Source organism: Melanerpes formicivorus, unplaced genomic scaffold (genome assembly GCF_026170545.1).
Source record: "Melanerpes formicivorus ecotype bairdi unplaced genomic scaffold, bMelFor1.0.p_v2 SCAF_85, whole genome shotgun sequence".
In the NCBI taxonomy this organism is placed as follows: domain Eukaryota; kingdom Metazoa; phylum Chordata; class Aves; order Piciformes; family Picidae; genus Melanerpes; species Melanerpes formicivorus.
The window spans coordinates 49,024-188,723 of record NW_027142437.1 but is presented as its reverse complement, the minus strand read 5'-3'; the positions used below and the strand labels follow the sequence as shown (position 1 = coordinate 188,723).

Sequence of the window (139,700 nt, the reverse complement as noted above, 5' to 3'; positions counted from 1 at the left end):
GGCTGTTCAGTCTGGAGAAGAGAAGGCTTTGAGAAGACCAAGTTGTGGCCTTCCACTATCTGAAGGGGGCTACAGGAAAGCTGGGGAGGGACTCTGGAGGGTGTCAGGGAGTGATAGGACAAGGGAGAATGGATCAAAACTAGAAATGGGTAGATTCAGCTTGGATGTTAGGAAGAAGTTCTTCCCGATGTGGGTGGTGAGAGACTGGCACAGGTTGCCCAGGGAGGTGGTGGAAGCCTCATCCGTGGAGGTTTTTGCAGCCAGGCTGCATGTGGCTGTGAGCAATCTGATCCTAGAGTGAGCTTGGAACTGGCTGATCCTTGAGGTCCCTTCCAACCCTTCCAATTCTATGATTCCTTTGCTCAGAAATGATTAAGTTGGGTGTTCAAAAGCATCAATACTAAGCTACTGAGTGTAGGAGGACTTTTTTTCCCTACACAACAGTTAGTGAATTGATCAGGTTCTGTCTTGAGTGAAAGTCTATGAATTTTAAATGTGCTTGCATCATTTAAAAGATGTTAAAATAACACTCAATAGCTTTAAATTTGGAAAGAAAAACCTCACTCCTTCAGTTCTATGACAGCTGCCATCCTTGGGTACTTTCTCAAACATGGAGCTTGCCAGCTCTATCTTGATCAAGCATTTTGATTTGCTCTGCTGTGCATTTCTTCCATAACAGCCCTGCATATAGAATAGAATTAACCAGGTTGGAAAAGACCTTTGAGATCATTGTGCCCCTGTACTCAGCACTGGTTGGGCCACACCTCGAGTCCTGTGTCCAGTTCTGGGCCCCTCAGTTTAGGAAAGATGTTGACTTGCTGGAAGGTGTCCAGAGAAGGGCAACAAAGCTGGGAGGGGTTTGGAGCACAGCCCTGTGAGGAGCTGCTGAGGGAGCTGGGGTTGCTTAGCCTGGAGATGAGGAGGCTCAAGGGAGACCTTCTTGCTGTCTGCAACTCCCTGAAGGGAGGTTGTAGCCAGGTGGGGGTTGGACTCTTCTCCCAGGCAAGCAGCACCAGAACAAGAGGACACAGTCTCAAGCTGTGCCAGGGGAGGATTAGGCTGGAGGTGAGGAGAAAGTTGTTCCCAGCAAGAGAGATTGGCCATTGGAATGTGCTGCCCAGGGAGGTGGTGGAGTCCCCATCCCTGGAAGTGTTTAGGAAGAGACTGGATGGGGTGCTTGGAGCCATGGTGTAGTTGATTAGATGGTGTTGGGTGATTGGTTGGACTCAGTGATCTCAAAGGTCTCTTCTAAGCTGGTCAGTGGAGGTGGAGTCACCATCTGCCATGGAATCCTAGAATTGTTTTGGTTTGGAACAGCCTCTGAGGATCATCCAGTCCAACCACTGACCTAACACCACCATGGCCATGAAGCCATCTTCCTAAGTGCCATCTGCACAGGTTTCTTGAACATCTCCTGGAATGATGACTCCTCCACCTCCCTGGGAAACCCATTCCAATGCCTAACCACAGAAGTCTGACTGTGCAACCAAGCACTTGGGCACAAGTCAGCCTGGAAGATATTCCTCCCTCTGTGGTGGAGGTGCATGGTGCATGCCCTTCTGTTATCTGAATGCCATCTGATAGGCTGATTAGGTCACTTATCTGAGGGGGTGAAACAAGTCATTCTACCTGCTGGACACTTACTAAAGCCAGCACATCCTGCTGCCTTGGGAAGATGCAGCTGGAGTCCAAAGAAGCATGCCCCTACTGCAGCAGTTGGTGAGGACAGTGTGAGTCCTGATGTGTGACATTCCAACAGGCCTTGCAGATAGTTTGGACTGTCTCTACTGAAGAGAGATCTCAGCAACCTCTTCTTGCAGGTAATCAGTGACAGAACAAGAGGGAATGGCCTCAAGCTCTGACTGGGTAGGTTTAGGCTCAACATTAGGAAACATTTGTTGATGGCAAGAGTGGTCAGGCCTTGGAATGTGCTGCCCAGGGAGGTGGCTGAGTCCCCAAGCCTGGCTGTGTTTGAAGGTGGTTTGGCTGTGTTGCTTGGGGCTATGGTTTAGGGGGGACCCTTGTAGAGTAGGGCTCTGGGTTGGACTTGGTGCTCTTGAGGGTCTTTTCCAGCCTGAATGTTTCTGTGATTTCTGGGAAGCCTCAGAAATGACTTTGAGCATCACAGAATGTGAGGTAGTTGTAATTGTTCTGACGAGGTATTCCTGAGGACTTGCAGTCTGACCCTGTAAGAGGGGAATTCCCACTGCCTTTGCCAAGTGTGTTAGTAGAGCTGAGATGCCTAGACAGGGGAGATAAAGGTAAGCTTATCTCACAGGGATAGGCATCCTGTACTGCATGCTCTGCTCTCCTTTCCCTTGGTGTTTGTGGGGATCACTTAACTGCCACCTCCAGTTAAAGAAAGTGTGCTACCTTTTGGCCCTGGCAGACAGCAGGGATCCAGATGCAGAGTGGCAGCTGCACCTTGCATGACTTCTTTTAAGCTCTCAACACAGCTTTTATCCAGTGTGCTATCGCTCCTGGCACTGTCACAAGGTGTTGCTTTGCAGTCAAGAACAAATAGGAGTAGTCAACAGCTATCCAAGGGCATGAGATTGAACACATCCAAGTGCCAGGTTCTGCACATTGGCCACAACAACCCCATGCAGTGCTACAGGCTGGGGTCAGAGTGGCTGAGAGCAGCCAGGCAGAGAGGGACCTGGGGGTGCTGGTCGATGGTAGGCTGAACATGAGCCTGCAGTGTGCCCAGGCAGCCAAGAGGGCCAATGGCATCCTGGCCTGCATCAGGAACAGTGTGGCCAGCAGGAGCAGGGAGGTCATTCTGCCCCTGTACACTGCACTGGTTAGGCCACACCTCAAGTCCTGTGTCCAGTTCTGGGCCCCTCAGTTTAGGAAGGAGGTTGACTTGCTGGAGCGAGTCCAGAGAAGGGCAACGAAGTTGGTGAGGGGCTTGGAACACAGCCCTGTGAGGAGAGGCTGAGGGAGCTGGGGCTGCTTAGCCTGGAGAGGAGGGGACTCAGGGGTGACCTTATTGCTCTCTACAACTACCTGAAGGGAGGTTGTAGACAGGCAGAGGTTGATCTCTTCTCCCAGGCAGCCAGCACCAGAACAAGAGGACACAGTCTCAGGCTGCACCAGGGGAGGTTTAGGCTGGAGGTCAGGAGGAAGTTCTACACAGAGAGAGTGATTGCCCATTGGAATGGGCTGCCTGGGGAGGTGGTGGAGTCACCATCACTGGAGGTGTTCAGCAGGAGACTTGCTGGGGTGCTTGGTGCCATGGGTTAGCTGTTTGGGTGGGTTGGATTGGTTGATGGGTTGGACACGATGATCTTGAAGGTCTCTTCCAACCTGGTCTGGTCTATTCCTTTCCCATTCCATTCCATTCCACCAACAGTAATGCAGGAAAGACTTCATTTCCAGGTGTTCTTGCTGTCTTTTCTGCCCTTCATTTATCAGTTTCCTGATGACTTTCTAGGCCTATAAGAGCTAAAGCCTAAGAAGAAGAGCTGCATCTGCATCTGCTTTGATCTCTATTGCTCCATGAAACTCCTAAGTACTGTCGTGGTGTTTTTGGAGTAGCTTTGATTTTTGAACAAGGTTTTCAGAGCTTTCTAAGCCCTGAGGAGAGAGACTTGGGGGTGCTGGGGGAGGAGAAGCTCAACAGGAGCTCTCAGTGTGCACTTGCAGCCCAGAAAGCCAATCAGATCCTGGGCTGCATCAGGAGAAGCGTAGCCAGCAGGTCGAGGGAGGTGATTCTCCCTCACTACTCCACTCTGGTGAGACCCCACCTGGAGTACTATGTCCAGTTCTGGAGCTCCTATTACAGGAAGGATCTGGAGGTGCTGGAAGGTGTCCAGAGAAGGGCCACGAGGATGAGCAGAGGGCTGGAGCTGCTCTCCTGTGAGGACAGACTGAAGGAGTTGGGGCTGTTCAGTCTGCAGAAGAGAAGGCTCCCAGGTGACCTCATTGTGGCCTTCCAGTATCTGAAGGGGGCTACAGGAAGGCTGGGGAGGGACTGCTCAGGATCTCAGGCAGTGATAGGACTATGGGGAATGGAATGAAGCTGGAGGTGGGGAGATTCAGGCTGGAGGTGAGGAGGAAGTTCTTCCCCATGAGAGTGGTGAAGCCCTGGAATGGGTTGTCCAGGGAGGTGGTTGGGGCCCTGTCCCTGGAGGGGTTTAAGCCCAGGCTGGCTGAGGCTCTGGCCAGGCTGATGTAGTGTGGGGTGTCCCTGCCCATGGCAGGGGGGTTGGAACTGGATGATCCTTGTGGTCCCTTCCAACCCTGACTGATATTATGATAATAGAAGCACCCCCTTTGGAGCTGGCAGGTTCTGTTCCTGATTCTCTCATTCAGAGCAGCAAAACCATTGTTGGAATGTAATAGATTATTATTATTATTATTATTATTATTATTATTATTATTATTACTATTTAATTTAAAGGTCTTTAATGCAGGATAGTATTTGTGGAACTTTTATCAGGAGGCCTCTGCATGATGTCAGTGTTTCAAAACCCTAAGCCCTCACCACCTTCCGTTGGATGCCAGCTAGGGACTCTCCTGCTGTGCCAGAGCAAGTGCTTGTAGAAGAGCATTAATTATTCCAGGGCGTGGTGCTCCTCTGCCTGTTCAACAGCCTTTGTGTCGGGCTAGCAGCGATTCTCTGGATTACCCAGGGAGAGTTACTCCTGCTGCCAAGACCTTCTCTTAGGTGTTCAGGAGGAGACTTGATGGGGTGCTTGGTGCCATGGGTTAGTTGTTTAGGTGGGTTGGATTGGTTAATGGGTTGGACACGATGATCTTGAAGGTCTTTTCCAATCTGCTCTGCTCTGCTCTGTTCTCTTCTGCTCCTGTTCTCTTCTGCTCCTGTTCTGCTCTGCTCCTGTTCTGCTCTGCTCTGCTCCTGCTCTGCTCTGCTCCTGCTCCTGCTCTGCTCTGCCTCTGCTCCTGCTCTGCTCCTGTTCTGCTCCTATTCTATTCTATTCTATTCTATTCTATTCTATTCTATTCTATTCTATTCTATTCTATTCTATTCTATTCTATTCTATTCTATTCTATTCTATTCTATTCTATTCTATTCTCCCTTCAGCCTGGTATGGAAGGAGGGCTGAAGCAGTGCCCAGAGAACTGGTGCTTACCCCAGTGGCAGAGCACATGCAGTGGCAGCACATCTCCCTTGGCAAGGCAAACTTGGGATGAAGTATGTGACAATTCAACTTTTTAGGGAGGGACTTTTGAGGCTGTAAGGGAGGGATAGGACTGGGGGAATGGGGAAAAAAGACAACCTAGAAATGGGTAGATTGAGATTGGATGTTAGGAAGAAGTTCTTCCTCATGAGGGTGGTGAGAGACTGGCACAGGTTGCCCAGGGAGGTGGTGGAAGCCTCATCCCTGGAGGTGTTTGCAGCCAGGCTGGATGTGGCTGTGAGCAACCTGCTGCAGTGTGAGGTGTCCCTGCCTGTGGCAGGGGGTTTGGAACTGGCTGAGCCTTGAGGTCCCTTCAAACCCTGACAATTCTATGATTCTAATTGGATCAGCAGCAGAGTTACTAGATGAAACCTTGTGGAGTCCCAGTTCCTCAGCTGTGGGCATGAGGGGAGTCCTCCCATATTGTTATGGACAAAAGGTTGGAATTACTCTGTGTAATCATAGTGTTAGGGGTTGGAAAGGACCTCCAGAGATGGTGTCCAGCTCCTTTGCAAAGCAAACCTCTTAGGGCAGGTCACACAGGAATGCATCTGGATGGGTTTTGAAGATCCCTAACCCAACCCCCCCTGCCAGAGCAGCAGCACCCAGGGCAGTCTGCACAGGAATGCATCCAGGTGGGGTTGGAAAGTCTCCAGAGAAGGAGACTCCACAACCTCTCTGGGCATCCTGCTCCAGGGCTCCAGCACACTCAGTAATCTCTTTTTTCCCTCCTGTTGAGCTGGTATTTCCTGTAATGGCCTTGTTCTTTCTGGTTTTTAACTTGGGTTTGTTGTTGTCCCAGAGCCTAACCCTCCTGCAGAAGGGAATTCCAGCTTTGTGAGTACAGAAGGGGGCTACAGGAAGGCTGGGGAGGGACTGCTCAAGGTCTCAGGTTGTGATAGGATTAGGGGGAATGGAATGAAGCTGGAGGTGGGGAGATTCAGGCTGGAGGGGAGGAGGAAGTTCTTCCCCATGAGAGTGGTGAAGCCCTGGAATGGGTTGTCCAGGAAGGTGGTCGAGGCCCTGTCCCTGGAGGTGTTTAAGCCCAGGCTGGCTGAGGCTCTGGCCAGGCTGATGTAGTGTGGGGTGTCCCTGGCCATGTCAGGGGGGTTGGAACTAGCTGATCCTTGTGGTCCCTTCCAACCCTGACTGATATTGTGATAAGATGCTGATTGTGCTCTGCCTGCCCACTAGACAAATGTGAAGCTTAGGAAGTTTGCTGGAGAAACACTGCTAATGCTCTGCACCTTTTCACCTTCTAGCCAGTCTGGGAGCCTCCTTTGTGGCATGGGAACTGAAACACTCTCTCTGGCTTTGTCTGGAGGGGAAGAGAAGAATTCAGCCTCTTGAGGAAAAGTGAAGCAAATCTTTGCAGAGCCATCTTTGCCTGAAGAGCTACTGTTGAGATGTCTCCCAGCTCCCTGCCTAGATGACAGCTACTGAAACATTTCTGTGTGATGAATGTTATCCTTCACTTTCACTCTTTTGCTTCTCTGGGCAGCATTGAATATGCAAAGCAGCAGTGCCACATGCCTTCATTTTATCTTGTTTTGCTGGTGTAGTGCAGGGTTTATCAATCCCTTCTCTCATTCCAGTGACTGCTGAAGAACCCACAGGAAGCACAGCTGGCATGAGGGAGTGGTTATGAAAGAGGGGCTGGGGCTGAGGAGAGGCAGTGGGTTGTTATCAGTCATCTCTTTCAAATCAAAATGTTCCATTGCAAAGGAGGGTTTGCACTTCTCTGCCTCAAAGATGTCTGCCTGCCTTGGCAGCTGCCCCTTCCTGACTGATTTACAGACCATGACCTCCCTTTTCAGATCCTGCTGTCTGAAGTACAGGATAGCTATGCAGAAGTAGCTTTGAAGGACAGAAGATGTTTGTCTGAAGTGTCAGGTGCAAGAGAGGCTGCTGCTGCCTGAAGCTTTCTCAGGGTCACAAAATGCCCATCGTGTTACTCCCACCCTCAGGGCCACAATTCAGGACATGGTGTATGTGTGAAATAGGGAGAGAAGGTGGTTGGCTAAACCAGAGTGTGTCTGTTTGTAACCACTCTTACTGGGTAGAATAAACCATTAGAATAAACCAAACCAGGTTGGAAGAGACCTTCAAGATCATCGTGTCCAACCCATCAACCAATCCAACCCACCCAAACAGCTAACCCATGGCACCAAGCACCCCATCAAGTCTCCTCCTGAACACCTCCAGTGACAGCAACTCCACCACCTCCCCAGGCAGCCCATTCCAATGGGCAATCACTCTCTCTGTATAGAACTTCTTCCTAACATCCAACCTAAACCTCCCCTGGTGGAGCCTGAGACTGTGTCCTCTTGTTCTGGTGCTGGCTGCCTGGGAGAAGAGACCAACCCCCACCTGTCTACAACCTCCCTTCAGGTAGTTGTAGAGAGTGATAAGGTCACCCCTGAGTTTCCTCCTCTCCAGGCTAAGCAGCCCCAGCTCCCTCAGCCTCTCCTCACAGGGCTGTGTTCCAAACCCCTCACCAACTTTGTTGCCCTTCTCTGGACTCGTTCCAGCAAGTCAACCTCCTTCCTAAACTGAGGGGCCCAGAACTGGACACAGGACTCCAGGTGTGGCCTAACCAGTGCAGTGTACAGGGTCAGAATGACCTCCCTGCTCCTGCTGGCCACACTGTTCCTCATGCAGGCCAGGATGCCATTGGCCCTCTTGGCTGCCTGGGCACACTGCAGGCTCATGTTCAGCCTACCATTGACCAGTACCCCCAGGTCCCTCTCTGCCTGGCTGCTCTCAGCCACTCTGACCCCAGCCTGTAGCACTGCCTGGGGTTGCTGTGGCCAATGTGCAGCCCCAGGCACTTGGATGTGTTCAATCTCCTGCCCTTGGACTCTGCCCATCTGTCCAGCCTGTCCAGGTCCCTCTGCAGAGCCTCTCTACCCTCCAGCAGATCAACTCCTGCCCCCAGCTAGGTGTTGTCAGCAAATTTACTGATGATGGACTCAATGCCCTCATCCAGATCATCAATGAAGATGTTAAAGAGCACAGGGCCCAGCACTGATCCTTGGGGCACACCACTGGTGCCTGGCTGCCAGCTGGCTGTGGCACCATTCACCACCACTCTCTGGGCTCAGCCTCCAGCCAGTTCCTAACCCATCGCAGTGTGCTCCCGTCCAAGCCATGGATAATGCTAGAGCAGCTACAGTGAGCTGAAGAGTAGAAAGGCAATTGAGAACACTTCAGTAAGTCCCCTTTAATTCTTATTTGGAGAGAAAAAAAATGGGTCTGGAAGCTTACAGCCTTGAATTCTGTGGATCAATGAGCCTTTAAGACAAGGCTGAGCTGCAGAAGAGTGGTGTCCTCTTTTATTTGGGGCTGGGCAAAGCATCCATTCAGCTGCACCAGGTCTGTCTCTAGTTAAGAGTGTACATTCTGAATGGAGCTTTCAGCTTTGGAGGCTCTGTTCTTTCAGCCTGCCTCAAGTGTGCCAACACCCAGAATTGGAGTCCTTGACACATGTAAGGGAAGGAGGCTGTTCTCTTGCATAACTCCTTGCTCTTAGGGCGCTTGTGCAAGGAGCAAGACAAGTCTATCCCCATGGCCCTGGAGGATCAAGACTCCTGCTTCTCATCTGGCTGTGTTGATGGCATTCTGAGCTGATGAATGCAGGTGGGTGGAAAGGGAATGGTTAAATCCCTGCCAGTGGGGGGCAGAGCAGGGCAGGAGTTAATCTGAAGGTAAGTGGTCAAGTTGTCACTCTGTTCTGGTCCCTCCTACAGGTTTCTGTTGTTTCTTTAAGCACCTGATAGTGGTTTCATGCTAAACAGCTACACTAATTCTGGGAGCAGTGATAGGTATCAACATGAAGTAAGCTTGAGTTCCAGTCTGTCCCTGAGGTCTGGCTTGCTCCTGAGTCCCTCAGCAAGAATTGGAGGCTAATCCTTGCAGGTGCCACTTACAGGAAGAAGTATAAACCCCTGCTACTACAGAAGGATTCCCTGGCTGCTCAATGCATTGCACTTGCCTTCCAGCTCAGTTATCTGTGCCCACCTGCCCCAAGCAGTAGTTGGGAGAAACCTTGTGAGATAAAGGCTGTGAAGGATGGAGCAGGCACTGTAGTGTGATTGCTGTGCACCTTTAGGGAAGTAGGAGTCTTTGTACAGCCAGCCCCTACACTTTCATGGGAGTTGCTGAAATGAAACCTGAGATAAAAATCTGACTCTTCACCTCAATTCCTCCCCTTGGCAGGCAGAATATCCACAGCTAAACAGTGATGCAAGCTCTAATCAGTTGAATTGCTAAAATCCAGGCAGCTTTTGCAATGAAAGAGATGACTCATTTAATGAGGAAGAGGGGTGCCACTATTTTGAACCCTCAATAAACACAAGGAAGAGGTCAAGGATTGAACAGCCTTAGCTCTTTGGTCTTGACTTACACAGTGCTGTAAAGATCTCTGTTGTCTCTGTACCCACTTAATGGTGTGACAAGTGCAAGTAAACTGAATACCTGCTTGGTATGTCTGTGTCTCTGTTTCAAGTTTGTTTCCCCCCCCCCCACACACACACTTCTACTTAGCTGTTGAAAACCAATTAAGTACAATTAAATATGCTTGAGGGAACAGGAATTAGATTCTTGGAATTGATAGCTGCTTCCTGTGTGGCCTTGGATGGAATCATTTAGGTTGGAAAGGACCTTTGAGATGGAGTCCAGCAATTAACCTAATGCTGCCAAGTCAAAGGTAGAACATTTCTCAGCCTTCTCCCTTCATGTTCCTTGACTTGGCTTTGCTTACAGGGTGGCAGGAAGCTGGCTGTGGGGTGCTGGTTGATGGGTTGGACACGATGACCTTGAAGGTCTCTTCCAACCTGGTTTGTTCTGTTCTGTTCTATTCTATTCTGCTTGGTGACTCCATGCAGGAGAGAGCACAGAGTGGCCTCAGACTTTGAAGTACTCTGAATGAGAGTAAAATTGGTCACCTGTGTGATGTTCATTCAAGGGGGGTCTGGTTTGTGGCTGCGTGGTTCCGTGCAGCAGAAAGCATCAATGCCCCTTCCAGAGTGGATGAGGAGCATTTGACAGGCTGGGCAGATGGGCAGAGGCCAAGGGCAGGAGATTGAACACATCCAAGTGCCAGGTTCTGCACATTGGCCACAGCAACCCCATGCAGTGCTACAGGCTGGGGTCAGAGTGGCTGAGAGCAGCCAGGCAGAGAGGGACCTGGGGGTACTGGTCGATGGCAGGCTGAACATGAGCCTGCAGTGTGCCCAGGCAGCCAAGAGGGCCAATGGCATCCTGGCCTGCATCAGGAAGAGTGTGGCCAGCAGGAGCAGGGAGGTCATTCTGCCCCTGTACACTGCACTGGTTAGGCCACACCTTGAGTCCTGTGTCCAGTTCTGGGCCCCTCAGTTTAGGAAGGACATTGAGACACTTGAAGGTGTCCAGAGAAGGGCAACAAGGCTGGGGAGAGGCCTTGAGCACAGCCCTGTGAGGCGAGGCTGAGGGAGCTGGGGTTGCTTAGCCTGGAGAAGAGGAGGCTCAGGGGTGACCTCATTGCCCTCTACAACTACCTGAAGGGAGGTTGTAGACAGGCAGAGGTTGGTCTCTTCTCCCAGGCAGCCAGCACCAGAACAAGAGGGCACAGTCTCAAGCTGCTCCAGGGGAGGTTTAGACTCGAGGTGAGGAGAAAGTTCTTCACAGAGAGAGTGATTTGTCATTGGGATGTGCTGCCCAGGGAGGTGGTGGAGTCACCATCCCTGGAGGTGTTCAAGAGGAGATTGGATGTGGCACTTGGTGCCATGGTCTAGTCATGAGGTCTGTGTTGATAGGTTGGACTCGATGATCCTCGAGGTCTCTTCCAACCTTAGTGACACTGTGATACTGTGGTGTTCATTCAAGGGCAGTCTGGTTTATGGCTGTGTGGTTGCGTGCAGCAGAAAGCATCAATGCCCCTCCCAGAGTGGATGAGGAGCACTGAGCTCTGTGTCAGCTGCTGGGCAGCAGAGGAACTCCTGAGCTGTCCAGCAGGAAGCACTGACTGCTCCTTAAGCAGAGGAAGGCCTGCAGCCTGTGTGTGTCACTGCTGGTGGATGTGCCAGCTGTTGTGCCCTAGTGCAAAGCCCACAGTGACTCTCCCAGGTTGGCGAAGATAGTCTGACCTCACTCCTCAGTTTATCTCCCATCTATGCTTTGTGTGGTTTAGGCTGGACATTAGGGGAAAAAAAATTCCCAGCAAGAGTGGTCAGGCCTTGGAATGTGCTGCCCAGGCAGGGGGATGAGTCCCCAAGCCTGGCTGTGTTCAAAAGTGGTTTGGATGTGGTGCTTGGGGCTATGGTTTAGGGGTGACCCTTGTAGAGTAGGGCTCTGGGTTGGACTTGGTGCTCCTGAGGGTCTTTTCCCACCTGAATGTTTCTGTGATTCTCTGCATGGGATTGGGACCTACCTAATAGCCTGGGACCTTCAGGTGGAATCACAGACTTGTTCCCTTGGGATCAAGTCCAAACTTCAAGCTAAGACCACCCTGGCCATTAAACCATGTCCTGAAGTGCTAAGTCTACACAGTTCTTGAATACCTCCAGGGATGGTGACTCCACCACTCCCTGGGCTGTCTGTTCTGTTCCCTCACCACATTTTCTGTAGAGAAATGTTTCCTGCTATCCAAACCTCCCCTTGGCACTGAAGGGGCTGGAATGCCTTTGCTCTGAGGATAGGCTGAGGGAGCTGGGGTTGTTCAGCCTAGAGAAGACTCCAGGGGGACCTTATAGATGCCTTCTACTACTTGAAGCCTACAAGAAGGCTGGAGAAGGACTTTTCATAAGGGTGTGTAGCACTAGGACAGGGGGAAATGGTTTGAAGCTGAGGGAGAGTTGGTTTCAAGTGGATCTTGGAAAGAAGCTCTTCAGTAGGAGGGTGATGAGAATCTGGAGTAGGTCTCCCAAGGAGGTTGTGGGGTGTTGAAGGCCAGGTTGGATGAGGGCTTGAGCAGCTGAGTCTAGTTGAGAGGCATCCCTACCCTTGTGGGTTGGAGTAGATGATCTCTGAGGTCCCTTTCAACCTCAGCCATTCTAGTATGTGACTCTGCTGGTCTTCAAAACTGTTGGAGGTTGCATGTTAGACCACCATGTATGGCCTCCATGGTTAAATCAAGGGGAGGAAATAAATTGAGGAGCAGAATGAAGGGGGATGCATGCATGAAAATAAACTGTGGAGAGAGAAGCTTTTGCAGGGAAATAATGCACACAGGTCTTGGCTCTTTCCCCTGAGTCCATGAGCATGCTCCTCAGCTACAGTACATGGAATTTGCTAAAAGCTGCTCATGCAAGGGCACAGAATCACAGAACACCAGAGGTTGGAAGGCACCTCCAGAGGTCATTCACTCCAACCTCCCTGCCAGAGCAGCATCACCCAGGGGAGTCCACACAGGAATGCAGCCAGGTGGGGTTGGAAAGGCTCCAGAGAAGAAGGCTCCACAACCTCTCTGGGCAGCCTGCTCCAGGGCTCTGTGAACCTTACAGTGAAGAAGTTCCTCCTCATGTTGAGGTGGAACTTCTTGTGCTGTAGTTTACATGCATTGTCTCTTATCCTGTCACAAGGTGCAACTGAGCAGAGGCTGTTACCCTCACTGCAAAGAAGTTTCTCCTTGTGTTGAGGTGAAATCTTCTCTGTTCAGGTTTGTATCTGTTGCTCCTTGTCTTATTCCTGTGCACCACCCAAAAGAGCTTGGCCCCCTCCACTTGACCCCCACCCCTCAGCTATTGAGAGACATTGATCAGATCCCCTCTCAGCCTTCTCTTCTCCAGACTAAACAGCCCCAGGGCTCTCAGTCTCTCTTCCCAGGGGAGATGCTCAAGTCCCCTAAGCATCCTCCTGGCTCTCCCTTGGACTCTCTCCAGCAGGTCTCTGTCTCTCTTCAACTGGGGAGCCCCAAACTGGACACAGGATTGCAGCTGTGGTCTCAGCAGGGCAGAGTAGAGGGGGAGCAGAATCTCCCTAGCCCTGAGCCCTGCTGGCCACACTTTTCTTGCTGCACCCCAGGATCCTATTGGCTCTTGGCCACCAGGGCACATTGCTGTCCCATGCAGAACTTGCTGCCCACCAGCACTCCAAGGTCTTTCTCCATGGAGCTGCTCTCCAGCAGGGCAGCTCCTAACCTGTCCTGGTGCCTGCTGTTTTTCCTCTCCAGATGCAGGACCCTGCACTTGTCCTTATTGAGTCCATGAGGTTTGCTCTTCACACAAGCTAACAGGCCAAGAGAAAGAAGAAAAATCTCGAGGATTAAATGGGTAGGAGAAAGCTGTGGGTTGGGCATTCAATGCTTCCCACCTAAAGAAGACTGGCAGTAAGGTGGGTTAAGGAGCTGTGGTACTGCACCCTGTCAGATGGTCCCAAGGAGCAGATTGATTGTTGATACCAGCAGCATTCAGAACACAACTTGGAGCTGCCTGTGGGATACGAGCTTGAAGGATATCCTATTATTGCTGAAATGACAAAGGCAAGCCTGCAGGGACAGGATGCAAAGGAACTTGCATGGCAGGAAAGTATCCTAAGATGCTTTTGGAGTGGTGTTTGGGGAAGGCTCTCTGAAAACATCTGCCCAAGCCTTACCTGGAAAGAGCCCAGTTAGAACATTAATCCTTGGGAAAGGAAGGGAACCAAACAAAGCACTGATGTGCTGCTGGATAAATGTTTGGGTTGAATGTTGTCTGCAGGGTCCAGGGAAAGCAGGAAGGATGGAGAGAGCCTGTGAAGATGTCTAAGGAGATGGAGCAACTCCCATACAAGCCTGTGAGCTGTGTGTGACTCACTGAGGACACTCTCATTGTGGCAGGGGGCTGGAGGGGAGAAATCAGCCTGGCTGATGAAATGATCAGCCAGAGCTTGCCAACAGGTATGGAGACACTGAGGCTGAGTGTGCAAATTGCAGTTAGGTTTGAAATGAGGCTGGTGGGGGGTATGGTGGAAGCCAAAGGTATGGATGTGTCCAAAATGAGATTAGATCTGTTCAAGGAGGTTACAGTGATCCCTGGCACTGAACATCAATGGTGTGGATGTAATCTCTGGCTTGGGAGTTCCCTCTAAACCTCCCATCCCAAGCACCTGGGCTGTAGTGCCAGAGATGGGAATCACTTACCTTGGTGGAAAACCATATCAGACCACACTGCCTCTTGCTCTGACCTACTGTGGCAACACTCAGTTAGACTCATAATTGGAGCCCTATGGTTGGGTTTCTTTGGGTACTGGGTACCAGATGCTTGATTTCCATCTCCACCCCTGTCAACAGGACACCTTTTGCAAGCAGCCTGCAAAGGCATTTGAATAGATCCATTACTGTCACCTGGGAAGCAATCATGTTTTAGCAGGCATTCTGTGGGTGACTTGACCATAGCTCTACCACCTTATCTGGCATCCCACCTTCTGCCTGGGCCTCTACTCATAAAGGTTTGGTAACTTTGCTGTACCTTCCGTGCTGAGATCATCTGCTGTGCCTCAGAAGGGCACCTGGAAGCTCGGATCAGAGAGTCATGGAATTGTTGGGGTTGGAAGGGACCTCAAGGATCATCTAATTCCAACCCCCCTGCCATGGGCAGGGACACCCCACACTACAGCAGGTTGCTCACAGCCACATCCAGCCTGGCTGCAAACACCTCCAGGCATGAGGCTTCCACCACCTCCCTGGGCAACCTGTGCCAGGCTCTCACCACCCTCCTGGGGAACAACTTCTTCCTAACATCCAAGCTAAATCTCCCCATTTCTAGTTTTGCTCCACTCCCCCCCAGTCCTATCTCTCCCTGACACCCTCAGAAGTCCCTCCCCAGCTTTCTTGTAGCCTCCTTCAGATACTGGAAGGCCACAATTAGGTTTCCTTGGAGCCTTCATCTACCTGACACCCTAAAAAGCTCCTCATGGCAAAGGCTTGGTCAGCCTTTTAGAGCAAGTAGACAAGTAGTCATCTACAGCACTTTGTGGTAGGAGCAGGGGTTCAGGTGTATTGTCAGAGGCTTGGTCTTCAGGTTTAGTTGTATAGGTGGGTTGGATTGGTTGGTGGGTTGGATTGGTTGATGGGTTGGACACGATGATCTTGAAGGTCTCTTCCAACCTGGTCTATTCTGTTCTGTTCTGTTCTGTTCTATTCTATTCTGTTCTGTTCTGTTCTGTTCTGTTCTATTCTATTCTGTTCTATTCCATGTTTGGTCTTCTAGGTTCACCTTTAGGTCCTGCATTTGCAGTATATGAAGTTGTCTGGAGAAGGCTAGGGGAGGTCTTGCCTGCTCCCTACAGCTGCCATGGGTTAGTTGTTTAGGTGGTGTTGGATGATAGATTGGACACGATGATCTTGAAGGTCTCTTCCAACCTGGTGTATTCTGTTCTAAAGGAGGTTGTAGTGAGGCTGTTGTGGGTCTCTTCTCCCAAGAAACCTCTGGTGGCACAATAGGAAATGGACTTATGTTATGCCAGGGAAAGCTCAGGTTATTTATGAGGTAAAAAATCCTTACAGAGCAGTGAAGCATTGGGAGAGGCTGCCCAGGGAGGTGGTGGAAGCCTCATCCCTGGAGGTGTTTGCAGCCAGGCTGGATGTGGCTGTGAGCAACCTGCTGTAGTGTGAGGTGTCCCTGCCCATGGCAGGGGGGTTGGAACTGGCTGATCCTCGAGGTCCCTTCCAAACCAAACCATCCTTGGAGGTGTTTCATAGTTTCATTCAGGGTTGGAAGGGACCACAAGGATCATCTAGTTCCAACCCCCCTGCCATGGGCAGGGACACCTCACACTAGATCAGCCTGGCCAGAAGCTGCAGTCGTGGTGCTCCAGGGCATGGTTTAGTGCTCATGGTTTAGCTGGGTGATGGCTGGACTCCACAATCTGAAGGGTCTTTTCCAACCTTAATGATCCTGTGATCACTTCCTCAGCTCAGCTTGCATCCCCACACTGACACAGTTGGCACGAGGTGCCGTGGTGCACCCCACTGCTGCTCACACCTGCAGCAGTCCCTGCTGGCAGCTGAGGCTGGTGCAGGTGGCCACGTTCCAGCCACCGCTCTGGCACACTGGTGAGTCTTCCCTTTTTTCCCCCCTACATGGGCAGGTCTACAACCACTCCTGCAAAACTTGTTTGACCAGCACTTCCTTCCCACAGCACCTTGCCTCACACTTTGCACACATGCATGTCCTTATTCCCCGTTTTAGGGCAGGAGCTGGAAGCTTTCCAGTGGTGGTTTCGTGGGGAAATGCTGGTTCAAGGAGTTCACAGTGTTCCTTTCCCTTTCCCACCCTGGGTGTCACTTTGGACAGCTGGCTGCTGTCAGTTGGAGTCAGAGCATCCTAAAATTGTGAGGGTTGGAAGGGACCTCAAGGATCAGCCAGTTCCAAGCCCCCTGCCATGGGCAGGGACACCTCACACTACAGCAGGTTGCTCACAGCCACATCCAGCCTGGCTGCAAACACCTCCAGGCAGGAGGCTTCCACCACCTCCCTGGGCAACCTGTGCCAGGCTCTCACCACCCTTATGGGGAAGAACTTCTTCCTAACATCCAATCTCAATCTACCCATTGCTACTTTTGCTCCATTCCCCCCAGTCCTATTACTACCTACACCCTCAAAAGTCCCTCCCCAGCTTTCTTGTACTGCCCCTTCAGATACTGGGGGCCTATCATAGCATCATTAAAGTAGGAAAAGACTTTGAAGATTATCAGGTGCAGCTGCCAACCCCACACCACCATGCTCTTTAAACTGTGTCCTGAAGTGCCATGTCTACACGTTTGAAAGCCTCCAGAGATGGTGACTCCACCACCTCCCTGGGAATCACAGAACCACAGAACATTAGAGGTTGGAAGGGGCCTCCAGAGATCATCCACTCCAACCCCTCTGCCAGAGCAGCATCACCCAGGGCAGTCTGCACAGGAATGCATCCAGGTGGGGTTGGAAAGGCTCCAGAGAAGGAGACTCCACAACCTCTCTGGGCAGCCTGCTCCAGGGCTCCCTCATCCTCACTGCAAAGAAGTTTCTTCTCACATTGAGCTGAAATTTTCTCTGTTCAGGTTTGTACCTGTTGCTCCATGTCTCATTACTGTGCACCACCCAAAAGAGCTTGGCCCCCTCCACTTGCCCCCCACCCCTCAGATATTGATAGACATTGATCAGATCCCCTCTCAGCCTTCTCTTCTCCAGACTAAACAGCCCCAGGGCTCTCAGTCTCTCTTCTCAGGGGAGATGCTCAAGTCCCCTAAGCATCCTCCTGGCTCTGCCTTGGACTCTCTCCAGCAGGTCTCTGTCTCTCTTGAACTGGGGAGCCCCAAACTGGGCACAGGATTGCAGCTGTGGTCTCAGCAGGGCAGAGCAGAGGGGGAGCAGAACCTCCCCAGCCCTGCTGGCCACACTTTTCTTGCTGCACCCCAGGATCCCCTTGGCTCTCTTGGCCACCAGGGCACATTGCTGTCCCATGCAGAGGTTGCTGCCCACCAGCACTCCAAGGTCTTTCTCCATGGAGCTCAGTCTCTCTTCACAGGGGAGGGAAGTTGATTCCAACACCTGACCACCCTTTCCATAAAGATCTTTTTCCTGGCACATATTTGTGTTGCATATGGTTACATATTTGCTAGACTCCTGCCCCAGTTCCTAGCATAAGAACTTCCTGGCCTGGAGTGTAGGTGTTTTAAGGATCTGCAGTAAGACTGCTGGCAAATAAGGAACCCCACAGCATTTGCTGTTCACTTTATGGTCATTATATCAGAGCATTACATCTTGGCCCTTCAGCTTCTGGTGTGACCTCACCTGGAATACTGTATACAGGTCTGGAGCCCTCAATAAAGAAAGGACATGGACCTGATGGAGAGGGTCTAAGGAGGCCAAGTGGTCAGGGGGTTGGAGCAGCACTGCCACAAGGACAGGCTGAGGGAGCTGAGGGTGTTCAGCCTGGAGAAGAGGAGGCTCCAGGAAGACCTTGGAGCATCCTTCCAGTACCTGACCTGAAGTGTTTAGAAGGATGGAGAGAGACTGTTTACAAAGGCTTGTAGTGATAGGAGAAGGGGAATGGCTTCAAACCAGGGAAGAGCAGGTTTAGACTGGATGTTAGGAACAAGTTCTTCACCATGAGGATGGTGGAACCCTGGAACAGGTTGCTCAGGGAGGTGGTTGAGGCCCCAGCCCTGGAGATATTCAAGGTAAGGCTTGACGAGGCCCTGGGCAGCCTGATCTAGTTGGTGATGTCCCTGCTGACTGCAGGGAGGTCAGACTGGATGACCTTTGGAGGTGCCTTCCAGCCTGTACCATCCCAGGATTCTATGGTTCTATGGTTTTGAGTGAGGGAGATTCTGGTTCAGAGAGCACCAGGGAAAAACCAACTTCCCTACACATTGGCTCTCCTGCTTTTCGCCTCTGTCTGGAAACCTCTGTGTTCCCAGAAGGGATGAGCACCAGGGCTGGTGGTGTAATGAGCTCATCCATAAACATTGCTCATGCATGAGCTGTGCACCCAAAGCTGCTGCATCCAAGCACATGTTCCCTAGCAGCTTATTCATCCTCCCTGCTTACAGTAAACAGGAACCCATACAAGTGGAGACTTGCTCATTCTCTCTTAAGTTTGCAATTATCATGGCAACTTTTAGGTCTCTGTTGAGATAAGGCATCACAGAGGTTAATTGATTTTTCATCTCTTAGCACATCAGAGCCTAATAATGAAGGATTTCCTAAGATAGGGCAGGCCTGCACGAAGCAGCTGCTTCCCTCTGCAGCAGGGTCAGGCTGGAGTTTGTGCTGTGGATGGATCCAGTTTGAAGGCACAATAGACAGCCCAAAAAAGTCAAACTGGGAACAGGGAGGAGCTGCTGGTTTGTGCTGTGAGCTTTGGGAGGCTGAAAAACTGTCTGGTGCCCTCCTGCTGCCTCCCAACCTTCCTTCTGCTTGGCGAGGTGAGTCAGGCTTTTCTGGGGAGCGTTGGCCTGACCCACCTGGTAACCTCCCTTTGCCCTGTTGCACATCCTGGTTGGCCACATTCAGAGAAGATGAGCTGAAAATCAAACTGTTTCAGAAGTCTGAGCAGGTGCTTTGTAGAGGGAAATAGCAACTGTCCAGCTCTGGGGCCCTCAGTTTAAGAAAGATGCTGAGATGCTGGAAGGTGTCCAGAGAAGGGCAACAAAGCTGGGGAGGGGTCTGGAGCACAGCCCTGTGAGGAGAGGCTGAGGGAGCTGGGGTTGCTTAGCCTGGAGAAGAGGAGGCTCAGGGGAGACCTTCTTGCTCTCTACAACTATCTGAAGGGAGGTTGTAGCCAGGAAGGGCTTGGTCTCTTCTCCCAGGCACCCAGCACCAGAACAAGAGGACACAGTCTCAAGCTGCACCAGGGGAAGTTTAGGCTGGAGGTGAGGAGAAAGTTCTTCACTGAGAGAGTTGTTTGCCATTGGAATGTGCTGCCCAGGGAGGTGGTGGAGTCCCCATCCCTGGAGGTGTTCAAGAGGGGATTGGATGTGGCACTTGGTGCCATGGTCTAGTCATGAGGTCTGTGGTGCCAGGTTGGACTCGATGATCCTCGAGGTCTCTTCCAACCTTGGTGATACTGTGAGACTGTAATCATCTAATCCAACCTCCCTGCCATGGGCAGGGATTCCTCTCAACTGGACCAGCTTACTCAAGGCCCCATCCAACCTGGCCTTGAACATCTCCATGGGGGGAGGGGGACATCCACCACCTCTCTGGACAATGCATTTCTCCAAGCACATTCTCTAGGCTACATCCTTCGGGTTGGAGTGAGGAGGGGGCCAGCATCTTCTCCCTGGGGGCAAGTGAGAAGACCAGAAGAACTGGTTACAAGCTGCACCAGGAGAGGTTTAGGGTGAGTATTAGGAAGTATTTCTTCACTGAAAGAGTTCTCAAACATTGGAATGGTCTGCTCAGGGCAGTGGTGGGGTCAGCATCCCTGGGGGTTTTCAAGTGCTGTGTGGACCTGGTGCTTAGGGAGATGGTTTATTGGTGTTGACCCTTCAGTACTGGGTCAAGGGTTGGACTGGATGAGGTCTTTTCCAACCACATACATTCTGTGAGTGTTGGTTGGCTAAAGCAGCTGTGATTGATAACTAATACAACATTACTGATACAAAACTCTTCCTCCCCACCTTTCACCTCTGACTGCTAAGCTCACAGCTTGCAGGTAAAATGCTTTGGTTCCAGGTGCTTGATCTTGACGGTCTCTTCCATCCTCTCCTCTCCTCTCCTCTCCTCTCCTCTCCTCTCCTCTCCTCTCCTCTCCTCTCCTCTCCTCTCCTCTCCTCTCCTCTCCTCTCCTCTCCTCTCCTCTCCTCTCCTCTCCTCTCCTCTCCTCTCCTCTCCTCTCCCTCTCCTCTCCCTCTCCTCTCCCTCTCCTCTCCCTCTCCTCTCCCTCTCCTCTCCCTCTCCTCTCCCTCTCCTCTCCCTCTCCTCTCCCTCTCCTCTCCCTCTCCTCTCCCTCTCCTCTCCCTCTCCTCTCCCTCTCCTCTCCCTCTCCTCTCCCTCTCCTCTCCCTCTCCTCTCCCTCTCCTCTCCCTCTCCTCTCCCTCTCCTCTCCCTCTCCTCTCCTTCCTATATATGAGGTTAGTGCAAACTATTTACCCCTGCACATGGAGGTGACCATGGAGACCTCAATTACTGGCCCTTAATTGAGGATGATAAAGGCAGAGGTAATGATCAATTTCATCAATGACAATCAACAGTCTGATGAAAATATTAGCTGTGAGCCTTAAAGTTTGAAGTAGAATCATGGAATCATGGAAGTGTCAGGGTTGGAAGGGTCCTCAAGGATCAGCCAGTTCCAACCCCCCCTGCCATGGGCAGGGACACCTCACACTACAGCAGGTTGCTCACAGCCACCTCCAGCCTGGCTGCAAACACCTCCAGGCAGGAGGCTTCCACCACCTCCCTGGGCAACCTGTGCCAGGCTCTCACCACCCTCATGGGGAACAACTTCCTGTCTCCCAGGTATCTCCAAGAGCTTGCTGGAACTGCTTTCTGCTTTGAACTGAGCTCCTCAGACTTCAGATTTTTTCTGACCAGCAGGATGAGATCCAGAGGCAGGTGAGGAGCAAGACCAATGCTACTGCTGTGTATTGTCATCTGCCTTCAATGGCTTAATTTTCCCCCTTGTGCCAGCAAGAGGTTGTGCCAAAAGCTGTATGCAAAGACACATCACAGTATCATAGTATCAGTCAGGGTTGGAAGGGACCACAAGGATCATCTAGTTCCAATCCCCCTGCCATGGGCAGGGACACCCCACACTACATCAGCCTGGCCAGAGCCTCATCCAGCCTGGGCTTAAACACCTCCAGGGACAGGGCCTCAACCACCTCCCTGGACAACCCATTCCAGGGCTTCACCACTCTCATGGGGAAGAACTTCCTCCTCCCCTCCAGCCTGAATCTCCCCACCTCCAGCTTCATTCCATTCCCCCTAGTCCTATCACTGCCTGAGATCCTGAGCAGTCCCTCCCCAGCCTTCCTGGAGCCCCCTTCAGATACTGAAAGGCCACAATGAGGTCACCTGGGAGCCTTCTCTTCTCCAGACTGAACAGCCCCAACTCCTTCAGTCTGTCCTCACAGGAGAGGTGCTCCAGCCCTCTGATCATCCTCGTGGCCCTTCTCTGGACACCTTCCAGCACCTCCAGATCCCTCTTGTAATAGGGGCTCCAGAACTGGACACAGTACTCCAGGTGGGGGTCTCCCCAGAGCTGAGCAGAGGGGGAGAATCACCTCCCTTGCCCTGCTGGCCACACTTCTCCTGATGCAGCCCAGGATCTGATTGGCTTTGCGGGCTGCAAGTGCACACTGAGAGCTCCTGGTGAGCTTCTCCTCCCCCAGCACCCCCAAGTCTCTCTCCTCAGGGCTGCTTTCCAGCCAGTCCCTGCCCAGCCTGGATTTGTGCCTGGGATTGCCTCCACCCAGATGCAGGACCCTGCCCTTGCTCTTGTTGAACCTCCTGAGGTTGGCTTGTGCCCACCTCTGCAGCCTGTCCAGGTCCCTCTGGATGGCTTCCCTTCCCTCCAGCCTGTCTGCTGCACCACACAGCTTGGTGTCATCAGCAAACCTGCTGAGGGTGCACTCAATGCCACTGTCCATGGCACCCACAAAGATGTTGAACAAGCCTGGTCCCAGGACTGATCCCTGAGGGACTCTGCTTGTCCCTGGCCTCCACTGGGACATGGAGCCATTGACAGCCCATTGACAGCCATGCAACACATCTTGGCTTCCTGACTGTCATGGGGAAAGAAGTTAATGAGCAGAATCTGATTTACCACTAATAAACCCAAGCTGTGTTCTGTGTCACTTCCCACGTCCTTGCTACACACTTAGAAAATGTAAATCTAGGCCTGCCTCCGAGGTCTGGCTCATCAGTCTTGCACAGATCAGCACCTTTTTGGGTTTTGTTGTAGAAATCTTGGTGATCACAGAAGGGTAGGGGCTGGAAAAGACCTCTGGGGCTCATCTGGCCCAACCCCCTTGCTAAAGCAGGCTTGCCTGGATCAGGTGGCCCAGGAATGCATCCAGGCAGGTTTTGAAAGTCACCAGAGAAGGAGACTCCACAGCCTCCCTGGGCAGCCTGTCCCAGTGCTCCAGCACCCCCCGAGTAAAGAGGCTTTTCCTCATGTTGAGGTGGAACTTCCTTGTGTTCCAGTTTGTGTCTGGTGCCACTTGTCCTGTCACTGGGCACCACTGAAAGGGGCCTGGCCTGATCCTCTTGATTCTCACCTCTTAGATATTGATAAGATCTCCTCCCAGTCCTCTCTTCTCCAGGCTAAAGAGCCTTAGCTCTCTCAGCCCTTCCTCCTAAGGCAGGTGTTCTTCTTCCCCTCAACTTAAGAAAGATGTTGAGTTGCTGGAAGGTGTCCAGAGAAGGGCAATAAAGCTGGGGAGGGGTCTGGAACACAGCCCTGTGAGGAGAGGCTGAGGGGGCTGGGGTTGCTTAGCCTGGAGAAGAGGAGGCTCAGGGAAGACCTTCTTGCTCTCTACAACTACCTGAAGGGAGGTTGTAGCCAGGTGGGGGTTTGGTCTCTTCTCCCAGGCAAGCAGCACCAGAACAAGAGGACACAGTCTCAAGCTGTGCCAGGGGACATTTAGCCTGGAGGTGAGGAGAAAGTTCTTCACTGAGAGTCATTGGCCATTGGAATGTGCTGCCCAGGGAGGTGGTGGAGTCACCATCACTGGAGGTGTTCAAGAGGGGATTGGATGTGGCACTTGGAGCCATGGTTTAGTTAGTCATGAGGTGTTGGGTGACAGGTTGGACTTGATGATCTCTGAGGTCTTTTCCAACCTGGTTGATTCTGTGATTCCAGTCCTTTCATCATCCTCATATCCCTTTGCTGGACACTCTCTGCTGTATCCCTTTGCTGCTTGAACTGGGGAGGCTGGACACAATACTCCAGCTCTCTGCTGTGGCTGCTGGTTACTGGCTGTCCTTGCTTTAGTGACTGCCACCTTGTAGTGCACTTTGGACTGTGTCAAAATCCAACCTGGACCAGTGTCAGTCAGGGTTCAGGTTTGTTTCCCTTGTGGTTAGTCTGCTGTCTCCAAATGTGATGGTTAGAACAAAGCAGTGCCAAGGTGTGGGTTGGCTTTCTCTTCATGCTGCTGTCAGGTACTGTCCTGGGGTATGTTATCATCAGTGATGGTGCTCTAGATAGGCTGAGGGAGCTGGGGCTGTTCAGCCTGGAGTGGAGAAGGCTCTGGGGGGACCTAATAGCAGCCTGCCAGTACCTGAAGGAGGCCTACAGGAAGGATGGAGAGAGACTGTTTGCAAAGACCTAGAGTGATAGGACGAGGGGCAATGGCTTCAAAGCAGAGAAGGGCAGATTTAGATTGGATGTTAGGAACAGGTTCTTTATTATGAGGGTGGTGGAGCACTGGAACAGCTTCCCAGGGAGATTCCTGAGGCCCCATCCTTGGAGGTATTCAAGGTGAGGCTCTGGGCAACCTGATTTAGTATCATAGTATAGTATCAGTCAGGGTTGGAAGGGACCACAAGGATCATCTAGTTCCAACCCCCCTGCCATGGGCAGGGACACCCCACACTACATCAGCCTGGCCAGAGCCTCACCCAGCCTGGGCTTAAACACCTCCAAGGATGGGGCCTCAACCACCTCCCTGGACAACCCATTCCAGGGCTTCACCACTCTCATGGGGAAGAACTTCCTCCTCACCTCCAGCCTGAATCTCCCCACCTCCAGCTTCATTCCATTCCCCCTAGTCCTATCACTCCCTGAGATCCTGAGCAGTCCCTCCCCAGCCTTCCTGTAGCCCCCTTCAGATATTGGAAGGCCACAATGAGGTCACCTGGGAGCCTTCTCTTCTGCAGACTGAACAGCCCCAACTCCTTCAGTCTGTCCTCATAGGAGAGGTGCTCCAGCCCTCTGCTCATCCTTGTGGCCCTTCTCTGGACACCTTCCAGCACCTCCAGATCCCTCTTGTCATAGGGGCTCCAGAACTGGAGGCAGTACTCCAGGTGGGGTCTCCCCAGAGCTGAGCAGAGGGGGAGAATTTAGTGGAGGATGTCCCTGCTGACTGCAGCTGGGGTTGGACTGGGTGACCTTTAGAGGTCCCTTCCAACCCAAACCATTCTATGATGGTTGTCAAGTCAATGTCAAATTGATGCTGGCATTGGTGAGAGGTCCACCAGTTAAGAGGAGACCTTATTGTGGCCTTCCAGTATCTGAAGGGGGCCTTTAAGAAAGCTGGGGAGGAACTTTTTAGGGTGTCAGGGAGTGCTAGGACTAAGGGGAATGGAGCAAATCTAGAAGTGGAGAGATTCAGATTGGATGTTAGGAAGAAGTTGTTCCCCATGAGGGTGGTGAGAGCCTGGCACAGGTTGCCCAGGGAGGTGGTGGAAGCCTCCTGCCTGGAGGTGTTTGCAGCCAGGCTGGATGTGGCTGTGAGCAACCTGCTGCAGTGTGAGGTGTCCCTGCCCATGGCAGGGGGGCTGGAACTGGCTGAGCCTTGAGGTCCCTTCCAACCCTGACAATTCAGTGATTCCCTGCTTTCCCAGCTAAAATGTAACAGCCTCCTTTGGTCTCTGTATCTAACAGCTGTGTTAGTCAGAGTCTAGATGCCATTAAACAGGTTTCTACCTGTACTGACACTTTCCCCATCTGCCAGTAAGAGGTTGTTCATCATCTTTTGTCTTCCTAGCTCTGCCCTTTGTCTTTGTGGTACAGTTTGGAGGTGAGTTCCAGCTCCTCTAATTGCCTGAGCTCTATGCCACTGACGCCCCACTGGCCCTGCATTGTAGTTTGGCTTCCTTCTGATGAATCCTCAGGGAAAAATGTCTGCACTCACCAAAGCACTGCCTGGCATTTGATTTACATATTGCATGTGCTGACTGCAGACAAACACAGCCTTTTGCTGATGCTGAAAGCTGTGTCTCTCCAGGCCACTGATTGCAAAGGTTCAGCATGAGGCAGCACTGGACTGACAGTAAAGAGATCTATAATTTGTTCTGACTGTAGGCTGGGGCCAGATCTGCTTCTTTCTGCTCAGATACTCTGGTCACTGATATTTCCTGGTGCCTGGACCACTTTGCTACCAGCAACATGGGCTGAACCATAGAATCATAGAATGGTCAGGGTCGGAAGGGACCTCAATGCTCAGCCAGTTCCAACCCCCCTGCCATGGGCAGGGACACCTCACACTACAGCAGGTTGCTCACAGCCACATCCAGCCTGGCTGCAAACACCTCCAGGCATGAGGCTTTCACCACCTCCCTGGGCAACCTGTGCCAGGCTCTCACCACCCTCATGGGGAACAACTTCTTCCTAACATTCAATCTGAATCTACCCACTTCTAGTTTTGCTCCATTTCCTCAGTCCTATCACTCCCTGACACCCTCAAAAGTCCCTCCCCAGCTTTCTTGTAGCCCCCTTCAGATCCTGGAAGGCCACAATGAGGTCTCCTCAGAGCCTTCTCTTCCCCAGACTGAACAGCCCCAACTCCTTCAGTCTGTCCTCATAGCAGAGCAGCTCCAGCCCTCTGCTCATCCTCGTGGCCCTTCTCTGGACACCTTCCAGCACCTCCAAATCCTTCCTGTAATAGAGGCTCCAGAACTGGACACAGTGCTCCAGGTGGGGTCTCACCAGAGTGGAGTAGAGGAGGAGAATCACCTCCATGGCCCTGCTGGCTGTGCTTCTCTTGCTGCAGCCCAGGCTCTGGTTGGCTTTCTGGGCTGCAAGTGCTCACTGCTCACTCTTCAGTATCTCACAGTTGCTGTCATCAGGTTAATTACTTTGATCCTTCAGATCTTTACTGAGATTTGTATCAGTGTGTTGTACCCTTCGCTCTGAAGCAGCCAAATCAGGTGCTCATTTCTGGCCTGAGTTTAAGGTGTTAAGGAAGGTTGCATTCCTTCCTGCTCTGCTGGACAGCTCTTTCTGATGGACTTCTACTGACCATGACTTAGAGCCATTTCAGTTGGGAAAGAGCTTTAAGATCACTGAATCCAGTTGTCACCCCAACACTCCCTTGCCCACTGAACCATGTCCCAGAGCGCCATGCCTACAAGTCTTTCAATACCTCCAAGGGTGGTGACTCCATCCCTTCCCTGGGCAGCCTGTTCCAATGCCTGACCATCCAACCTAACCTCCCCTGGCCCAGTTTTAGGCCATTTCTTCTCCTGTCTCTGGATACTAGGCAGATGAGACCAATCCCCACCTCACTCCAACCTCCTTCCAGGTAGCTATAGAGAGCAATGAGGTCTCCCCTTAGCCTCCTCTTCCCCAGACTAAACTGTTCCAGCTCCCTCAGCTGCCCCTCCATACTTTTCACCAGCTTTGTTGCCCTTCTCTGGACACACTCCAGCACCTCAGTGTCCTTCTTGTCATGAGAGGCCCAAAGCTGAACACAGTATTTGAGGTGTAGCCTCACCAATGCCAAGTACAGGGACACCATCACTTCCCTGTGCTCCTGCTGGCCACACTGCTCCTGATGCAGGCCAGGATGCTGCTGGCCTTCTTGGTCAGCTGGGCACACTGCTGGCTCATCTTCAGCTGGCTGTCAACCAGCACTCCCAGGTCCTTCCCTGCCAGGCAGCTTTCAGGCCACTCTGCCCCAAGCCTGTTGCATGGGGTTGTTGTAACCCCAGTGCAGAACCCAGCACTTGGCCTTAATGAAGAGCACACAACTGACCTTGGTCCATTGATCCAGCCTGTCCAGATACCTCTGCAGAGCCTTCCATTCCTCAAGCAGATCAACACTCCCACCCAATTTGGTGTCATTTCTCTATGTCCCTAGCAATATTATTTCTACTCAATAGAGTTTACTGTAGCAAACAGAACACAGAGCCTAAACTTCCCCTGGCACAGCTTGAGACTGTGTCCAGCCAAGTCCAACCTATGACCTAATACCTAACACCTCCTGACAACTAAACCATGGCTCCAAGTGCCACATCCAAGCCTATCTTGAACACCTCCAGTGATGGTGACTCCACCACCTCCCTGGGCAGCACATCCCAATGGCAAATCTCTCTCTCTGGGAAGAACTTCTTCCTAACATCCCGCCTAAACCTTCCCTGGCACAGCTTGAGACTGTGTCCTCTTGTTCTGGTGCTGGTTGCCTGGGAGAAGAGACCAACCCCCACCTGGCTACAACCTCCCTTCAGGTAGTTGTAGAGAGCAAGAAGGTCTCCCCTGAGCCTCCTCTTCTGCAGGCTAAGCAGCCCCAGCTCCCTCAGCCTCTCCTCACAGGGCTGTGCTCCAGACCCCTTCCCAGCTTTGTTGCCCTTCTCTGGACACCTTCCAGCATCTCAACATCTCTCTTGAATTGAGGTGCCCAGAACTGGACACAATCCTCAAGGTGTGGCCTAAGCAGCGCTGAGCACAGGGCAGAATGACTTCCCTGCTCCTGCTGGCCACACTGTTCCTGATGCAGGCCAGGATGCCATTGGCCTTCTTGGTCACCTGGGCACACTGCTGGCTCCTGTTCCGCCTCCTGTCAACCAGTATCTCCAGTAGTTGTAGTATAACATGCCCAGCTCTTTCCTCAGCTTCTGAGAAGATGAAGTCAAACTTGATCAACCTGATTGTCTTCTATGATGAAAGCCTGGATCCTGGGATGAGGGGAGAGCAAGGGATGATGTTTGCCTTGACTTCAGCAAGGATTTGACACTGCCTCCCAAGGTATTCTTGCATCAAAGGCAGGATATCAGGGACTGGGTAGGTTTGTGGACAGCTGGAAGGTGGGAGAAATGTTGGTTGGGTGACTGGGATCAGAGAGCTGTACTTGACTTCTTGCTGGGGTGTGTCCTCTTCAACATCATCAATGCCCTGGAGGAGGCCATGCAATGCACCCTCATCAGACTTGCAGATAATTGCTTCAGGGCAGGGCTGCTCTTCCTGGGCAGTCTGGGAGGAATGGATCAACAGGAACCCCACCAATTCAGCAAGAACAAATGCCAAACCTTGCCCTGGGGGGGATCACAGGACCACAGAATTGTCAGGGTTGGAAGGGACCTCAAGGCTCAGCCAGTTCCAAGCCCCCTGCCACAGGCAGGGACACCTCACACTGCAGCAGGTTGCTTACAGCCACATCCAGCCTGGCTGCAAACACCTCCAGGCAGGAGGCTTCCACCACCTCCCTGGGCAACCTGTGCCAGGCTCTCACCACCCTCCTGGGGAACAACTTCTTCCTAACATCCAATCTGAATCTCCCCACTTCTAGATTTTCTCCATCCCCCCCAGTCCTATCCCTCCCTGACACCCTCAGAAGTCCCTCCCCAGCTTTCTTGTAGCCCCCTGCAGATACAATCAGGTCTGAAGAGCCCTGGGCACCAGGATGGGCTGGGGCTGCCTGGCTGAGAAGCAGCTCTGAAGAAAAGGGCCACGGAAGGCAGTGAGCTGAGCACGTGTGTTGGAGTGCATCAGCACCTTCATTAGTTTCCTAACAGACCTCTGCCCCTGGAGTGCTTAGCTGAGGTAAATCAGCTCAGCATAGCTGTTAAATCTTTGCAGCACCCACCAGGATTCAAGTCACAGAATCACAGCAACAGTCAGGTTGGAAAAGACCCTCAGGATCAGCAAGTCCAACCCAGAGCCCTGCTCTCCAAGGGTCACCCCTGAACCATAGCCCCAAGCACCACAGCCCTCAGGTATTTATAAACATGTATTAAATCCCCTCTCAGTCTTCTCCAGAGTAACCAGCCCCAGGTCACCCAGCCTCTCCTCATCAGGCAGTGCTTCATCACCCTTGTAGCTCTCTGGTGGACTCTCTCCAGCAGATCCCTGTCCCTCTTGACTTGGGCAGCCCAGACCTGGATGCAGTATTCCAGGTGTGGCCTCACCAGGGCAGAGTAGAGGGGGAGCAGAACCTCCCTGGCTCTGCTGGACACACTCCTCTGAATGCACCCCAGGATCCCATTGGCCTCTTTGGCCCCCAGGGCACATTGCTGTCCCATGCAGAACTTGCTGCCCACCAGCACTCCCAGGTCCTTCTCCTGGGGGCTGCTCTCTGCTGGTGCTGGTGTCACAGCTCTGCTCCATGCAGTGCCCAGATTGCTCCTTCACCCTTGTTATGACAGTGACCTCCCAGAGGAGCATCTTTCCCTCTGCCTTGTTGTTTGCTCTGGTGCATAGGGCAGAACCAGGCCCTTCCCTTTTTCTGAGGGCCAGGGCACTGTTGTGCCTCCATACACCTGAATCCCTTCTGTCCCAGGCTGGGCTTGTCTTGCCCCAGCTGCTGCTCTCAAGCTTGTGCTGTCCCTCCAGTTTGCTGTGAGGGCAGAAGCTGGTTCAAGCATAACTCCTGGTGGGTAGTTTGCCAGCAGGGAAGCAGCAGGGGGCAAAAAGGAGTACTTCATAGCTGCTGGGACACAGAGGTGACTGGCAGCATATTGGCCAGGGCTGGTGCCAAACGATTCAGCACCAGCTGCTGGTTTCCAGAGGAAGGCAAACAGTGCTGCTTCTGGGAAGGGAATCAAGGTCACAGAATCACAGAATGGTCTGGGTGGAAAGGGACCTCCAAAGGTCATCCAGCCCACCCCCCTCTGCAGTCAGCAGGGACATAGAATCATGGAGTCATAGAATTGTTAGGGCTGCAATGGACCACAAGGATCATCCAGCCCCAACCCCCCTGCCATGGGCAGGGACACCTCACACTGCAGCAGGCTGCTCACAGCCACATCCAGCCTGGCCTTATAAACCTCCAGGGATCCTCAACTAGATCAGGTTGCCCAGAGCCCTGTCAAGCCTCACCTTGAATCACTCCAGGGATGGGGCCCCAACCACCTCCCTGGGCCGATGGCATTTGGTCTGTGGTTGTGCCCCAAACCCCCTCAGTGTTCTGCTTACTCCTTGGAAACATCAGGAGGATAATCCTGCAACCAAGACACTCCTTTTTTCCCCTCCCTAATTTCCCCCCCCTCTAAATCAAGTAATTTCCTCAAAAAAGAAAAGAGATGGCTCTTAACTAAGTGGGAAACCTTTGGCCTGGCATTCTTGGTGGAAGAGCATTTATTCCTCTGGCAGTGCCAAGGGCTCCTAGGGTGGGCACACACACTCTGGGTGTGCAAACCAGAGGGCACGGAGCACGCTCGGGAGCAGAGGACATGGGCTGCAGCAGCTGTGCATCCACTTGAGGGCACCACTGCATTGCTGATAGCAGAGGTGTCTGCTACCTGCAGGGTGGGAGGGAAAGCCATATGAGGAGAGCTGAGGGAGCTGGGGCTGTTCAGCCTGGAGGAGGCTTAGAGGAGACCTTCTCCCTCTCTACAACTGCCTGAAGGGAAATTGTAGTCAGGTGGGGGTCAGGCTCTTCTCCCAGGCAGCTTGTGACAGGACAAGAGGCCATGGCCTGAACGTGCACCAGGGGAGGTTTAGGTTGGATATTAGGAAGCACTTCCTGACAAAAAGGCTGATTAGGCACTGGGATGGACTGCCCAGGGAGGTGGTGGAGTCGCCATCCCTGGAGGTGTTTAAGAATGGGTCAATGGCTCCATGTCCCAGTGGAGGCCAGGGACAAGCAGAGTCCCTCAGGGATCAGTCCTGGGACCAGGCTTGTTCAACATCTTTGTGGGTGCCATGGACAGTGGCATTGAGTGCACCCTCAGCAAGTTTGCTGATGACACCAAGCTGTGTGGTGCAGCAGACAAGCTGGAGGGAAGGGAGGCCATCCAGAGGGACCTGGACAGGCTGGAGAGGTGGGCACAAGCCAACCTCATGAAGTTCAATAAGAGCAAGTGCAGGGTCCTGCATCTGGGTGGAGGCAATCCCAGGCACAAATGCAGGCTGGGCAGGGACTGGCTGGAAAGCAGCCCTGAGGAGAGAGACTTGGGGGTGCTGGGGGAGGAGAAGCTCACCAGGAGCTCTCAGTGTGCACTTGCAGCCCACAAAGCCAATCAGATCCTGGGCTGCATCAGGAGAAGTGTGGCCAGCAGGGCAAGGGAGGTGATCCTCCCCCTCTGCTCAGCTCTGGGGAGACCCCACCTGGAGTACTGCCTCCAGTTCTGGAGCCCCTATTGCAAGAGGGATGTGGAGGTGCTGGAAGGTGTCCAGAGAAGGGCCAGGAGGATGAGCAGAGGGCTGGAGCTGCTCTGCTATGAGGACAGACTGAAGGAGTTGGGGCTGTTCAGTCTGGAGAAGAGAAGGCTCCCAGGTGACCTCATTGTGGCCTTCCAGTATCTGAAGGGGGCTCCAGGAAGGCTGGGGAGGGACTGCTCAGGATCTCAGGGAGTGATAGGACTAGGGGGAATGGAATGAAGCTGGAGGTGGGGAGATTCAGGCTGGAGGGGAGGAGGAAGTTCTTCCCCATGAGAGTGGTGAAGCCCTGGAATGGGTTGTCCAGGGAGGTGGTTGGGGCCCCATCCCTGGAGGTGTTTAAGCCCAGGCTGGCTGAGGCTCTGGCCAGGCTGATCTAGTGTGGGGTGTCCCTGCCCATGGCAGGGGGGCTGGAACTAGCTGATCCTTGTGGTCCCTTCCAACCCTGACTGATACTGTGATACTCTGATACTATGATAAGAGAAGCTTGGATGTGGCACCTGGTGGCCATGGTTTAGCTGATGTGGTGGGGTTAGCTCCTAGGCTGGACTTGATGCTCTCAGAGGTCTTTTCCAGCCTCAGTGTTTCTGTGGGCTGTTCCCTGTATATTAAAGGAACCTGTAATTAAAATGCAAGCCCTTAGTTCATCTAAACTCACCACTGCCTTGCAAGAACTCCTATTTCTGACCTGCTTTAGCTTCCCTTGGATCATGGGCATCTTCCCTAGCATGCAAGACCCTCCCTTGTGCTGTACACAGCTGGTATCAATCCTTTCTGCATCTCCAAACAGGGAGCTGAGCTTTGTGGGTGAGCAGACTCAAATGGAGACAGAATAAGCAGTTTATCTCTGAGCTGTTCTGGGACATGCCCTTGCTTGGAGAGCCAGGGCACTGACAACTCCTTTCTTTGAGCGGGGCCTGAAAGCTGAAGGCAGCCACTGTGCCCAGCCTCACAGGAGGAGGACTTGGGCATGCAGCCATCCACAGCAGGTAAAGCCTCTTCCATGGAAATGGTGAACTGCTTCTTCCTTCCCTTCTGCCTCCCATGTCCACTCTCTGACTTTCCTCTCCCTGCACTCATTGCTTTCACCTCAGCATCCAATGTTTCCAGCTGCAACCAGCCTAATGCAGTCCTGCAGAGATGCTGAACTGCTTCTTCCTTCCCTTCTGCCTCCCATGTCCACTCTCTGTCTTTCCTCTCCCTGCACTCACTGCTTTCATCTCAGCATCTGATGTTTCCAGTTGCAACCAGCCTAATGCAGTCCTGCAGAGATGCTGAACTGCTTCTTCCTTCCCTTCTGCCTCCCATGTCCACCCTCTGTCTTTCCTCTCCCTGCACTCACTGCTTTCATCTCAGCATCCAATGTTTCCAGCTGCAACCAGCCTAATGCAATCCTGGGTTTCATTACCCTCTGCAACATCCTCTGCAGGCAGGGGCAGGGCCAGGTTTGACTGCAGCTGCATTCACTCAGCAAAGGGAATCCCTTAACCAAGAAGGTCACCTTTGTGTGGCTTAGCAAGTCTGAGCAGTATTGCCCAGCTCCCAAGAGCAGCAGAGGCTGGGCAAGCCCCAGGACCCCAGCAGCTTTGAGCTGCCTTGTGTCTGCTCAAAGGTGCAGCATCTTGGCTCTGTCACTTGAAGGAGGCTGATGCTGGTGGGGGGTTATTTGCTGCTTATGGGAGGGTTCTGAATTTTGGCAGAGAGGGCTGACTGGAGGTGTTGAAGTCCAGGCTGGCTGAGGCTCTGGCCAGGCTGATCTAGTGTGGGGTGTCCCTGCCCATGGCAGGGGGGTTGGAACTAGCTGATCCTTGTGGTCCCTTCCAACCCTGACTGATACTTTGATACTATGATACTATGACTGAGCGCCTGACTAAACTGGCAAGGACAAAAGTGTGGTCTGCTCCTGCTGGGGACACTTGCTTCAAAGCACTGTGGGGAGCCCCCCCAAGGGAATCTTCCTGAGGGGTACTTTGGATTTAAGCTCATTACCTGGGAGGAATAAAAAGGAGGAGGTGTGTGCTTCTCTGGGAAGTGTTGCAGGCCTTGGAGCTGTGCCCTAAAACTCTGTTTGTATTACAGAGGCTGGGCCAGGTCAGACTTGTCAGCACAAGAACAGGCTCCCAAAGGTATAAAGCTTCAGCAGGAGAGAGCTGTCCTACAAAGTAAGGAAGAGTTGATCTAATCTGGGGCTCAGCCCAGGGCTCTGAGGAGGCACCAGGCAAGGAAGCTGGAAAAATGGGCTTAAGTCTCAACTCTGCTGCTGGGCTGTGTGACAGCCTGTGTGGCCTCTCTGAGCCTCAGCTCCACCAGCTGCACACTGCTCTTAGTTATGCTCAAATTCCATGGCTGGAGAAGTAAAGGTGCCATTGCTGTCTAGGTTTGCTTGTGTTATTTATGGCCTTGTTGGGAGACCTTATCATTAAGCTGGGCAGGAGCAGGCAGGGTGAGCTTGCAGCCCAGAAGGCCAATCACATCCTGGGCTGCATCAAAAGATGTGTGGCCAGCAGAGCCAGAGAGGTGATTCTGCCTGCATCCACATCCAGCCTGCATCTCCCCACCTCACACCCACATCCAGCCTGAATCTCCCCACCTCCAGCTTCATTCCATTCCCCCTAGTCCTATCACTCCCTGAGATCCTGAGAAGTCCTTCCCCAGCCTTCCTGTAGCCCACTTCAGATACTGGAAGGCCACAATGAGGTCACCTCAGAGCCTTCTCTTCTGCAGACTGAACAGCCTCAACTCCTTCAGTCTGTCCTAACAGGAGAGGTGCTCCAGCCCTCTGCTCATCCTCCTGGCCCTTCTCTGGATTCAAAGTCTCTGCATTCAAAGCCTGGGACAGCAGTCACAGAGCAAACCCAGACTAGTGATGGCATCCTCTCACTTCTGGTGCCAAGCTCAGCCTCTTTAGGCAGGAAGGTTGCCTAGGTCAGCACCGTGGAGTGTGTGAGTCATTAAAAGCTGAGCTCTAAGACCACTAAAGTAAATGGAAAGACTTAGTGACTCCAGTCTGCTCTGGCTCAGATCCCTGACTCCTTCCACAGCAATCACTGCTGCTGGCTGCATGGTCAGCTGTGTGCTTGGGACTTGGGACTGCACCAGGAGGATACTTTCAGTTAATCCATGACAGGGCTGGTGGTGAGTGCTTTGTAAGCTACTCAGAGGCTGCAGTGACTTTATACTGTTTCCAAGAGGATTCACACTCTGCTCCTTGAGATGTCATCTCATCCAGATATTTGGTGTGTCTGTGCTGCAGCACCAAGCCAGTGGAGCTCCTTTTGGGCTGGAAGTGAGGAAGAAGTTCTTCCCAGAGAGAGAGACTGGCCATTGGAATAGTATCATAGTATCAGTCAGGGTTGGGAGGGACCACAAGGATCATCTAGTTCCAACCCCCCTGCCATGGGCAGGGACACCCCACACTAGATCAGCCTGACCAGAGCCTCAGCCAGCCTGGGCTTAAACACCTCCAGGGACAGGGCCTCAACCACCTCCCTGGACAACCCATTCCAGGGCTTCACCACTCTCATGGGGAAGAACTTCCTCCTCCCCTCCAGCCTGAATCTCCCCACCTCCAGCTTCATTCCATTCCCCCTAGTCCTGTCACTACCTGAGATCCTGAGCAGTCCCTCCCCAGCCTTTCTGTAGCCCCCTTCAGATACTGGAAGGCCACAATGAGGTCACCTGGGAGCCTTCTCTTCTGCAGACTGAACAGCCCCAATGTGCTGCCCAGGGAGGTGGTGGAGTCACCATCCCTGGAGGTGCTCAAAAAAGGCTTGGATGTGGCACTGGGAGCCATGGTTTAGTTGTCAGGAGGTGTTAGGTATTAGGCAATAGGTTGGGCTTGATGATCTCTGAGGTCTTTTCCAACCTGCTTGATTCTGTGATTCTAGGAGGGAAGCTGAAAACTGACAAAGCCTGAGAATGAAAATAAACCACCAAGAATGTTGCTTTTGACTTAGGAGAGGGCACTAAGAAGACAGAGCCTCCCATACTGAAAGAGATGAGCCTGTGTGCAACACTCCATGCTGTTAAGCTGCTCAGTTGAGCCAACTGTTGCAGGGTGCAGATGTGTGAAAACTGCAATGCTGTACTTCATGTGACTACAGTCACACAAGGAAAACATACTCCACTGATTTCCAGCAGAGGTCCACTGAGGAAAGCAGCCTAGCTCTGGGGCAATATAAAAAGGAGACAAATGTCACAGGCTCACAGGATGTTAGAGGCTGGAAGGGACCCCTGGAGATCAATGAGTCCAACTGCCCTGCCAGAGCAGCACCATAGAATCCAGCACAGGTCATGCAGGAACACATCCAGGTGGGTCTGGAAAGTCTCCAGAGAAGGAGACTCCACACTCTCTCTGGGCAGCCTGCTCCAGGGCTCTGTCACACTCACAGGGAAGAAGTTCCTCCTCACGTTGAGGTGGAACTTGTGCTGTAGTTTACATGCACTGTCCCTTATCCTATCACAGGGAGCAAGTGAGCAGAGCCTGTCCCTTCCTTCCTGACCCCCAGTCCTCAGATATTTACAAACATTAATTAAATCCCCTCTCAGTCTTCTCTTCTGCAGACTAAAGAGCCCCAGGTCTCAGCCTCTCCTCATCAGGCAGTGCTCCAGTCCCTCAATCATCCTGGTATCTCTCCATTATTGCTCTCTACAACTACCTGAAGGGGGGTTGTAAACAGGCAGAGGTTGGTCTCTTCTCCCAGGCAGCCAGCACCAGAACAAGAGGACACAGTCTCAGGCTGCACCAGGGGAAGTTCAGGCTGGAGGTCAGGAGGAAGTTTTACACAGAGAGAGTGATTGCCCATTGGAATGGGCTGCCTGGGGAGGTGGTGGAGTCACCATCACTGGAGGTGTTCAGGAGGAGACTTGACAGGGTGCTTGGTTACATGGGTTAGTTGTTTAGGTGGTGTTGGGTGATAGGTTGGACACGATGATCTTGAAGGTCTCCTCCAACCTGGTTTATTCTATTCTATTCTATTCTCTTCTCTCCAGCAGATCCCTGTCCCTCTGGAACTGGGGAGCCCATCACTGGATGCAATATTCCAGGTGAGGTCTCAGCAGGGCAGAGTAGAGGGGGAGGAGAACCTCCCTGGCTCTGCTGGACACACTCCTCTGGATGCACCCCAGGATGCCCTTGGCCTTCTTGGCCCCCAGGGCACATTGCTGTCCCATGCAGAACTTTCTGTCCACCAGCACTCCCAGGTCCTTCTCCTTGGGGCTGCTCTCCAGCAGATCACAGAATCACACAGAATCACCAAGGTTGGAAGAGACCTCAAAGATCACCAAGCCCAACCTGTCACCACAGACCCCATTACTAAACCATGGCACCAAGTGCCATGTCCAATCCCCTCACCACCTCCCAGCCTGTACTGCTGCAGTTTATTCTTCCTTCCCAGGTGCAGGACTCTGCACTTCTCCTTGTTGAACCTCATTAGGTTCCTCTCTGCCCAGCTCTCAGCCTGTGCAGGTCTTGCTGGATGGCTGCACAGCCACTTCTGTCATAAAGGCACCGGCTGAGGAAGACTCTGCTGTTTCTGTCACTGCAAAGGATCTCTCTGAAGCCAGTGGTACTGGTTCCACAGAAATCCTCATCCATTTCCAGTGGGAGAAGAGAGGGAAGGATGAGTCAGGAGTTGAGTTTTGCTTGGGCTTGTTATCAAGTGTTGTCCTAGGTGAGGTTGTGATTTTGAAAGTCCAAGTTCTCATTCTTCCTGTGTCATCTCTCTCTCTCTCTGCCTTGGGCTGGGGGCGGAGGGGGGGAGCAGATATGTCGCAAGGTGAAGCACTCCCCATCTCACCTATGGTAATAACCTCTTCATCAAGGGAAGACACACAGGGCCACAGCTACCTGCTGGCAGGGAATCCCAGGAGCCAAGGATGCAAAGCCTCAGGGAGCGTGGGAATGGTCCTGGTCCCCTTTCAGCCACAGCAGACACCCTGTGAGCCACGCACACAGGCACAGCTCTTTACCGGGAGGGCTGGCGGGGCCAGCAGCCAGGATGGCAGGAGAGCAACTGGCAAGATAAAGGCTGTCAAGCATAGCACTGGGCTGGCCACTGGATAAGTGACAGAGGCTTGCTATCAACCCCTCTCCCTTCCCAAAGGGAACAGAATGGGAATAAGCAAGAGAGGCTTATGGATTGGCAAAGTAAACTACCACAGAACATTAGAGGTTGGAAGGGACCACCAGAGATCATCCACTCCAACCCCCCGGCCAGAGCAGCATCACCCAGGGGAGTCCACACAGGAATGCATCCAGGTGGGGTTGGAAAGTCTCCAGAGGAGGAGACTCCACAACCTCTCTGGGCAGCCTGTTCCAGGGCTCTCTCACCCTCACTGCAAAGAAGTTTCTCCCCATGTTGAGCTGCAACCTTCTATGTTCAAGCTTGTACCTGTTGTTCCTTGTCTTACTACTATGCACCAAAAGGAGCTTGGCCCCCTCCTCTTAACCCCCACCCCTCAGCTATTGATAGACATTGATCAGATCCCCTCTCAGCCTTCTCTTCTCCAGATGGAACAGCTCCAGGGCTCTCAGCCTCTCCTCACAAGACAGTGCTCCACTCCCTCAATCATCCTTGTAGCCCTCCATTGGACTCTCTTGAGTAGATCTTTGTCCCTCTTGAACTGGGGAGCCCAAAACTGGATGGAATGCTCCAGGTGTAGCCTCAGCAAGGCAGAGTAGAGGAGGAGAAGCTCCCTCAATCTGCTGGACACACTCCTCTTAATGCACCCCAGGATCCCATTGGCCTTCTTGGCCCCCAGGGCACATTGCTGTTCCATGCAGAACTTTTTGTCCACCAGCACTCCCAGGTCCTTCTCCTTGGGGCTGCTCTCCAGCAGATCATCTCCTAACCTGTACTGCTGCAGTTTATTCTTCCTCCCCAGGTGCAGAACTCTGCACTTGTCCTTGCTGAACCTCATTTGGTTCCTCTCTGCCCAGCTCTCAGTCTGTCCAGGTCTCACTGTTGCTATTTCATTCCTTCTGGGACCTCAGGTCCCCTCAGCCCTGCTACATCAGCTTGGGAGGTCCCTGCACCCCTAATCTAAGTAGTCTTCAGCCTCCTCTGAGGCACTGAATGTGTGAGCCCTGTGCAGCCCTCTGGGGGTGAAGGGATAGGTGTGGACTCCCTCACCCACACTCCAAGTGAGGCAAAAGCAGGCCAGCACAGATCTGGAAGTCATGCATTTGCACAGCTTCAAGAGCTTGGCCACAGCCAGCCACACAGATTCCAGAGGTGGGTGGCATCCAGTTGGCTTGGAAAGTGAGTGAGGCAAAGAGCTGTCTGTCTGCACCTGTCCTGGTCAATACATATGTGTCAAGAGCATCATTATTAGGAAAGGAAGGTTGGGGCAGGGACTAGGAAGGTCCTCCTACAACATCCAATCTGGTCTCTCTCCCACCATGGATATCAATCTTTGATAGGACTACACCCCCAAACTTACCAAGCCCCACCTGATGTGCCTGCATGTTCTGTTCCTAATGTGACAGCAACCAGAGACTTCTGATGGGATGCTCAGGAACTTTCTAATCCCAGATCATTGATCACTAATCCATGTACATTCTTTCTTCTCCCAATAGTGTCACTCAATTCAAATGGCTTTTCTCATTCCAGTGTGTTCATCCAAGGCATTTCTTGACAACACTTTGTCCTCTATCCATCTACCTCTGTCATAGAATCATAGAATTGTTAGGGCTCAGAGGGACCTCGAGGATCAGCCAGTTCCAACCCCCCTGCCATGGGCAGGGACACCTCACACTACAGCAGGTTGCTCACAGCCACATCCAGCCTGGCTGCAAACACCTCCAGGCAGGAGGCTTCCACCACCTCCCTGGGCAACCTGTGCCAGGCTCTCACCACCCTCATGGGGAACAACTTCTTCCTCACAGCCAATCTGAATCTATCCACTTCTAGTTTTTTTCCATCCCTCCCAGTCCTATCACTCCCTGACACCCTCAAAAGTCCCTCCCCAGATTTCTTGGAGCCCCCTTCAGATACTGGAAGGCCACAACAAGGTCTCCTCAGAGCCTTCTCTTCTCCAGACTGAACAACCCCAACTCCCTCAGTCTGTCCTCAAAGCAGAGCAGCTCCAGCCCTCTGCTCATCCTGGTGGCCCTTCTCTGGACACCTTCCAGAACCTCCACATCCTTCCTGCAATGGAGGCTCCAGAACTGGACACAGCACTCCAGATGTGGTTTCACCAGAGTGGGGTTGAGGGGGAGAATCCCCTCCCTGGCCCTGCTGGCTGTGCTTCTCTTGATGCAGCCCAGGCTCTGGTTGGCTTTCTGGGCTGCAAGTGCTCACTGCTGGCTCCTGTTGAGCTTCTCACCCCCCAGCACCCCCAAGTCCTTTTCTTCAGGGCTGCTCTCAAGCCAGTCCCTGTCCAGCCTATATCAGTGCCTGGGATTGCCCTGTCCCAGCTGCAGGACCCTGCACTTGTTGAACTTTATGAGGTTGGCTCAGGCTGAGCTCTGCAGCCTGTCAAGGTCCCTCTATGAGCACTTCCTGCCATCCCTGCTCTGATGTTTTGCAACCTCTGGTCTGCTTCTCATTCCCTTGTTTTTGACTGAACAAGCTCAAGTGAACATTATGTTCACTGCTTGGGTCAGAGGACGAACCCCTCTGGTACGGAGGTGAATCTCAGACTTGTTCCCAGCTCTTATCTCCTTCACCTGCAGATCATTTGGTTTCCTTTCCTATGCCACAGCTTCATTGCTCTGCCTTAGGCTCCACCTCTTAGTTATCTCAAGCAGATCTTCCTCTCCTCTGTTGCAACTGGCTTCCCTCATTTTCTCTTCTGCCATTCCATCCTCTGCCTGCTTTCTCCCATCCCTCTCCACCGCTGCAAATCCATTTCTCAGCTTTCTCTTCCCTACCAAGCTTTGCTTTGCTTTTTCTCAGTGCTTTGTTTCGTAACTGCATCCTGCTTCCTCTCTTAGCCTTCAGGTTCTTTTCCTAGATCCCAGCCCTAAAGAAGGGATGAAAAGCCCCAGGTCCCCTCCCACAAATTGCTACACAAACCACCCTCGCTGTTGTTTGTTTTGGGGCAGGAGGAGCGTTGCTTGCAAGAGGAGTTTGTCCTTAGCTCCTGTCTGCAACAGTCTTTCACAAGAAGCTGAATCTGTACAGTGTAGGCAGGAGCTTTGACAGTGAAACCACCAACAGGTCTTGTACCACCTCCTGGCATGTTTGAGGGAAAACAACCTGAGGCATTCATGTCCTGCAATGTAAATCATCCCATTATCTTGCAAAGCTGAACAAAACCACTCCTGTTTTCTATCTCATCCCATCCTGCTGCTTCTTATCATCTTCCCTGCATGCTAGGAAAAGCCTGCTAAGAAAAGCATACTTCTTTCTTTCCACTAAACTCATTTCTGGGTGATGGGAGGAGCCTAGGAGGGAAGAGAGAGCAAGATGGTCCAGAGCATGAGTCTTCACGGAGTCCTCGTGTGCCTGGGAAAGGCACTTTGTCCTGCTGATCTCCTGAAGTTTCTTAATCTCCAGCTAACCTACTTCTACTGCTCTGCCCAGGAACTCCCTTTCAAAGCAACTCATTCATAGCATCATAGAATTGTCAAGCTTGGAAGGGACCTCAAGGATCATCCAGTTCCAACCCCCCTGCCATGGGCAGGGACACCTCACACTACAGCAGGTTGCTCACAGCCACATCCAGCCTGGCTGCAAACACCTCCAGGCAGGAGGCTTCCACCACCTCCCTGGGCAACCTGTGCCAGTCTCTCACCACCCTCATGGGGAACAACTTCTTCCTCACATCCAATCTCAATCTACCCATTTCTAGTTTTTTCCATACCCCCTAATCCTATCATTCTCTGACAGCCTAAAATGTCCCTCCCCAGCTTTCTTGTAGCCACCTTCACATACTGGAAGGCCACAATGAGGTCTCCTCAGAGCCTTCTCTTCTCCAGACTGAACAACCCCAACTCCTTCAGTCTGTCCTCATAGGAGAGCAGCTCCAGCCCTCTGCTCATCCTCATGGCCTTTCTCTGGTCATGTTCCATCCCCTCCAGATCCTTCCTCTAATAGAGGCTTCAGAACTGGACATAGTGCTCCAGGTGATGTCTCACCAGAGTGGAGTAGAGGGGGAGAATCACCTCCCTGGCCCTGCTGGCTCTGCTTCTCTTGCTGCAGCCCAGGCTCTGCTTGGGTCTCTGGGCTGCAAGTGCTCACTGCTGGCTCCTGTTGAGCTTCTCATCCCCCAGCACCCCCAAGTCCTTTTCTTCAGGGCTGCTCTCAAGCAGCTCTCTACAACTACCTGAAGGGAGGTTGTAGCCAGGAAGGGGTTGGTCTCTTCTCCCAGGCACACCAGAACAAGAGGACATAGTCTAAAGCTGTGCCAGGGGAGGTTTAGGCTGGAGGTCAGGAGAAAGTTCTTTCTAGCAAGAGAGATTGGCCATTGGGATGTGCTGCCCAGGGAGGTGGTGGAGTCAACATCACTGGAGGTGTTCAAGAGGAGATTGGATGTGGCACTTGGTGCCATGGTCTAGTCATGAGGTCTGTGTTGATAGGTTGGACTTGATGATCTTTGAGGTCTCTTCCAACCTCAGTGATACTGTGAATACTGTGAGCTCCTAGGCTGAGCTTGATGATCTCAGAGGTGTTTTGCAGCCTCAGTGATTGTGTGAAATCCTAAGGAGGATCAGTGAGAGTGAATCTTGTTTAAGGCCTTCCATCCTCAAAACCTGACAATGTCTCAGAAGATCTCTATCCTCAGCTGGGGCACACTTTCACATGTGATTGTGGAATGATGAAAGAACCAAAGGCACAAATGGAAACCTTCAGGCTTTGGGCCCAGCTGAGTAAGCAGCTCTTGACATTTCTGATACAATTGTGAAGAACATCACATGGAGCACAGTCTGATAACAGATAAAATGCTCTTCCCTAGCTTCAGGCATGTGGCAACCCACATGTGAATCATGCAGATGGGAAAGACCTTTCCTTTCCAGAGATCCAAATAGTTCATACCACTGATCTGTGGGTTTAGAAACATAGAGGCACAATAAATGATCAGTTTCATCTTTATGACTGTTCCTCCCTTTCCCACAAAGATAAGGAAGTCACCTCTGCCCCAGACCCAACCAACAGCACTAAACAATGCACTGTTAGGTACCAAGCTGGTAAGAGCTTGGTTGATGGTAGGCTGAACATGAGCCTGCAGTGTGCCCAGGCAGCCAAGAGGGCCAATGGCATCCTGGCCTGCATCAGGAAGAGTGTGGCCAGCAGGAGCAGGGAGGTCATTCTGCCCCTGTACACTGCACTGGTTAGGCCACACCTTGAGTCCTGTGTCCAGTTCTGGGCCCCTCAGTTTAGGAAAGATGTTGAGATGCTGGAAGGCGTCCAGGGAAGGGCAACAAAGGTGGGGAGGGGTTTGGAGCACAGCCCTGTGAGGAGAGGCTGAGGGAGCTGGGGCTGCTTAGCCTGGAGAAGAGGAGGCTCAGGGGAGACCTTCTTGCTCTCTACAACTACCTGAAGGGAGGTTGTAGCCAGGTGGGGTTGGTCTCTTCTCCCAGGCAACCAGCACCAGAACAAGAGGACACAGTCTCAGGCTGTGCCAGGGAAAGTTGAGGCTGGAGGTGAGGAGAAAGTTCTTCACTGAGAGTCATTTGCCATTGGAATGTGCTGCCCAGGGAGGTGGTGGAGTCACCATCCCTGGAAATGTTTAAAAAGAGCCTGGATGAGGTACTTAGTGCCATGGTTTAGTTGATTAGATGGTGTTGTGGGATAGGTTGGACTTGAATGTGTCCAGAGAAGGGCAACAAGTCTGGGGAGGGGTCTGGAGCACAGCCCTGTGAGGAGAGGCTGAGGGAGCTGGGATTGCTTAGCCTGGAAAAGAGGAGGCTCAGGGAAGACCTCATTGCTCTCTACAACTACCTGAAATGTGGTTGTAGCCAGGAATGGGTTGGTCTCTCCTCTCTAGCAACCAGCACCAGATCAAGAGGACACAGTCTCAAGCTGTGCCAGGGGAAGTTTAGGCTCGAGGTGAGGAGAAAGTTCTTCTCTGAGAGAGTTGTTAGCCATTGGGATGTGCTGCCCAGGGAGGTGGTGGAGTCACCATCCCTGGAGGTGTTCAAGAACAGTCTGGATGAGTCACTTAGTGCCATGGTCTAGCTGATTAGTTAGAGTTGGGTGATCAGCTGGACTTGATGATCTTGGAGGTCTCTTCCAACCTGGCTGATTCTGTGAATTCTGTGAGCACATCATGTGAAATCCAAGCCAGGGCTCAAGTGTGCTGCTGACTCCAGATCACCTCCTAACCAGCACTGCTGCAGTTTATTCTTCCTTCCCAGGTCCAGGACTCTGCACTTATTCTTGTTGAACCTCATTAGGTTCCTCTCTGCCCAGCTCTCAGTGGGTCTAGGCCCAAATCCAAGCAGAGATGTAGACCTCACAAATACTCAGACTGCAGCTTGTCTGCTTACTGTCACTGCTCTCAGGCGACACCAGGGCTAAAGTGAGGGAACAAAGGACTCCTGGCTTTGAGATGCAATTGGCTGGGAGAAAAGAAACACACTGTGGGGGTTCTGGGAGTCCTTACCACACATTTATTTGTGAGTAATGGATTGCAGCCACTCCACTGTTGGTTATTCAAGGTAAAACTGAATTGAGCTGAATTTCTCTGCATGGCAGACTAGTCAACAAGAGATCAACAAAATGTCCCTCCTGTGCTTTTCCTCCTTTCAAGGGTGAGCTTAACAAACAGGTATGGCAAACTGCAGCTGAAGCATGCTTCCTGCAATGGTTGCTTCTTTCTTTGGCATGAGTTTATGACACCAACTTATGGGAAAATCTGCACTGGGACTTTCCACTTAAGCACAAGAGACTGGATGAGGCACTTGGTGCCATGGTTTAGTTGATTAGATGGGGTTGGGTGATAGGTTGGACTTGATCATCTCAAAGGTCTTTTCCAACCTGGTTAATTCTCCCCTCTCCTCTCCTCTCCTCTCCTCTCCTCTCCTCTCCTCTCCTCTCCTCTCCTCTCCTCTCCTCTCCTCTCCTCTCCTCTCCTCTCCTCTCCTCTCCTCTCCTCTCCTCTCCTCTCCTCTCCTCTCCTCTCCTCTCCTCTCCTCTCCTCTCCTCTCCTCTCCTCTCCTCTCCTCTCCTCTCCTCTCCTCTCCTCTCCTCTCCTCTCCTCTCCTCTCCTCTCCTCTCCTCTCCTCTCCTCTCCTCTCCTCTCCTCTCCTCTCCTCTCCTCTCCTCTCCTCTCCTCTCCTCTCCTCTCCTCTCCTCTCCTCTCCTCTCCTCTCCTCTCCTCGAGTCTCCTCTCCTCGAGTCTCCTCTCCTCGAGTCTCCTCTCCTCGAGTCTCCTCTCCTCGAGTCTCCTCTCCTCTCCTCGAGTCTCCTCTCCTCTCCTCGAGTCTCCTCTCCTCTCCTCTCCTCTCCTCTCCTCGAGTCTCCTCTCCTCGAGTCTCCTCTCCTCTCCTCGAGTCTCCTCTCCTCTCCTCGAGTCTCCTCTCCTCGAGTCTCCTCTCCTCGAGTCTCCTCTCCTCGAGTCTCCTCTCCTCTCCTCGAGTCTCCTCTCCTCTCCTCGAGTCTCCTCTCCTCTCCTCTCCTCGAGTCTCCTCTCCTCGAGTCTCCTCTCCTATCCTCGAGTCTCCTCTCCTCTCCTCTCTTTTCTCCTATCCTATTCCATCCTATCCTATCCTGTCCTATCCCATCCCATCCCCAACTGACAGTATCTGTGGTGCAGTTCCTACCAACAGCATTAGAAGGGTTTGAGGGAATAAACTCTTCCAAGGACTACTCCTGCCAAGAGTTGAATTCTAGATCTCTGGGAAATGCTGAGGCAACTCTTAAGAGAGTCACTAGTGGCAGAATTGACTTCCCATACATCAGTCATAGAGGGAGTTAACAAGCAGAGAAGTCTCACAGGCTCACAGGATGTCAGGGGTTGGAAGGGACCCAAAGAGCTGATCGAGTCCAACACCCTGCCAAAGCAGGACCACAGAATCCATATCAGGACCATAGAAGGCTTGCTCCCTGATTCCTTACACCTGCCCTCTCACCCAGGCCATCCACTGCAATTCTACAATCAGCAGTCAGTTAGGTTCAGAGGAACAAAAGTTGCTGGCAGCAATAATCTCCTGTCCATTTGCATGCACTGGGCTGTCTGTCAGCCTGGGGATCTGCTGTGGGGGTGGTGTTGCAGGATGTGGTTTAGTGGCAGTAGCTTAGCAGTAGTGGTGGGATTGTAAGCTCTTGCTGAGTGGTTGGACTTGATGATCTCAAAGGTCCAATCCAACCTCAACAGTTCTTGTTTTCTTGTACTCATGCTTTGTAAAGTGTCCTTATTTGTAGCAGGACACAAACAAAAGCCCAGCCCTTAAAACCAGTTTAGAACAAAGGTTCCCAAAAGCACTGGCACAGGCTGCCCAGAGAGGTTGTGCAGTATCCTGCTCTGGAGACTTTCAAAACCCATCTGGATGCGCTCCTGTGTGACCTGTGCAAGATACTATGGTCCTGCTCTGGCAGGGGGCTGGACTCAATGATCTCCAGAGGTCCCTTCCAACCGCTAGCATCCTGTGATCCTGTGAGTACATAAAGCTTTTTGCCACCCATGAATGGCTGCTGGACTTAGCCTGGCCAAGGGACCACGTCCAGCAGTCAAATGTAGCCTGACCAGAGGCAGCAGCAGGGGTTACAAGTAGAGAAAGAACTGTAGTGAGATTTCATTTTTAGAGAGCTCCCAGTAGGATGAACATGCTTTTCATTTTATTTTCCCTCTTTTTCTTTCTTGTTTGACAAAAGGATTCCACAGGAATGAAATCTGAAACAGCCCTGAGGATAGCAGTGAGCCCTTTTGGTAAGTCATTTAATCACAGGCTCACAGGATGTCAGGGGTAGGAGGGGACCCAAAGAGATCATCCAGTCCAACCCCCCTGCCAGAGCAGGACCAGAGAATCCAGCACAGGTCACACAGGAACACATCCAGATGGGGCTTGAAAGGCTCCAGAGAAGGAGACTCCACAACCTCTCTGGGCAGCCTGCTCCAGTGCTCTGTGACCCTCACAGTGAAGTTCTCCCTTGTGTTGAGGTGGAACCTCCTGTGCTGCAGCTTACATCCATTGCTCCTTGTCCTGTCCCAGAGTGCAACTGAACAGAGCCTGTGCCCTCCCTCCTGATCCCCAGCCCTCAGATATTGATAGGCATTTATTGAATCTCCTCTAAGTCTCCTCTTCTGCAGACTAAACAGCCCAAGGACTCCCAGCTTTTCCTCACAGGGCAGTGCAACAGTCCCCTATGAGGAGAGGCTGAGGGAGCTGGGGTTGCTCAGCCTGGAGAAGAGGAGACTCAGGGGTGACCTTATCACTCTCCACACCTGCCTGAAGGCAGGTTGTAGACAGGCAGACTTTGGTCTCTTCTCCCAGGCAGCCAGCACCAGAACAAGAGGACACAGTCTCAGGCTGCACCAGGGGAGGTTCAGGCTGGAGGTTAGGAAGAAGTTGTACACAGAGAGAGTGATTGCCCATTGGAATGGGCTGCCTGGGGAGGTGGTGGAGTCACCATCACTGGAGGTGTTCAGGAGGAGACTTGATGGGGTGCTTGGTGCCATGGGTTAGTTGTTTAGATGGGTTGGATTGGTTGATGGGTTGGACACGATGATCTTGAAGGTCTCCTCCAACCTGGTTTGGTTTATTCTAAATAAATAAAGGTTTATTCTGAATGGTTTATTCTAATCATCCTTGCAGCAATCCCCTGGACTCTCTCCAGCAGATCCCTTTCCCTCTTAAACTGGGGAGCCCAGAACTGGATGCAATATTCCAGGTGAGGTCTCACCAGGGCAGAGTAGAGGGGGAGGAGAACCACCCTGGATCTGCTGGACACACTCCTCTTAATACACCCCAGGATCCCATTGGCCTTCTTGACCACCAGGCCAAAGCTCTTGGCAGCCAGAGTAGGAAATCATTGTGATTCAGAAAGGGTGAACCACCAGAGAGCGCTTTATTTCAACACGTGTGACATTTCACCAAGTAAATCTTTATTGTTCCCTGCCACCTAATGGTGCACCTGAAAAATGACAAAGCAGGAAGAGAATTCTCAAGCTCCCCTAGTAGTTCTAAGGAGACCTTGATGTGTATTCAAATGTAAATAGGTATTGCAGTATCCGAAAGGGGCCTGCAAGAAAGCTGGAGAGGAACTTTTTAGGGTGTCAGGGAGTGATAGGACTGGGGGGAATGGAACAAAAATAGAAATGGGTAGATAAAGCTTGGATGTCAGGAAGAAGTTCTTCCCCATGAGGGTGGTGAGAGCCTGGCACAGGTTGCCCAGGGAGGTGGTGGAAACCTCCTGCCTGGAGGTGTTTGCAGCCAGGCTGGATGTGGCTGTGAGCAACCTGCTGTAGTGTGAGGTGTCCCTGGCCATGGCAGGGGGGTTGGAACTGGCTGAGCCTTGAGGTCCCTTCCAACCCTAACAATTCTATGATCCCCTGTGCTGTAGTTCCCAGGTGTGGTAGGTTTGTGAACTGCTCCATCCCTGTCCCTTTGGGGAATAGTAGGAAAATGGTAAGGAAAATGATCTGGACTAATATCCTACCACAGCTGTTTCTGAACTCCAGAATAGAATAGAATAGAGTAGAATAGAACAGAATAGAATAGAATAGAATAGAATAGAATAGAATAGAATAGAATAGAATAGAATAGAATAGAATAGAATAGACCAGGTTCGAAGAGACCTTCAAGATCATCGAGTCCAAACTATCATCCAACACCACCTAAACAACTAACCCATGGCACCAAGCACCCCGTCAAGTCACCTCCTGAACACCTCCAGTGATGGTGACTCCACCACCTCCCCAGGCAGCCCATTCCAATGGTGCTTGGTGCCATGGGTTAGTTGTTTAGGTGGTGTTGGATGATAGGTTGGACACAATGATCTTGAAGGTCTCTTCCAACCTGGTCTATTCTATTCTAAACTGATGTCTCCATACTTAGAATCACAGAACCATAGAATTGTCAGGGTTGGAAGGGACCTCAAGGATCAGCCAGTTCCAACCCCCTGCCATGGGCAGGGACACCTCACCCTAGGATCACATTGCTCACAGCCACATCCAGCCTGGCCTTCAAAACCTCCAGGGATGAAGTTTCCACCACCTCCCTGGACAACCTGTGCCACTGTCTCACCACCTTCATGGGGAAGAACTTCTTCCTCACATCCAAGCTGAATCTACCTATTTCTAGTTTTGTTCCATTCCCCCCAGTCCTATCACTCCCTGACACCCCAAGAAGTCCCTCCCCAGCTTCCTTGTAGCCCTCTTCAGATACTGGAAAGCCACAATTAGGTCTGCTCAGAGCCTTCTCTTCTGCAGACTCAACAGCCCCAACTCCTTCAGTCTGTCCTCATAGCAGAGCAGCTCCAGCCCTCTGATCATCCTTGTGGCCCTTCTCGGGACACCTTCCAGCACCTCCAGATCCTTCCTGTAATAGGGGCTCCAGAACTGGACACAGTGCTCCAGGTGGGGTCTCAGCAGAGCAGAGGGGGTAATCACCTCCCTGGACCTGCTGGCTATGCTTCCCTTGATGCAGCCCAGGATGTGATTGGCTTTCTGGGCTGCAAGATCCTAATTATTGTTTGAGCTGCAGCCCATCTACTACAGAGAAATCTCTTTAATGTTTGAACAGGTTCTACAAAGAAACCTACTGATATTTGTAGAATGGAAGTGATGAGAATCCAGCATGTACTCAGGTAAATTTTTCCTATGTTTAAATCATCCTCCAGATAAAAACTGTGGTCCTTATTCCTTGGGCAATTTGGATTTCCTTGTAACTTTTTTTTCTTCCCCCTCCTAGAATTATAACCTGTTCTTCCCCATGAGAGTGGTGAAGCCCTGGAATGGGTTTGGCAGGGAGGTGGCTGGGGCCCTGTCCCTGGAGGTGTTTAAGCCCAGGCTGGCTGAGGCTCTGGCCAGGCTGATGTAGTGTGGGGTGTCCCTGCCCATGGCAGGGGGGCTGGAACTAGCTGATCCTTGTGGTCCCTTCCAACCCTGACTGATACTATGATAATGTAACTAGTAGCAATCATTTCCCTGCACAGGAGTCAGAGTAGAAAAGAGAGTTAAATCTGCTCTGTGGTTTCAAAGCAATTAAAAGTGATTGAATTAAACAGAGCAGATTCTCACCATTATGAAACACTGAAGTGTCTTATGGAAAAATAACCCAGCTGAATAATGTCCCTGAGGAGAGATTCTGCTTCACTTTAACATTAGGGATTACTCATAGGATTGCAAAGCAGGATTGGCTTTAACTCAAGTGTGATAATTCTGGGAAAGTGCTTAAAAGCCTAAGAAGCAGTGGGGGATGAATAAACCTTTATGTATTTAGAATAAACCAAACCAGGTTGGAAGAGACCTTCAAGATCATCGTGTCCAACCCATCAACCAATCCAACCCACCCAAACAGCTAACCCATGGCACCAAGCACCCCATCAAGTCTCCTCCTGAACACCTCCAGTGATGGTGACTCCACCACCTCCCCAGGCAGCCCGTTCCAATGGGCAATCACTCTCTCTGTGTGGAACTTCTTCCTAATATCCAACCTGAACCTCCCCTGAAAAGTTAAGAGTTAGTATTCTAGACAGAAAGGAAAGTGCTGCATGATGATTGCCCAGGTGCCCAAGAAGGCCAATGGCATCCTGGCTTGGGTCAGGAATTGTGTGGCCAGCAGGAGCAGGGAGGTCATTCTGCCCCTGTACTCAGCACTGGTTAGGCCACACCTTGAGTCCTGTGTCCAGTTCTGGGCTCCTCCATTCAAGAAAGATGTTGAGATGCTGGAATAGTGTCCAGAGAAGGGCAACAAAGGTGGGGAGGGGTTTGGAGCACAGCCCTGTGAGGAGAGGCTGAGGGAGCTGGGGTTGCTTAGCCTGGAGAAGAGGAGACTCAGGGTGACCTCATTGCTGTCTCCAACTAGCTGAAGTGAGGTTGTGGAGAGGCTGCTGCTGGTCTCTTCTCACAGGTGATTAGTGACAGAACAAGAGGGAATGGCCTCAAGCTGCCACTGGGTAGGTTTAGACTGGACATTAGGAAACATTTTTTGATGGCAAGAGTGGTCAGGGATTGGAATGTGCTGCCCAGGGAGGTGGTGGAGTCCCCAAGCCTGGCTGTGTTTCAAGGTGGTTTGGATATGGTGCATGTGGATATAGTTCAGGGGTGACCCTTGCAGAGCAGGGTTCAGGGCTGGGCTTGGTGATCCTGAGGGTCTCTTTCCAACCTGAATGTTTCTGGGAGTCTGTGAAAAGCACAATGATTAAAAAGAAGACTCAGAAGATGAATGTGCAGTTGAAAGGGAGATTGATACACAGGGAAGAACTGACATCTGCAGGTCTTGCTATCCTCCAGAGTCACCTGCTGTGGTAGGATTGCTTTCAGACAGCTGGTCAGTGTGTCTCAGTGCCAGGATGGTGACAGGAAAACCTCAGTGGAAGAAAACTCATATTTCAGCCATGGTTGTGCTGAAGAGGTGGAGCTCAGTGTGCAGGGCACACTGTTATCAGCTGCTCCAGGTCAGTGGCCCAGCACTCACTAACCCAGGCAGGGCACAGAGCCACAGGCCACCCTGAGCCTGTCCAGAGAAGGGCAACAAGGCTGGGGAGGGGTCTGGAACACAAAAACCATGAGGAGAGGCTGAGGGAGCTGGGGTTGCTTAGCCTGGAGAAGAAGAGACTCAGGGGTGACCTTCTTGCTCTCTACAACTACCTGAAAGGAGATTGTAGCCAGATGGGGGTTGGTCTCTTCTCCCAGGCAACCAGCACCAGAACAAGAGGACACAGTCTCAAGCTGTGCAGGGGGAAGTTTAGGCTTGATCTTAGAAAGAAGGTCTTCATAAGAAAGAGAGATTTGCCATTGGAAAGAGCTACCCAGGGAGGTGGTGGGGTTGACCTCCCTGGAGGTGTTTAAGAAAAGACTGGATGAGGCACTTGGTGCCATGGTTTAGTTGATTAGATTTTGTTGAGTGATTGGTTGGACTTGATGATCTTGGAGGTCTCTTCCAGCCTGGCTGACTCTGATTCTGTGAGCACATCATGTGACATCCAAGCCAGGGGCCAAGTGTGCTGCTGACTCCAGAGGCAAATTAAGATGGGCACACCTCTTGCTCTGCATACTGCTTGTCATCTACCTAGGTTGGATGTTAGGAGGAAGTTCTACACAGAGTGATTGCCCATTGGAATGGGCTGCCTGGGGAGGTGGTGGAGTCACCATCACTGGAGGTGTTCAGGAGGAGACTTGATGGGGTGCTTGGTGCCATGGGTTAGTTGATTAGGTGGTGTTGGATTGGTTGATGGGTTGGACACGATGATCTTGAAGGTCTCTTCCAACCTGGTTTATTCTATGTAGTCTACCTGCTCCCAGCAGCCTGTCTATCAAGGAGCCCGGACAGCCTCACTGCACACAAACCCTTTCGCAAGCACACTTGTTAGCTCCCGTTTTATCAAGCTTTTGCAAAGACAGCAATGTTTGACTGCTGAATGGCTCAGAACGCACAGAATGTTAGGGGCGGGAAGGGACCCCAAAAGATCATCCAGTCCAGGTCTCTTCCACCCTGGTTGTTTCTCTGCGGTTCTCCGAGCCCCACCGCAGCCTCCCAAGCTCCCAGCGGCCGGCGCGGCGCGCACGCCCCCGCACGCCGAGCACGTAACCCCTGCGCCTCGCCGCCCGCTCCGCCTCCCCCAGCGTGACTTCCGCGCACGAGCAGTAAGCCTTTCCTCCCCACCCACCGCGCGACGCTTTGTGATTGGTCGACCCTCCACGCGCCGCCGGCCAGTCAGGAAGGCCGCCCTGGACCCCGCCTCTTTAGAACGCGCGGCGGCGGCGGCCGCAGCGGTGGTAGTGGTCCCTGACAGCAGCGGCGGCCCCTGACAGCGGCTGCGGCCCCTGACAGCGGCGGCGATGGCGGCGCTGGGGCTGTCGCTGCGCGGGACGCTGGCCTCCGGGGTGGCTGCGCGGCGCTGCGGGAGGCTCTGGAGCCGCCTGTCCCCGCTGCCGGCCGCGCCACGCCGGGCCGCCGCACACTTCGCCTTCCAGCCCGACCCGACACCCACCGAGTACGGTAAGAGCAGGCCGGGCCGGGCTCGGTTTCGCTTTGCTGCCGGGTGGGATTTGCTCCGCCTCGCCGCTGCCTTCGGCAGCCGAGGCCCCCGCCCCCGTGGGGGCGGTGCGGAGGGAGGGAGGGAGAAGGGTGGGTGGGCTCTTGCGTCCTCCACCCCCTCGGGTCGCCCTACCCCGCCCTCGGCCAGCCCGCAGCAGCGGGGGCTGGGGTTCGGGCGGCCGTGGTCTCTGCCTGGCTCTGTGTCCCCCGCTGTGCCCGCGGCCCTTCCCCCTGCGTGTGTTCCGTGACGGTCATGGGCTGAGGCTGGGAATGCCCCCCCCGGGCTGCTTCACCTCAGCCGCCTGGTTGTTGATGGAGTGCTGTATGGGCAGCCGGTGCAGGAGTTGCCGTAGGCCTATCCATCCCCTCGGACCTGCAAACCCTTGTCCTGCCCCTATCCTGTTCTAGTGTTAAAGCTTCTAGCAGTCACCTAAGAGCTTGCATCCATCCCTGTTTTTTCAGTGGCATGTGCGAGGCTGAGGCAGCTGGGGTTGTTTAGCCTGGAGAAGAGGAGGCTCAGGGGAGACCTTATGGCTCTCTGCAACTACCTGAAGGGAGGTTGTAGCCAGGTTGGTCTCTTCTCCCAGGCAGCCGGCACCAGAACAAGAGGACACAGTCTCAAGCTGTGCCAGGGGAGGTTTAAGCTGAAGGTTAGGAAAAAGTTCTTCCCAGAAAGAGAAATTGGCCATTGGAATGTGCTGCCCAGGGAGGTGGTGGAGTCACCATCCCTGGAGGTGTTTAGGAAGAGCCTGGATGAGGCACTTGGTGCCATGGTTTAGTTGATTAGGTGTTGTTGGGTGATAGGTTGGGCTTTATGATTACTGAGGTGATCATAAAGAAGACCAGGGAAGGTGTGGGCCCCCTCAGAAAGGAAAATGGTGACATGGTCACATGTGATGAGGAAAAGGCTGAGGTACTTAATAACTTCTTTGCCTCAGTCTTCACTGCAAGGGCCTCTAGCCACACTCCTGATGTTATGGAAGTCAAAGCCAGGGACGGGGAGGAAGAACTGCCCATTGTAAGTGCAGATCAGGTTCGTGATCATCTGAAGAACCTGAAAGTGTTCAAGTCCATGGGACCCGACGGGTTACACCCACGGGTACTGAGAGAACTGGCAGATGAGGTTGCTAAACCCCTCTCTATTATATTTCAAAAGTCCTGGCAGTCTGGTGAAGTCCCCACAGACTGGAAAAAGGGGAAACATTGCCCCCATCTTCAAAAAGGGTAAGAAGGAGGAACCAGGGAACTACAGGCCAGTCAGTCTCACCTCTGTGCCTGGAAAGATCATGGAGCAGATCCTCCTGGAGTCACTACTCGCTCAAAAGAATAGTGAAGAGGTGATTGGGAACAGTCAGCATGGCTTTGCCAAGGGCAAATCCTGCCTGACCAACCTGGTGGCCTTCTATGAGCAGGTGACAAAATTAATAGATGAGGGGCGAGCAACTGATGTCGTTTACCTGGAGCTGAGCAAAGCCTTCGACACTGTCCCGCACCACATCCTGGTCTCCAAACTGGTGACACATGGGTTTGATGGGTGACCACTAGATGATCCTTGTGGTCCCTTCCAACCCTGAATGATACTATAAGGTAATCCTCATGTTCACATGGTTAAGAGTAAACACAGATCAACTGGAAATGATCAGCTCAGGTGAAAGTTGGTCTTTTGACTTTTTTTTTGTCTGAGATGCATCTCTGCAAATGACTCATGCTGGGTTCTCCTGGGAGAAGCCTGCCAGCTTGGTCACTAAACCTGAGAGAACTTAAGAAGCTGGGAAGGGACTTTTTAGGGTGTCAGGGAGTGATAGGACTGGGGGGGATGGAGTAAAACTAGAAATGGATAGATTCAGATTGGATGTTAGGAAGAAATTCTTGACCATGAGGCTGGTGAGAGACTGGCACAGGCTGCCCAGGGAGGTGGTGGAAGCCTCATCCCTGGAGGTGTTTGCAGCCAGGCTGGATGTGGCTGTGAGCAACCTGCTGTAGTGTGAGGTGTCTCTTCTCCCAGGCAATCAGCACCAGAACAAGAGGACACAGTCTCAAGCTGTGCCAGGGGAGGTTTAAGCTGGAGGTTAGGAAAAAGTTCTTCCCAGCAAGAGAGATTGGCCATTGGGATGTGCTGCCCAGGGAGGTGGTGGAGTCACCATCCCTAGAGGTCTTTAAAAAGAGCCTGGCTGAGGCACTTGGTGCCATGGTTTAGTTGATGAGATGCTGTTGGGTGATAGGTTGGACTGGATGATCTCCAAGTTCTTTTCCTACCTGGTGGATTCTGTATTCTGTAAAGCTGAAACCAGTCCCATCTATCCCATAATTTCAGTTTATGCAGCAAGTGGGTCTTGGGTACTCTGAACAGGGGTCATGTGTAGGGCTGATAAGGAAGTTTGTAGTCAAGTTTTGCCCCAGTGTTTCCAGAGGTGCTTTGTGTTTTGAAGCAAACCTAGTGGCTAAGGCCTCTCTCTTCCACAGGGCCAACTCAGAAGATGAACCTCTTCCAATCCATAACAAGTGCCTTGGACAATGCTTTAGCCAAAGACCCAACTGCAGGTATGTTGTATTCTGTCAGTAGCTTTGGCTTTGTGTGAATTGCTTTGTGCTTTGCCTCTTTGTGTCCATGATTGAGTGTGTTTCTGGGAGCCTTTGGAGTGGCTTCCAGCCATTGCTACACTTGGGTCCCTAACAAGGCTTCAAAATGTGTTGTGTTCATGGTTTATTAATGGATTGTATTATTATACTGGGTTATAATATGATATATTATATATAGGGATGATATATCATCCATTCTTGATAATGGATTATAGATAATGAAGTGTTGGATTAATGGTTCATTAGTGGATTGTATTATTATTAGTGGATTGTATTATTACATTATTAATGGATTGTGTTATTAAGTTCTGTACTAATGGTTTATTAATGGATTATATCAATATATACAAGGCAGAGAGGGACCTGGGGGTGCTGGTTGATGGTAGGCTGAACATGAGCCTGCAGTGTGCCCAGGCAGCCAAGAGGGCCAATGGCATCCTGGCCTGCATCAGGAAGAGTGTGGCCAGCAGGAGCAGGGAGGTCATTCTGCCCCTGTACACTGCACTGGTTAGGCCACACCTTGAGTCCTGTGTCCAGTTCTGGGCCCCTCAGTTTAGGAAGGAGGTTGACTTGCTGGAACGAGTCCAGAGAAGGGCAACGAAGCTGGGGAGGGGTTTGGAACACAGCCCTGTGAGGAGAGGCTGAGGGAGCTGGGGTTGCTTAGCCTGGAGAAGAGGAGACTCAGGGGTGACCTTATTGCTCTCTACAACTCCCTGAAGGCAGGCTGTAGACAGGCAGAGGTTGGTCTCTTCTCCCAGGCAGCCAGTACTAGAACAAGAGGACACAGTCTCAGGCTGCGCCAGGGGAGGTTTAGGCTGGAGGTTAGGAGGAAGTTCTACACAGAGAGAGTGATTGCCCATTGGAATGGGCTGCCTGGGGAGGTGGTGGAGTCAGCATCACTGGAGGTGTTCAGGAGGAGACCTGATGGGGTGCTTGGTGCCATGGTTGAGTTGATCAGGTGGTGTTGGATGATAGGTTGGGCACAATGATCTTGAAGGTCTCTTCCAACCTGGTCTATTCTATATGTTCTAAGATATGCTCTTCTGTATTAGCTGCGTGTATTTTGCTTGAAAGTTGGGACAGGAGAACACTTTGCTGAGAGGGGATTTAATCAATGTTTATAAAGACCTGAGGGCTGGGGGTCAGGAGGGAGGGGACAGGCTCTGCTCTCTTGCACCCTGGGATAGCACAAAGGGCAATGGATATAAATACAGCACAGGAGGTTCCACCTCAACATGAGGAGGAACTTCTTCACTCTGAGGGTCACAGAGCACTGGTACAGGCTGCCCAGAGAGGTTGTGGAGTCTCCTTCTCTGGAGACTCTCAAGCCCCATCTGGATGTGTTCCTGTGTGACCTGAGCTCGATTCTCTGATCCTGCTCTGGCAGGGGTTGGACTTGATGATCTTTGAAGCTCCTTTCCTACCCCTAACATCCTGTGAGCCTGTGAACATGCTGCTGGTATTACTGATGTGAACTGTACTTAAGGGTAGCTTGAGTCCTAGCACTAAGTAAGGGGAGTTTTAAAAATGCAAACCTTAGCTTTTAATTCCTTCATCTCTCTGTGCTCACAAAGTCATAAGTTTTAGAGATTAAAAATCATAGAATCACAGAATTGTCCGGATTGGAAGGGACCTCAAGTTTCATCCAGTTCCCACCCCCCTGCCATGGGCAGGGACACCTCACACTACAGCAGGTTGCTCACAGCCACATCCAGCCTGGCTGCAAACACCTCCAGGCATGAGGCTTCCACCACCTCCCTGGGCAACCTGTGCCAGTGTCTCACCACCCTCATGGGGAAGAACTTCTTCCTAACATCCAATTTGATGTTTTCAATCTGATGTCCCATTTCTAGTTTTGCTACATCCCCCCCAGTCCTATCCCTCCCTGACACTCTAAAAAGTCCCTCCCCAGTTTTCTTGGAGCCCCCTTCAGATACTGGAAGGCCACAATTAGGTCTCCTGGGAGCCTTCTCTTCTCCAGACTGAACAGCCCCAGCTCCAGCCATTCTCTAAGGTCCCTTCCAAACTAGGCCATGCTATAACTTTCCTTCCAGTATCTGAAGGGGGCTACAGGAAGGCTGGGGAAGAACTTCTCAGGATCTCAGGCAGTGATAGGACTAGGGGGAATGGAATGAAGCTGGAGGTGGGGAGATTCAGGCTGGAGGGGAGGAGGAAGTTCTTCCCCATGAGAGTGGTGAAGCCCTGGAATGGGTTGTCCAGGGAGGTGGTTGGGGCCCTGTCCCTGGAGGTGTTTAAGCCCAGGCTGGCTGAGGCTGTGGCCAGGCTGATGTAGTGTGGGGTGTCCCTGCCCATGGCAGGGGGGTTGGAACTAGCTGATCCTTGTGGTCCCTTCCAACCCTGAATGATACTGTGATACTATGATAACTCCTCAGTGAGTCTTGGAATTAGTTACATTCATTTAGATTTAGATATTGTGGTATTACAGAGTATTGCAGAGGAGCAAAGATGAAAGCACAGCTGATTGAGTTTCAGGAGTTCTCTTCTGAGACAAAGCTCTGCTGCTCTGCTGATTCCTCATTAGCTTTGGTTCTTGCTAAAGGGTTTTTCAGGGGTGACCTCATTACTGTTTATAAAGAAGGACCTCAGGGAACTGCTTGAAAGAGTCCAGCACAGAACCACAAAAATGATGAAGGGAGTGGAACATCTTCCTCAGGAGGAGAGACTGAGGAGCTGAGGGCTCTGGAGCTTGGAGAGGAGGACAGTGAGAGGTAGCTTCGTTCATGTTGTTAAGGATGTGCAGGGTGAGTGCCCAGAGGCTGGAGCCAGGCTCTGCTGGGGGATGCCCAATGTCAGCACAAGGGGCAGTGGTGGAAGCTGAGGCAGGGGAAGTGCCATGGAAACAGGAGGAAGAATTTGTTCCCTGTGAGGGTGGGAGAAGCCTGGAAGAGGCTGCCCAGGGGAGTTGTGGAGTCTTCCTCTCTGGAGATATTCAAGAGCAGCCTGGCTGTGTTCCTGTGTGATCTGCTCTAGGTGATGCTGCTCTGGCAAGGGGGTTGGACTGGATGAGCTTTGGAGATCCCTTCTAGCCCCTAACATTCTGTGATTCTTTATTTCATTAGTCTGTGTGTGAGAAATGCTTAGGTCTAGAGAAATCCTGAAGTAAACTTAAATGTTAGGTGCTGCTACTCGTGTCAGTGTCTTGGCTTTTGAACCACGTGCAGTGCAGTAATATTAACCTCCTCTGCTGCTGTTTTTCAGTGATATTTGGGGAAGATGTGGCCTTTGGTGGAGTCTTCAGGTGTACAGTTGGCTTGAGAGACAAGTATGGTAAGGTAACTCTTCAATCTGACACTGTTTTCATGTTGCCATCTCTTTTCTGTTGTACCCATCTGTGGCTTATGGGAGAAGATAAGAATATGGGCAAGAAAAGCCTTGTCAGTGGACTTCTCTTTTCCTTCCTGGCCTTGGAAACAGGAAGAGCTTTGATCTTATTACTATTTATGTAAGCTTTCAAAACTTGCTGACATGACCTGAAGGGAGGTTGGAGCAAGCAGGGGGCAGCCTCTTCTTGGTGACAGGCAACAGGACGAGAGGAAACGATTTGAAGCTGCGCCAGGGGAGGTTCAGGCTGGATGCTAGGAAATACTGCTTCACAGGGGAGGTTCTCAAACGTTGGAATGGTCTGCTCAGGGCAGTGGTGGAGTCACTGGCTCTGGAGGTGTTTAAGCAGTGTGTGGACATAGTATCATAGTATCAGTCAGGGTTGGAAGGGACCACAAGGATCATCTAGTTCCAACCCCCCTGCCATGGGCAGGGACACCCCACACTAGATCAGCCTGGCCACAGCCTCAGCCAGCCTGGGCTTAAACACCTCCAGGGACAGGGCCTCAACCACCTCCCTGGACAACCCATTCCAGGGCTTCACCACTCTCATGGGGAAGAACTTCCTCCTCCCCTCCAGCCTGAATCTCCCCACCTCCAGCTTCATTCCATTCCCCCTAGTCCTATCACTCCCTGAGATCCTGAGCAGTCCCTCCCCAGCCTTCCTGTAGCTCCCTTCAGATACTGGAAAGCCACAATTAGGTCACCTGGGAGCCTTCTCTTCTCCAGACTGAACAGCCCCAACTCCCTCAGTCTGTCCTCACAGGAGAGGTGCTCCAGCCCTCTGCTCATCCTCCTGGCTCTTCTCTGGACATGTTCCAGCACATCCAGACCCTTCCAGTGATAGGGGCTCCAGAACTGGGCACAGCACTCCAGGTGGAGTCTCAGCAGAGTAGAGCACAGGGGGCGAATCACCTCCCTCGACCTGCTGGCTGTGCTTCTCTTGCTGCAGCCCAGGATGTGGTTGGCTTTCTGAATGGAGGCAATCTCTGAAATACAAGTTTAGCCAGAAGGAGAAGCCTGAGGATAAAGTGAATGTAGGAGTCATTCACATAAGGACCATACAGCTTTGGAACAGAGAAAACATGACACAGGTGACTTGGCTTCTTTGATCACTGGTAGTGAAATCTTGTAGCAAACAGGCAGTGGCTGAAGAGGGAATGGCAGAGATGGACTAGAGGGTGTACTGCACATACAGTTACAGTGCTGAGGGGAACCAGGAAAGACTGAAAACCTCCACATAGAGGCAATTTAACATTTTGAGAGGAGGGTGGCTGTCCATCAGAGTTATCTTAGGTGAAATCATTTCTGGCTGCAGTGCCTGTTTTATGCAGTGGCCAGAGTCCATGTAAAATAATAAAGCATTCCAAACAGAGTCAAGGAACCTCATGGACCTTACCTCTGCAGGGAAGGTTAGGTACACCTAGTGATTGCTCAGGTTGCCCTGAGGTGGTGAAATCCTCACCCCTGGAAGCTTTTAAAGCCAGGTTGAATGTGACTCTGAGCAACCTGCTGTAGTGTGAGGTGTCCCTGCCCATGGCAGGGGGGCTGGAACTAGATGATCCTTGATGTCCCTTCCAACCCTGACAATTCATCAAGGGCAAATCCTGCCTGACCAACCTGGTTGCCTTCTATGAGCAGGTGACAAAATTAATAGCTGAGGGGAGAGCAACTGATGTCATTTACCTGGCCCTGAGCAAAGCCTTCGACACTGTCCCGCACCACATCCTGGTCTCCAGGCTGGTGACACATGGGTGTGATGGGTGACCACTAGATGGATAAGGAACTGGCTTGATGGCTGCACCCAAAGAGTGGCTGTCAATGGCTCCATGTCCCAGTGGAGGCCAGGGACAAGCAGAGTCCCTCAGGGATCAGTCCTGGGACCAGGCTTGTTCAACATCTTTGTGGGTGCCATGGACAGTGGCATTGAGTGCACCCTCAGCAGGGTTGCTGATGACACCAAGCTGTGTGGTGCAGCAGACAGCTGGAGGGAAGGGAGGCCATCCAGAGGGACCTGGACAGGCTGGAGAGGTGGGCACAAGCCAACCTCATGAGGTTCAACAAGAGCAAGGGCAGGGTCCTGCAGCTGGGTGGAGGCAATCCCAGGCACAAATGCAGGCTGGACAGGGACTGGCTGGAAAGCAGCCCTGAGGAGAGAGACTTGGGGGTGCTGGGGGAGGAGAAGCTCAACAGGAGCTCTCAGTGTGCACTTGCAGCCCACAAAGCCAATCAGATCCTGGGCTGCATGAGGAGAAGTGTGGCCAGCAGGGCAAGGGAGGTGATTCTCCCCCTCTGCTCAGCTCTGGGGAGACCCCACCTGGAGTACTGCCTCCAGTTCTGGAGCCCCTATTCCAAGAGGGATCTGGAGGTGCTGGAAGGTGTCCAGAGAAGGGCCACAAGGATGATCAGAGGGCTGGAGCACATCTAATGTGAGGACAGACTGAAGGAGTTGGGGCTGTTCAGTCTGCAGAAGAGAAGGCTCTGAGGAGACCTCATTGTGGCCTTCCAGTATCTGAAGGGGGCTACAGGAAGGCTGGGGAGGGACTGCTCAGGATCTCAGGGAGTGATAGGACTAGGGGGAATGGAATGAAGCTGGAGGTGGGGAGATTCAGGCTGGAGGTGAGGAGGAAGTTCTTCCCCATGAGAGTGGTGAAGCCCTGGAATGGGTTGTGCAGGGAGGTGGTTGAGGCCCTGTCCCTGGAGGTGTTTAAGCCCAGGCTGGCTGAGGCTCTGGCCAGGCTGATGTAGTGTGGGGTGTCCCTGGGCATGGCAGGGGGGTTGGAACTAGATGATCCTTGTGGTCCCTTCCAACCCTGACTGATACTATGAATTCTTTGGCTCTTCTTGCTCCATTCCCCTTCAGCATTTAACATTCACATGTGCTAATGTAAAATATGATAGAGTGAGGATTTTTTTCCCCCTCCTCTCTCCTCAGAGAAGGAAGTTTCTGGTTTTGGTTTGGTTGTGGGTTTATTGTTGTAGTTTGGATTTTGTTGTTTGTTTGGTGATAGCAAGTGTAGATAACATTCTTCATATCTTGAGGCAGCAATGTGCTGTTGTGGCCAAGAAGGCCAATGCCAGTCTGGAGTGGATTAGAAGGGCTATGGTTAGTGGGTCCAGAGAGGTTCTTCCCCTCTACTCTGTCCTGGTGAGGTTGCATCTGGGATATTGTGTCCAGTTCTGGGCCCTTCCGTTCAAGAGGGACCTCAGGGAACTGCTTGAAAGAGTCCAACACAGAGCCACAAAAATGATGAAGGGAGTGGAACTGGTTAGGCCACACCTTGAGTCCTGTGTCCAGTTCTGGGCTCCTCAGTTTAGGAAGGAGGTTGACTTACTGGAACGAGTCCAGAGAAGGGCAATGAAGTTGGTGAGGGGTTTGGAACACAGCCCTGTGAGGAGAGGCTGAGGGAGCTGGGGCTGCTTAGCCAGGAGAGGAGGAGACTCAGGGGTGACCTTATTGCTGTCTACAACTCCCTGAAGGGAGGTTGTAGCCAGGCAGAGGTTGGTCTCTTCTCCCAGGCAGCCAGCACCAGAACAAGAGGACACAGTCTCAGGCTGCACCAGGGGAGGTTTAGGCTGGAGGTCAGGAGGAAGTTCTATACAGAGGGAGTGATTGCCCATTGGAATGTGCTGCCTGGGGAGGTGGTGGAGTCACCATCCCTGGAGGTGTTCAGGAGGAGACTTGATGGGGTGCCTGGTGCCATGGGTTAGTTGTTTAGGTGGTGTTGGATTGGTTGATGGGTTGGACACGATGATCTGGAAGGTCTCTTCCAACCTGGTCTATTCTATTCTATTCTATTCTATTCTATTCTATTCTATTCTATTCTATTCTATTCTATTCTATTCTATTCTATTCTATTCTATTCTATTCTATTCTATTCTATTCCTTATGAGGAGAGCCTGAGGGAGCTGAGGGCTCTGTAGCTTGGAGAGAAGACTGAGAGGTGACCTCATTGCTGTTGATAAAGATGTGCAGGGTGAGTGCCCAGAGGCTGGAGCCAGGCTCTGCTGGGGGATGCCCATTGTCAGCACAAGGGGCAGTGGTGGAAGTTGAGGCATAGGAAGCTCCATGGAAACAGGAAGAAGTTATTCCCTGTGAGGGTGACAGAGCACTGGAAGAGGCTGCCCAGGGGAGTTGTGGAGTCTCCCTCTCAGGAGATATTCAAACCCCACCTGGATGTGTTCCTGTGTGATCTGCTCTAGGTGATGCTGCTCTGGCAGGGGGGTTGGACTGGATGAGCTTTGGAGGTCCCTTACAGCCCCTAGCACTCTGTGATTCTGTATTTTTCTTTCTTATTTTTGTTTTTCCCCTTGGTAGTGTTTTTTTCTTGCAGATAATCACTAGGTGGCAGCCTGTGCCTGGCAGTAGCTGTTATGATTAATTTTGATACAAACTGATAGAATAGTATCATAGTATCAGTCAGGGTGGGAAGGGACCACAAGGATCAGCTAGTTCCAACCCCCCTGCCATGGGCAGGGACACCCCACACTACATCAGGCTGCCCAGAGCCTCAGCCAGCCTGGGCTTAAACACCTCCAGGGACAGGGCCTCAACCACCTCCCTGGACAACCCATTCCAGGGCTTCACCACTCTCATGGGGAAGAACTTCCTCCTCCCCTCCAGCCTGAATCTCCCCACCTCCAGCTTCATTCCATTCCCCCTAGTCCTATCACTGCCTGAGATCCTGAGAAGTTCTTCCCCAGCCTTCCTGTAGCCCCCTTCAGATCCTGGAAGGCCACAATGAGGTCACCTGGGAGCCTTCTCTTCTGCAGACTGAACAGCCCCAACTCCTTCAGTCTGTCCTCATAGCAGAGCAGCTCCAGCCCTCTGCTCATCCTCGTGGCCCTTCTCTGGACACTTTCCAGCACCTCCACATCCCTCTTGCAATAGGGGCTCCAGAACTGGAGGCAGTACTCCAGGTGGGGTCTCCCCAGAGCTGAGCAGAGGGGGAGGATCACCTCCCTTGCCCTGCTGGCCACACTTCTCCTGATGCAGCCCAGGATCTGATTGGCTTTCTGGGCTGCAAGTGCACACTGAGAGCTCCTGTAGAGTTCTCCTCCCCCAGCACCCCCAAGTCTCTCTCCTCAGGGCTGCTTTCCAGCCAGTCACTGCCCTAAAAAGGCTTGGATGTGGCACTTGAAGCCATGGTTTAGTTGTTCAGGAGGTGTTAGGTATTAGGTCATAGGTTGGGCTTGATGGTCTCTGAGGTCTTTTCCAACCTGGTGATTCTATGATTCTATGTTTGTGCCTATAGATCTTAGTCAACCTCTGCTATAGGTGATTCTAGTTTCCTGGCATCGCTCTGCTGCACATCACAGGCTCACAGGATGTTAGGGGTTGAAAGGGACCTTCAAAGATCATCAAGAATAAGCCCCCTGCCAGACCAGGACCACAGAATCCAGCACAGGTCACACAGGAACACATCCAGATGGGTCTTGGAAGTCTGCAGAGAAGGAGACTCCACACCCTCTCTGGGCAGCCTTTTGCAGTGCTCTGTGACCCTCACAGTGAAGAAGTTCCCCCTTGTGTTGAGGTGGGAACTCTTCTGCTGTAGTTTTGTCCATTGCTCCTTGTCCTATCCCAAGGTGCAAGTGAGCAGAGCCTGTCCCCTCCCTCCTGACCCCCAGCCCTCAGATATTGATAAGCATTTATCAAATCCTCTCTCAGTCTTCTCTGATAGGTAGAGATGAGCTTGTCTTACAACAGCTTGTGGTGATAGGAGTGGGGATTGAAGCTTGAAGAGGGAAGATTTAGATTGGATGTTAGAAAGGAATTCTTTATAGTGAAGGTGAAGAGACACTGGAACAGGCTGCCCAGGGGGGCTTGTGGACTCCCCCTGCATGGAACAGATCAGTCTGGAGAAGAGAAGGCTCCCAGGTGACCTCATTGTGGACTTCCAGTATCTGAAGGAGGCTACAGGAGGGCTGGGGAGGGACTGCTCAGGATCTCAGGGAGTGACAGGACTAGGGGGAATGGAATGAAGCTGGAGGTGGGGAGATTCAGCCTGGATGTGAGGAGGAAGTTCTTCCCCATGAGAGTGGTGAAGCCCTGGAATGGGTTGTCCAGGGAGGTGGTTGGGGCCCTGTCCCTGGAGGTGTTTAAGCCCAGGCTGGCTGAGGCTGTGGCCAGGCTGATGTAGTGTGGGGTGTCCCTGCCCATGGCAGGGGGGTTGGAACTAGATGATCCTTGTGGTCCCTTCCAACCCAACCCATTCTATTATAGTTATTTGACTAGAAGGAGGCTCTGTTTAGAGGAACCAGAGTTTGCTTATAGGGACTGCTCTCACATGTTAGAATAGAAGTGGAAGTCACTGACCTCTAGAGAGTAAGACAACACCAATGTGATGGCCTGGAAGTACATAGCTAGTGGAATATAGAATAAATAGAATAGAATAAATGAAATAGAATAAACCAAGCCAGGTTGGAAGAGACCTTCAAGATCATGGTGCCCAACCCATCAACCAATCCAACCCACCTACACAACTAACCCATGGCACCAAGCACCCCATCAAGTCTCCTCCTGAACACCTCCAGTGATGGGGACTCCACCACCTCCCCAGGCAGCCCATTCCAATGGGCAATCACTCTCTCTGTATAGAACTTCTTCCTAACATCCAGCCTAAACCTCCCCTGGCACAGCCTGAGACTGTGTCCTCTTGTTCTGGTGCTGGTTGCCTGGGAGAAGAGATCAACCTCTGCCTGTCTACAACCTCCCTTCAGGGAGTTGTAGAGAGCAATAAGGTCACCCCTGAGTCTCCTCTTCTCCAGTCTAAGCAGCCCCAGCTCCCTCAGCCTCTCCTCACAGGGCTGTGTTCCAAACCCCTCCCCAGCTTTGTTGCCCTTCTCTGGACACCTTCCAGCAAGTCAACCTCCTTCCTAAACTGAGGAGCCCAGAACTGGACACAGGACTCAAGGTGTGGCCTAACCAATGCAGAGTACAGGGGCAGAATGACCTCCCTGCTCCTGCTGGCCACACTGTTCCTGATGCAGGCCAGGATGCCATTGGCCCTCCTGGCTGCCTGGGCACACTGCAGGCTCATGTTCATCCTACCATCAACCAGCACCCCCAGGTCCCTCTCTGCCTGGCTGCTCTCACATTCTGTCCCTCAGGAGCCCTGAACTGCCTCCTCAAAGCATTAGCTGAGCTATCAAAGCTGTCCTCTGTGGAGGTGCAGCAGAGATGCTTTGGGCAGCAGCAGCTCTTTTGGAAGGAAGTTTCTGGTGTGGTTCTTTTGTGGCTGTTTGGGCTCTGCTGGGTGACAGCAGAGAGAACAAGGAGAGAGGTTTCCTCCCGTCTGGATCAATGCTCTGTCACCATTTAGAGGGGTGTAAGGGTCATGGCTATTGTGTTGGTTTCTTTTAGTGGTTCTGTTTGGTCTCTGCTGCTACTCTTTGTGTTTGCCAGTGCTTCCAGAGACGTGCTGCCCACAGCTGCTTGTGGTTCCCTCATACAAAGTCAATTAGGCCAGGCTGCCTTTCATGAGCTGTGTGTGTAACACTGCCTAATATGTTTCTGGAGGGAAGTTTGCTGCCGTTGTTAGCAGTGGGGTGTTGACTGTTGGCTTGTGGCATGCTTTTGTCCCTGAGTCCTTTCAATTGTGCTGCTGTGCAGCCAGTAATTGCTCTTGGTGAGATGAGACTCAGCAGCACTCCCATGTGTAGGATGCACCAAACTCAATCTGAGATCATTTCCTTTCAGAGAATTGTCAGGGTTGGAAGGGACCTCAAGGATCAGCCAGTTCCAACCCCCCTGCCATGGGCAGGGACACCTCACACTGCAGCAGGTTTAGAATAAACCATTTAGAATAAACCAAACCAGGTTGGAGGAGACCTTCAAGATCATCGTGTCCAACCCATCAACCAATCCAACCCACCTAAACAACTAACCCATGGCACCAAGCACCCCATCAAGTCTCCACATCCAGCCTGACCTCCAGGGATGAGGCTTCCACCACCTCCCTAGGCAGCCTGTGCCAGTCTCTCACCACCCTCATGGGGAAGAATTTCTTCCTAACATCCAATCTGAATCTCCCCATTTCTAACTTTGTTCCATTCCCCCCAGCCCTATCACTCCCTAACACCCTCAAAAGTCCCTCCCCAGCTTTCTTGTAGCCCCCTTCAGATACTGGAAGGCCACAATGAGGTCACCTCAGAGCCTTCTCTTCTCCAGACTGAACAGCCCCAGCTCCCTCAGTCTGTCCTCAAGGAGCTCCAGTCCTCTGCTCATTCTCATGGCCCTTCTTTGGACACCTTCCAGCACCTCCAGTTCCTTCCTGTAACAGGGGCTCCAGAACTGGACACAGTGCTCCAGGTGGGGTCTCACCAGAGCAGAGCAGAGGGGGAGAATCACCTCCCCTGACCTGCTGGCTGTGCTTTCAGGCGATTCTGAGTGGCACACATGGCTGGAGATATTCAACCAGGCAGGCAATAGTAAAAAGGGAATGAACAGCTTAAAGTTTTTCCTCCTTACTAATCTGTCATAGCTAAATTAGGTCTTCTCAGGTAGAGCAGAAAGGGTGCTCATGTAACATGAAATTTGTTGGGCTTAATGCCCTCTTCTGTTGGAGTTCATAGGCTGCTTTTAGAAGTAATCCTTCACATGCTCAATCATTTTAATGCAGTTAGTGGTGCAGATAAAATGCCCAATGACAGGACCAAGGGGAATGGGGAGAAGCTGAGGTACAGGAAGCTCCCTGTGAACATGAGGAAGAATTTTGTTCACTGTTGGAGTGATGGAACCCTGGAACAGGCTGCCCAGGGGGGTTGTGGGGTCTCCCTCTCTGGAGATACTCAAGATCCACCTGGATGTGTTCCTGTGTGATCTGCTCTAGGTGATGCTGCTCTGGCAGGGGGTTGGACTGGATGAGCTTTGGAGGTCCCTTCCAGCCCCTAATAACCTTCTGTGACTCTGTGAGAATTGGTAGGATGGTTTTTAACCTTCTAAACCTTGTGTGAAAAAAAGCAAAGTGAGAAGTAGAGAGGGAACAGATTGCAATCATTCATTAGCTGTCAGAGGAGCTGGCCAAGCCACTCTCCATCATTTTCCAGCAGTCCTGGCTCACTGGCGAGGTCCCAGAGGACTGGAAGCTGGCCAACGTGGTGCCCATCCATAAGAAGGGCCGGTTGGATGAGCCAGGGAATTACAGGCCTGTCAGCCTGACCTCAGTGCCAGGCAAGGTCATGGAACAGGTCATCCTGAGTGCAATAACACAACACTTACAGGATGGCCAAGGGATCAGGCCCAGCCAGCATGGATTTAGGAAGGGCAGGTCCTGCCTGACCAACCTGATCTCCTTCTATGATCAGGTGACTGCCTGGTGGATGTGGGGCAGGCTGTGGATGTAGTCTACCTGGACCTCAGCAAGGCCTTTGACACTGTCCCCCATAGCAAACTGCTGGCCAAGCTGTCAGCCCCTGGCTTGGACAGCAGCACTCTGAGCTGGGTTAGGAACTGGCTGGAGGCTGAGCCCAGAGAGTGGTGGTGAATGGTGCCACAGCCAGCTGGCAGCCAGGCACTAGTGGTGTGCCCCAGGGATCAGTGCTGGGCCCTGTGCTCTTTAACATCTTTATTGATGATCTGGATGAGGGCATTGAGTCCATCAGCAGTAAATTTGCTGACGACACCAAGCTGGGGGCAGGAGTTGATCTGCTGGAGGGTAGAGAGGCTCTGCAGAGGGACCTGGACAGGCTGGAGAGATGGGCAGAGTCCAAGGGCAGGAGATTGAGCACATCCAAGTGCCAGGTTCTGCACATTGGCCACAACAACCCCATGCAGTGCTACAGGCTGGGGTCAGAGTGGCTGAGAGCAGCCAGGCAGAGAGGGACCTGGGGGTGCTGCTTGATGGTAGGCTGAACATGAGCCTGCAGTGTGCCCAGGCAGCCAAGAGGGCCAATGGCATCCTGGCCTGCATCAGGAAGAGTGTGGCCAGCAGGAGCAGGGAGGTCATTCTGCCCCTGTACACTGCACTGGTTAGGCCACACCTTGAGTCCTGTGTCCAGTTCTGGGCCCCTCAGTTTAGGAAGGAGGTTGACTTGCTGGAACGAGTCCAGAGAAGGGCAACAAAGTTGGTGAGGGGTTTGGAACACAGCCCTGTGAGGAGAGGCTGAGGGAGCTGGGGCTGCTTAGCCTGGAGAGGAGGAGGCTCAGGGGTGACCTTATTGCTCTCTACAACTACCTGAAGGGAGGTTGTAGACAGGTGGGGGTTGGTCTCTTCTCCCAGGCAACCAGCACCAGAACAAGAGGACACAGTCTCAGGCTGTGCCAGGGGAGGTTCAGGCTGGAGATCAGGAGGAAGTTTTACACAGAGAGAGTGATTGCCCATTGGAATGGGCTGCCTGGGGAGGTGGTGGAGTCACCATCACTGGAGGTGTTCAGGAGGAGACTTGATGGGGTGCTTGGTGCCATGGGTTAGCTGTTTGGGTGGGTTGGATTGGTTGATGGGTTGGACACGATGATCTTGAAGGTCTCTTCCAACCTGCTTTGGTTTATTCTAAATAAAGATCTGTTCAATCAGCCCAGGAGGCTTTCTTGCAAACTGGAACAGTTATAGCAGAAAAGAAGAACCAAGGAAAGAAACACCACTTGAACTGAGTCCTCTGAGGGTGGGGGACTTGAACTGAATCAAAGATTTTCCCCTTGTGGAAACTTCCAAGCACTTCAAAAAGCAACTTGAGTGAACAGCACATGAAACCACAGCTCCAGCAGGGAAATCACATCCTGATGGCAGGATGACCTAGCCACGTGAACAGTCAGCTGGATGCTTAGAAAATGATTTTATTTATGACTTCCACATTTGTTTTCCTCTGCTTTCTGCCTGCTTGACAGAATTGAGAGCTCTGAAGCACAGGGAATGTTTTGGGACAGATCAGCTGGCAAAGGGCTTGCTCTTACAGAAGAGAATACAGAATTAACCAGGTTGGAAAAGACCTCAGAGATCATCAAGTCCAACCTGTCACCCAACACCATCTGATCAACTAAACCATGGCACCAAGTGCCTCATCCAGGCTCTTCCTAAACACCTCCAGTGATGGTGACTCCACCACCTCCCTGGGCAGCCAATTCCAATGGCCAGTCTCTCTTGCTGGGAAGCATTTCTTCCTAACATCCAGCCTGAACCTCCCCTGGCACAGCTTGAGACTGTGTCCTCTTGTTCTGGTGCTGCTTGCCTGGGAGAAGAGACCAACCCCCACCTGGCTACAACCTCCCTTCAGGTAGTTGTAGAGAGCAATAAGGTCTCCCCTGAGCCTCCTCTTCTCCAGGCTAAGCAGCCCCAGCTCCCTCAGCCTCTCCTCCTAGGGCTGTGCTCCAGACCCCTCCCCAGCTTTGTTGCCCTTCTCTGGACACCTTCCAGCAACTCAACATCTTTCCTAAACTGAGGAGCCCAGAACTGGACACAGGACTCGAGGTGTGGCCTAACCAGTGCAGAGTACAGGGCAGAATGACCTCCCTGCTCCTGCTGGCCACACTGTTCCTGATGCAGGCCAGGATGCCCTTGGCCTTGCTGGCCACCTGAGCACATCCTTCAGTGATGGAGATTCCCTGGCTTCCCTACACATGCAGTCCCTCTGCAGGAGTATTCTTATGGTTTTCCTTATAGATCAGTATTACAATAGAATAGAATAAACCAGGTTGGAAGAGACCTTCAAGATCATTGTGTCCAACCTATCATCCAACACCACCCAACCAACTAACCCATGGCACCAAGTGCCACGTCCAGTCCTCTCTTGAACACCTCCAGTGATGGTGACTCCACCACCTCCCCAGGCAGCCCATTCCAATGGGCAATCACTCTCTCTGTGTAGAACTTCCTCCTGACCTCCAGCCTAAACCTCCCCTGGCACAGCTTGAGACTGTGTCCTCTTGTTGTGGTGCTGGTTGCCTGGGAGAAGAGACCAACCTCTGCCTGTTTACAACCCCCCTTCAGGTAGTTGTAGGGAGCAATAAGGTTTCCCTGAGTCTCTTCTCCAGGCTCTGGTTCTTGCAGCTGATGAATGTGGGCTAGCCACACTTGTGTACATGGCTCTTGAATTCTTAGTGAGTAAAACCTGCTTGCTTAATAGCTTTCTGTTGGGCTCAATCTCTGGAGCTCCCCTAGGATTCCATGACTCTGTGAGGAGGGGAGATTTAGAATGGGTATTAGAAAGTCTTTACAGTGAGGGTGTTGAGAGGGGAGAGCAGAGGAGGAGAGGGGAGAGCAGAGGAGGAGAGGGGAGAGCAGAGGAGGAGAGGGGAGAGCAGAGGAGGAGAGGGGAGAGCAGAGGAGGAGAGGGGAGAGCAGAGGAGGAGAGGGGAGAGCAGAGGAGGAGAGGGGAGAGCAGAGGAGGAGAGGGGAGAGCAGAGGAGGAGAGGGGAGAGCAGAAGAGAGGAGGGGAGAGCAGAGGGGAGAGGAAAGGAAAGGAAAAAGGAGAGGAGACCATACCAGGTTGGAAGAAACCTTTGAGATCATGGCGTCCAACCTATCATCCAACACCACCCAACCAACTAACCCATGGCACCAAGCACCCTGTCAAGTCTCCTCCTGAACACCTCCAGTGATGGTGACTCCACCACCTCCCCAGGCAGCCCATTCCACTAGGAACAGGTTGCCCAGTGAGGTCATGGATGTTCCCTCCCTGGAGGTGTTCAAAGCCAGGTTAGATGAGGCCTTGAGCAACCTGGGCTGGTGGGAGGGGTCTCTGCCTATGGCAGGGGGGATTGGGACTAGATGATCTTTAAGGTCCCTTCCAACCCAAACCATTCTCTGAGAGCAGCAGCTTGTTTTACAGCAAAGATGTTTGTTTCCTGTGTCTGATCCCCCCTAATCCCTGCTTGTTTATCTGCAGACCTCATGTCTAAGGTGCAAACACCTGTGAGAGGTTTCAGGGAACACTTCATGCCCGGTAAATGAGTCATTTATTCACACTTTGGTACAAGAGGTGAGGTGGCTTTGTTTATTTGGCCAAGAGATGGCTGCAGCTAGCCATGCCCAGGGCACAGTAGCCCTTCTGACACTGTGGTATTTATTGGAACACAGGACTATTTTATGAGCTTGAGCTGTGCTGAACCCCTGAAGGCAACTTCTGTTGAAGTGGAATGTCTCTTCATTGCCTTTGGGGGAAAAACATGGGTGAGAAGGTAAGATTGTCCTCAGGCTCACAGGATGTTAGGGGCTGGAAGGGACCTCCAGAGATCTTTGAGCCCAACTCCCCTGCTAGAGCAGGGCCATATAATCCAGTACAGCTCACACAGGAACACATCCAGACAGGCCTTGAAAGTCTCCAGAGAAGGAGACTCCACAACCTCTCTGGGCAGCCTGTGCCAGTGCTCTGGGACCCTCACAATGAAGAAGTTCTTCCTCATGCTGAGGTGGAGCCTCCTGTGCTGTAGTTTATATCCACTGCCCCTTGGCCTATCCCAGGGAGCAAGTGAGCAGAGCCTGTCCCCTCCCTCCTGACCCCCAGCCCTCAGGTATTGATAAACATTTATTAAATCCCCTCTCAGACTTCTCTGCTGCAGCCTAAACAGCCCCAGGGCTTTCAGCCTCTCCTCACAAGGCACTGATCCAGGCCCTCAATCATCCTTGTAGCCCTCTCCAGTAGATCCCTGTCCCTCTTGAAGTGGGCAGCCCAGAACTGGATGCATTATTCCAGGTGTGGCCTCACCAGGGCAGAGTAGAGGGGGAGCAGAACCTCCCTGGCTCTGCTGGACACACTCCTCTTAATGCACCCCAGGATTCCCTTGGCCTTCTTGGCCCCCAGGGCACATTGCTGTCCCATGCAGAACTTGTTGTCCACCAGGACACCCAGGACCTTCTCCTTGGGGCTGCTCTCCAGCATTTCACCTCCCAGCCTGTGCTGCTGCAATTTATTCTTCCTCCCCATGTGCAGGACTCTGCACTTCTCCTTGTTGAACCTCATTAGGTTCCTCTCTGCCTAGCTCTCAGTCTGTCCAAGTCTTGCTGAATGGCCACACAGCCTTCAGGTGTCTCAGCCAAGCCTCTCAGTTTGGTATCATCAGCAAACTTGCTGAGTAGACACTCTCTCTGTCTGTCCCCTCATCAATATCATTGATGAAGATGTTGAACATGAGCAGACCCAGCACTGATCCCTGGGGGACTCAGTCTGGAGAAGAGAAGGCTCTGAGGTGACCTCATTGTGGCCTTCCAGTATCTGAAGGGGGCTACAGGAAGGCTGGAGAGGGACTGCTCAGGATCTCAGGTAGTGATAGGACTAGGGGGAATGGAATGAAGCTGGAGGTGGGGAGATTCAGGCTGGAGGGGAGGAGGAAGTTCTTCCCCATGAGAGTGGTGAAGCCCTGGAATGGGTTGTCCAGGGAGGTGGTTGGGGCGCCGTCCCTGGAGGTGTTTAAGCCCAGGCTGGCTGAGGCTCTGGCCAGGCTGATGTAGTGTGGGGTGTCCCTGCCCATGGCAGGGGGTTTAGAATTAGATGATCCTTGTGGTCCCTTCCAACCCTGACTGATACTATCATACTATGACTGCACTGCTTACAGCTCTCCAGCTGGGCTTGGCTGCAAGTTGAGTGTGGAATGTTTAGTTCGGAGTTCAGAATGACTTCTTGTTGTGTATAGAGTAAATCCTAAGCAGCTTCAAGTTTGGTTCTCCTTGTTTCTTTGTGGATGGATTTAAGCAGAGAGTTCTGCAGCTTGCTTGCCTGCTTCTCCCAGAGCAGTTTTGCAAGCTGTGGATTGAGTTCTGATTCATATCAATGCCTTTGCACAGTGACATCTGGAGTATATATTCCTGACTCATTACCCAAGAGTACTTCTTTTGCTATCATAGTATCAGTCAGGGTTGGAAGGGACCACAAGGATCATCTAGTTCCAACCCCCCTGCCATGGGCAGGGACACCCCACACTACATCAGCCTGGCCAGAGCCTCAGCCAGCCTGGGCTTAAACACCTCCAGGGACAGGGCCCCAACCACCTCCCTGGACAACCCATTCCAGGGCTTCACCACTCTCATGGGGAAGAACTTCCTCCTCACCTCCAGCCTGAATCTCCCCACCTCCAGCTTCATTCCATTCCCCCTAGTCCTATCACTACCTGAGATGCTGAGCAGTCCCTCCCCAGCCTTCCTGTAGCCCCCTTCAGATCCTGGAAGGCCACAATTTGGTCACCTCAGAGCCTTCTCTTCTCCAGACTGAACAGCCCCAACTCCTTCAGTCTGTCCTCACAGGAGAGGTGCTCCAGCCCTCTGCTCATCCTCGTGGCTATGTTCTAAAGCTGTTTGGGGGGAAGGTAGGGGATGTGTGTATTAACACAGGACTTGATGCTCAGTCTAGTGCCTGAGAAAGCTGCTCTAATGCACTGTAAAGGTAATTCAAGATCCACTTGCTGGGCAAGATGATGTGCTGCTGAGCTTCATCCAAGTGGAATTTTCCCCCTTCAGTGAATCCTTGCAGTGCAACCTTTGGCATGAAGGTTGTGGTAATCCAGTGTCAAGGGGGATTAAAGTTTACTAAAGATACAGGATGGAATTGATCAGCAGAAGTAGCTTCTGCTGTCTGTATGAATTCTGGGTGGGCAAGCACACTTCAGGTACCTTCTTTCAGATGTCAGCCTTCACACCTCTCCTGGGGCTTGGGTGGATGGTATTGATTCTCCATTTCCTTGCTCAGCCCTGTGACCAGTGTGCCCTCTGTGTCATTAGTGGGACTAATTGATGATGGCTGCTGTTCCTTCTGCCCCTGAGCTTCCTGATAAGAGTGTGGTAATTATCAGCACTTCAGGTTGAGAAGGTGCTGCACAGATTAGCAGAGGCAGTAAAACACTCACTTTCCCTGGAGGTAATTTGCCAGAAGTCTCAAAGGGTCACAAGAGGGCTGCCCCAGTCCAATGAATTCTCTGAATTGCTTTGCAACAGGAGCACTTTGAGGAGCTGCTTCATTAGGATTTAACTTGATTCAAAGCCCATCTTGCAGTGAGCAGGCTGAGCAGCAGCTTGTGCTAGGCACTTATTATGAAAGGTCTCCTTTCCTATTAAATCAGGCAGGTTAAAAGCTGCCCTGCTGGAGAGCAGCTCCACTGAGAAAGACCTTGGAGTGCTGGTGGGCAGCAAGTTCTGCATGGGACAGCAATGTGCCCTGGGGGCCAAGGGAGCCAAGGGGATCCTGGGGTGCAGCAAGAAAAGTGTGGCCAGCAGGGCCGGGGAGGTTCTGCTCCCCCTTTGCTCTGCCCTGCTGAGACCACAGCTGCAATCCTGTGCCCAGTTTGGGGCTCCCCAGTTGAAGAGACAGAGACCTGCTGGAGAGAGTGCAAGGGAGAGCCAGGAGGATGCTTAGGGGACTTGAGCATCTCCCCTGTGAAGAGAGACTGAGAGCCCTGGGGCTGTTTAGTCTGGAGGAGAGAAGGCTGAGGGGGATCTGATCAATGTCTCTCAATAGCTGAGTGGTGGGGGTCAAGTGGAAGGGGCCAAGCTGTTTTCAGTAGTGCACAGTAATAAGCCAAGGAGCAACAAGTTCAAGCTTGACCATAGAAGGTTTCATCTCTCCTTGAGGAGAAAGTTCTTTGCAGTGAGGGTGACAGAGCCCTGGAGCAGGCTGCCCAGAGAGGTTGTGGATTCTCCTTCTCTTGGGACTTTCCAAACCCAGCTGGATGCATTCCAGATGCATTCATATTCAGTTGCTTGTCAGTCAGAACCCCCAGGTCCCTTTCCAATCCATGAGCAGCCACTGTTGCTGTTGGCTACATTAGGATCTTTAATACAGAAATGAAAGGGGAAGCTGCAGCTTTGTCACCTAAACCAACCCCTAGTCTAGGCTGGGGAGGGACTTCTCAGGATCTCAGGTAGTGATAGGACTAGGGGGAATGGAATGAAGCTGGAGGTGGGGAGATTCAGGCTGGAGGTGAGGAGGAAGTTCTTCCCCATGAGAGTGGTGAAGCCCTGGAATGGGTTGTCCAGAGAGGTGGTTGAGGCCCTGTCCCTGGAGGTGTTTAAGCCCAGGCTGGCTGAGGCTCTGGGCAGGCTGATGTAGTGTGGGGTGTCCCTGGGCATGGCAGGGGGGTTGGAACTAGCTGATCCTTGTGGTCCCTTCCAACCCTGACTTATACTATGCCTCATCCAGGCTCTTCTTAAACACTTCCAGTGATGGTGACTCCACCACCTCCCTGGGCAGCACATCCCAATGGCCAATCTCTCTTGCTGGGAAGAACTTGCTCCTCACCTCCAGCCTAAACCTCCCCTGGCACAGCTTGAGACTGTGTCCTCTTGTTCTGGTGCTGGTTGCCTGGGAGAAGAGACCAACCCCCACCTGGCTACAACCTCCCTTCAGGGAGTTGTAGAGAGCAAGAATGATTCTTGTGGTCCCTTCCAACCCTCACTGATACTATGATAATTCCCTGTGAGAAGAGACCAGCAGCAGCCCCTCCACAACCTCCTCTCAGGTAGATGTAGACAGCAATGAGGTCTCCCCTTAGCCTCCTCTTTTCCACACTAACCATCCCCACCTCCTTCAGTCTCTCCTCATGATCCAGCATGGAGACTCCTCCAGAGTCTTGTGGAGTTCTTGAGAGCTGGAGGCTTGGGTGGGGTGTTGCCATGAGAGGAGATTGGCTCTTCCTGAAGTTAAAAGGAGTGAGTTTCCTTGCAGACACTGAAATCTGAAACACTTTGTTGGTTTCTCTTTCTTCTTCTTTTTGTTTCCCCCCCCCCGATAGCTTGGAATAAATAGAGATGATGCAGGCCGAAAAGTGAATGCATCCTAATCAGCCACATCTGTCTATAAACATGTTCTGTTAGGTTGCTATGAAACTTTTTATTCCTGGAGGATGAGAAGATGACTCTGATCTCTCTGATCTTTCAGGCTGTCTTAAAGCTGTTGCCCCTTAGCCAGAGAGGGGCAGGGGGAATTGGGTGCTCAGACTTCCAAGATTTGCAAAACTCAGTCTCTTTTTGTCTAAGTAGAAGTAGCTCAGGGGAGGGTGGAGTCATTGTTTAAAGGTTGCTTGTAATCAAAGCCTGCATTTTCCTAGTGTTTTTAATCCTGACAGCTGTGGGATCATAGAATCACAGAATCAATAAGCCTTCAGAGATCATCAAGTCCAACCTGTCACCCAACACCTCGTGGCTACTAAACCATGGCTCCAAGTACCACATCCAATCCCCTCTTGAAGACTTCCAGGGATGTTGACTCCACCACCTCCCTGGGCAGCACATTCCAGTGGCCAATCTCTCTTGCTGGGAAGAATTTGTTCCTAACATCCAGCCTAAACCTCCCGTGGCACAGCTTGAGACTGTGTCCTCCTGTTCTGGTGCTGCTTGCCTGGGAGAAGAGACCAACCCCCACCTGGCTACAACCTCCCTTCAGGTAGTTGGAGAGAGCAAGAAGGTCTCCCCTGAGCCTCCTCTTCTCCAGGCTAAGCAACCCCAGCTCCCTCAGCCTCTCCTCACAGGGCTGTGTTCCAAACCCCTCACCAACTTTGTTGCCCTTCTCTGGACATGCTCCAGCAAGTCAACCTCCTTCCTAAACTGAGGAGCCCAGAACTGGACACAGGACTCAAGGTGTGGCCTAACCAGTGCAGTGTACAGGGGCAGAATGACCTCCCTGCTCCTGCTGGCCACACTCTTCCTGATGCAGGCCAGGATGCCATTGGCCTCTTGGCTGCCTGGGCACACTGCAGGCTCATGTTCATCCTACCATCAACCAGCACCCCCAGGTCCCTCTCTGCCTGGCTGCTCTCAGCCACTCTGACCCCAGCCTGTAGCACTGCATGGGGTTGTTGTGGCCAATGTACAGCACCTGGCACTTGGATGTGTTCAATCTCCTGCCCTTGGACTCTGCCCATCTGTCCAGCCTTGTCCTGGTCCCTCTGCAGAGCCTCTCTACCCTCTAACAGCTCAACTCCTGCCCCCAGCTTGGTATCATCTGCAAACTTACTGGTGATGGACTCATCAATATAGATCATCAGTAAAGATATTGAAGAGGCTGGGGCCCAGCACTGATCCCTGGGGGACACCACTCGTGCCTGGCTGCCAGCTGGATGTGGCACCATAAGCCATGCTATGATTCAGTGATCCAGGTTTGGAGAAGGGGAAGGAATTGCCTTTCTCATCCATTAGACAGGGCTGTCACCCTCCTCTCTTGAGTCATGTTTGTCTCACATAGCCTTGTTTGCCTTATTGCTTCCCTCACTGCTTGCCAGAGGGCATCAACCTGTTCAGGTGGCAGGAACTGGGGATGTTTATCAAGCTGGGGAGGTTAATTGAAATGGGCACCAGCATGATGTCTTTCTTCAGAGGCTGAGGTCTCTGGTTTCAGATCACTTAGGGGTTCTACTTCCTCCTGGGGTTTGTGCTGGCTTGCTTTGGGCTGCGTGGCTGACACAAGGGAGAGGAGTGCATTCCTTACCTGGGGGGGGGGAGATGAGCTATGAAATGACCAAAGTATCCCTGGGTTGTCTGCTTGAAGTCAGATTCCAGCTGCAAGCTGCCTCAGCTGGTTTGCCAAAGGTGATGTGAATGCTGCTGATGAAAATGGATTTCCTTTAGACCTTTTGAAAAAACAATGTGTCCACTTCTGGGCCCCTCAGTTTCTGAAGGACATTGAGACACTTGAAGGTGTCCAGAGAAGGGCAACAAGGCTGGGGAGAGGCCTTGAGCACAGCCCTGTGAGGAGAGGCTGAGGGAGCTGGGGTTGCTTAGCCTGGAGGAGGCTCAGGGGAGACCTTCTTGCTGTCTAGAACTCCCTGAAGGGAGGTTGTAGCCAGGTGGGGGTTTGTCCAGTTTGTGACACCAAGTTAGGAGCAGATGTTGGTCAGTTAGAGGGCAAAAGGGCTCTGCAGAGGGACCTCGACCGACTGGACAGATGGGCAGAGTCCAACAGGATGGCATTCAACAAGTCCAAGTGCCAGGGGCTGCACTTTGGCCATGGCAACCCCATGCAGAGCTACAGGCTGGGGTCAGAGTGGCTGAAGGCTCCCAAACAGAGAGGGACCTGGGGGTGCTGATTGACAGCCACCTAAACATGAGCCAGCAGTGTGCCCAGGTGGCCAAGAGGGCCAATAGCATCCTGGCCTGCATCAGGAACAGTGTGGCCAGCAGGAGCAGGGAAGTCATTGTGCCCTGTGCTCAGCACTGGTTAGGCCACACCTTGAGTCCTGTGTCCAGTTCTGGGCCCCTCAGTTGAAGAAAGATGATGAGACACTTGAAGGTGTCCAGAGAAGGGCAACAAGGCTGGGGAGAGGCCTTGAGCACAGCCCTGTGAGGAGAGGCTGAGGGAGCTGGGGTTGTTTAGCCTGGAGAAGAGGAGGCTCAGGGGAGACCTTATTGCTCTCTACAACTACCTGAAAGGTGGTTGTAGCCAGGTGGGGGTTGGTCTCTTCTCCCAGGCAACCAGCACCAGAACAAGAGGACACAGTCTCAAGCTGTGCCAGGGGAGGTTTAGGCTTGAGGTGAGGAGAAAGTTCTTCTCTGAGTGAGTCATTGGTCATTGGGATGTGCTGCCCAGGGAGGTGTTGGATTCCCCATCCCTGGAGGTGTTCAAGAGGGGATTGGATGTGGCACTTGGTGCCATGGTTTAGTCATGAGGTCTGTGGTGACAGGTTGGACTCAATGATCTCTGAGGTCTCTTCCAACCTTGGTGATGCTGTGATACTGTGATACCTCAATGCAAGAGAGATGTGGAGGTGCTGGAGGCAGGGCAGAGGAGGGCAGGGAAGGGCCTGGAGAATAAATCTGATGAAGAGCAACTGAAGGAGCTGGGGGAGGTTCTTATTGGGGTATTATTATTGGGATATTTCTGTTTTGGGGGTGTTATCCTTGGGGGATTCTCATTGATGTGCTCTGATGTATTTTGTTGAACTGTTACTGAGTTATTGCTGTTATGTGTTGTAGGTAAAGATAGAGTTTTCAACACCCCCTTGTGTGAGCAAGGAATTGTTGGCTTTGGGATTGGAGTTGCTGTTGCAGGTGCCACAGCCATTGCAGAGATCCAGTTTGCAGATTACATTTTCCCAGCATTTGATCAGGTTAGTACCAAGAGGTTTGGAGGAAGCCCAGAGAAGCCCTTGTGCCTGCTCAGATTCCTCTTCTGTTGCCATTACTGCTTGGTTTGAATGGGTGGTTGCTGCAAACCTACCCACAGCTGCATTGCTCATGTTTCTGCATGCTTTGAGCAAGCAGGGAGCTACCAAGGCCACCTTGAAGGCTTACTTCACTAATGGCAGCTGAAGAGGTGGCTTGAAGCAAATGTTTATTGGTTTCACTTTGGGGTTTGTGCTTGTGTTGGCTTCAGCAGCCTGAAATGTCTCAGCTGTGTCTTCCCAGCACTCTCTCTCCTCCTCTGTTCTGCTACAGCTCGCTGTGTTCTCCTCAGGACAAGCTGCAGATCTGAACTGGTCTGATTGACAGGGTGGGGAATGGGGGAATCCACTGGGTTATGTGGCTGCTTCTGAGACTAACTGAGGGAGGTGCTCCCTCCCCTCTGCCCTGCTGACACCTCACCTGGTATATTGCATCCAGTCCTGGGCTCCCCAGTACAAGAGGGAGAGGGATCTGCTGGAGAGAGTCCAACAGGGAGCTGCCAGGGTGATGAAGAGACTGGAGCACTGCCCTATGAGGAGAGGCTGAGAGCCCTGGGGCTCTTTAGTCTGGAGAAGAGAAGACTGAGAGGGGATTTAATAAATGTCTATAAATATCTGGGGGCTGGGGGTCAGGAGGGAGGGGACAGGCTCTGCTCACTTGCTCCCTGGGATAGGGCAAGGGGCAATAGATACAAACTCCAGCACAGGAGGTTCCACCTCAACATGAGGAAGAGCTTCTTCACTGTGCAGAGCACTGGCGCAGGCTGCCCAGGTCGGTTGTGGAGGTTCTCTGGAGACTCTCAAGTCACATCTGGATGTGTTCCTGTGTGACCTGTGCTGGATTCTATGGACCTACTATGTCAGGAGGCTTGGACTTGATGACCTTTGAAGCTCCCTTCCAACCCCTAAAATCCTATGGTTCTATGATCTCCTCATGGGCATTAGGAAATGTTTGCCTTTCTGTTGGCTGTCAGGATTCCTTTGCTTCTGACATGATGCTCTGAATCATGGAATTGTTAGGGTTAGAAGGCACCTGAAGGAGCATCTAGTTCCAACTCCCCTGCCATGGGCAGGGACTCCTCACACTAGATCAGATTGCCTAGAGCCACATCCAGCCTGGCTTTAAAAACCTCCAGGGGTGAGGCTTCCACCACCTCCCTGGGCAACCTGTGCCAGTTTCTCACCACCCTCATGGGGAAGAACTTATCATAGTATCATAGTATCAGTCAGGGTTGGAAGGGACCACAAGGATCATCTAGTTCCAACCCCCCTGCCATGGGCAGGGACACCCCACACTAGATCAGCCTGGCCAGAGCCTCAGCCAGCCTGGGCTTAAACACCTCCAGGCACAGGGCTCCAACGACCTCCCTGGACAACCCATTCCAGGGCTTCACCACTCTCATGGGGAAGAACCTCCTCCTCACATCTAGCCTCAATCTCCCCACCTCCAGCTTCACTCCATTCCCCATAGTCCTATCATTACCTGAGATCCTGAGAAGTCCCACACCAGCCTTCTTGTAGGCCCCCTTCAGATGCTGAATGCCATGCATGGGGCAGGTGCAGTTCTGTTGTTGCAAGTCTTTCAGAGGCTTCCTGGCCCCCAGCTGAGAATCACAGAACAGAACATGAGTAGAATCACAGAATCAACCAGGTAGGAAAAGACCTCAGAGATCATCAAGTCCAACCTATTACCTAATACCTTTCACTGAGCTGACTGCTGCCTTTGTGTATTGACCTCCCCAGATCGTTAACGAAGCAGCCAAATATCGCTACCGCTCCGGAGACCTCTTCAACTGTGGAAACCTCACCATCAGAGCCCCCTGGGGCTGTGTGGGTCATGGAGCACTCTATCACTCTCAAAGTCCAGAAGCTTTTTTTGCTCACTGTCCAGGAATAAAGGTACTGTGCTCTTGTTTTCTGAAGAGCGATTTGGTTGGGTTGGTTGTTTCGGTGGGCGTGTGTGGAGGGTTGAAATTCTCCCCAAGGGAAGATTTCAGAAGGACCTTGAGACACTTGAAGGTGTCCAGAGAAGAGCAGCAAAGCTGGGGAGGGGTCTGGAGCACAGCCCTGTGAGGAGAGGCTGAGGGATCTGGGAGTGTTTAGCCTGGAGAAGAGGAAGCCTGGAGAAGGAGGCTCAGGGGAGACCTTCTTGCTCTCTACAACTACCTCAAAGGAGGTTGTAGACAGGTGGGGGTTGGTCTCTTCTCCCAGGCAAGCAGCACCAGAACAAGAGGACACAGTCTCAAGCTGTGCAAGGGGAAATTTAGGCTGGTGGTGAGGAGAAAGTTCTTCCCAGCAAGAGAGATTGGCCATTGGAATGTGCTGCCCAGGGAGGTGGTGGAGTCACCATCACTGGAGGTGTTCAAGAGGGGATTGGATGTGGCACTGGGAGCCATGGTTTCATTAGTCATGAGGTGTTGGATGATAGGTTGGACTTGATGATCTCTGAAGTCTTTTCCAACCTTCTTGACTCTATGACTCCATGATTCTAGACTCTGCCTTTTGAAATGTGTGTCTTTGTAGAAATAGCATGGCTCCTTGTGTAGTTTTTACAAAGCATTGCCTGAAAGCAGTTGGTGTTTTATCTTGACCTTCAAGCTTGCAGGTCTTGTTCTCGATGAACTCAAACCCAGCCCTTCAAGTGTCAATCCAGAAGTGCAGAAGAACCTATGGTTCAGATTCATTTGCAGAAGTCCCATAACTGCATATTGTCTCCCAAGTTACTGGAGGAAAGACTGGGTATTACAAGCTGGCAAGGGTAGGACTGATGTTTGGGTAAGAGTCATTTTCAGACCTGCCCTCCTGTTACACTCTGTAGCAGCTTCCTGACTTAATTCCTGTCGCTTACTACCAAGGAGCAGAGGCTGCCCCCTCCTCACTCCAGCCTCCCTTCAGGTAGTTGTAAAGAGCAATGAGGTCTCCCCTCAGCCTCTTCTCCAGACTGAGCAACCCCAGCTCCCTCAAAGGGTGCTCAGGGGAAGGGCTGGAATCATTAGTACTGCAGACAAGACTTAGGATAGGATAGAATAGGATAGATTGGCATGGAGTGGAATGGAATGGAGTGGAGTGGAGTGGAGTGGAATGGAATGGAATGGAATAGAATAGAATAGAATAGAATAGACCAGACCAGACCATACCATACCATTTTGGAAAAGACTTCAGAGATGATCAAGACCAACCCATCCCCCAACACCATCTAATCAACTAAACCATGGCACCAAGTGCCTCATCCAGTCTCCTCTTAAACACCTCCAGTGATGGTGACTCCACCACCTCCCTGGGCAGCACCTTCCAATGGCCAATCTCTCTGTCTGGGAAGAACTTCTTGCTGGGGTGACAAGGACATTGCCTGATGCTTATAGCTTACCTGCTGTTCTGAGGATGTATGTTTTATGGATCAGGCTGTCTTCCAGAATGTCCATATTGACAGCCCTTGTTGGGCAGACCATTCCCATGTTTGAGAACCCTTTCAGTGAAAAAATACTTCCTGATATCATGGTGCAGAAGGGAACTATCCAAGCCTCATCCATGAGCAAAACCAAAATGCAGGCTTTGGTGTGAGTCAGTAACAGAGCACTGATGTTCACACACTTTGGAAGAAGAGACCAATCTAGACAGAGGGTTCTTTAAAGTAGGGAATGGAATGGAATGGAATGGAATGGAATGGAATGGAATGGAATGGAATGGAATGGACCAGACCAGACCAGGTTGGAAGAGACCTTCAAGATCATCGTGTCCAACCTATCATCCAACACCACCTAATCAACTAACCCATGGCACCAAGCACCCCATTAAGTCTCCTCCTGAACACCTCCAGTGATGGTGACTCCACCACCTCCCCAGGCAGCCCATTCCAATGGGCAATCACTCTCTCTGTGTAAAACTTCCTCCTGACCTCCAGCCTAAACCTCCCCTGGCACAGCCTGAGACTGTGTCCTCTTGTTCTGGTGCTGGCTGCCTGGGAGAAGAGACCAACCTCTGCCTGTCTACAACCCCTCTTCAGGTAGTTGTAGAGAGCAATAAGGTCAGCCCTGAGTCTTTGCTTGGTTGTTCATTCTTGGTTGAGGAAGCTTGGAGCTGAATTGCAGTTTGAACAAACTATCTAAAACCACTTACTCTTTTCTTCACAGGTTGTTATTCCAAGGAGTCCTGTTCAGGCCAAAGGACTGCTGCTGTCATGCATAGAGGATAAAAACCCATGCATATTCTTTGAACCTAAAATACTGTACAGAGCTGCAGGTAAAGATTTGCATCCTGTATTTTCCTATGAAGCAGCACCTAGAGTAGAATAGAGTGACAGTCACAGCTAAAGGAATGCTGTAGCAAAAGTCTTGACTGCTTTTGGCTATAGTTCTGTTTGGAGGCTGTGTTCTTAGAGGAACTGTGGTAATTCTGCTGGAAAGCAGCCCTGAGGAGAGAGACTTGGGGGTGCTGGGGGAGGAGAAGCTCAACAGGAGCTCTCAGTGTGCACTTGCAGCCTGCAAAGCCAATCAGATCCTGGGCTGCAGCAGGAGAAGTGTGGCCAGCAGGGCAAGGGAGGTGATTCTCCCCCTCTGCTCAGCTCTGGGGAGACCCCACCTGGAGTACTGCCTCCAGTTCTGGAGCCCCTATTGCAAGAGGGATGTGGAGGTGCTGGAAAGTGTCCAGAGAAGGGCCATGAGGATGAGCAGAGGGCTGGAGCACCTCTCCTATGAGGACAGACTGAGGAAGTTGGGGCTGTTCAGTCTGGAGAAGAGAAGGCTCTGAGGTGACCTCATTGTGGCCTTCCAGGATCTGAAGGGGGCTACAGGAAGGCTGGGGAGGGACTGCTCAGGATCAGAGGCAGTGATAGGACTAGGGGGAATGGAATGAAGCTGGAGGTGGGGAGATTCAGGCTGGAGGTGAGGAGGAAGTTCTTCCCCATGAAAGTGGTGAAGCCCTGGAATGGGTTGTGCAGGGAGGTGGTTGGGGCCCTGTCCCTGGAGGTGTTTAAGGCCAGGCTGGCTGAGGCTGTGGCCAGGCTGATGTAGTGTGGGGTGTCCCTGCCCATGGCAGGGAAAATACCTGAATTCAAAGCAGAAAGGAAGCTTTGGTGTATGAAAGGATAGTTAACAGCCTGTGCAGTGTCAGTGGTACACAGTGATTATGAATCAAAGGAGAAGATGAGTCACCCTGACATTATCAGGTTTAGGCATCCTGTGGAGGACCTACTCTGCTGTTTTCTGACCTTTGCAGTTTCATTTCATTGTGCTCCATGCAACCTGGGTGGGGTAGAAATAAATATGCCTTGCATCAGTGGTTGCTATAGACACAAGGCAGGTAAGAGGAGAAGCTGTGTGTTTTCCCTCTGCTGGGCAGAAAAAGCAGCAGATCATGCAGGCTTGTCAAATAATCCTCTGCTGGCTCTTCTGTTTTCTCTCTCTCTACAAGGGTCACCCCTAAACCAGAGCCCCAAGCTATGTGGGGTGTCCCTGCCCATGGCAGGAGGGTTGGAACTAGATGATCCTTGTGGTCCCTGCCAACCCTGACTGATACTATGATACTAAGCACCACATCCCTTAAACACATTCAGGCTTGGAGACTCCACCACCTCCCTGGGCAGCACATTCCAATCCCTGACCACTCTTACCATCAAAAAATGTTTCCTAATGTCCACTCTAAACCTACCCAGTGGCAGCTTGAGGCCATTCCCTCTTGTTCTGTCACTAATTCCCTGTGAGAAGAGACCAGCAGCAGCCTCTCCACAACCTCCTTTCAGGTAGTTGTAAACAGCACTGAGGTCTCCCCTCAGCCTCCTCTCTTTCACACTAACCATCCCCAGCTCCTTCAGTCTCTCTTCATCAGATTTATTCTCCAGGCCCTTTACAGCTTCCTTGCCCTCCTCTGCCCTGGCTCCAGCACCTCCACAGCTCTCTTGCACTGAGGTGCTCAGAACTGGACACAATCCTCAAGGTGTGGCCTCCCCAGAGCTGAGTCCCAGGGGACAATCCCCTCCCTGCTCCTGCTGGACACAGCATTGCTGATCCCAGCCAGGATGCCTTTGGCTTTCTTGGCCCCCGGGGCACACTGCTGACTCCTCTTCATCTACTTGTCCATGAGCACCCCCAAGTCCCTTTCTGCCAGACAGCTTTCCAGCCCCAAGCCTGTAGCCTTGCTTGGGGTTGTTGTGCCCCAAGTGCAGGACCTGGCACTTGGCCTTGGTGAAGCTCATCCTGTTTAACACTGGCTATGGATCCAATCTCTCCAAGTCCCTCTGCAGAACCTCCCTACCCTGGTGCAGATCACCCCTGACACCTAACTTGGTGTCACCTGCAAATTTGCTGCTGCCCCACTCTGTGTCTTCACCCAGGTCATCAGAAAGATGTTAAACAGAAGTCCCAACACTGAGCCCTGAGGAACACCACTTGTGACCAGCTGCCAGCTGGATTTAACTCCACTGACTACCTCTCTTTGGACCTGTTTGTCCAGCCAGTGCTTTACCCAGCACATAGCAATTACATCTTTGAAAGAAAGGCTGACTCAATGTAGTTTTGGTCTATTAACATAGAAAATAGTTTTAATGCCTATTTTTGTGGGATCATATTGAATACTAAAGGAATCTAATGCTGATTTTTTTTCCCCCTTGCATTTTCATTTATTCAGTGGAAGAAGTTCCTGTGGAGCCCTACCACATTCCACTGTCTCAAGCTGAGGTGCTGCAGACAGGCAGTGATGTGACAATGGTTGCTTGGGGCACTCAGGTCAGTAAGCTTCCTACAAGCTATTTCTCATCCAAAAAAGCCTGGGGTGAGGGTTAGGTGATCACAGGATGTTAGGGGCTGGAAGGGACCTCCAGAGATCATTGAGTCCAACCCCCTGCCAGAGCAGGACCATGGAATCCAGCACAGGTCATACAGGAATGCAGGTCTTGAAAGTCTCCAGAGAAGGAGACTCCACAACCTCTCTGGGCAACCTTTGCCAGTGCTCTGGGACCCTCACAGTGAAGGAGTTCCTCCTCATGTTGAGGTGGAACCTCCTGTGCTGGAGTTTACATCCCTTGCCCCTTGTCCTATCCCAGGGTGCAAGTGAGCAGAGCCTGTCCCCTCCCTCTTGACCCCCAGCCCTCAGATATTGGTTGTAGCCAGGTGGGGCTTGGTCTCTTCTCCCAAGCTACCAGCACCAGAACAAGAGGACACAGTCTCAAGCTGTTCCAGGGGAAGTTTAGGCTGGATGTTAGGAAGAGATTCTTCCCAGGAAGAGAGATTGCCCATTGGAATGTGCTGCCCAGGGAGGTGGTGGAGTCACCATCACTGGAGGTGTTTAAAAAGAGCCTGGATGAGGCCCTTGGTGCCATGGTTGAGTTGATGAGATGGTGTTGGGTGATAGGTTGGACTCAATGATCTCTGAGGTCTTTTCCAAGCTGGTTAATTCTGTATTTAGTGCAAAGAAGACTTGGAGTGACATCAATCAGAAAACCTGTGTGCTTTGGAGCTTGGAAAATGTAGGCCAAGTGTTAAGACAGACAGTTCTTTTGATGTGAATAGTAACAGCACAGCTGTGCAGCCCTAATCCAGAGTGAGGAGCTGGCCAGACCAGGGGTGTGGCTGTGCAGCACAGCATGAGGACAGATGCTCAGTGCACACTCAGTGAATCCAGGGTGTCCTGGGTGTGTCAGGCTCCTGCAGGTCAAAGGTGTTGGAGGAAAGATTGGATATGGCACTTAGTGACAGCCTGAGAGAGTTGGGGTTAGATTGGAATGGAATGGAATGGAATGGAATGGAATAGAATAGAATAGAATAGGATAGGATGGGATAGGATAGGATAGAATAGAATAGAATAGGATAGGATAGGATAGAATAGAATAGAATAGCATAGAATAGAATAGAATAGAATAGAATAGAATAGAATAGAATAGAATAGAATAGAATAGACCAGGTTGGAAGAGACCTTCAAGATCATCGTGTCCAACCTATTATCCAACACCATCTAATCAACTAACCCATGGCACCAAGCACCCTGTCAAGTCTCCTCCTGAACACCTCCAGTGATGGTGACTCCACCACCTCCCCAGGCAGCCCATTCCAATGGGCAATCACTCTCTCTGTGTAAAACTTTCTCCTCACCTCGAGTCTAAACCTCCCCTGGTGCAGCCTGAGACTGTGTCCTCTTGTTCTGGTGCTGGCTGCCTGGGAGAAGAGACCAACCTCTGCCTGTCTACAACCTCCCTTCAGGTAGTTGTAGAGAGCAAGAAGGTCACCCCTGAGTCTCCTCTTCTCCAGGCTGAGCAGCCCCAGCTCCCTCAGCCTCTCCTCACAGGGCTGTGTTCCAAACCCCTCAACAACTTTGTTGCCCTTCTCTGGACACCTTCCAGCAACTCAACATCCCTCCTACGCTGAGGGGCCCGGAACTGGACACAGGACTCAAGGTGTGGCCTAAGCAGTGCTGAGTACAGGGCAGAATGACCTCCCTGCTGGCCACAGTGTTCCTGATGCAGGCCCCTTCCTTCCAGCACATTCCAATGGCCAATCTCTCTTTCTGGGAAGAACTTCTTCCTACCTGTTGTAGACAGCAATAAGGTCTCCTCTGAAATTGACCGTTGGAATGGGCTGCCCTTTGGAGTCACCATCACTGGAAGTGTTTAAAGAGCCTGGATGAGGCACTTGGTGCCATGGTTGAGTTGATCAGATGGTGTTGGGTGATAGGTTGGACTGGATGATCTCAAAGGCCTTTTCCAACCTGGTTAATTCTGCATTCTGTATATGTTAACTTACTGCTTGCATTCAGTGTGCATCACTGAGAACATCTTAAACAGCAGCAGGTGTTTACTTACTGACAGTCCCTTGCCTTTTTAGGTCCATGTGATCAAGGAGGTGGCATCAATGGCTCAGGAAAAGCTTGGTGTGTCCTGTGAAGTGATTGATCTGAGGACTATCTTACCCTGGGATACAGAGACGGTTTGCAAGGTGAGGAAATTCAGGTCAACTTAAAAACACAACCAAGCAAACTCCACTCCTAAGAACAATTTAACTGCAAGGCGTGGTGGCTGGTATTGTTGTTTTAAAGGCCTATGGAATGTATAGAAATTGTTCTGTGTCATATGTGAAGGATCACAGAAATGTTCAGGTTGGAAGAGACCCTCAGGAGCACCAAGTCCAACCCAGAACCCTACTCTACAAGGGTCACCCCTAAACCAGAGCCCCAAGCACCACATCCAAACCTCCTTGAAACACAGCCAGGCTTGGGGACTCAACCACCTCCCTGGGCAGCACATTCCAAGGCCTGACCATTCTTGCCATCAAAAAGTGTTTCCTAATGTCCAGTCTAAACCTACCCAGTGGCAGCTTGAGGCCATTCCCTCTTGTTCTGTCACTAATTCCCTGTGAGAAGAGACCAGCAGCAGCCTCTCCACAGCCTCCTTTCAGGTAATTGTAGACAGCAATGAGGTCTCCCCTCAGCCTCCTCTCTTTCACACATCCCCAGCTCCTTCAGTTGCTCTTCATCAGATTTACTCTCCAGGCCCTTCACAGTTTCCTTGCCCTCCTCTGCCCTGGCTCCAGATCTAGACAGGTTGGACTTGATGATCTTTGAGGTCTCTTCCAATGTTGGTGATTTGGTAGTGTGAGATGTGCCTGCCCATGGCAGGGGGGGTTGCAACTACATGATCCTTCAGGTCCATTGCCTCTTGTTCTGTCACTAATTCCCTATGAGAAGAGACCAGCAGCAGCCTCTCCACAACCTCCTCTCAGGTAGTTGTAGACAGCACTGGGATCTCCCCTCAGCTTCCTCATTTTGTTCTGATTGAAACCATTACACACCTCAACACTTAAGTCAGATAGTAGAGATGTTCAGAGAGGGCAGATCAGGCACATCTCCTTGCCTGACTTTCTGTCTATATTTGAGTGCCTGAACAGGGTAGACAAGTGTTCTGTCATTTGGTAGTTGTTCTGCAAAAGGGCTTGCTAAGGTGGAAGCAGCTGAAGTGTGATAAAGGGAACGTGAGCTGTTGGTCTGCTGCTTTATGCCAAAGATTGTCTGTGTTCACAGGATTCAGTTTACTTTATGTTTGCTCAAGAGACTGCCAGTGGGACTGGATGAAGCAGGTTATGGGAGGGAAAATCCATGGTGCCACATCCAGCTGGTGACCAGTCACTAGTGGACTCCCCCAGTAATCAGTGCTGGGCCCTGTGCTCTTTAACATCTTTATTGATGGTCTGGATGAGGGCATTGAGTCCATCAGCAGTCAATTTGCTGATGACACCAAGCTGGGGGCAGGAGTTGATCTGCTGGAGGGTAGAGAGGCTCTGCGGAGGGACCTGGACAGGCTGGACAGATGGGCAGAGTCCAAGGGCAGGAGATTGAACACATCCAAGTGCCAGGTTCTGCACATTGGCCACAGCAACCCCATGCAGAGCTACAGGCTGGGGTCAGAGTGGCTGAGAGCAGCCAGGCAGAGAGGGACCTGGGGGTGGTGGTTGATGGTAGGCTGAACATGAGCCAGCAGTGTGCCCAGGCAGCCAGGAGGGCCAATGGCATCCTGGCCTGCATCAGGAAGAGTGTGGCCAGCAGGAGCAGGGAGGTCATTCTGCCCCTGGACACTGCACTGGTTAGGCCACACCTTGAGTCCTGTGTCCAGTTCTGGGCCCCTCAGTTTAGGAAGGAGGTTGACTTGCTGGAACGAGTCCAGAGAAGGGCAACGAAGTTGGTGAGGGGTTTGGAGCACAGCCCTGTGAGGAGAGGCTGAGGGACCTGGGGTTGCTTAGCCTGGAGAAGAGGAGACTCAGGGGTGACCTTCTTGCTGTCTACAACTACCTGAAGGGAGGTGGTAGACAGGCAGAGGTTGGTCTCTTCTCCCAGGCAGCCAGCACCAGAACAAGAGGACACTGTCTCAGGCTGCACCAAGGGAGGTTCAGGCTGGAGGTCAGGAGGAAGTTTTACACAGAGAGAGTGATTGCCCATTGGAATGGGCTGCCTGGGGAGGTGGTGGAGTCACCATCACTGGAGGTGTTCAAGAGGGGATTGGACATGGCACTTGGTGCCATGGTCTAGTCATGGGGCCTGTGGTGACAGGTTGGACTCGATGATCCTCGAGGTCTCTTCCAACCTTGGTTATACTGTGATGCTGTGATACTGTGATATACTCCTCAGCTGAAGTATGTTCAGTGTCTCCTTGCAGTGTATTTCACATTACTTGGATGTGTTTTCTCTCTGTAAAGAATGAAATGTGTTGAGTTGTTGTCATCCACATGAAGAGAAACTTTGGCAGCAATAAATGCTTTACAATCCCTTCTGGACAAATAATGTTGCTCCTTTTATAGCCACATGGTTTTTCCTCCTTTAAAGATTTGAGCTGTCATGCTAGGAAAACAAACCATCTCTTGGAAGAACAGTCAGCTCTGCTTTGTTGGCTTGGGCCTGCACTGAAGCACTGTCAGGAGCAAATGCAGCTGTGTGCAGGAACTGCAGAGATGGAATTGTGCCATGGTTTGCAAATCTGTGTTCCAAACCCAGATATTCTGTGAAGAGTTTCAACAACTTCCCTTCAGTCCTGAATAACTGTTTATTTATGCCACAGAATCACAGAATTATCAGGGCTGGAAGGGACCTCAAGGATCAGCCAGTTCCAACCCCCCCTGCCATGGGCAGGGACACCTCACACTACAGCAGGTTGCTCACAGCCACATCCAGCCTGGCTGCAAACACCTCCAGGCAGGAGGCTTCCACCACCTCCCTGGGCAACCTGTGCCAGTCTCTCACCACCCTCATGGGGAACAACTTCTTCCTGACATCCAATCTCAGTCTACCCATTTCTAGTTGTGCTCCATTCCCCCCCAGTCCTATCACTCCCTGACAGCCTAAAATGTCCCTCCCCAGCTTTCTTGTAGCCCCCTTCAGATACTGGAAGGCCACAATTAGGTCACCTCGGAGCCTTCTCTTCTCCAGACTGAACAGCCCCAACTCCCTCAGTCTGTCCTCACAGCAGAGCAGCTCCAGCCCTCTGCTCATCCTCGTGGCCCTTCTCTGAACACCTTCCAGCACCTCCAGATCCTTCCTGTAACAGAGGCTCCAGAACTGGACACAGTGCTCCAGGTGTGGTCTCACCAGAGTAGAGTAGAGGGGGAGAATCCCCTCCCTGGCCCTGCTGGCTCTGCTTCTCTTGCTGCAGCCCAGGCTCTGGTTGGGTCTCTAGGCTGCAGGTGCTCACTGCTGGCTCCTGTTGAGCTTCTCCTCCCCCAGCACCCCCAAGTCCTTTTCTTCAGGGCTGTTCTCAAGCCAGTCCCTGCCCAGCCTATATTGGTGTCTGGGATTGCCTCGACCCAGCTGCAGGACCCTGCACTTGTTGAACTTTATGAGGTTGGCTCAGGCTCACCTCTCCAGCCTGCCAAGGTCCCTCTATCAGCTCCTCCACCCCACAGTTACCTTAAAAGATGGAAGGAGTCAACCTGTTGCTTTAATGGGGTGGGGTTATGAATGCTGCTAATTTATAAATGTGTTTGTGAATTAGAAGACTTTACCTATAAATTAGAAGAGTCCTTTGAAGAGTGATTGAGTGCACATTGGCAAGGCAGTTCAGCTGCTATGAGAAATGCCTAGCAGTACGTGTTTTTAGCATTGCTCTTATGTTAGGATGGCTGCAGCCTGGCCACTCTGGTGGGAGAAATACTGGGGAGGGGTCTGGAGCACAGCCCTGTGAGGAGAGGCTGAGGGAGCTGGGGTTGCTTAGCCTGGAGAAGAGGAGGCTCAGGGGAGACCTTCTTGGTGTGTACAACTCCCTGGAGGGAGGTTGTAGCCAGGTAGGGGTTGGTCTCTTCTCCCAGGCAGCCAGCACCAGAACAAGAGGACACAGTCTCAAGCTGTGCCAGGGGAGGTTTAGCCTGGAGGGGAGGAAGAAATTCTACAGAGAGAGAGAGATTGGCCATTGGAATGTGCTGCCCAGGGAGGTGGTGGCGTCACCATCACTGGAGGTGTTTAGGAGGAGACTTGATGGGGTGCTTGGTACCATAGTTTAGTTGATTAGGTGGTGTTGGGTGATAGGTTGGACTTAATGATCTTGAAGGTCTCTTCCAACCCAGTCTGGTCTATTCTATTCTATTCTATTCTATTCTATTCTATTCTGTTCTGTTCTGTTCTATGAAGTTCTTCCCAGACACAGAGATTGGCCATTGGAATGTGCTGTCCAGGGAGGTGGTGGAGTCACCATCACTGAAGGTGTTTAGGAAGAGCCTGGATGAGGCACTTGGTGCCATGGTTTAGTTGATCAGATGGTGTTGGGGGATAGGTTGGATTTGATGATCTCTGAGGTCTTTTCCAACCTGGCTAATTCTATTCTATTCTAAAGAGAGATTTGATAAGGCTCTGTGGTTATGCTTCCCAGCTGCCACCAGAGGCCTCTTTTTAGCTAAGTTAAGCAGCTGCTGGGACTTTGCTCTGCTTCTAATTAGCTTTTTTTTCCTAACACATGGCTCTGAGTGAAACAGCAGTAAACATAAATAAGACATACAGCAAACAAACACAGCTTGATGCTGACTTTGCTGACAGTTTCTTTGCATCTTTTAAAGACTTGGTGTCTGTGCTCAGTTTTGAAGTACTTGAGCAGTTGTCATCTGTGTGAGAATAAGATGAGGGAGCTCCTGCCTGGTGCAGACTGCCATGGGCTTTGGATGGATCCCAGCAGCAACTGAAAGCTTCTCATTGGTACAGTTGCTGGGATGTGCAAAGTTTTGTGTCCTTATGCCAATCTTGAGATGTCTAAGAAAGAGTACTGAAGTCTGAGGCAGACCTGCTCTAGAGAAAAGCTAGCTCACAGAATCATCGAGGCTGGGAAAGGCCTCTCAGATCATCAAGTCCAGCCTAGGAGCTAACCCCAGCACAGCAGCTAAACCATGGCACCAAGTGCCACATCCAAGCTTTCCTTCAGCACCTTCAGGGACAGGGACTCCACCACCTCCCTGCCCATTCCAATGTCTATTTCCCTTTTCCATGAGGAAGTGCTTCCTAACACCCAACCTAAGCCTCCCCTGGCACAGCTTCAGGCCATGCCCTCTCATCCTGTCATACACAAGTTGCCTGGGAGCAGAGCCTGACCCCCACCTGACTACAACTTCCTTTTAGGTAATTGTAGAGAGAGATATGGTCCCCCCTGAATCTCCTGCAGGCTGAACACCCCCAGCTCCCTCACCCTCTCCTCATCAGACTTTCCCTGCAGCCCTCTCCCCAGTCAGGTTGCTCTCCTCTGGGCCTGCTCCAGCACCTCAAGATCCTTCCTGAAGTGAGAGCCCCAGAGCTGCAGACAGTGCTTTTCTTTGATCTTCTCTTCCTTTTCCTCTTCCTTTTTTTCCTCTCCCTTTTTCTATCTTCCTTTTTTCCTCTTCCTTTTTTCCTCTTCCTTTTTTCCTCTCCCTTTTTCTATCTTCCTTTTTTCCTCTTCCTTTTTTCCTCTTCCTTTTTTCCTCTTCCTTTTTTCCTCTTCCTTTTTTCCTCTTCCTTTTTTCCTCTTCCTTTTTTCCTCTTCCTTTTTTCCTCTTCCTTTTTTCCTCTTCCTTTTTTCCTCTTCCTTTTTTCCTCTTCCTTTTTTCCTCTTCCTTTTTTCCTCTTCCTTTTTTCCTCTTCCTTTTTTCCTCTTCCTTTTTTCCTCTTCCTTTTTTCCTCTTCCTTTTTTCCTCTTCCTTTTTTCCTCTTCCTTTTTTCCTCTTCCTTTTTTCCTCTTCCTTTTTTCCTCTTCCTTTTTTCCTCTTCTTTTTTTCCTCTTCCTTTTTCTCTTCTTTTTTCCTCTTCCTTTTCTTTATCTGCCTTTTTTCCCCTTACTTTTTTCCCCTTACTTTTTTCCTCTTACTTTTTTCCATTCCTATTTTTCCTCTTCCTATTTTTCCTCTTCCTTTTTTTCTTCTTCCTTTTTTCTCTTCCTTTTTTTCTTCTTCCTTTTTTCTCTTCCTTTTTTTCTCTTCCTTTTTTCCTCTTCCTTTTCTCCTCTTCCTTTTTTCTCCTCTTCCTTTTTTCTCCTCTTCCTTTTTTCTCCTCTTCCTTTTTTCTCCTCTTCCTTTTTTCTCCTCTTCCTTTTTTCTCCTCTTCCTTTTTTCTCCTCTTCCTTTTTTCTCCTCTTCCTTTTTTCTCCTCTTCCTTTTTTCTCCTCTTCCTTTTTTCTCCTCTTCCTTTTTTCTCCTCTTCCTTTTTTCTCCTCTTCCTTTTTTCTCCTCTTCCTTTTTTCCTCTTCTTTTGTATTTTCCTTTTTTTCTTCTCTTTTTTTTTTTTTCTCTTCCTTTTTTTCCTCTTCCTTTTCCTCTTCCTTTTTCTCTTCCTCTTTTTGTCATCCTCTTTTTCCCTTCTCCCCTCCCTTCTCCTCCTGCTGAGGTTCTGATTGGCTGTTATGCTCATGTCAGGATGGTTTTTGCTCTCTCTGCTCAACACTGCATTGTGATGTGATGTACTGTGAGATACCTGTGTGGCTGCACGTAGTTACTTCAGGTTGTTGAGTTGAGCAAGGGTTTGAAACCCTTTAATTTTTAGCACATTTTTCCTCAGGTCCCATAGCCAGGTACTTCAGCCATATGTAAGAAATCCAAGATCTCAGCAGGGCCTTCCAGCTGTCCTCATTTATAGAGCTGTTCCAGAAGTACAGACTACAGAATGAACCAGGTTGGGAAAGACCTTTGAGATCATCCAGTCCAACCTATCGCCCAACACCATCTAATCAACAAAACCATGGCACCAAGTGCCTCATCCAGGCTCTGCTTGAACACCTCCAGGGATGGGGACTCCACCACCTCCCCAGGCAGCACATTCCAATGGCCAATCTCTCTTTCTGGGAAGAACTTCTTCCTAACATCCAGCCTAAACCTCCCCAAATGAAGAATCATACAACAGTCTGGGTTGGAAGGGACCTCTGAAGGTCGTCCAGTTCAACCCCCTCTGCAGTTAGCAGGGGCATCCTCAAATAGATCAGCTTGTCCAGAGCCCTGTCCAGCCTCACTTTGAAAGAGGAATGGTTTAATTTGTAATTCCTTGAAATTTCCCTTGTGGAGGTGGAAGCAAAGCCTTTTGCAAGGCAAGTCTGACAAAGGTTACTCTTATGGAGCATGGAAAGAATTTTGCATGCATTAAACCAGCCTCATCTGTAACCTTTCTAAAGCCTTTCACAAGGAAAAAAGGAGGAGATTGTGCAGGTTGTATGTGCATAGAGCTCTGGTATACAGAACACACAATTAACCAGGTTGGAAAAGACCTCAGAGATCATCGAGTCCAACCTATCCCCCAACACCATCTGATCAACTCAACCATGGCACCAAGTGCCTCATCCAGGCTCTTCCTAAACACCTCCAGTGATGGAGACTCCACCACCTCCCTGGGCAGCACATTCCAATGGCCAATCTCTTTTGCTGGGACGAATTTCTTCCTACCATCCAGCCTAAACCTCCCTTGGTGCAGCTTGAGACTGTGTCCTCTTGTTCTGGTGCTGGTTGCCTGGGAGAAGAGACCAGCCCCCACCTGGGTACAGCCTCCCTTCAGGGAGTTGTAGAGAGCAAGAAGGTCTCTCCTGAACCTCCTCTTCTCCAGGCTAAGCAACCCCAGCTCCCTCAGCCTCTTCTCACAGGGCTGTGCTCCAGACCCCTCCCCAGCTTTGTTGCCCTTCTCTGGACACCTTCCAGCATAGTATCATAGTATCATTCAGGGTTGGAAGGGACCACAAGGATCATCTAGTTCCAACCCCCCTGCCATGGCCAGGGACACCCCACACTAGATCAGCCTGGCCAGAGCCTCAGCCAGCCTGGGCTTAAACACCTCCAGGGATGGGGCCCCAATCACCTCCCTGGACAACCCATTCCAGGGCTTCACCACTCTCATGGCATCTCAACATCTTTCCTGAACTGAGGGGCCCAGAGCTGGACACAGGACTCCAGGTGTGGCCTAAGCAGTGTCTCTACAATGCATTACTTTTTAAACCTACAAGATACTTTTCCTTCCTTCCAGAGCTGCAGTTTTCAGACCAAGCCTTTCCCACTTGTAATTAAAGAGATTTACTGAGAAGCTTTGGAGAGCTCAGACTGTGCAGCTTTCCCTCCCTGGGAACTGTTGGGTGGTGTGGTATTGATTTAGAAACAAAAAGCCACTGGCACACTTCCCTAGTGCTTTACTGGTCACATCCAGGGTAGAATTCTGTGGCTGTGGTGGGTTGTATATTAAAAATGCATGTGTTACTGGAAATGGGGAATCCAGCTCTGGATTAAGGGCTCTTTAGGGCTTGTGCAAATTGCTGCTCTTTTATTCAGCCTGAATTGAGCTGCCCCCTGTTAGTTAAACTTTGCCTTGCTGAGTATCCCTCTGCCACTGGCCCTTCTGCAAGTGCAAATGTGCAAATGGCCAGTCTGCTGCTTTTGTGCTGTGCAGAAGGCAAGTGTTTGCCACACACAATGATCAAGACTTGCATTTCTTACCTAATTAATCACCCTAAAGCTGTCTGGGCTGTGGCTACTGTGGTGCAGAGCAATGTTGAGAATGATTCCTTTGTGACTTAGTCATGAAGAGCACTGCAAGCTGAACTGCAGAACTAAGGGCTTGTGGGTCCTTGTGAGCCTGGATGACTGCATCTTGCAAGGAGACAGTGGTGTCTTTGCAGAGACATTGCTCTGTGCATTGATATTATCAATGAGAACAGAATGGAGTGGAATGGAATGGAATGGAGTGGAAGAGAATAGAGTGGAATGGAATGGAATGGAGTGAAGTGGAATGGAATGGAGTGGAAGAGAATAGAGTGGAATGGAATGGAATGAAGTGGAATGGAATGGAATGGAGTGGAATAGAATGGAATAGAATAGAGTGGAATAGAGTGGAATAGAATAGAATAGAATAGAATAGAATAGAATAGAATAGAATAGAATAGAATAGAATAGAATAGAATAGAATAGAATAGAATAGAATTAACCAGGTTGGAAGAGACCTTTGAGATCATCAAGTCCAACCTATCACCCAACACCATCTGATCAACTAAACCATGGCACTAAGTGCCTCATCCAGTCTCCCCTTAAACACTTCCAGTGATGGTGACTCCACCAGCTCCCTGGGCAGCACATTCCAATGGCCAATCTCTCTTTCTGTGTAAAATTTCTTCCTAACATCCAACCTGCAACTCCCCTGGCACAGCTTGAGACTGTGTCCTCTTGTTGTGGTGCTGGTTGCCTGGGAGAAGAGACCAACCCCCACCTGGCTACAACCTCCTGTCAGACAGTTGTAGTGAGCAAGAAGGTCTCCCCTGAGCCTCCTCTTCTCCAGGCTAAGCAACCCCAGCTCCCTCAGTAATTCTGACCTTGCTTCTGTGGGAGACTATCCAGCACTGTTCTCCTGAGCACCCCTGTGCTGCTTTTTGCTCCTCTGTCTGAAAGGTTCTGCAGACCTCCTCGTGGAGGTCAGCAGTAAATTCTTGGCAGGCTGAGAAACAACATCTGCCCTCTCCTTGGAAGGAGCAGAGCAGAAATTGGCCAGGCTGGGAACCAGTGAGTAATAGAGTACTGGGGAGCAGCTCAGGGATCACTCTGTGCCTGTTCTCCATCCAGGCTCCTCGATTGGAGCCATTTCTAACAGTGTGGATTAGAGCTTTCTCCTTTGAGCTTTGTGTGGATTAGAGCTTTCTCCTTAGTGCACAGGTAGCATTTTTATCTCAGCTCTTGTCATCCAAGTGACTGAGTGATTGTTAGGAGCAGGTCCTTGGTGTCCTGTGCTTACTAGGCAGCACACCCTAGCAGACCTGTTGGTCTACCAGTGTCCCCATTCCTTGAAATGTACTTCATCCTGTTGGACTGTGTCTAAAGGAAAATCAAGGTCAGTGAGCCTGATGGGGGTGGCTTTGCTTTTAGTCCATTAGCTGCACTCACCAGGCATTGAACTGTGCAATTGTAGTGCAAGCATGCTGGGATCAGCTTTGTGTTTCTTGGCTGTCTCTCCCTGGTCTTTTGCCACCTTGCATGTTGCTCCTTGGATCTCTCCACTGAATGGATCTCATACCTATAAAATATGATTAAAATCGTGCTGCTTGCATGATGACTGTGAACTTTGTCACTCTTTCCAGAGGAGATGTCTTTTGCTCTTGTAGTTTCAGGTTGCTAGGGCATGCTGGGACTTGATGACCTCTGGGGGTGCCTTCCAACCTCTAACATTCAAGCCCTCCTCCTCTGGCAGGGGAGTTGGACTAGAGGATCTTTTGAGCTCCCTTCCAGCCCCTGAAGTTCTGTGATTCTGTGATGATTCTATGACTACATGGCTACAGAAGCAGAGCACTGGACCCATGCTTGCAGACAGTCATCTGAAAGTTATGAGAATATTTGTAACCACTTAGGAAACCTATTAGTCATCTCTTTTGCTCCTCTGTATTTCGAGAGAGCTTTAAATGGAAACCTTGTTGTTGGTTCCTATGCATCTTGTGTCAGGGAAGAAGAATGGAAGTCATAGAAGCAGAGAATTGGCAGGGTGGGAAGGGACCTCAAGGATCAGCCAGTTCCAACCCCCCTGCCATGGGCAGGGACACCTCACACTGCAGCAGGTTGCTCACAGCCACATCCAGCCTGGCTGCAAACACCTCCAGGTGTGAGGCTTCCACCACCTCCCTGGGCAACCTGTGCCAGGCTCTCACCACCCTCATGAGGAAGAACTTCTTCCTAACATCCAATCTGAATCTACCCACTTCCAGTTTTGTTCCATTCCCCCCACTCCTATCACTCCCTGACACCCTCAGAAGTCCCTCCCCAGCTTTCTTGTAGCCCCCTTCAGATACTTCAAGGCCACAATTAGATGTCCTCAGAGTCTTCTCTTCTCCAGACTGAGCAGCCCCAACTCCCTTAGTCTGTCCTCATAGGATAGCAGCTCCAGCCCTCTGCTCATCCTCCTGGCCCTTCTCTGGACACCTCCAGATCCTTCCTGTAATAGAGGCTCCAGAACTGGACACAATACTCCAGGTGGGGTCTCACCAGAGTGGTGTAGAGGGGGAGAATCTCCTCCCTTGACCTGCTGGCTATGTTGGTAAAATGTTTGTGGTTGGAAGGGACCTTTACAGGCCATCTGGTTCAAGACCCCTGCAGTGAGCAGGGACATGAGTAACTAGATCAGGTTGCTCTGAACCCCATCCAGTCTGAGCTGAATGTTTCCAGTGAAGAGTGAGGCAAAAGGAGTTCTAGAGTATCTCAACTGTACATCTGTACATCAGAAAGACACTAGATGCCATTGAGATGGAGATTAGGGATGATCGGGTTGAATGCTTGTGGATAAGAATTAGAGGGAAGACCAGCAGGGCAGACACCCTGGTTGGAGTCTGTTATAGACCACCCAACCAGGAGGAAGATGTTGACGAAGCATTCTATAGGCAGCTTAGGGCTGTCTCAAGATCTCTGGACCTTGTTCTCATGGGTGACTTCAACCTGCCTGACATCTGCTGGGAACTCAACACGGCAGAGAGGAGACAGTCTAGGAGGTTTTTAGAATGCATGGAGGACAGCTTCTTATCCCAGGTGCTGCGAGAGCCTACCAGGGGCAAGGCTATGCTTGACCTCCTCTTCACCAACAGGGAAGGACTGGTGGGTGATGTGGTGGTTGGAGGGTGTTTGGGGTCCAGTGACCACGAGATAATTGAATTCTCGGTTTTTGGTCAAGCCAAGAGGGGCGGCAAGAAGATCTCCACTCTGGACTTCCGGAGGGCAGACTTTGGGTTACTCAAGGAACTAATTCAGAGGGTTCCTTGGGATAAAGTCCTTAAAAACAAAGGGGTCCAGGAGAGCTGGACCTACTTCAATGAAGAATTGTTGAAGGCTCAGGGACAGGCTGTGCCAATGTGCCAGAAGATGAGCCGCCGGGGCAGATGGCCAGCCTGGATGGTTCATGAACTTTTAATGGAACTGAGGGAAAAAAAGAGGGTGTATCACCTTTGGAAGCGAGGGGAGGCAACCCACAGAATGTTTAAGGATGTTGCTAGGTCTTGTAGGAAGAGAATTAGGGAGGCAAAAGCACACTTGGAACTTAAACTGGCCTCTACTGTGAAGGACAACAAAAAGTCCTTCTATAAATACATTAATAGTAAGAGGAAGGGGAAGGAAAACCTCCACTCCTTGGTGGATACGGAGGGGAACATTGTAACCAAGGATAAGGAAAAGGCAGAGATACTTAACACCTTCTTTGCCTCAATTTTTACTAGAAGGGCAGAACGTCTTCCTGACAGCTGGTCTGCAGAGCTAGCAGAAGGAGCCAGGGAGCTGCACAGTTTCCCTATGTTCCATGAGGCGGTAGTTGGAACTCTCCTTAGCAGCTTGGATCCCCACAAGTCCATGGGACCAGATGGGATTCATCCTAGGGTGCTGAGAGAGCTGGCAGATGAGCTGGCCAAGCCACTCTCCATAATTTTCCAGCAGTCCTGGCTCACTGGCGAGGTCCCAGAGGACTGGAAGCTGGCCAACGTGGTGCCCATCCATAAGAAGGGCCGGTTGGATGAGCCAGGGAATTACAGGCCTGTCAGCCTGACCTCAGTGCCAGGCAAGATCATGGAACAGGTCATCCTGAGTTCAATAACACAACACTTACAGGATGGCCAAGGGATCAGGCCTAGCCAGCATGGATTTAGGAAGGGCAGGTCCTGCCTGACCAACCTGATCTCCTTCTATGATCAGGTGACCCGCCTGGTGGATGTGGGGAGGCCTGTTGATGTAGTCTACCTGGACCTCAGCAAGGCCTTTGACACCGTCCCCCATAGCAAACTGCTGGCCAAGCTGTCAGCCCATGGCTTGGACGGGAGCACACTGCGATGGGTTAGGAACTGGCTGGAGGGCCGAGCCCAGAGAGTGGTGGTGAATGGTGCCACATCCAGCTGGCAACCAGTCACTAGTGGTGTGCCCCAAGGATCAGTGCTGGGCCCTGTGCTCTTTAACATCTTTATTGATGATCTGGATGAGGGCATTGAGTCCATCATCAGTAAATTTGCTGACGACACCAAGCTGGGGGCAAGAGTTGATCTGCTGGAGGGTAGAGAGGCTCTGCAGAGAGACCTCGACAGGCTGGGCAGATGGGCAGAATCCAACGGCATGAGATTTAACACATCCAAATGCCGGGTTCTGCACATTGGCCACAACAACCCCATGCAGTGCTACAGGCTGGGGTCAGAGTGGCTGAGAGCAGCCAGGCAGAGAGGGACCTGGGGGTGCTGGTTGATGGTAGGCTTAACATGAGCCTGCAGTGTGCCCAGGCAGCCAAGAGGGCAAATGGCATCCTGGCCTGCATCAAGAACAGTGTGGCCAGCAGGAGCAGGGAGGTCATTCTGCCCCTGTACACTGCACTGGTTAGGCCACACCTCGAGTACTGTGTCCAGTTCTGGGCCCCTCAGTTTAGGAAGGATGTTGACTTGCTGGAACGAGTCCAGAGAAGAGCAACAAAGTTGGTGAGGGGTTTGGAACACAGCCCTATGAGGAGAGGCTGAGGGAGCTGGGGCTGCTTAGCCTGGAGAAGAGGAGACTTAGGGGTGACCTTATCGCTCTCTACAACTACCTGAAGGGAGGTTGTAGACAGGCTGATGATGGTCTCTTCTCCCAGGCACCCAGTACCAGAACAAGAGGACACAGTCTCAAGCTGCGCCAGGGGAGGTTCAGGTTGGATGTTAGGAAGAAGTTCTATACAGAAAGAGTGATTGCGCTATGGAACGGGTTGCCCGGGGAGGTGGTGGAGTCGCCGTCATTGAAGGTGTTCAGAAGGAGACTTGACGGGGTGCTTGGTGCCATGGGTTAGCTGTTTGGGTGGGTTGGATTGGTTGATGGGTTGGACACGATGATCTTGAAGGTCTCTTCCAACCTGGTTTGGTTTATTCTAATAAAGTTTATTCTAACTTTCTCCTCATCTGTTGTTACCAGTTTGCCATCCTAGCTCATCAGGGGGGTATGCTTTCTTTGCCCTTCTTTTGGGGCTGACATACACATAGAAGATGATGATGATGATGATGATGATGATCATTACATCTCTAGCCAAGGGGCTGTCCCTGCTTCCACTTCTGCAGCTCCTTCTTGCCCTTTAGTTTGACCAGCAGCTCCTGGCTTGTAATGCACTGAATCCCTGAATCAGCCAGGTTGGAAGAGACCTCTAAGATCATCATGTCCAACTGACTTGATCAAGTCCAACTGGCTTGATGGCTGCACCCAAAGAGTGGCTGTCAATGGCTCCAGGTCCCAGTGGAGGCCAGGGACAAGCAGAGTCCCTCAGGGAGCAGTCCTGGGACCAGGCTTGTTCAGCATCTTTGTGGGTGCCATGGACAGTGGCACTGAGTGCACCCTCAGCAGGTTTGCTGATGACACCAAGCTGTGTGGTGCAGCAGACAGGCTGGAGGGAAGGGATCCATCCAGAGCGACCTGGACAGGCTGGAGAGGTGGGCACAAGCCAACCTCATGAGGTTCAACAGGACCGAGTGCAGGGTCCTGCATCTGGGTGGAGGCAATCCCAGGCACAAATCCAGGCTGGGCAGGGACTGGCTGGAAAGCAGCCCTGAGGAGAGAGACTTGGGGGTGCTGGGGGAGGAGAAGCTCAACAGGAGCTCTCAGTGTGCACTTGCAGCCCACAAAGCCAATCAGATCCTGGCAGGGGGGTTGGACCTGGCTGATCCTTGAGGTCCCTTCCAGCCCTGACAATTCTGTGAGTTTCTTTGTCAGTATTGGGAAAAGCCAAGGATCAAGGTCACCATAAAGCAGAAGGCAAGACTTGTTCCCTCCTGCATTCTGCATTAAGTTTGTCTTGATTTCATTATCACCTAACAGCGTTCAGGAGCAGCAGGGCTGAGCAAAGTGATGAGTCAGCAAAGTCCTGAGGAAATTGCTGTTGTGGTCAGGCTTTAAGCTTTTGCCATCAGCAGTCTTAAAAGACTGGGAATCAGCAAACTTCTACAGAAATAAGATATCTAATGGCATTACAGAAGTGCTGATCATTAAACAAATACCTGCCTTTGAGCCTCTCAAGTGTGTAGTTTTGGGCTGTCCAGTGCAGCCAGACCCTTCTCAGTGATGTCCAGTGGGTGCAAGCTGGAGCAAAGGAGGTTCTTCCATGTCACCATGAGGAAAGACTTTTTCACTGTCTGAGTGACAAAGTCCTGGAACAGGCTGCCCAGGGAGCTTGTGGAGCCTCCTTCTCTGGAGACATTCAAAACCTGCCTGTGTGACCTGCTCTAGGTGATCCTGCTGTGGCAGGAGGGTTGAACTGGGTGATCCCCAGGTCAAGAGGGACAGGAATATCCTGGAGAGAATCCAACAGAGAGCTACAAGGATGCTGAAGGGACTGGAGCACTTCCTTATGAGGAGAGGCTGAGTGACCTGGGGCTGTTTGGCCTGGAGAAGAGAAGACTGAGAGGGGATTTAAGAAATGTCTATCAATATCTGAGGGCTGGGGGTCAAGAGGGAGGGCACAGGCTCTGCTCAATTGCACCTTGGGATAGGACAAGGATAAGGATAGGACAATGGATAGAAACTACAGCACAGGAGGTTCTAGCTCAGCATGAGGAGGAACTTATTCATTGTAGGGGTCACAGAGCCCTGGAAGAGGCTGCCCAGAGAGGTTGTGGAGTCTCCTTCTGTGGAGACTTTCAAGACCCATCTGGATGTGTTCCTGTGTGAGCTGTGCTGGATTCTCTGGTCCTGGACTCAATGATCTCCAGTGCTCCCTTCCAAGCCTAACATCCTGTGGATCTCTGATCCTGTGATGTCTTGGTTTAAATTAAGAAGTTACAAAATAGAGTAATAACTCTGTGTTAAGTCATTTAAAAAGAGGAGAAAGTTTTACCTCAGAAATCTAGAAACTGCAGTAAATCAGCTCATGAAAAGCTTTCTGCAGAAAGCAGAGCTCCCAAGGATGGGAGAGAGAGCACAGATTTTGTGGAGCTGTGTGAGCTGGGGAGCTTCTGTGGAAGGCCAAGTGTTGCTCAGAGTAGGGAAATGGAGACACTTGGTAAATAACCACACTCTGTTTGCCCCCTGCAGTGCTGGGATAATTGGTCTTCCCTCTGGCCATTCCACTGCCAAACCAAGTTTTATACAGATCCACAACAGAGCTGCAGCTCTGCTAATGGTTGCTCTCCAAGGGCAAATGGACATTCTGGCCAATACAGTTTGGCTCCATTGATGAGTTTGCTTCATCACTGGCATGCTCTGAGATGTAGAGAGCTCCTTGGTAATTTCTAGGGGTCCATATTTAATGTCTCCCCTCTCTGGGTCTTGCATGTGAGTCCTGCTTTGGCAGGGGGTTTGGAGCTGATGGGCTCTTGAGGTCCCTTCCAAGCTGTAATGTACTGGATGATAGGTTGGACATGATGATCTTGAGGGTCTCTTCCAACCTGGTTTATTCACATAGTATCATAGTATCAGTCAGGGTTGGGAGGGACCACAAGGATAGTGGGTAGACACTGTCCCACAGTTGTTAATAATGTGCAATGAGCAGAAAGGAGGATACAAAGACTTGATTATTCAGCAGTGTTCAGAACCCTGCCTTGAATGATGTGCAGGCTTTGATTATTTGTTCTGTCCCAGAGATGACTGCTGGCTGTTAGTTGATAAAGCCTGTGAAGGGTTCAGCACATCTCTCAAGCTACTGATCTCAGGGCAAATGCTGATGTCTGTGTATCCTGCTGGAGATAAGAGGCCAAAGAGTTGATTCTTTGAGGGGGGCACACTAAATTGCTGTAGAATGTTTATCAGCCCTTAATGTTGATAATTTGTTTACACTGCTGACTCATTTTGATGCTATGGTGATCAGTGCAATGGAAACAGTTAATGGAAGCAGGGCTGCTACTTTTTCCCCCCCCTGAGGCTGCTTCCACACATTTTTCAGCTCATCAGGAGAGGCAATTTGAAACTGAAATGCATTTCTTGTTCTGTAGATAGTTTCTTTCCTTTTTCCTTCTTGTCTTCCTTTTGGGTGCATGTCAAAATCATTGCAAGCTTGTGATCCTTGGGCTAACACTTGGGTTAAATGTCTCTGTGTAGCAATTCAATGCTGCTCCATTGTGTGTTGAGACATGCCTGCCTCAAACAGGAGCCCTGATTTGATGTTTGTCGTTGAAGAAGCTTCCACTGAGGTCAGTGAAGGAAAGCCATAGGTTTGGGGGCAGTTTTTAGGTCATCTTTGATTTTGCCACTTTATTCTCCCCTGCTAACCCATCAGATGCCACTGGCTCTAAGCAGCAGTGTCACTTGAGCACAAAGACCATGAAGCACAGTGGAAGTGGGGAATGATTTGGTTGAGTAGGAATAGAGCTGAGGCACATAGATTAACCATTTCTTTAATGTCTTTGAGCACCTGGAGAGGTTCTTCTGTTTCTTTGGATTTGTTCACCCTGGGTTTGAAAGGATCTTTTCCTTCTTAGTGGCTGGAGGTGTTTGGAAAAGAGAGTCTGAATTGTAAACCTTTCACCTGGAGTATCTGAGTTTTCTGAAGCAGGCTTGAAGGTGCAAGAAGAAAGCTGCTGACAGTCCCACTTGCACACTCCTGTAAGTGCAACTGCTGAAATAGAATAGAATAGAATGGAGTAGAGTAGAATAGAATAGAATAGAATAGAATAGAATAGAATAGAATAGAATAGAATAGAATAGACCAGGTTGGAAGAGACCTTCAAGATCATCATGTCCAACCTATCATCCAACACCACCCAACTAACTAAACCATGCAACCAATCACCCCATCAAGTCTCCTCCTGAACACCTCCAGTGATGGTGACTCCACCACCTCCCCAGGCAGCCCATTCCAATGGGCAATCACTCTCTCTGTGTAGAACTTCTTCCTAACCTCCAGCCTAAACCTCCCCTGGTGCAGCCTGAGACTGTGTCCTCTTGTTCTGGTACTGGGTGCCTGGGAGAAGAGACCAACCTCTGCCTGTCTACAACCTCTCTTCAGGTAGTTGTAGAGAGCAATAAGGTCACCCCTGAGTCTCCTCCTCTCTAGGCTAAGCAGCCCCAGCTCCCTCAGTCTCTCCTCACAGGGCTGTGTTCCAAGACCCTCACCAACTTCATTGCCCTTCTCTGGACACCTTCCAGCAAGTCAACCTCCTTCCCAAACTGAGGGGCCCAGAACTGGACACAGGACTCAAGGTGTGGCCTAACCAGTGCAGTGTACAGGGGCAGAATGACTTCCCTGCTCCTGCTGGCCACACTGTTCCTGATGCAGGCCAGGATGCCATTGGTCCTCTTGGCTGCCTGGGCACACTGCAGGCTCATGTTCAGCCTACCATCAACCAGCATCCCCAAGTCCCTCTCTGCCTGGCTGCTCTCCAGCCACTCTGACCCCAGCCTGTAGCTCTGCATGGGGTTGTTGTGGCCAGTGTGCAGAGCCTGGCATTTGGATGTGTTCAATCTCCTGCCCTTGGACTCTGCCCATCTGTCCAGCCTGTCCAGGTCCCTCTGCAAAGCCTCTCTACCCTCCAGCAGATCAACTCCTGCCCCCAGCTTGGTGTCATCAGCAAATTTACTGCTGATGGACTCAATGCCCTCATCCAGACCATCAATAAAGATGTTAAAGAGCACAGGGCCCAGCACTGATCCCTGGGGCACACCACTGGTGCCTGGCTGCCAGCTGGCTGTGGCACCATTCACCACCACTCTCTGGGCTCAGCCTCCAGCCAGTTCCTAACCCAGCTCAGAGTGCTGCTGTCCAAGCCATGGGCTGACAGCTTGGCCAGCAGTTTGCTATGGGGGACAGTGTCCTAAGGCAGCTCCTGCTGCCTTATGCTGAGAATCCTTTGTGTTTGCCACATACCAAAAGGGAAGATCACAACTACCTCTGAATATTTAAACAGAGCAGCTGCCATGGAAGACAAACACATCAAGTGTCTCATGTTTGAGTATTGACAGGAATAGTCTGATGAGAGAATTGAATCTGTCTGATGAACAGACAGGGCTCACAATTCATGCTTTTGGCACTGGAATATTTGTATTTGGTGTGTCTTCTGCTGCTGTTCATCCTACCAGGGTACTTTGGAGCTGTTCAGTCTGGAGAAGAGAAGGCTCCCAGGTGACCTCATTGTGGCCTTCCAGTATCTGAAGGGGGCTACAAGAAAGTTGGGGAGGGACTTCTCAGCATCTCAGGGAGTGATAGGACTAGGGGGAATGGAATGAAGCTGGAGGTGGGGAGATTCAGGCTGGAGGTGAGGAGGAAGTTCTTCCCCATGAGAGTGGTGAAGCCCTGGAATGGGTTGTCCAGGGAGGTGGTTGAGGCCCTGTCCCTGGAGGTGTTTAAGGCCAGGCTGGCTGAGGCTCTGGCCAGGCTGATGTAGTGTGGGGTGTCCCTGCCCATGGCAGGGGGGGTGGAACTAGCTGATCCTTGTGGTCCCTTCCAACCCTGACTGATAGTATTATGGAATGCTTGGTGCCATGGGTTAGTTGTTTAGGTGGGTTGGATTGGTTGATGGGTTGGACACGATGATCTTGAAGGTCTCTTCCCACCTGGTTGGGTTTATTCTAAATAAAGGTTTATTCTAAATACTATGATAACTTCTGCTGTGGCCTTGAGAAGGGAACTGTCTGCTCTCCCTGGGGACAGACACTGCTTGTCAGTGCCCTGGCTTAAAGTCTCAGATGTAGATGTGTGATTGTAAGATAAGTCATGACAGTGCTGAGTTCATGACAGTGCTGAGTTTCTGTGTGACAGTTTAGGCAGGCACAGTGGAAGGTGTTTTGGGATAGTCTTGTTTGTTCAATACTTCTTTAGAGTGTCATTGGGGCACAGAATTGTCAGGGTTGGAAGGGACCTCAAGTATCATCCACTTCCACCCCTCCTGCCATGGGCAGGGACACCTCACACCACAGCAGGTTGACTCAGAGCCACATCCAGCCTGGCCTTGCATTTACAAGCAAAACTACAATCTGCAATGAAATGCAGTGCCAGCCTGATCTAGTGTGGGGTGTCCCTGCCCATGGCAGAGGGGTTGGAACTAGATGATCCTTGTGGTCCCTTCCAACCCTGACTGATACTATGATTCCAGCTTGGATACATGAGGTAGATGTTGATGGAAGGGTTGAATAGTGGCATTCTCCAGGAAAGAGACTCATAGTTTGTGACATCCAAGTTTAGCCATAAAGGGAAGATTGCTGAATGGAATCTGCTGTGTACATGACTCACTCTACATACATCTGAAGTTTTTATTTTTCCTGCTTTCTGGAACAATTTGGTGTGACAAAAAGTCTGCAGCTGTTTGATGTAGCCTTAGTCATTTGGTATTGACAGCTAATCACAGGCTCACAGGATGTCAGGGGTTGGAAGGGAACCAAAGAGATCACCAAGTCCAACCCCCCGCCACAGCAGGACCATACAACCTAGCTCAAGTCACAGAGGAACACATCCAGATGTCTCCATGGAAGTCTCCAGAGAAGGAGACTCCACAGCCTCTCTGGGCAGCCTGTTCCAGTGCTCTGTGACCCTCACAGGAAAGAAGTTCCCCCTTGTGTTGAGGTGGAACCTCCTGTGCTGGAGCTCCTTGTCCTGTCACAGGGCACAAGTGAGCAGAGCCTGTCCCCTCCCTGCTGTCCCCCAGCTCTCAGATATTTATAGACATTTATTAAATCCCCCCTCAGTCTTCTTCTTTCCAGACTGGAAAGCCCCAGGGCTCTCAGCCTCTCCTCAAAAGGCACTTGCTCCAGTCCCCTAATCATCCTCTTTTACCTTTATGCTAATCCTTGTAACTGAGTCACTCTTCTGGGGAATCAGAGAGTCACAGAATGGTCTGGGTTGGAGGGACCTCTGAAGCTCATCCAGTCCAACCTCCCCTGCAGTCAGCAGGGACATCCCCAACTAGATCAGGCTGCCCAGAGCCCTGTGGAGCCTCACCTTGAATATCTCCAGGGACAGGGTCTCAGCCACCTCCCTGGGCAACCTGTTCCAGTGTTCCACCACCCTCATGGTAAAGAACTTGTTCCTAACATCCAACCTACATCTGCTCTTCTTTAGCTTGAAGCCACTGCCCCTTGTGCTATCACCACAGGCCTTTGCAAATAGTCTCTCTCCATCCTTCCCAGCAAGAGAGACTGGCCATTGGAATGTGCTGCCTAGGGAGGTGGTGGAGTCACCATCTCTGGAAGTGTTTAGGAGGAGACTGGATGAGGCACTTGGTGCCATGATTTAGTTGATTAGGTGGTGTTGGGTGATAGGTTGGACTGGATGATCTCAAAGGTCTTTTCCAACCTGGTTAATTCTATTCTGTTCTATTATTTTAGGGAGAGCAGATTTAAAGTGGCTAAGTAAAATTCACTACTTTTCTGGGAGCTTTACTCCTTATTATAATCCTTATTATTAAGTTGCTGTTTGGATGCACAGTAATAACTTCCACAGAGCTCAGCAGGCAATAGGACAGCTGTCTATAGCATGCTACACCTTGTGAGGAAGCATTGATTGTCCATTGGAATGTGCTGCCCAGGGAGGTGGTGGAGTCCCCAAGCCTGGCTGTGTTTCAAGGAGGTTTGGATGTGGTGCTTGGGGCTGTGGTTTAGGGGTGACCCTTGTAGAGCAGGGTTCTGGGTTGGACTTGGTGCTCCTGAGGGTCTTCTCATAGACTCATAGAATCACAGAATCAACCAGGTTGGACAAGACCTCAGAGATCATCAAGTCCAACCTATTACCTAATACCTAACACCTCCTGGCAACTAAACCATGGCTCCAAGTGCCACATCCAGTGCCTTTTTGAACACCTCCAGGGATGAGGACTCCACCACCTCCCTGGGCAGCACATTCCAATGGCCAATTACTCTTTCTCCTCACCTCCAGCCTAAATTTTCCCTGGCACAGCTTGAGACTGTGTCCTCTTGTTCTGTCACTGGCTGCCTGGGAGAAGAGACCAACCTCCACCTGGCTGGCTGCAACCTCCCTTCAGGGAGCTGTAGAGAGCAATGAGGTCTCCCCTGAGCCTCCTCTTCTCCAGGCTAAGCAACCCCAGCTCCCTCAGCCTCATCAGAATCATTCCAACCTGCACGTTTCTGTGATTCTGTGAATTGCTTAGCTTCAGGCAAACAGCTTGCTGGGCAAATGAGGATGGTGAGGCTCTGAAATGGGCTGCCCAGGGCACTTAGAGATGCCTCTTCCCTGGAGGTGTTCAAGGGCAAGTCGGAAGGGACTTGGAGCAACTTGGTCTTGCGGAAGTTGTCCATGCCCCTGGCTCAGGGTTTGGAGCTAGATGGTCTTTTCTCAACCCAAATCATTGCTGGGTGCTATGAAATCAATGCTTCTCTTAATTTCCCTGCCTTTTTCTTCCTCACTGTGATACTTGGGGTTGGCATCCATATACTTTTATGTCTCTGTTTGTTTTCTCTTCTGGCTGGTCTTTGATTTGAGATTAATTGGGAAGGAAGTTAGCCTTCTGGGGTTTTATTGGCGGAGGTCTTTTGTTTTTGTCTTCATCTTTGGCTACAGAGAAGGCAGGTAAGGGGTAAGGGTATAGACAGAGTGTCAGAGGGGAGTTGTGCAGCAGGATGTTCATAGTATCATAGTATCAGTCAGAGTTGGAAGGGACCACAAGGATCATCTAGTTCCAACCCCCCTGCCATGGGCAGGGACACCCCACACTAGATCAGCCTGGCCAGAGCCTTGTCCAGCCTGGGCTTAAACACCTCCAGGGATGGGCCTCAACCACCTCCCTGGACAACACATTCCAGGGCTTCACCACTCTCACAGTGAAGAACTTCCTTCTCACCTCCAGCCTGAATCTCCCCACCTCCAGCTTCATTCCATTCCCCCTAGTCCTATCACTCCCTGAGATCCTGAGCAGTCCCTCCCCAGCCTTCCTGTAGCCCCCTTCAGATACTGGAAGACCACAATTAGGTCACCTGGGAGCCTTCTCTTCTCCAGACTGAACAGCCCCAACTCCTTCAGTCTGTCCTCACAGGAGAGGTGCTCCAGCCCTCTGCTCATCCTCCTGGCCCTTCTCTGGACACCTTCCAGCACTCTGTTCTATCACTCCGATGTGCTAAGGTTGGGTGCTGTGTTGAACGCTAGTGGGAACTAGCTCTCTGTTCTGTCCCTTGTCCCTGATTCCTGTTCGTGTTGTCTCTTCTCTTTGTCAGCAACCAGAACCAAAGCCTCTTCATCTTTTGTTTTGTTTTCATCCTTGGCTCCAGAGAAGGCAGGTAAGGGCCTAGACAGAGTGCCAGAGGGGAGCTGTGCAGCAGGATGTTCTATCACTCTGATGTGCTAAGGCTGGGTGCTGTGTTGAACGCTAGTGGGAACTAGCTCTCTGTTCTGTCCCTTGTCCCTGCTTCTTGTTAGTGTTGTCTCTTCTCTTTGTTAGCAACCAGAACCAATGCCTCTTCATCTTTGTTGTCTTTGCAGTCTGGGAGCCCTCATGGATCTGCTTGTCCTTACCATGTAAACTGGTTATCACAGCTCCTTTTGCTTTGAGGGAACTCATTCTAGCTTCTGAAGCTGGCAGTGGATCTGAGCTCTGTCCGGGCTGCAGACTGTCACAGCAGCCTCAGCCGTGCCATCTGCAGTCAATGAATCCCAGGCTTGTAGGTCAGCAAGCACAAACCTTGGTTGCATCAGCTGAACAAGCAGGCAGTGGTGGATTAAAAGCCTCTGTTTTGGTGAACCTCTAGCAGCAGAGCAGAGATCTGCCTTCTGCTAACGTGGATCAGTGAAAATGATTGACAGCCCTTTAAAGCCCTTCTTTGTCAAGTTAGGGATCGCTTTTTCACTCCCTGCTGTCCATCAACATGCTTCTCTGTTGCAGGGCTGCCTAGGGTGTTATCATTTTACTGCTTGAAAATGTTTTGTTAAGAGGTTTTTCCTCCACTGGTTGACTGAAGGAATAAGAATGCTGTGTTTTCCTTGCCAAGCAGTTTGATGTTTGACCTACAGACACTGGAGCCAAGGTTCAGCTGGGATTCTCTGCTCTCTTGTTGCTATACTGGCTTATATTTGTTCTACTTAAAGGAGATTTATGAATCTTTGGCAGAGTGACTGTAAGGCTGGCAGCCTGCCTACCAGTAATTGAGAAAGCTTCCTTGTACTTTGGGCTGTGGATGAAGTGATGGTCTTTAGAGGATGCTTAGGGGATGTGAGCATCTCCCTTGTGAAGAGAGTCTGAGAGCCCTGGGGCTGCTTGGTCTTAAGAAGACTGAGAAGGGATCTGATGGATGTCTATCAATAGCTGAGGGGTGGGTGTCAAGTGGAGGGGGCCAAGCTCTTTTGGGTGCTGCACAGGAATAAGACAAGGAGCAAGGAATGGAATGGAATGGAATGGAATGGAATGGAATGGAATGGAATGGAATGGAATGGAATGGAATGGAATAGACCAGACCAGGTTGGAAGAGACCTTCAAGATCATCGTGTCCAACCCATCAACCAATCCAACCCACCTAAACAACTAACCCATGGCACCAAGCACCCCATCAAGTCTCCTACAGCTTGGCAGAGGTGGGATACAAGCTTGAACATACAATGGATAGAAGCTTGAACTTGGAAGGATTCACCTCAACCTGAGGAGAAACTTCTTTCCAGTGAGGCTGATAGAGCCCTGGAACAGGCTGCCCAGAGAGGTTGTGGAGTCTCCCTGTCTGGAGCCTTTCCAAACCCACCTGGATGCATTCCTGTGCAGACTCCCCTGGATGATGCTGCTCTGGCAGGGGAGTTGGAGTGGATGATCTCTGGAGGTCCCTTCCAGCCTCTAATGTTCTGTGATACTGTGGTACTGTGATTTGTTTGTGTTTACATCTTGATTTTACTGATCAAGGAGTTTCAGACAGCTTCTGGGAATGGAGCATAGGCAGCATGATGTAGTAGATTTGAAGACTCTCTCCTTTTCCTTCCTTGGACTTTAGTACTGTTCAAAACCCACACCAAATTCTGTTGCTTTGTTTTAACTCAGAGAACCTAATATTGTTTTTATTTCTTCAAGATTAAGAATTACTTTTACTGGTGTGGTGGAGCTTTGAGTCCTGTGTCCAGTTCTGTGCCCAACAGTTTAGGAAAGATGTTGAGTTGCTGGAATGTGTCCAGAGAAGGGCAACAAAGCTGGGGAGGGGTCTGGAGCACAGCCCTGTGAGGAGAGGCTGAGGGAGCTGGGGTTGCTTAGCCTGGAGAAGAGGAGGCTCAGGGGAGACCTGATTGCTGTCTACAACTACCTGAAGGGAGGTTGTAGACAGGCAGAGGTTGGTCTCTTCTCCCAGGCAACCAGCACCAGAACAAGAGGACACAGTCTCAAGCTGTGCCAGGGGAAGCTTAGGCTCAAGGTGAGGAGAAAGTTCTTCCCAGCAAGAGTAATTGGCCACTGGAGTGTGCTGCCCAGGGAGGTGGTGGAGTCGCTGACCCTGGAGGTGTCCAAGAAAGGATTGGATGTGGCACTTGGAGCCATGGTTTAGTTGTCAGGAGGTGTTAGGTATTAGGTTGCACTTGATGATCTCTGAGGTCTTTTCCAGCCTGGTTGATTCTATGTTTCTATGATTTACTGCACAATTCTGGCCTAGGCATGGAGGTGTAGTGCAGCCCTGAGGGGCCTCTGGAAGGAGAAGCAAAGGGAGGCAGTTCAGAACTGGCCAGCCTGAAACCAGCCTAGCAGTGGAGTGGAAGAAAGAGCCCTGGGGCTCATGGTAAACCCCAGGTGGGGGAGAAAAAGACTACTGGGGTCATGGTCTGATTTGGTGGAGGTTTTGTGTGAAGCTTTGGCTTAAGGAGCTTCTGTGTTATGCCCAGATTAGAGAATTCTTTGTATTTTACATGCTTTGCTATGCTTACCACCATGTAGAGCTGTAGCACTGTGGTTTGTAAATAGCCTCTGCGTTTGAACTTTCCACTGCTATCCAGTCCATTGGGTGGGTGTTACTCTTTTGCCCCTTTTGGAGCAACAGAGAAATCTGTGCCCTCACTAAACTATAACAGGTGCACTCTATTCCTCTTCCCTTCTAGTAGTTCTATTCCTTTAATCACAGAATTGTTAAGTTTGGAAGGGACCTCCAGGATCATCCAGTTCCAACCTCCCTGCCATGGGCAGGGACACCTCACACTACAGCAGGTTGCTCACAGCCACATCCACCCTGGACCTAAATCCTCCAGGCATGAGGCTTCCACCACCTCCCTGGGCAACCTGTGCCAGTCTCTCACCACCTTCATGGGGAACAACTTCTTCCTAACATCCAATCTCAATCTACCCATTTCTAGTTTTGTTCCATTCCCCCTAGTCCTATCACCCCCTGACACCCTCAAAAGTCCCTCTCCAGCTTTCTTGGAGCCCCCTTCAGATACTGGAAGGCCACAATTAGTTCTCCTTGGAGCCTTCTCTTCTCCAGACTGCACAACCCCAACTCCCTCAGTCTGTCCTCACAGCAGAGCAGCTCCAGCCCTCTGCTCATCCTTGTGGCCCTTCCCTGGACACCTTCCAGCACCTCCAGATCCTTCCTGTAATAGAGGCTCCAGAATTGGACACAGTGCTCCAGGTGGGGTCTCACCAGAGTGGAGCAGAGGGGAGAATCACCTCCCTTGCCCTGCTGGCTGTGCTTCTCTTGCTGCAGCCCAGGCTCTGCTTGGCTCTCTGGGCTGCAAGTGCTCACTGCTGGCTCCTGTTGAGCTTCTCATCCCCCAGCACCCCGAAGCCCTTTTCTTCAGGACTACTCTCCAAGATGCTCAGAGAGCTATTTTGGTGTTTCAGAGATCCCACAACTCCAATAAAGCTCCTTGGTGTCTGGAAATGTGAGACATAATCAAGCTGCATTTGTTAAGATTGTCAGCATACCACATGCACCAACAATGCAGTTCAGCTGGGATGTGTCATCCTAGGGATCTGGGAGTGCTGTGTCAATGGAATCCTCAGTGATTCATCTGGCAGGTTGGGGTTTTGTGTTTCCCCGTAGGAAAACCTGAATGGAAATTTGGGATCTGGCTTCACAGCATCACAGAGTGTTAGGGGCTGGAAGGGATCCTGAAAGCTCATCCAGTCCAACCCCCCTGCCAGAGCAGGGTCACCTAGAGCAGATCACACAGGAACATATCCAGGCAGGTCTTGAATATTACTGAAGAGGGAGACCTATTCTATTCTATTCCATTCCATTCCATTCCACTCCACTCCACTCCACTCCACTCCACTCCACTCCATTCCACTCCACTCCACTCCACTCCACTCCACTCCACTCCACTCCACTCCATTCCATTCCATTCCATTCCATTCCATTCCATTCCATTCCATTCCATTCCATTCCATTCCATTCCATAGCACAAGGCCTATGAGGAGAGGCTGAGTGAGCTGGGGTTGCTTAGCCTGGAGAAGAGGAGGTTCAGGGGAGACTTTATTGCTCTCTACAACTCCCTGAAGGGAGGTGGTAGCCAGGAAGGGGTTGGCCTCTTCTCCCAGGCAGGCAGCACCAGAACAAGAGGACACAGTCTCAGGCTGTGCCAGGGGAGGTTTAGGCTGGAGGTTAGGAAGAAATTCTACCCAGAGAGAGTAGTTGGCCATTGGAATGTGCTCCCCAGGGAGGTGGTGGAGTCACCATCACTGGAGGTGTTTAGGAGGAGACTTGATGGGGTGCTTGGTTGCATGGTTGAGTTGATTAGGTGGTGTTGGATGATAGGTGGGATGAGATGATCTTGAAGGTCTCTTCCAACCTGCTCTGGTCTATTCTATTCTATTCTATTCTATTCTATTCTATTCTATTCTATTCTATTCTATTCTATTCTATTCTATTCTATTCCATTCCATTCCATTCCATTCCATTCCATTCCATTCCATTCCATTCCATTCCATTCCATTCCATAGAAATGGGGGGTGGGCAGGAGTGTTTTTCAAGCAGTTGTGTAGGTACTGACCTGGATGAGGGCACAGAATGCATCGTCAGCAAGCTTGCTGATGACAGCAAGCTGAGTGGAGTGGCTGACACACCAGTGGGTTGTGCTGCCATTCAGTGAGACTTGGACAGGCTGGTGAGCTGGGCAGGGAGAAATTGGATGAAGTTCAATAAGGGCTAGAGTAGAGTCTTGCACCTGGGAAGGAACAACTCCATGCAGCAGGATAGAATAGAATAGACCAGGTTGGAAGAGACCTTCGAGATCATCGTGTCCAACCTATCATCCAACACCACCTAATCAACTAACCCATGGCACCAAGCACCCCATCAAGTCTCCTCCTGAACACCTCCAGGGATGGTGACTCCACCACCTCCCCAGGCAGCCCATTCCAATGGGCAATCACTCTCTCTGTGTAGAACTTCCTCCTGACCTCCAGCCTGAACCTCCCCTGGCGCAGCCTGAGACTAGGTTGATAGGTTGAGATAGGTTGAGGATGGCCCTGCTGGAGAGCAGTGAAGGGGAAAGGGACCTGGGGGTCCTGGTGGATGGAAGGATGACCATGAGCCAGCAATGTGCTCTTGTGGCCAGGAAGGCCAATGCCATTCTGGGGTGGATCAGAAGTGCTGTGGTTAGTAGGTTAAGAGAGGTTCTTCTCCCCCTCTACTCTGCCCTGATGAGGCCACATCTGGAATATTGTGTCCAGTTCTGGGCTCCTCAGTTCAAGAAGGACCTCAGGGAACTGCTTGAAAGAGTCCAGCATAGAGCCATGAGGATGATGAAATGAGTGGAACATCATCTGTACGAGGAGAGACTGAGGAAGCTGAGAGCTCTGTAGCTTGGAGAAGAGGAGCCTGAGAGGTGACCTCATTGCTGTTGATAAAGATGTGCAGGGTGAGTGCCCAGAGACTGGAGCCAGGCTCTGCTGGGGGATGCCCAATGCCAGCACAAGGGGCAGTGGTGGAAGTTGAGGCAGAGGAAGTTCCATGGAAACAGGAGGGTGACAGAGCACTGGAAGAGGCTGCCCAGGGAGGTTGTGGAGTCTCCCTCTCTGGAGATATTTAAAACCTACCTGTATGCATTCCTGTGTGATGTGGTCTGAGTGATCCTACTCTGGCAGGGGGGTTGGACTGGTTGAGCTTTCAAAGTCCTTTCCAGCCCCTAACATTCTGTAATTCTGTGTCATTTGCAATTAAATTCTGGCTTAGATAATTTCTTTAAGGGCAGTCCCTGTGTTAGAAATGCAGCTGATTCCACTGGCAGTAGCCCTGTTGCTATGTGTGGAGAGTGATAGTCTGCTATGCAGTTTACCATCACACTTCTTGAATTAGGTCAGTTCTCTTCACAGTAAGGTCACAGAGTGCTCTGGGTAGTGCCAGCACTTGGATTTCAAAGTGCTTGGAAGTGTCAGACTTGTGTTGCTTTCTCCTGTCATCAATGCCTGTTGGAGGAAAAAGAGAGAGTGGCCAGCATGAGAAACTGAGAGCTGAAGAGCGAAGTGATTAGAGAAACTCTGGGGTGAAGGGAGTGGTGAGAGAGGTTTACAAACAATGTGCTCAGCTGCCTCACTGCAGCACACTGGGGTGCAGCTCAGAAAGCCTTCAGAGCCCAGTCTGAAAATGTTGTTCTTGCAAAGGCATTAGGGATCCTCTGGCATTTCATGATGGGGTGATGGTGCCACAGAGGCAGGTTTTGTCTTTCTAGAAGGGCAAAAAGTACCTGGTTGTTACAGGACACTGGTGAGACACTGAAACAGGCTGCACAGGGAGGTTGTGGATGTCCCCTTCCTGAAGGTGTTCAGGACCAGGCTGGACAGGGCCTTGAGTAACTTGGACTTGTGGAAGGCTGGGGAGGGACTGCTCAGGATCTCAGGTAGTGATAGGACTAGGGGGAGTGGAATGAAGCTGGAGGTGGGGAGATTCAGGCTGGATGTGAGGAGGAAGTTCTTCCCCATGAGAGTGGTGAAGCCCTGGAATGGGTTGTCCAGGGAGGTGGTTGAGGCCCTGTCCCTGGAGGTGTTTAAGCCCAGGCTGGCTGAGGCTCTGGCCAGGCTGATGTAGTGTGGGGTGTCCCTGCCCATGGCAGGGGTTTGGAACTAGCTGATCCTTGTGGTCCCTTCCAACCCTGACTGATACTATGATACTAAGGTGTCTCTGACAATGCAAGCAGGGTTGGAACTACACAGCAGTGTGCTCTTGTGGCCAGGAAGGCCAATGCCATTCTGGGGTGGCTTAGAAGGGCTGTGACCAGTAACTCAAGAGAGGTTCTTCTCCCCCTCTACTCTGCCCTGGTGAGGCCACATCTGGAATATTGTGCCCAGTTCTGGGCCCCTCAGTTGAAGAAAGACAGTGAGGTGCTTGAAAGAGTCCAGCACAGAGGCATGAGGATGATGGAGTGGAATATCTTTATGAGGAGAGACTGAGGGAGCTGAGGGCTCTGCACCTTGGAGAGGAGGACACTGACCTCATTCATGTTTATAGAGGTGTAAAGGGTGAGTCCTGAGAAGATGGAGCCAGGTCTGCTGGGTGATGCCCAATGCCAGCACAAGGGGCAGTGGTGGAAGCTGAGGCATAGGAAGTTCCATGGAAACAGGAGGAAGAATTATTTCCCTGTGAGGGTGACAGAACACTGGAACAGGCTGCCCAGGGGGGTTGTGGAGTCTCCCTCTCTGGAGATATTCAAGACACCTGGATGAGTTCCTGTGTCCTAACATCCAGTCTAAACCTCCCCTGGCACAGCTTGAGACTGTGTGCTCTTGTTCTGGTGCTGGTTGCCTGGGAGAAGAGACCAACCCCCACCTGGCTACAACAGTATCACAGTATCACCAAGGTTGGAAGAGACCTCAAAGATCATCAAGTCCAACCTGTCACCACAGTCCTCATGACTACACCATGGCACCAAGTGCCACGTCCAATCCCCTCTTGAACACCTCCAGGGATGGTGACTCCTTCAGAGAGCAATAAGGTCACTCCTGAGCCTCCTCTTCTCCAGGCTAAACAACCCCAGCTCCCTCAGCCTCTCCTCACAGGGCTGTGCTCCAGACCCCTCCCCAGCTTTCTTGCCCTTCCATGTTCCAGGATTAGTCTTGCCCTGGCTGAAAGTGTGTGGCATTGAAGGACAGTGCTGGTGAGTGGAAACAGTACAGCCACAAGGCCCTGCAGAGTTGGGGTTTTAACCTGTTTCTTAGTATTTCTGAGAGAAAACATTGAGATGTGTTCCTGATAACAAGTCAAGAGGTAGCAAAGAGCTGAGGAAGGAGCTAAAACAGAGCCTCGCTGATAAAGGCAATGGAGCTGGGTTCAGGCACACCATGTATTCTTTCAGCATAACCAAGCCATGACTTTGAATCTTGAAACAATAAATGCATGCTGCATTTCCATCTTTATTCCAGGAAGCAATTATCCTTGATGGACAAAGCCCTTTTCTTTCCCAGGCAGAGGGAATAGGAGTCGTCAGCTGCAGCTGGACTCACGTTGTTACGCTGTGGCCAGAAGACCTGCTCCGTCCAAGCGCTGCAGGACTGGGGTTACATGAGCTCCATATTAGGCAGTAAAAGGCCAGAAAGCTGGTTCCAGATGGGTGGACTTCGAGGAGGACATTGAAAACTGGAGATGATTTAGGGTAGGGCTGTCAGGATGATGAAGGAATTGGCACTGTGCTGGATGATGAAAGGTTTAGAGCTCCGGCTGTTTCGCTTAGAATAGAATAAACCAGGTTGGAGGAGACCTTCAAGATCATCATGTCCAACCTATCATCCAACACCACCTAATCAACTAACCCATGGCACCAAGCACCCCATCAAGTCTCCTCCTGAACACCTCCAGTGATGGTGACTCCACCACCTCCCCAGGCAGCCCATTCCAATGGGCAATCACTCTCTCTGTGTAGAACTTCCTCCTGACCTCCAGCCTGAGCCTCCCCTGGCGTAGCCTGAGACTGTGTCCTCTTGTTCTGGTGCTGGCTGTCTGGGAGAAGAGACCAACCTCTGCCTGTTTACAACCCCCCTTCAGGTAGTTGTAGAGAGCAATGAGGTCACCCCTGAGTCTCTTCCTCTCCAGGCTAAGCAGCCCCAGCTCCCTCAGCCTCTCCTCACAGGGCTGTGTTCCAAACCCCTCACCAACTTTGTTGCCCTTCTCTGGACTCGCTCTCCTTCATACTGTTGAGCACTGAGAAACCAAATCTGTAAGTTTAATGATAGCTTGTACTGCTCCAAAGTGTGAACCTCTCAGAACAACTACCTGCAGGAGAATCTTTGTTTAAAAGAAGAAGATTCTCAAAAAACCTTCAAAGCTGATTAACTGCATCAGTCTTAGCACAGCAACTGAAAACTGGAGTCTGCTTTTGTGCATTGAACCACCCTGTAGCAATAGGATGAGGGGCAGGGTAGGTTTACAGAATCACAGAAACATTCAAGTTGGAAAAGACCCTCAGGAGCACCAAAGTCCAACCATGAACCCTACTCTGCAAGGGTCACCCTTAAACCATAGCCCTAAGCACCACAATCAAACCACCTGGAAACACAGCCTGGCTTGGGGAGTTGACCACCCCCCTGGGCAGCACATTCCAAGGCCTGACCACTCTTGCCATCAAAAAATGTTTCCTAATGTCCAGTCTAGACCTACCCAATTGTTGCTTATGGTAATTCCCACTTGTTCTATCACTAGTGATCTGTGAGAAGAGACCAGCAGCAGCCTCTCCACAACCTCCTTTCAGGTAGTTGTAGACAGCAATGAGGTCTCCCCTCAGCCTCCTCTCTTTCACACTAACCATCCCCAGCTCCTTCAGTCTCTCTTCATCAGATTTATTCTCCAGGCCCTTCCCCAGCTTCAGTGCTCTCCTCTGCCCTGGATCCAGCACCTCCACATCTCTCTTGCACTGAGGTGCCCAAAACTGCACACAATCCTCAAGATGTGGCCTGCCCAGAGCTGAGTCCCTGGGGACAATCCCCTCCCTGCTCCTGCTGGACACAGCATTTCTAGTCCCAGACAGGATGCCATTGGCTTTCTTGGCCCCCTGGGCACATTGCTGGCTCCTGTTCAGCTGCTTGTCCATTAGCACCCCAGGTCCCTTTCTGCCAGACAGCTTTCCAGCCACACTGCCCCAAGCCTGTAGCATTGCTTGGGTTTGTTGTGCCCCAAGTGCAGGACCTGACACTTGGCCTTGTTGAAGCTCATTGTGTTAACATTGGCAGTGGATCCAATCTCTCCAAGTCCCTCTGCAGATCCTCCCTAACCTGGTGCAGATCACCACTGACACCTAACTTGGTGCCATCTGCAAACTCACTGCTGACACACTCTGTGTCTTCACCCAGGTCTTCAATAAAGATGTTAAACAGGTTGGACATAAGGAAGAAGTTCTTTGCAATGAGAGTGGTGAAATACTGGAACCCAAGGAACATTCAAGCTCAGACTTGATGTGGCCCTGGACAGCCTGATCTAGTTGGAGGTGTCCCTGCTGACTGCAGGGGTGTGGGACCAGGTGATCTTTGAGGGTCCCTTCCAAACCAATGCAATCTATGTATTATACAGGTGGATTGTGCAGTTAATGCCTTTACACTTCAGCTGGGGGTTTCCAGTGCTGGCAAAAGAGATGGAAGGAAGAGGCCTGCATAACTGTGGGTTTCATGCTCAGTGTTGAAGTGCCTCTCTTGTCTTGTTTAGCAATCAAAGCACTTCACAGTGCAGCGTATGGATCGTGTCCGTATGCCTGTGCCTTGCCAGTACATCTGCAGAGGAGCTCCTTGGAGCCATGGCTTGAGTCACTGCTAGAAAAGCTAAACAATTGGAAAGCCACTTGAATCAGAAGGCAAACTGCATAATTAAGGCAATGCCTTTCATGTTTTCTTTATGTGGAGAGCATGGAGATGCCTGACTGGAGAATGTGCTGGTGTAGGCGTGAAGCTGAAGATCACAGCACTGAGAGATCTGATCTGATAGCTAGCACAGCATTGGGCTTTCCATCTGATGACTAATGGTACATCAGCAGTACACCATGTACTTATCTTGAGGATCAGGCTGTAGCTGTTCTTGAGAGATTAACATACACTGTTCTGTATTATTATTGGGTTTGTTTCTGATGTGCATCCCAGAACTTCATGAAACCCTCTTGTGCACCTTATGAAATTCTCAAGTGTCCCTTTGCTGCTGTGTTTCTCACCAAAGGTATCTGATGTCACAGAGTCATGGAATCACAGAATCAATAAGGTTGGAAAAGACCTCAGAGATCATCAAGTCCAACCTATCCCCCAACAGTATCACAGTATCACTAAGGTTGGAAGAGACCTGTCCAACCTGTCACCACAGACCTCATGACTAGACCATGGCACCAAGTGCCACATCCAATCCCCTCTTGAACACCTCCAGGGATGGGGACTCCACCACCTCCCTGGGCAGCACATCCCAATGGGCAATCTCTCTCTCTGGGAAGAACTTTCTCCTAACCTCCAGCCTTAACCTCCCCTGGCACAGCTTGAGACTGTGTCCTCTTGTTCTGGTGCTGGGTGCCTGAGAGAAGAAACCAACCCCCACCTGGCTACAACCTCCCTTCAGGGAGTTGTAGAGGGCAATGAGGTCTCCCCTGAGCCTCCTCTTCTCCAGGCTAAGCAACCCCAGCTCCCTCAGCCTCTCCTCACAGGGCTGTGCTCCAGACCCCTCCCCAGCTTGGTTGCCCTTCTCTGGACACCTTCCAGCAGCTCAACATCTTTCCTAATCTCAGGGGCCCAGAACTGGACACAGGACTCAAGGTGTGGCCTAACCAGTGCTGAGTACCGGGCAGAATGACTTCCCTGCTCCTGCTGGCCACACTGCTCCTGATGCAGGCCAGGATGCCATTGGCCTTCTTGGCCACCTGGGTACATTGCTGGCTCATGTTCAGCTGCTGTCAGCTAGTACCCCTGGGTCCCTTTCTGCCTGGTGCTGTTTGCCTGGGAGAAGAAACCAACCCCCACCTGGCTACAACCTCCTTTCAGGGAGTTGTAGACAGCAATAAGGTCTCCCCTGAGGCTCATCTTATCCAGGCTAAAATATTAAGTCATCCCTTCTCACGTGTGCCCTGTGACAGGACAAGGGCCAATAGATGTAAACTACAGCACAGGAGGTTCCACCTCAACATGAGGAATAACTTCTTTACTGTGAGGGTCACAGAGCAGTGGAACAGGCTGCCCAGAGAGGTTGTGGAGTCTCCTTCTCTGGAGACTTTCAAGCCCTGTATGGATGCATTCCTGTGTGATCTGTGGTGGTGGTGGTGGTTGGTTTCTTCTCCCAGGCAACCAGCACCAGAACAAGAGGACACAGTTTCAAGCTGTGCCAGGGGAAGTTTAGGCTCAAGGTGAGGTGAAAGTTCTTCATATAAAGAGAGATTGGCCATTGGGATGTGCTGCCCAGGGAGGTGGTGGAGTCACCATCACTGGAGGTGTTCAAGAGAGGACTGGATGTGGCATTTGGTGCCATGGTTTAGTTAGTCATGAGGTGTTGGGTGCCAGGTTGGACTTGATGATCTCTGAGGTCTTTTCCAACCTGGTTGATTCTATGATTCTATAATTCCTTGATTCTATTCTAGATTCTGTGGCCCTGCTCTGGCAGGGGCTTGGACCTGAAGATCTGCAAAGGTCCCTTCCATCCCTCAACACCCTGAGATCCTGCAATCCCATTAAGTTACTCAGTTTAGCCTTAAGATGAAAATGTGGGGAAGGGGGAAAGTGGCTGCATTTTAACACTGTTCACAGTGTCACATACTTCATGTATTGCAGAAGCAGTGCCAGTAGGCAATCTCAAGAAGCTGCTAATTGATGACCTTTCTGGGGGTCTGTTTTTCTTGTCCTCAGTCAGTGGTGAAGACTGGGCGCCTGCTGATCAGCCACGAGGCTCCCTTGACAGGAGGATTTGCATCTGAAATCAGTTCCACAGTTCAGGTAAGCACTTTCTGTATTGAAGTGGTCTGCATGGCTTGCTACATTTACCTAGATGTTGTAGCTTAAGGGAGAGGAAGAGTTAATTGGTGCAACCACAAAGAAAAGCCCAGCAGAGGCTCAGAGAGACCCAGGGGCACAGGCAGTTTGTCCCAGGATAGTGTAATCTGTTGTTCTGGTCTGTATTTCTCTCTTTAAGGCAGTGCACAGCCAAAGCTCTCTCTCTGCTCTCTGGCTGGGATGTGTGTGCTGTAATCTTATGGGTTTGGGGGGAGAGGTTTTCTCCCGGCCTTGGCTGGCAGTGAATTTCCAGAGACACCACTGGGCTTGATGAAGCCTGCAGTAGACCTGGGTCTACTGAGGGCAGGGAGGCAGTTTGGCTGCTCTTGGACCTGCTGAGGCTGAGGGAAGGTTATGGCCTGGAATTCCCAGCTGAAGAACTGAGCTTAATTTGTCAATGTATTTACCTGAATATCTTTTGTAGATATTTGTAAATAGAATTTCCATTTCAACTTCCCAACACCTCATGACTAACTACACCATGGCTCCAAGTGCCACAGCCAGTCCTCTCTTGAACACCTCCAGGGATGGTGACTCCACCACCTCCCTGGGCGGCACATCCCAATTACCAGTTACTCTTTCTAGCAAGAACTTTCTCCTCACCTCCTGTCTAAACTTCCCCTGGCACAGCAAGAGACAGTGTCCTCTTGTTCTGGTGCTGCTTGCCTGGGAGAAGAGACCAATCCCCACCTGGCTACAACCTCCCTTCAGGGAGTTGTAGACAGCAAGAAGGTCTCCCCTGAGCCTCCTCTTCTCCAGGCTAAGCAATTCCAGCTCCCTCAGCCTCTCCCTACAGGGCTGTGCTCAAGGCCTCTCCCCAGTTTTGTTGCCCTTCTCTGGACACCTTCCAGCATCTCAACATCTTTCCTAAACTGAGGAGCCCAAAATGGACACAGGACTCCAGGTGTGGCCTAACCAGTGCTGAGCACAGGGCAGAATGACCTCCCTGCTCCTGATGCAGGCCAGGATGCCATTGGCCTTCTTGGCCCCCTGGGCACACTGCTGGCTCATGTTCAGCCTATTCTCAACCACTACCCCCAGGTCCCTCTCCATCTGGCTGCTCTCTAGCCACTCTGACCCCAGCCTGTAGCTCTGCATGAGGTTGCTGTGGCCAAAGTGCAGCCCCTGGCACTTGGACTTGTTGAATGCCATCCTGCTGGATGCAGGATGGTCCAGTGTCCCTGACTCCTGATGCTGGGTGTCCCTAGCCTGGCCCAAGGGGATGAGGCTGGGGACAGCCCTGGCAAGAGGGAAGTCAAAGGGACACATTTCCCAGCCTGGGTGATTGAAGTTCCCCTACTTGTGCTGGTGCCTCTTGGATCCTTTCATGTGTGTGTGGAGAAGAGCCTTTTATCACACACCATCATCTGCTCCTGCTTCCCCTCCTCTTGCCTCATTCCTCTTGGAAAACATCCTCTTTCTCCTTTTTATTAACAAGAAAAACAAAACAAACCAAAGCCCAACACCAAAAAACCCCAGAGACACAAAGCCTGGATTTACATTCCATCAGATTAGAAGTGATTAATGCACTGATGATTTCCACACCCAATGCTGCATTACTTTGGGAGGGACATCTCAGTGGGCCCTTCTCCAGCTCTGCTCCAGCTGCAGTTCTTAAGCAAAACTTTAGTGTCCTCCCTGCTGAACATGACACTTCTGCAAGCTTTTGTGCACAATAGAACCACCAGGAAGGACTCATGGTGGCTGCATTGAATTCATCCTGTCATCTGCTGCTCACGTGGGGATACGTGAGGAGTGGTGAGCCCAGGGGGCCAAGGAGGCCAATGGCATCCTGGCCTGCATCAGGAACAGTGTGGCCAGCAGGAGCAGGGAGATCATTCTGCTCTGTGCTCAGCACTGGTTAGGCCACACCTTGAGTCCTGAGTCCAGTTCTGGGCTCCTCAATTCAAGAAAGATGTTGAGATGCTGGAAGGTGTCCAGAGAAGGGCAAGAAATCTGGGGAGGGGTCTGGAGCACAGCCCTGTGAGGAGAGGCTGAGGGAGCTGGGGTTGCTTAGCCTGGAGAGGAGGAGGCTCAGGGGAGACCTTCTTGCTCTCTACAACTCCCTGAAGGGAGGTCGTAGCCTGAATGAGTTGTTCTCTTCTCCCAGGCACCCAGCACCAGAACAAGAGGACACAGTTTCAAGCTGTGCCAGGGGAGGTTCAGGCTGGATGTTAGGAAGAAAGTTCTTCCCAGCAAGAGAGATTGGCCATCGGAATGTGCTACCCAGGGAGGTGGTGGAGTCCCCATCCCTGGAGGTGTTTAGGAAGAGCCTGGATGAGGCACTTGGTGCCATGGTTTCGTTGATTAGATGATGTTGGGTGATAGGTTGGAGTGGATGATCTCTGAGGTCTTTTCCAACCTGGTTCATTCTGTGGTCTGAGTTCACACATGAAACATCACTACAAAGGGCAAAGTCATAGCAGAGTTTTAACTGCACCTCTTCTTCCTGTTCCTGTTTTGTCTTGGAGAAATAGGATTAATTGACTGCCTAGTGCAATAATGTGCCCCTTCCTGCTCTAGGTGATCCTGCTCTGGCAGAGAGGTTAGACTGGATGGTCTTTTGAGGTCCTTTCCAAGCCCTAACATTCTGTGATTCTGTGCAAATATTCTGTAGCTGACACAGGCTAAATCTTATTTGATATCCTCTCCAAATGCTGCTTTTAATCTCTCATATGCTAGAAAAAAACACCAAGCCAAAATCCTGCTCAATATAGTTTTCTCCTGGAGTTTATGAGTGAAATCCAATCATTTCCATTTGTACTCTTTTCCTTGGAACTAATAATCTCAGAGCTGGAGTAAGGGAGTTTTAGACCAGAGGATAGAAAGAAATTCTTTACAGAGAGGATGGTGAGAGACTGGAACAGGCTGCCCAGGGAGACTGTAGATACCTCCTCCCTGGAGGTGTTCAAAGACAGGTTGGACAAAGCCTGGAGCAACCTGGGCTGGTGGAAGGTGTCCCTGCCCATGGCAGGGGGGTTGGAACTAGATGATTTATAGGATCCATTCCAACCCCAACCATTCAGGGAATCTATTCTGTAATGCTAGGCCTCTACCAACCTCAGCAGTTCTAAGTGGCCATCACCATGAGGGGTTTAGAGTCATAGAATCAATAAGGTTGGAAAAGACCTCAGAGATCATCAAGTCCAACCTATTACCTAACACCTCATGACTAACTAAACCATTGCCCCAAGTGCCACATCAACCCCTTTTTGAACGCCTCAAATGAGAGTAACTCCACCACCCCCCTGGGCAGCACATTCCAATGGCAAGTATCTCTTGCTGGGAAGAGCTTTCTCCTCACCTCCAGCCTAAACTTCCTCTGGCACAGCTTGAGACTGTGTCCTCTTGTTCTGGTGCTGGTTGCCTGGGAGAAGAGACCAACCCCCACTTGGCTACAACCTCCCTTCAGGTAGTTGTAGACAGCAGTAAGATCTCTCCTGAGCCTCCTCTTCTCCAGGCTAAGCAACCCCAGCTCCCTCAGCCTCTCCTCACAGGGCTTGTGCTTGACACCTCACCATCCCTGAAGGGGTTCAAGAGGAGATTGGATGTGGCACTTAGACTTAGACAGTCATGAGGTCTGTGGTGACAGGTTGGACTTGATGATCTTTGAGGTCTCTTCCAGCCTTGGTGATACTGTGATACTGTGATACCTCTCCCCAGCCTCGTTGCCCTTCTCTGGACATGTCCAAGTGTCTCAATGTCCTTCTTAATGTGTGACCCCTAACTTTTAAAATAAGCCTAGGTATTTCTGTTCCCCTTGTTCCTTTGACAAGAGGCTGCACAGCAAGGATGGAATAACAATATGGAAACTAACCACCTAATCCAAATGGACACACTTCATTGAAGTCTTATTGCTTCCATGTGTAAGAGGAAACTGCAGCCAACTGCAAGCTCCAGTGCTTGGCCTTCTCAGTGTGCACTGTATCCAGCAAAAGAGAATTTCACCACTCTCTTTGCTTTAGTTTTTGCAGCACAGTGATGTTAGATGCATGGCCTTAACTTCATCGTTCAGAGATCAAGTGTTTTAACTGAAGACAAAAGGCCAGGTGGCCAAGAAGGCCAATGGCATCCTGGCCTGCATCAGCAATAGTGTGGCCAGCAGGAGCAGGGAGGTCATTCTGACACTATAGTCAGCACTGTGCCCAGTTCTGGGCTCCTCAATTTAAGAAGGACATTGAGACACTTGAGAATGTCCACAGATGGGCAGGGAGGCTGGGGAGGGGTCTGGAGCACAGCCCTATGAGGAGAGGCTGAGGGAGCTGGGGTTGCTTAGCCTGGAGAAGAGGAGGCTCAGGGGAGACCTCATTGCTCTCTACAACTCTCTGAAGGGAGGTTGTAGCCAGGTGGGAATTGGTCTCTTCTCCCAGGCACCCAGCACCAGAACAAGAGGACACAGTCTCAAGCTGTGCCAGGGGAGGTTTAGGCTGGAGGTGAGGAAGAAATTCTTCCCAGCAAGAGAGATTGGCCATTGGAATGTGCTGCCCAGGGGGGTGGTGGAGTCACCATCCCTTGAAGTGTTCAAAAAGGGATTGGATGTGGCACTTGAAGCCATGGTTTAGTTAGTCATGAGGTGCTGGGTGACAGGTTGGACTTGATGATCTCTGAGGTGTTTTTCAACCTTATTGATTCTATGGTTCTATGATTTCTATTGTGTGAATTTCACCATCCCACTTCTCTCTGCTCCTATCATCTAACTACTCTGAGAGGAAAGTAAGCAGCAAATAGTGGTCAGGCAGCCATGGAAACAGTATAGGTGTTTCTAGAAACCAGTGCTACTCATGTGGATAGGAAAGCAGTGAAGGTAAGGGGAAAACCTGCATGCAAGTACAAATACCAAACAGGTCAGAAAGGTTTAAAGGACTTTCAAAACAGCTGAAGCCTAATGTTCCAGACAACTGATACTCAACCTTTCAAACCTGCTCTGTGATTGTGAGCCTCCCAACCATACACTACAGGATCACAGGATGAAAGGCTGTTAGGAGTTGGAAGGGACCTCTAGACATCGTTGAGTCCAGCCCCCCTGCCAGAGCAGGACCTCAGAATCCAGCACAGCTCACACAGGAACACATCCAGATGGGGTTGGAAAGTCTCTAGAGAAGGAGACTCCACAACCTCTCTGGGCAGCCTGTGCCAGTGCTCTATGATCCTCCCAGGGAAGAAGTTCCTCCTCATGTTGAGATGGAACCTCCTCTTCTGTAGTTTATATCCACTACGCCTTGTCCTATCCCAGGGTGCAAGTGAGCAGAGCCTGTCCCCTCCCTCCTGACCCCCAGCCCTCAGATATTTATAAACATATACCAAATCCCCTCTCAGTCTTCTCCTCTCCAGACTAAACAGCCCCAGGGCTCTCAGCCTCTCCTCACAGGACAGTGTTCCAGTCCTTTCATCATCTTTACAGCCCTCTGTTGGGCTCTCTCCAGCAGATCCCTGTCCCTCTTGCACTGGGGAGCCCATCACTGGATGCAATATTCCAGGTGAGGTCTCAGCAGGGCAGAGTAGAGGGGGAGGAGAACCTCCCTGGCTCTGCTGGACACACTCCTCTGAAGGCACCCTGGATCCCATTGGCCTTCTTGGCCCCCAGGGCACGTTGCTGTCCCACGGACACATCAACAACATTTGCAGACTGCTTTCCTGAGGAGGACTCTGAACACTTTGCCTATCTTATGATGCTGTACTGGACCCAATTGCTTTGCTGTGTCTGATTTCAGCATTCCTAGAATGTGTATGTAAGAAGCTTTGGGGATACAAATATGAGGAGGGCAAAGAAAAGAAACAAAGCATTAAAAATAGACTGCACATAAAGAGTTATCCTTTGCATTGGGCTGCAGCCTCTCTGCTTCTCAAAGTTAAGTCATTGAATCAAGCAGGCTGGAAAAGACCTCAGAGGTGATCAAGCCCCAGTTTTGTAGCTCAGCAGATGCTGTGCACAGTGCCTAGGAGGTGCATGGCTTCTCAGCTGGGCACACAGAACCAGCATCCACAAACCTTCAATTTGATAAAAATGTGAAAGAATCACTTCCTGAAATGATAAAAACCTCAGCTTTTAATCATAGAATCATAGTATCAATAAGGTTGGAAAAGACCTCAGAGATCATCAAGTCCAACCTGTCACCCAACACCTCATGACTAATTACATCATGACTCCAAGTGCCATGTCCAAACCCTTTTTGAACACCTGCAGGGATGGTGACTCCACCACCTCCCTGGGCAGCACATTCCAATGACCAATTATTCTTTCTAGCAAGAACTTTCTCCTCACCTGCAGCCAAACCTCCCCTGGCACAGCTTGAAACTGTGTCCTCTTGTTCTGGTGCTGCTTGCCTGGGAGAAGAGAACAACTCATTCAGGCTACAACCTCCCTTCAGGGAGTTGTAGACAGCAAGAAGGTCTCCCCTGAGCCTCCTCCTCTCCAGGCTAAGCAACCCCAGCTCCCTCAGCCTCTCCTCACAGGGCTGTGCTCCAGACCCCTCCCCAGATTTCTTGCCCTTCTCTGGACACCTTCCAGCAGCTCAACATCTTTCTTGAATTGAGGAGCCCAGAACTGGACTCAGGACTCAAGGTGTAGCCTAACAGGTGCTGAGCAGAGGGCAGAATGACTTCCCTGCTCCTGCTGGCCACACTGTTCCTGATGCAGGCCAGGATGCCATTGGCCTCCTTGGCCCCCTGGGCTCACCACTCCTCACATATCCCCATGTGAGCAGCAGATGACAGGATGAATTCAATGCAGCCACCATGAGTCCTTCCTGGTGGTTCTGTTGTGCACAAAAGCTTGCAGAAGTGTCATGTTCAGCAGGGAGGACACTAAAGTTTTGCTTAAGAACTGCAGCTGGAGCAGAGCTGGAGAAGGGCCCACTGAGATGTCCCTCCCAAAGTAATGCAGCATTGGGTGTGGAAATCATCAGTGCATTAATCACTTCTAATCTGAAGGAATGTAAATCCAGGGTTTGTGTCTCTGGGGTTTTTTGGTGTTGGGCTTTGGTTTGTTTTGTTTTTCTTGTTAATAAAAAGGAGAAAGAGGATGTTTTCCAAGAGGAATGAGGCAAGAGGAGGGGAAGCAGGAGCAGATGATGGTGTGTGATAAAAGGCTCTTCTCCACACACACATGAAAGGATCCAAGAGGCACCAGCACAAGTAGGGGAACTTCAATCACCCAGGCTGGGAAATGTGTCCCTTTGACTTCCCTCTTGCCAGGGCTGTCCCCAGCCTCATCCCCTTGGGCCAGGCTAGGGACACCCAGCATCAGGAGTCAGGGACACTGGACCATCCTGCATCCAACAGGATGGCATTCAACAAGTCCAAGTGCCAGGTGCTGCACTTTGGCCACAGCAACCTCATGCAGTGCTACAGGCTGGGGTCAGAGTGGCTGGAGAGCAGCCAGATGGAGAGGGACCTGGGGGTAGTGGTTGAGAGTAGGCTGAACATGAGTCAGCAGTGTGCCCAGAGGGCCAAGAAGGCCAATGGCATCCTGGCCTGCATCAGGAAGAGTGTGGCCAGCAGGGGCAGGGAAGTCATTCTGCCCTACACTCATCAGCACTGCTTAGGCCACACCTTGTGTCCTGTGTCCAGTTCTGGGCCCCTCAGTTTAGGAAAGATGTTGAGTTGCTGGAAGGTGTCCAGAGAAGGGCAACAAAGCTGTGGAGGGGTCCCACCCAGCCCTAACAACTCTGTGATTCTATGATGCCTTTCTGTGCAACCTGCCTAAGATTTTGTGGTCCTGCTCTGGCAGGGGGGTTGGACTGGGTGATCTCCAGAGGTCCCTTCCAGCCCCTAACACCCTCTGATCCTGTAGAATTATCCAAGTAAGCGCTGTTCTGTGTCTTAGAATCTTCTAAAGTGCTTGGACACAGCAATAAATATTTGAGTTTCTCTCTTTTCTTTTGTAAATAGAAGAAGTTTTGTGCTTTGTGCTCTGCTGCATCTCCTCTCCTAGACCTTTGACCCTCCTTGTCACAGTGCCTGCACAATACCTGGGGCTTAAGAGCCCAGCCATGGGGATTTGGTGGTTGTGTTGCTCTGGCAGAGCTGGTATGTTTTCTGAACCTGTATCCCTGTGAAAAGGGAAGCAAGAATCTAACAAGCAATGCCTGTTCATGAGCCAGCAGTGTGCCCAGGGGGCCAAGAAGGCCAATGGCATCCTGGCCTGCATCATGAACAGTGTGGCCAGCAGGAGCAGGGAGGTCATTGTGCCCCTGTACACTGCACTGGTTAGGCCACACCTTGAGTCCTGTGTCCAGTTCTGGGCCCCTCAGTTTAGGAAGGAGGTTGACTTGCTGGAGTGAGTCCAGAGAAGGGCAACAAAGTTGTTGAGGGGTTTGGAACACAGCCCTGTGAGGAGAGGCTGAGGGAGCTGGGGCTGCTTAGCCTGGAGAAGAGGAGGCTCAGGGGAGACCTTCTTGCTCTCTACCACTCTTTGAAGGGAGGTTGTAGCCAGGTGGGGGTTGGTTTCTTCTCCCAGGCATCCAGCACCAGAACAAGAGGACACAGTCTCAGGCTGTGCCAGGGGAGGTTTGAGTTTGATGCTAGGAAGAAGTTCTATACAGAGAGAGTGATTGCCCATTGGAATATGCTGCCCAGGGAGGTGGTGGAGTCACCATCACTGGAGGTGTTCAGAAGGAGACTTGATGGGGTGCTTGGTGCCATGGGTTAGTTGTTTAGGTGGGTTGGATTGGTTGAAGGGCTGGACACGATGATTTCGAAGGTCTCTTCCAACCTGGTTTATTCTACATTCTAAATATAGAAGATCTGCTCCCATCTTATTTCAAAAGGAACACATGGCTGCCAAAAAACTCAGATCTGAGCTTGTAGGCAAACTTCTTACATGTTGCTTTGGTTCTTCTGTAGCTTTACTACTAAGCACAGGCAAGAAGAGGGATCAGGGGTCAAGACTGAGAGGCACACCTGGAATTAGGATGTGTAATGGTTGCTGTAAGTGCCTGCAAAAAACATCTACAAATGTTTTTAATGGACACTTCTGATGTTTGAAAATATTACTGTAATAAAACTCTTGATGTGCCCCAAGGAGGTAGAGACATGAAACCTAAAATCATGAGGTCTGTGATGACAGGTTGGACTTGATGATCCTTGAGGTCTCTTGCAACCTTGATGGTTCTGTGATTCTGTACTTTAAAAAGAGAGGTATGAGTGCTAGTTATCAGAGCTTGTGTAATGGGGATCCTAATCCAGTCCTGCTCCTGCAGCAGGTGAGGTTGTGTAACACTGAGAGGCATATAAATAGTGCCAGGGATTGCAGGGTTTCAAAACAAGGCCGAAGTCAATTGTGTGGCACGTTAAGGGCCAGCTTATAGGTTGCTTCTGCTCTTGAGTGAATGTGACAACACTGATATCACAGCCAGGATAGCAGGGAAAGTAAGCACTTAAAATGCTGCTCTGAAACTACCAGGGAGAAAGGCTGAAAAGCTCTAAAAGCATGAGAAATGGTCAGGGGGTTGGAACAGCTCTTCTAGGAGGATAGGCTGAGGGAGCTGGGGTTAATTTAGAATAAACTTTATTAGAATAAACCAAACCAGGTTGGAAGAGACCTTCAAGATCATCGTGTCCAACCCATCAAGGTTGTTCTGCCTTGAGAAGAGACAGCTCCAGAGAGCCTAATAGCAGCCTTCCAGTGACTGAAGGGGCTACAAGAAAGATGGAGAGAGGCTGTCTACAAAGGCATGTGGAGGTAGGATGAAGGGCAGTGGTTTCAAACTAGAGAAGGGTAGATTTAGGTTGGATGTTAGGAACGAGTTCTGTACCATAAGGATAGTGGAGGGCTGGAACAGGATGCCCAGGGAGGTGGTTGGGGCCTCATCTCTGGAGATATTCAAGGTGAGGCTGGACAGGGCTCTGGGCAACCTGATCTAGTGGAGGATGTCCCTGCTGACTGCAGAAGGGGTTGGACTGGATGACCTTTAGAGGTCCCTTCCAACCCAGATCATTCTATGTATGATTCTATGAGATAACACAGTGAGGAACTTTTGAGGGTGTCAGGGAGTGATAGGGCTGGGGGGAATGGAGCAAAACTAGAAATGGGTAGATCCAGATTGGATGTTAGGAAGAAGTTCTTCCCCATGTGAGTGGTGAGACACTGGCAGAGGTTGTCCAGGGAGGTGGTGGAAGCCTCATCCCTGGAGGTTTTTAAGGCCAGGCTGGATGTGGCTCTGAACAGCCTGAAGGGTGAGGTGTCCCTGCCCCTGGCAGGAGGTTTGGAACCAGATGATCCTTGTGGTCCCTTCCAACCCTGACAATTCTGTGATGCTATGATCAGGAAAGGCTGCTGGTTCCTTGTTTACTGGGTGTGCAGGTTGTTTTAGTGGTGGTAAGTTACTGGGTTGTGGTGACTGAATTAAACACACATGCATTTCCTTTTTCCTTGCCTCATCATCAGAAGCAAAGGGAGGAAAGCCTCTTCAAACAGCTGTAAGTTTATTCAATCCATGTGTAATATATCCATAGGGAATGAAATGAAGCCTCTGCCCGGGAGGGAAAGTACAGCCTGAACAGATGCAAAAGACAAGAGCAAAGCCATTATTCAAAGCATCAAAACACCCTTCTGCTGTCAGAACTGAAATGTCCTCTGGTACAAATGCTGTTTGCAGTCACACTGGATGTTAAACTTACAGATATGCTAACCTGAACAAAACATAGGCAGTGATTGAGGGCTGGAGCTTCTCTCCTGTGAGGACAGACTGAGGGAATTGGGGTTGTTCAGTCTGGAGAAGAGAAGGCTCCAAGGAGACCTAATTGTGGCCTTCCAGTATCTTAAAGGGGGCTACAAGAAAGCTGAGGAGGGACTTTTAGGGTGTCAGGGAGGGATAGGACTGGGGGGAATGAAAAAAAAAATACAAATGGGTAGATTCAGACTGGATGTTAGGATGCAGCTCTTCCCCATGAGGGTGGTAGAAGAGGTGGTGGAAGCCTCATCCCTGGAGGTTTTTGCAGCCAGGCTGGATGTGGCTGTGAGCAACCTGCTGTAGTGTGAGGTGTCCCTGCCCATGGCAGGGGGCTTGGAACTGGCTGATCCTTGAGCTATCCCTTCCAACCCTGACAGTTCTATGATTCCATGATTTGAAGGAAAACCAAAGGTGGATTCTTCTCCCTCTCCTTCCTGATATCTCTTGAGGGTATGGAAGGAACCCCCTCCGCTTTGTTTTAAGAACTGTCATTTAGACCCACTTCAAATGCCAGAGCCTTAACAAGCTGCTTGGAAATAGCTGCATTGTGCAATAGTTTTATTCCTTGTAACTGACAGCTTATGCAAAAAGCACAAAGGCAAATTCCTGGCTGCATTCCAGGCAGCCCCAACACTTAGGAGGCTTTAAACATCCATTATTGCTTTCCCCAGGCAGTTGCCCAATTTCCCAGTCTGTGTTCACTTTTAATTTTGACACAACTTATTAGCAGTAAGTATATTGAAAACACAAAGTAATTGAGAAAGATGGCTGATGGAAGAGGTTTCCAAATGACTCTTAACTTTGGCTTTGCAGCTGAAGCTCTGAAAGAACTGGCAATGCTTGCTGGAACCTTAGGGTGCACAACTCAGAAGGATAAAAAGAGTGGAGAAAGAGGGCTCCAGATTTTACTGGCAAGATTCAAGCTGCTCTCTAGCAACAGGACAAGGGGGAATGGTTATATAATGAGGGAGAGCAGGGTTAGACTGGATCTGAGGAGGAAGTTCTTCAGTATGAGGGTGCTGAGACTCTGGAATAGGCTGCCCAGGGAGGTTGTGGATGCCTTCTCCCTAGGGGTGTTCAAGGCCAGGTTGGATGAGGCCTTGAGCAGCTCAGTCTAGTTGAGAGGCATCCCTGCCCATGGCAGGAAGGTTGGAGTAGATCATCTTTAATGTGCCTTCCAACCTAAGCCATTCTATGATTGTTTTGAGGTGCTTCCAAGATGGAAACATTCCTTTTATATGTATATAATATTATAGTTTCATAGTTTCATAGTTTCATTCAGGGTTGGAAGGGACCACAAGGATCATCTAGTTCCAACCCCCCTGCCATGGGCAGGGACACCCCACACTAGATCAGGCTGGACAGAGCCTCATCCAGCCTGCTCTTAAACACCCCCAGGGATGGGGCCTCGACCACCTCCCTGGACAACCCATTCCAGGGTTTCACCACTCTCATGGTGAAGAACCTCCTCCTCACATCCAGCCTGAATCTCCCCACCTCCAGCTTCATTCCATTCCCCCTAGTCCTATCACTACCTGATATCCTGAGCAGTCCTTCCCCTGCCTTCCTGTAGGCCCCCTTCAGATACTGGAAGGCGACAATTAGGTCACCTCGGAGCCTTCTCTTCTGCAGACTGTACAGCCCCAACTCCTTCAGTCTGTCCTCATAGGAGAGGTGCTCCAGCCCTCTGATCATCCTCGTGGCCCTTCTCTGGACACGTTCCAGCACCTCCACATCCCTCCTGTAATAGGGGCTCCAGAACTGGACACAGTACTCCAGGTGGGGTCTCACCAGGGCTGAGTAGAGGGGGAGGATCACCTCCCTCGACCTGCTAGCCACACTTCTCCTGATGCAGCCCAGGATCTGATTGCTATTATAGAATAGACTAGAACTTATCTAATGATACATTTATCATTCCATGTCTGTATCTATATAGGAATCTATACAGATACAGATATCTATATAGGCATAGATATAGATACCTCTATAGATGATATAGAGATAGATATAGAGATATATAGAGATAGATATACAGATAGAGATAGAGATATATGATATATAGAGATAGAAATAGAGACAGATAGATATAGAATGGAATGGAATGGAATGGAATGGAATGGAATGGAATGGAATGGAATGGAATGGAATGGAATGGAATGGAATGGAATGGAATAGACCAGGTTGGAAGAGACCTTCGAGATCATCGTGTCCAACCTATCATCCAACTCCACCTAATCAATTATAACTATAGATAAATTATAGATAGAGAGAGAGATAGAGATATAGGTAGATATAGGTAGAGATAGGTGCTCGTTGATGGTAGGCTGAACATGAGCCTGCAGTGTGCCCAGGTGGCCAGGAGGGCCAATGGCATCCTGGCCTGCATCAAGAACAGTGTGGCCAGCAGGAGCAGGGAGGTCATTCTGCCCCTGTACACTGCACTGCTTGGGCCACACCTCGAGTCCTGTGTCCAGTTCTGGGCCCCTCAGTTTAGGAAGGAGGTTGACTTGCTGGAAGGTGTCCAGAGAAGGACAACAAAGTTGGTGAGGGGTTTGGAACACAGCCCTGTGAGGAGAGGCTGAGGGAGCTGGGGCTGCTTAGCCTGGGGAAGAGGAGACTCAGGGGTGACCTTATTGCTGTCTACAACTACCTGAAGGGAGGTTATAGACAGGCAGAGGTTGGTCTCTTCTCCCAGGCAGCCAGCACCAGAACAAGAGGATACGGTCTCAGGCTGCGCCAGGGGAGGTTTAGGCTGGAGGTCAGGAGGAAGTTTTACACAGAGAGGGAGATTGCCCATTGGAATGGGCTGCCTGGGGAGGTGGTGGAGTCACCATCACTGGAGGTGTTCAGGAGGAGACTTGATGGGGTGCTTGGTACCATGGGTTAGTTGATTAGGTGGTGTTGGATGATAGGTTGGACACGATGATCTTGAAGGTCTCTTCCAACCTGGTCTATTCTATTCCTATTCTATTCTATTCTATTCTATTCTATTCTATTCTATTCTATTCTATTCTATTCTATTCTATTCTATTCTATTCTATTCTATTCTATTCTATTCTATTCTATATAGAGAGGTAGAGATATAGGTAGAGATAGAGAGATAGAGATAGAGATAGCCATAGATGATAGACAGAGATAGAGATAGAGATGTAGATATAAGCATAGATAGAGATGTACATATAGGCATAGATAGAGATATGATTCTATGATATAGAGATAGAGATAGAGATATAGGTAGAGATATAGGTAGAGACAGAGAGAGAGAGATAAAGATAGCTATAGATGAGAGAGAGAGATAGAGATAGAGATGTAGATATAGGCATAGATAGAGATGTAGATATAGATAGAGATAGAGATATGATTCTATGATACAGAGATAGAGATAGATAGAGATATAGGCATAGATAGAGATAGAGGTAGAGATAGAGGTAGAGACAGAGAGATAGAGATAGAGATAGCTATAGATGATATATAGAGATAGAGATATAGGCATAGATAGAGATATAGGTAGAGATATAGGTAGAGACAGAGAGATAGAGATAGAGATAGCTATAGATGAGAGATGGAGATAGAGATAGAGATAGAGATAGAGATAGAGATAGAGATAGAGATAGAGATAGAGATAGAGGCATAGATAGAGATAGAGGCATAGATAGAGATATAGGTAGAGACAGAGAGAGATAGCTATAGATGAGAGATGGAGATAGAGATAGAGATACATAGAGATATAGGCATAGATAGAAATATAGGTAGAGATATAGGTAGAGACAGAGAGGTAGAGATAGCTATAGATGAGAGATAGAGATAGAGATGTAGATATAGGCATAGATAGAGATGTAGATATAGACATAGAGATATGATTCTATGATATAGAGATAGAGATAGCTAGAGATGTAGGCATAGGTAGATAGAGATAGATGATATAGATAATATTTTTTCCAACTGCAAAATGATTCCTCAGTTTTTCTGGGAAGGTTTTGTCCTTTCCAAGGTTTTAACTGCATTAAGTTGCATGAATGCTACTTAGCTGCTGGTATACATCAGTCCTTGAAATCATTAAGCTTCTTATCAAGGTGAATTCCCTTTAATTTTTTTTTCCCTTCTGTGCATTTTGACAAGAGCTTTTCTTTAGCCAGCAAGAAATAATCAGCAAAACTGACTTTTGGAAGCTGTGGGCAAGCTTGCTGCCTTCATGCTCTTATTAGCACGCTCGCAAAAGCTCAGGCTTAGGAGAGCCATTGTGCTGTGGAGATACATCTATTTGATGCTAAAGATCACATGGACTTGTTCCTGTACAGTTTCTTTGGGGCTGAAAGGGGTGTGTTTGTGCTGCTGCTGGTTCTTCAGGCTCCTGAGTCAACAAATGTCCTGCTGAACCATTTTCCACGCTTTCTCCTCTGTACTTGGCAACGTGAGAGCTGCAGCTCTCTACAAGGTCATTAGCGGATCACGGGAACATTTTCCCAGCCAGGGCCATTCCTTCCTTCCATTTTTTGTGTGCCTTGATGGGGGTGGCCATGGGAAGCAAATGATGGGTCTTGCTTAACTGAGACATCCCTCGTCTTGCACTCTGTGTTTCACAGCATCATAGAATTATCAGGGTTGGAAGGGACCTCAAGGTCCAAACCCTCTGCTATAGGCAGGGACACCTCACACTACAGCAGGTTGCTCACAGCCACATCCAGCCTGGCTGCAAAAACCTCCAGAGATGGGGCTTCTACCACCTCCCTGGGCAACCTGTGCCAGTCTCTCACCACCCTCATGG

The 139,700-nt window shown here is 51.0% G+C and overlaps 1 protein-coding gene across 1 annotated transcript; it reads left to right on the top strand.

Moving 5' to 3' along the window:
* Positions 1-52,376: 52,376 nt before the first annotated feature.
* On the top strand, positions 52,377-126,812 carry BCKDHB (branched chain keto acid dehydrogenase E1 subunit beta). The gene is made up of 11 exons (XM_068165168.1): positions 52,377-52,626; positions 55,129-55,206; positions 58,465-58,533; positions 79,416-79,549; positions 81,347-81,502; positions 83,734-83,842; positions 86,225-86,322; positions 88,414-88,524; positions 111,592-111,654; positions 124,119-124,205; positions 126,786-126,812. The coding sequence occupies exons 1-11, from the start codon at positions 52,467-52,469 to the stop codon at positions 126,810-126,812; spliced, it is 1,092 nt and encodes a 363-aa protein (XP_068021269.1). The 5' UTR covers positions 52,377-52,466.
* Positions 126,813-139,700: the final 12,888 nt, after the last annotated feature.

Coding starts and splice junctions, on each gene's coding strand:
- BCKDHB (XM_068165168.1), top strand. CDS start 52,467: ATGGCGGCGCTGGGGCTGTCGCTGCGCGGGACGCTGGCCTCCGGGGTG. Junction 79,550..81,346: donor TTTTCCCAGCATTTGATCAG/GTTAGTACCAAG, acceptor TGACCTCCCCAG/ATCGTTAACGAAGCAGCCAA. Junction 86,323..88,413: donor TGGTTGCTTGGGGCACTCAG/GTCAGTAAGCTT, acceptor TTGCCTTTTTAG/GTCCATGTGATCAAGGAGGT.